This window comes from Ovis canadensis, chromosome 9 (genome assembly GCF_042477335.2).
Source record: "Ovis canadensis isolate MfBH-ARS-UI-01 breed Bighorn chromosome 9, ARS-UI_OviCan_v2, whole genome shotgun sequence".
Classification (NCBI taxonomy): domain Eukaryota; kingdom Metazoa; phylum Chordata; class Mammalia; order Artiodactyla; family Bovidae; genus Ovis; species Ovis canadensis.
The window spans coordinates 77,696,309-77,840,487 of NC_091253.1; the positions used below are offsets into that span (position 1 = coordinate 77,696,309).

At 41.8% G+C, this 144,179-nt stretch overlaps 2 protein-coding genes and 1 long non-coding RNA gene across 13 annotated transcripts in view; 1 reads left to right on the forward strand and 2 right to left on the reverse strand.

Moving 5' to 3' along the window:
• Window positions 1-33,161: 33,161 nt before the first annotated feature.
• Window positions 33,162-115,925, forward strand: SYBU (syntabulin). Of its 6 annotated transcripts, none has more exons than XM_069601117.1 (8): window positions 33,162-33,366; window positions 35,105-35,309; window positions 58,163-58,360; window positions 60,857-60,916; window positions 101,150-101,252; window positions 109,153-109,356; window positions 111,570-111,719; window positions 114,051-115,925. In XM_069601117.1, exons 1-8 carry the CDS (start codon window positions 33,343-33,345, stop codon window positions 115,165-115,167), a joined length of 2,061 nt encoding a protein of 686 aa, XP_069457218.1. In that variant the 5' UTR covers window positions 33,162-33,342; the 3' UTR covers window positions 115,168-115,925. The 6 variants fall into 6 exon arrangements, with proteins under 6 accessions (XP_069457218.1, XP_069457220.1, XP_069457221.1 ...); XM_069601118.1 differs by having other exon boundaries at window positions 33,175-33,366; window positions 35,108-35,309; XM_069601119.1 differs by lacking the exon at window positions 60,857-60,916.
• LOC138446270 (uncharacterized) lies at window positions 86,950-89,598 on the reverse strand. Of its 2 annotated transcripts, XR_011259251.1 has the most exons (4): window positions 89,006-89,542; window positions 87,692-88,123; window positions 87,422-87,533; window positions 86,959-87,159 (listed from the first exon to the last, which is right to left on the reverse strand). It is a non-coding gene; the product is annotated as an uncharacterized lncRNA (long non-coding RNA). The 2 variants fall into 2 exon arrangements; XR_011259250.1 differs by lacking the exon at window positions 87,422-87,533 and having other exon boundaries at window positions 86,950-87,159; window positions 89,006-89,598.
• A 9,784-nt stretch (window positions 115,926-125,709) lies between the features above and the next one.
• EBAG9 (estrogen receptor binding site associated antigen 9) overlaps window positions 125,710-144,179 on the reverse strand; it is a 19,155-nt gene continuing 685 nt past the window's right edge. For 2 of the 5 annotated variants that reach the window (XM_069601123.1, XM_069601127.1), the window contains exons 2-7: window positions 138,129-138,226; window positions 135,225-135,303; window positions 134,326-134,484; window positions 132,594-132,701; window positions 130,973-131,064; window positions 125,710-126,244 (exon numbers count right to left, since the gene is read on the reverse strand). In XM_069601123.1, the coding sequence (XP_069457224.1) occupies window positions 126,124-126,244; window positions 130,973-131,064; window positions 132,594-132,701; window positions 134,326-134,484; window positions 135,225-135,303; window positions 138,129-138,211 (642 nt within the window). In that variant the 5' untranslated portion in view covers window positions 138,212-138,226 and the 3' untranslated portion in view covers window positions 125,710-126,123. Of the gene's footprint in view, window positions 126,245-130,972; window positions 131,065-132,593; window positions 132,702-134,325; window positions 134,485-135,224; window positions 135,304-138,128; window positions 138,227-143,992; window positions 144,151-144,179 lie in introns of all 5 variants that reach the window. The other 3 variants (XM_069601124.1, XM_069601125.1, XM_069601126.1) reach the window with 3 other exon arrangements.

The following is a 144,179-nucleotide window of genomic DNA, read 5'->3' on the forward strand; positions in this document are numbered from 1 at the left end:
CATTGAGGAACTGGGTTTGCTTTGCACTACTTTGTTAAATGGATTAGAATATGAATGAATGATTAAGTGCAAAGACAGCTAGAATTCGTGGCACCATTCAAATGTCATTGATTTACAGTTACTTTCTTTAGAGGAGGCATGCATGCTCCAGTTACCAAGTTTAGAAATTGATATACATTTGTCTGTTTTTCTCAGTGCACTGAATTACCAAGAGTAAAATTAATGGCTAACATTATTTTAAATATGAGGCATTTTTAGTGTTTATCTGTGTTACTTCACTACAATTATTCTAATTCTCTTTTTATAAATGAGGAAAGTTAAATGACTTTAAGTAATCCAGGCAAGAGTAATGCAGAATCCAAACTCAGAACTATGCCTGAACTCTTAGCCATGATTTTACCAAAACCCCAACATATTTTTGAGCATTCTGGTACCTTTGTAAATTCCATGTCATCATACAGATTCTAGCTCTTGGGAAATCTTTCTCTTGACCTGTTTATGAACGGTTTCTTACCTTCATAACCTTCCTTTTTTAGCTAGCAGTAAAGAAATCAATTGTTCCCCTCTTTATGGCTGCAAAAGGAAGGTTTATTTATAGTGAAGAGCACAAAAGCCCAGACCCAGAGGAGTCCTTTGAGTTTATATGGAAGTAGAGAAAGAAGTGGCGCAGTTGAAAAAGAATAGTTAGGCTCCCAGTTGAGAATTTTGGTGGGGGGGGGGGGGCGGGGGCGGTGTGAATTACAGGGGGGTGGCTACAGAGCAATAATACTTTTCGGGCTGTTGATTTGTTCTCTCTTCTTTTTGGAGTGAAGTAGCTGTGGCATGAGTTTCAGCCAAAGTCTTGAGGAAAAATGTTCCAGACAGAGCGACATTTTTTCCCCCAACAAGGCCAATATCAAATTGAGGGTATAGACCAATTCTTTTTCATGCAATCATATTAGACTTATTTGTAGAAGTTTCTTTAAGATATCTCTAGGTCACTTCCTCACACTGTTTCCCAATCGGATATTTCTTGTATTTATGTTGCATTTTTAAGATAAAAAACTTATAAATCCATCATCTATTGTTTAGCTGTCACCACTGATCAATACTGAATTTTGTCCATAAAATTCATCAATAATCTTGAACTCAATTAAAAAGTCATAGTATTGGTCACATTCCATAAAAGAGTACTAGGAAAATAGATCTGGTAGAGTGATTGTGTTAAACACATACAATTCTTACCATTCATAAATTTACATTCTGATATCCAGCTGAGAAACTTTAAAATGAAAAATAAATGAAACCCAGTAGAGCTGAAAACGTTCCATTTCCTGGCAATACATAAACATTTATTTTCCTCATTGGAAAAGGCAAAAGCAGTCTGATTATCTGATTTTCCTTGCTGAAATAATGATAAAAGTTACGTGTTAGGTGAAGTGACTGATACATTATTTATATGCTCATCAGTAAATATCTACAGAGACTTGTAAATTAAAGATATGAAGGGTTGATCACTGCTCTAAAGCTTTTGGCCCCAGTCATTCACTGAACTATGTAATCTGTTGTATAATTTTCTGATATAAAGAGGAAAGAAAACTTCGTCATAAAGTTTGAGGAAAACAAACTTCATCAACTACATAGATAGTGATGAGATAACATAAGAAATTTTTAGATTTTTTTTTAAAAATTAAGATTAAATAGTAATCATCTGCTTTATAATGAAAAATCATCTCCTGTGTAATGAAAATCAGCATTAAAAATAATTTGAAATTAAATTTCTCCTATAGTTTAAAACATATACTAACATATATATGAATAAGTTACATTGTTAGGTTTTTTCCTCTTCATGTCCTTAACTTCATTACATTTTTCATCCCATTATGCTCTCTCTGCCTTGATCTATATTTCACTGCCCTAAGGAATTTCTTTCTCTTTTTGCCTTCCTGCTTTCATCTGCCAGTGAAAATTCTGCACACTAGGGAGAAGAAAGAGGTGGAAAAAATTCAAAGACATATCCTTGACTTCCTTAATGGACATTCACAAGAAGTGGAAATTTTCTTTTCGCAATGCCTCTAATATATCTTTCAAAGGAGATGAGATAGCATTAATGTGACCACAAATTTTGAACTGTTCAAATTTACACATTCACCTTGTGGCTTGTTTTACTGGTACACAAGGGAGGTCCCATCTCTGGGACTTATTTTTTTTTCCTATCAGGATATTTTAAGCTTTGTCAGAATGCATCAGTGTTTTCTAGAGCTAGCCGGAATGCAAACTGCACTTTTAGCATTAGCATTCTACTTAGAACAAAGGGAGGCGCCTGAAAGCCCTACACCCCAGTGCAGATTCTTCTGGTTTCCGTAGAAAGGGTGGTAGCCATGGCCATCTAACTCTTGGGTTCATTTAAACACGTCTCCAACCCTTGGCTCCAGAACTGAAGGCTCACAGAGCTCTTTAAATTTGCCTGAGCCAGTGCTTTTGATTATTTCTTCTTACCAATAGGTAAGTTTCCTTGTGGTGATGAAGGAGGAATATTGGTTTTGCTAGGGAGTTATATTTTGGGCCAAAGATTTGTCTTAAAAGTATTAAGGAAGTTGTGGTTAACTTAACCACATTTTATAAAATGTTGGTGATTTTTCCAGAGAAGCCTAGTTTTAGAGTTGTAAGGGACCTGAAGAAATTCTAAGATTCCAAGTAAGGAATTTACCCCGTCCGATTTATGATTCTTGCAAGAAATTACAAACGTCTTATAAAAATATTAACCCTTGGTTGTCACTTCGGTAGAAGGTAGCTTTCTTTTTATCAAGCCATATAAAATAACTTCCTGTGTTCTTCATCATGAGTATCTCTGGTCTGTTGACAGGAGAGAACTGCTGATGATGGTAGCATATTGTCATTCCTACAACTGCCAAATAGATAGCAGTTGAGTGATTGAGTTTCAGAGAGTTTCTATCCAGAGTTTATTACAGACTCCGTAATTTTATCCTGCAGGCTTTGGTTTAGAATGTAACTGAGTAATAATGCTCTTGATCTAGAAGCATTTTAACTAAATTATTTTGAATGTGATATGTAAGTTGCTCTGAGGTTGTACACATTGAATGCTCCTGTAGCATATGAGAGTTTACACATGCTGTCCTGACTGGGAGCTGTCAGAGATTATGGCTGAAGTGTCTTTCTGCTGTTAAGTAGAAATGCTCTATTATTTGTTGCTAGACTATCTAGTATGCAGATTTAAAAAAATAATGACCATGAATTTAATAATCTGATTTACAAGTTGATGGAGACTTTTGTAAGTGAAATGTGAATTTAAATATAGCTATTTTGTTATAGGCTCCAGTCCCAGCTGACTAAGTGAATGTCAGTTGAGCTCCCAACTCAGCAAGGAAAGTGAAAGTGAAAGTCGCTGAGTGGGGTCCAACTCTTTGCCGCCCCATGGACTATGCAGTCCGTGAGATTCTCCAGGCCAGAATACTGCAGTGGGTAGCCGTTCCCTTCTCCAAGGGGTCATCCCAACCCAGGGATGGAACCGAGGTCTCCTGCATTGCAGGCGCATTCTTTACCAACTGAGCCATCAGGAAAGCCCATCTCAGCAAGAAAGAGAGGGTTATTTCCTGCTGAAATAAGGCAGCTTTCTTTCCAGTAAGACTTACCCTGTTTTTGCAGAAGTTAAGAAATCTGTCACAAAGATGATGATGATTGTTGCTATCTGAGTTATCTCATTGCTAATGACATAAACCACGGTCCTACTTGTGCTGTGCCTAATTCTTGACACTCATCCGGTACCCCAAACTTCCTCTCATTTGAAGCTGTGTGTGCGCATCGTGTGTGTGTGTGTGTGTGTGTGTGTGTGTGCTTAGTTAGTCAGTCATGTCTGACTTTGTGACCCCATGGACTGTAGCCCACCAGGCTCTTCTGTCCATGGGGATTCTCCAGGCAAGAATACTGGAGTGGGTTGCCATGCCCTCTTCTGTGTGAAGTTATGTGGCTGTAATACAATGCAACTGCAAAAGAGTAATGCCCTTGCTGTGGATGGAAACAAACTAAATGTTTTCCAACCTTAGCTGCATAGTAGAATCATATGGTCAGCCCCTGGCATTTTTTTTTTGTTTTAAGTTTCTCAAGTAATTCAAAGATGTAGTCAAGGTTGAGAACCACCACTTTGAAAAGAATTATCTTCCTGCATAATTTTTTAAAATCTTTTGAAAATGGCCTCCCATCTACCGTAGGCAGCAATAGCAGATACCAAAGTGATTTATATAGTTTTGAGGAGTGAGGAGGGCAGGGGATTATCAAATTTAATCTAATAATCTTGAGTTCAGAGCATGTCAAATTTAAGTTCATAAGGCTGTAAATGTATTTAGCTTTGAGAATGCAGAGTAAGATGTTTTATCTAAATGCTGGTGTTTTTGAAGTCAGATGTGGAAAAGTAAAATTTTAAAGTATTCAATTTTATTTTTCCATGTCTATATCCATAATGAAGTATACAAAACAGTGTTTTGAGTTGTTCAGTAGCATTAATCACACTTTTATCTCTGAGACCCACTTCAGTCTGTAGTTTGGAAACACCCAAGGCAGTTTCCATACCTAGAACAAATGTCTAGAGGGCAACTGAAAGAGTTCAGGAGGTAGTGCGTGTTCTAGTAAGGTGCCTGACGCACAGCGAATGCTTAATCTAAATTAGTTTTCCCCTTCCTTCTTCAGATTATTAATATTAACATTAAAATATCCAGATTAACCTTTAGGCAATAACTATGGAAAAACTATTATGTCCCCTATAGTAGGTTAATTCCTCAGTGTGTGTGTGTGTGTTTTTCTTTTTTAAGTGGGTTAATTCAAAGCTTTGCCTGGAATAGGATGTATATTTCTTTATAATTTAGTTTATAATAAACAAAAGAATTCAGAGTAGCTAAGAAGTCATGGACAGAGGAGCCTGGTGGGCTGCAGTCCATGGGGTCCCTAAGAGTCGGGCTCAACTGAGTGACTTCACTTTCACTTTTCACTTTCATGCATTGGAGAAGGAAATAGCAACTCACTCGTGTTCTTGCCTGGAGAATCCCAGGGATGGTGGAGCCTGGTGGGCTGCTGTCTACGGGGTCGCACAGAGTCAGACATGACTGAAGCGACTTAGCAGCAGCAGCAGCAGCAGCAGCAGCATGCAGAAAATGCAAGGTTTATTAATTTGCCCAAATGTTATTGAAAGAAGGAAAAGGAAGGGATTAAAATTCACCTTATTTTGGTAAAATGGCAAACATGCTGCTATTTGTTTTACAATCTGTAAATGTGTGAGTGCTCTCATTTTTGTTGTTGTTGAAAAGGTTCTGGGGATTAATTTGTGTATATTGTTTTCTTTTTTTCTTTTTAAGTGTCATGAATTCTTTTAGTTTTGTGAACAACCCTTGTCATTTATTGACGCAAGTTCTTTAAAGGGCTTCCCACTCAAATCTTAAGTCATGTGTACACCACTTGCCTGGATCCAATCAAATACACATTTTAGCTCTGTTTTCCTTTATCTTCCTTAGTAGAGAGGGGAACAGAGAGAGATTTCCCTACAACGTATGCTCTAAGATCTCAGTCAATTTAAATGTTGAAAGCAATGGCCTGCTGCCAAAGCAATCCACTCAGTGCCAACCTGACATGCTCTTAATTACACAGAAAATCTCATTCTATCTTGGGCACCTTGTATACAGCTCAGTTTATTAAGGAAATATTTGTCATTTTTAATCATATGATTTCTAGACATCAGGCTGTAAATCTTAATACAGAAATTGCTTTTTCAATTTCAGTTGCATTCTCAAATTTGTATATCAAAAACCTGACTGTATTGTGAAATTGGTGGAGAAGGAAATGGCCACCCATTCCAGTATTCTTACCTGGGGAATTCCATGGACAGAGGAGCCTGGCAGGCTACATACAGTCCATGGGGTTGCAAAGAGTCAGACATGACTGAGCAACTAATATTACATTACATTATTATTGTGAAATTGGAGTTAGCTGTTGTTGAGACAGAGAATCCAGAATCTAAATTGCTCAACTACAGTTTATTAAATGTACAGCAACCTTGAACTGACAGACAATTCTTGATATCTATTCACATAATCATACCCAACTGCAGGAAAACTTTATTTGTTAATGTAACTGTTGTCCTGAGATAACTGATTATGAATCTATCTCAGACATACGCAGAAGTGGATACAGGAAGAGGTTACTTCTAAAATTTATTTTTGTTTCTTTGTTTTACTTTTAATATTTCATTCAGGACTGATATTAAATAGATGGTGCAGGAGAAAAGTACAATCTGATATTAAAAAAAGTTTTCATTCCTAGTCTTAAATTATATAGTACATTTTAACACTCAATTTATTAGTTTATTTTGACTTGATCAATGAGTTTTTCAAAAAGGTTTACACTAATGGCTCCTTTTTATTAATAATTCAAGTAGGGGAGGAATATACTATGCTCATTTAAAAAATTAAATATTAATAAAGTCCCCACAGCATCTTGAATGCATATTAATTCATAAGCCTAAATCAGCCTCTTCATGCAAGAAGCATAAACTAATTTATATAAGTAAATAAATGTGACATGAACTCTCCCTAAATTGAATTAGAGAAGGTTTTGTTTTCATGTTTCAGAAAATAATATTTCTGAAATGTGTAAAACTAGTTGGAAACTTTTCAAGTGTTGTAATTACTCTTCAATTGTTTTAGGGTAAAGTGCAGTTGGCCTAATTCATGTGGCCAAAAAGTAAATTCCACTGGAACTTACCCACTGGCGCATTGCTATAAGAATATGTCTGAGGAAGGCCATCTGCCATCATCATTGAGCTTCCCTCCAGCCCCCAGGAAAGGAGATTCTTTGAGGTTCAGGCTGAGTGTACTTCTCAGAGGATACATCTAAGAAAATGCTCTGTGTGTATATGTTCCTTCTATCTCTAATGGTATGAATAATGAATAAGAAGCTTATGAAATATGCACTCACATAGCTTTCCTCTCTTTTCTAAAATAAAAAAAAACAACTCTGCCACACCCCTGATAAAAAGAAAACCTGAGAAATTTGAAATAAAATTTGTTTTGAACTTAATATGACTTTGCAATAAAGAATGGTTTTCTGCCTATAAATTTGAGTTCACTTTATCAAAAGGAATAATTGTGAAGGGAAAAACCAACATTACATTTGAAGTCAATATTTTTATACTTAATTACTATGCTATAAATTGCAAAAAGCTAGTAGCTTCATTCAGAAGATTTATAATTTGGGAGGTGTTACCTCAATCAATTCTTTAAAAGGAACCTGTAGATTCATTTATCCCTCAGAGCATAAAAAGGAGAAATTCTATATTAAGATTCCCTTTGATACCTACATAAAGTAAAGAAATTCTCACTTGCTCTTTTTAGAGAAAAATAGAAATAATTGCATGATACCTAGAATGATATTATATATGAAAGGAAAAGAGGGAGGGAGACAAAGGAAGAAAAAAAGGAAACAAGGTGTTTGCTAAAAACTGATATCCTGGCAGAGATAGGGCAAATGTTCTTTAATTTAAAATTTCATTTAGAGATGGTCTACTTAAACACCAATGATAGAAGTGAATCACCATTTTTACATTCACTCAATAGTACCCACATAACCAAAAATAAGTTCACAATAGCCTCATTAAAAATAGTATTATGGGAAAAAAATCATACTAAGGTTCAATAGGTGTTTAGAAATTAAATGAGCTAATAAACATGAAAATGATTTGTAAAACTAAAATTTATATGCTAATGTTATTCTAGTTATCTTTTCCTGGAATTTTCATTTTGTAAATGTGAAAAGTCTGACTTTTAAAATTTCTTTAAAATAGAATCTTACCTTTTTAATATTCAGTTCAACAATTATTATATTATTATTGGTGTATACATATAGATGTTGGTAGTAGCCAATAACAGAAGTTAATTATACATCATGTTTCTATGAATTTTATTTATTTATTAGAGTTCTGTTCATAATTCTGTTACTGTTACTAATTTTTCTTTCATTTGGCCTAATCCTCTATGTTTATACTGAAAATAGATGTACTTTTGATGAATATTCATCATCTATTAAAGGATTAATTAAAGTATTTGCATAAGCATGTATGGATTTCCCATATTTTAAACCTGTATTTAGGATCCAGGCTCATTCAACAGTACTTACACAAAGACAGTGGTAATCAAGGCATATACACTTATTTAGACTAATGTTCTTTATATAGAAACTGTAAAATCAATGGATATGCCCTTCTCCTGAATTAGTAATAGCCTCTGGCTGCCTTTTATTTTCTTGGACAGGTTGGGGAAGAGAACCAGGAAAAGGAACCAACCCAAAGAAGCTTTCCGCTGGTAGAATCTCTAGCTTGCACTCCAGAAATCAAAATATATGGTATTTGAATAAAACATCATATTGTATTAAATCAGAAATGACAGTGTTTTCCAATTAAAAGTTCAACACATTGCTGTTTTATAGAATACTGCTGCATGAATGTAATCTACTTAATCAGATTTTATAACTTTATGCCAGGACCAATAAATATCTTCAGTCTCATAGATCAGTTGCTTCGTAGAGTAATTAAGTAAGTCAGGGAATTAAGCCTGCATTTCCACTACCTCATAAAACTTTTGCTCTGTTTACAATGTCTCCCCTTTCCTAGGCACTCAAATATTTGTCATGTGGATGAGTTTCAGTCCATCTGCACCTAAAATCTAACATAACTGAATTAAATGTACACATTTCCTATGTTCACAAAATGCACATAATAAAAATTAAGGAAGATTTCAAGTTAGAAGTTACTGAGCTTGAGCACATTCCTTTTCACTGTAACTTTTTCAAAGGACTGTCCAATTTGAAAATAAAACATTTACCATTCAGTGTTGCCCTAGTGCAGTCTGAGCTGGGCAGTGAACTGCATACATCTTGAGAATCTCTAAAACATATTCATCTTTGGCAGCAGTGGTCTGAAAGACCAGGATATTCTTGCCATTTTAAATAATTCCATGAAGTCTATAATTTTGGCTTCATTTTTCTTGTTGGAAACTTGTGGAGTGACATCACCCCCAAAACCACCTCTGAGCCCCCGTTCTCCTAGCACATATACACACATACAGAGGTGGTAGAATCACACTGTATGCTGGGTTGAGGTTTTCAAGCAAGTATGCAGAGTAATACTTTATGTGGAGTAATAGTATGCACCCAGAGCCGGGCATCCAGAATGTGAAGTCAAGTGGGCCTTAGGAAGCATCACTACAAACAAAGCTAGTGGAGGTGATGGAATTCCAGTTGAGCTGTTTCAAATCCTGAAAGATGATGCTGTGAAAATGATGCACTCAATATGCCAGCAAATTTGAAAAACTCAGCAGTGGCCACAGGACTGGAAAAGGTCAGTTTTCATTCCAATGCCAAAGAATACTTGAACTACTGCACAGTTGCACTCATCTCACATGCTAGTAAAGTAACAGGTGGTCACCTGACCTGCCTCTTGAGAAATCTCTATGCAGGTCAGGAAGAACAGTTAGAACTGGACATGGAACATCAGACTGGTTCCAAATAGGAAAAGGAGTAAGTCAAGGCTGTATATTGTCACCCTGCTTATTTAACTTATATGCAGAGTACATCATGAGAAACGCTGGGCTGGAAGAAGCACAAGCTGGAATCAAGATTGCTGGGAAAAATATCAATAACCTCAGATATGCAGATGACACCACCCTTATGGCAGAACTGAAGAGCCTCTTGATGAAAGTGAAAGAGGAGAGTGAAAAGGTTGGCTTAAAGCTCAACATTCAGAAAACCAAGGTCATGGCATCCGGTCCCATCACTTTGTGGCAAATAGATTGGGAAACAGTGAGAAACTTTATATTTTTGGTCTCCAAAATCACTGCAGATGGTGATTGCAGCCATGAAATTAAAAGACGCTTGCTACTTGGAAGAAAAGTTATAACCAACCTAGACAGCATATTAAAAAGCAGAGACATTACTTTGAAAACAAAGGTCCATCTAGTCAAAGCTATGATTTTTCCAGTAATCATGTATGGATGTGAGAGTTGGTGTACAAAGAAAGCTGAGCACCGAGGAATTGATGCTTTTGAACTGTGGTGTGGGAGAAGACTCTTGAGAGTCCCTTGGACTGCAAGGAGATCCAACCAGTCCATCCTAAAGGAAATCAGTCCTGAATATTCATTTGAAGGACTGATGCCGAAGCTGAAACTCGAATACTTTGGCCACCTGATGCGAAGAACTGACTTATTTGAAGAGACCCTCATGCTGGGAATAATTGAAGACAGAAGAAGGGGACGATAGTGGATGAGATGGTTGGATGGCATCACCAACTCAATGGATGTGAGTCTGAGTAAACTCTGGGAGGTGGTGATGGGCAGGGAAGCCTGGTGTGCTGCAGCCCATGGGATGGCAAAGAGTCAGACGTGACTGAGCAACTGAACTGATCTGAACGGATGCAGGGTAAACAACAACAATAATAATAAAGCTCAGATTATCTTTGAAAATTCTTTAAAATGGCTGTAGGTTCTCCATTTAGCCAGTTTCCTTCTAACATCAGAACAGGTCGTGTTTTTTTATAATTAGTTAAATGGCAGATGAACTTCTTGGTTTATACTTAGAACCTTTGTATAAAAATATTTGTGTCTTCAGACCCTAGAAACACACATGATTCGGTGAGTTGTGAGAACTAAAGAGTAGCAAATTCACATCTCCCATTTCACTTTAACTCCTAGGCCTAAGCTGGAAAATGCCTACAGTATTAAAACTTTCTCTCCCTCTTTCTCAAATTGAATAGCTGAATTTGATTGATTTAAATGAGAATGTGACAAGACAGGGTTCTTTTGCCAAAAAGTCCATTAGCCTCCTAGGATTACAGAGCTCATGGTGTCAGACAAACTCTCACTTAAGGGTTGCCTGGGAAGCATTAACACACGCAATGAACTTGAGCCTTGGTATAAAAAAGATACGAGCTGGAGTGCCATTTCTACTAGATACCTCAATTTGGACAAGATAACTTTAACACTTTGAGCTTCAGTTTTCTTAATTTTCAAGTATGAATTATAATACCCACTTGAAGCATCTGTTTAGGGTTAAATGAGAGAATTTTTAATAAGTGTACTGTAGTGTGTACCATAAATATTAGCTATTGTTATTATCAGGGATAAGAATAAGGATTCCTTAAGGCTGTTTTGTTTGTTTGTTTGTTTGTTTGTTTAAGCTGTTACCTTTTTTTAAACAAACCACCAGAGGGTAGTAGAGAACAAATAGTTTGTATACATTGTTTCAGGTGCTGTCTCTGTGAAATTACCATGATCTTGTCCTCATATTGGCAGCCCACTCCAGTATTCTTGCCTGGAAACTCCCATGGACAGTGGAGCCTGGTAGGCTACCATTCATGGGGTCGCAAAGAGTCAGACACGACTGAGCGACTTCACTTTCACTTTCACTTGTCCTCATATTACATCTATCTACATGTTCTATAGGGTTTCCCAGGTGACTCAGTGGTAAAGAAGCCACCGGCCAGGCAGGAGACGCAGGTTTGATCCCTGAGTGGGGAGGATCACCTGGAGAAGGAAATGACACCCCATTCCTGGCAAGAATACTTGCCAGGAAAATCCTGTGGACAGAGAAGCCTGGCGGGCTACAGCCCATGGGGTCACAAAGAATTGGACATGCGTGACTTAGTGACTAAACAATACAACAACCTGTTCTAAAAACATGGAATAAGCTTTCACTATTCTTAAATACCCCGGAGATGGTGATGACACCTCACTCCAGTACTCTTGCCTGGAAAATCCCATGGACAGAGGAGCCTGGTAGGCTGCAGTCCATGGGGTCGCTAAGAGTCGGACACAACTGAGTGACTTCACTTTCACTTTTCACTTTCATGCATTGGAGAAGGAAATGGCAACCCACTCCAGTGTTCTTGCCTGGAGAATCCCAGGGACGGGGGAGCCTGGTGGGCTGCCGTCTATGGGGTCGCACAGAGTCGGACATGACTGAAGCGACTTAGCAGCAGCAGCAGCATTCTTAAATACTCAAATTTTACATATGGCAGGGAATAGGCTCTCCTAAGTATGAATTGCTTTATTCCTGAACTAAAGGAGAAAGAGAAATAGAAATCTTGCTTTGAAGTGTTTTATTCATGCACAGTGTTTGAAACTGACACTGTTAGTCGCTTAGTTGTGTCCGATTCTTTCTGACCCCATGAGCTGTAGCCTGCCAGGCTTCTCTGTCCATGGGATTTCCTAGACAGGAATACTGGAGTGGGTTGCCATTTCCTTCCCCAAGGGATCTTCCTTACCCAGGGATAGAACCTGGGTCTCCTGCATTGCAGGCAGATTCTTTACAGTCTGAGCCGCCAGGGAAGCCTACATAGTGTTTTGAGTGGTTGGAAATATTTCAGGTTCTATGTAATACACAAATTGATGCATCTTCTTTATGATACTACCAAAAGATACCAAACTGATGGTAGTGAAGTTTCAGTGACTTTCTTCTTTATTTAGGGAGTGCAGGTCATTACGCAGTCATTGCTCAGTCGGTCTGACTCTTTGCAGTCGCAGGGACTGTAGCCCACTAGGCTCCTCTCTCCATGGTATTCTCCAGTCAATAATACTGGAGTGAGTTGCCATTTCCTCCCGTGGGCCATTGTAAAAACAATTCAAATAAGCACACTTGAAATATATCTAAGGAGTTTCAAGCTGCTACATCTTTTCATTCTGTTTTATGCAAGGATTGTGTATGAAAGTCAACATTATCATTATAGCATATGAATTTCTGGGTAAAAATGAGCTGTGATGTGTAACTTAGAGAGTAAGCCAGAAATTCCCTGATGGTCCAGTAGTTAGGACTCTGCTCTTCCACTGCTGGGAGCATGGGTTTGATCCCTGGAGAGGGAACTAAGATCCTCTGGTATGGCCCCCTCAAAAAAATTTTATGGACAGTAAGTTAAAACAAGATCATTGAGATTGAGGAGATGGAACACAAGAGATTATGATGTGATTCTAATCTATCTGGTTCAGCAATAAAGAATCCACCTGCAATGCAGCAGATACAAGAGACACGGGTTCGATCCTTGGATTGGGAAGATCCCCTGGAGGAGGAAATGGCAATCCACTCCAGTATTCTTGCCTTAAAGATCTCATGGACAGAGGAGCCTGGTGGTTTCCAGTCCCCAAAGTCCACTCTTTGGAGTTGCAAAGATTTGGACACAGCTGAGCTCAGAGGAGGTGAATCTATTTTCCAAAGGTTACAAGTTCGTAAAAAATGTAGATAATAATGTTAGTGGATTTGTACCCAAAACTAGAGTTCATGCTATATTTGTAAACATATAATGTTCAGACTTTGAATAGAGCAATGGTTCTCAATCAGGGACAATTTTGTGCTCCAGGGGGCATTTGGGAATGTCTGGAGACATTTTTGACTTGTCAAAACGTGGATAAGAACAGTCGTGGGAGTGATGCTACTAGAATCTAGTGAGTAGAGGATGGAGACGCTGCTAAATGTCATACAATGAAAGGACAGACCCCCACAATGAAGAATTATCCGGCCAAGTATGTTCATGGTGCTGCTGTTCAGAAACCCTGGAATAAAGCCATGGACTTTCAGACTCGGTGCATCACTGGATGTTTTCCATTTCTATCCCAAGTCCACACTGGTAGTGTCGAGAAGAGCTCTCTAGTGAGAAGCACAGCAGTTGGCTTGGCCTTCATCTTCCATTTTTAAAGCAGCAGATTTTCGAACATTTCCATTTAAAGACTGTGCCATTTTCATTCAGTTTATGATGGGTATTAAATGCGCTTTGGAAACTTACAAGCTCTCAGTAAAGACAATTAGCAGAAAACAAAAACAGGAGAGCAGGTGTCTAGCTTTTCTTCCCCCCAAAATGGCTTTAATGCAATCAAAAAAGGCAAGTGTGAATAAAGCTGCTTTGTGTTTTAAGTAGGAGCATTTGGAAGTATTGGTATAATGCCTTCGGGACATGAAGTCTTCAGTTACACGATCACTTATTTAGAAATGTGATGAAGTGTGAAGAAACTGCACCAGCAGGAGGAATCATTTAAATTTTTAAAAATCTCAAAAATAGTTTCATAGAGCATGTATGTGGCTACAAATCAGCTGGCATATGTAGGAGAGACTTCGAGTTTAACTGTCACAAATCCACTGACTTCTTATTAGTAGCTAAAGGGGAGCCATAGGAGAGGAAGAAGGTAATTTATCTACATTATTGAGCTGATTTGGAGGAAAAATGGAAGTTCTCACTTAAATTATAATTACACTTGACTTGCCTATTTCCAGTTCAACCAAAAAATAAAACATAAATTTCAAAAACTGGTAAAGCAAATCTGTCTTCCCAATTGAATCTTCAAGACTTGAAAACTTTCAATTGTAATTACATTTACTAGGAAACTGTCCAGATTGACTGCTTTATCCAGCTAATTTATGCTGATGTAGAGGCCTGTCCTGGAGAAGGAAATGGCAACCCACTCCAGTACTCTTGCCTAGAGAATCCCGTGGACAGAGGAGCCTGGTGGGCTGCTGTCCATGGGGTCGCACAGAGTCGGACATGACTGAAGCGACTTAGCATGCATGCATACATTGGAGAAGGAATTTGCAACCCATTCTAGTATTCTTGCCTGGAGAATCCCAGGGACAGAAGAGCCTGGTTGGCTGCCGTCTATGGGGTTGCACAGAGTCAGACACGACTGAAGCGACTTAGCAGCAGCAGCAGCAGAGGCCTGTCCTGTCCAATATGGTAGTATTAACCATGTGGTTATGATGGAGCCCTTGAAGTGTGGCTCGGCTGAATTGAGATCTGTTGTAATTGTAAAGTACAAAGTGGAATTTGAAAACTTGTCCAAAAGAGAAACATTTTGTTAAAAATTTTTATATGGATGACATGTTTTTTGGGGGGTTTTGTCCATGCTACACGGCTTGCTCTTAGTTCTCTGTCCAGGGACTGAACCTGGGCCCTCAACAGTGAAAGCTCAGAGTCCTAAACCACTGGCTTCCAGGGAATTCCTGACATGTTGATGTGACAATATTTTGGATATGCTGTGTTGAATAAAATGTATTTTAAAGTTAAATTAATCTATTTTTTTAATGTTGCTGCTAGAAGATTTAAAAGTACATTGATAATACTGTATGTAAAAGTACATTTATGATACTGATTATTTTTATTGAACACTGCTGGCCTAGACCATTCAGGTTTTAATTGAGTAATCACTTGAGCTTCCCTGGTGGCTCAGACTATAAAGAATATGCCTGCAATGTGGGAGACCTGGGTGTGATGCCTGGGTCAGGGGAGATCCCCTGGAGAAGGAAATGGTAACCGACTCCAGTGTTCTTGCCTGGAGAATTCCATGAACAGGGGAGCCTGGTGGGCTATAGTCCAAGAGGTCACAAAGAGTCGGACATAACTGAGCAACTAACACTTCATGATTAAATGAGCATATAAGAAATTATGACTATATGAGAGGGAACTGCATAAGAATACATGGATTGCTAATCATTCTACTATGCAGTACCATTTTTCTAGTGTTAACGCCCATTTGCAGCCTACAGGAACCTTCTGCTTTCACCAGACAGGCTCTTCCCAACCTTCTTTCCTACACCTAGTGCTCTCTCTGTTTTTCAGCCCACAAGGTTCCCTTTGTCTAGATGCCTCCCCTGCCTCATCTTTACCTCATTCTTCAAGATCTAACTCAAAAACACTCCTTCTTCATAGGTGGTTTTCCCCAAATGCAGGTGGCCTTCTCCATTTCTGAACTCTTCAGCATCTAATCTGTACCAGCCTTCCTCAAAGTATGCTTCTTCTAACACTGAAACTGCCAATTATGTTTTCTAAGAAAAACGTTCCATGGTTAAATGAGTTAGGGAAACGCTGACTTAAATGAAGTTAATTAGTGTCTTTTACTGCAGGATTTCTCAGGGCCCTTAATGGCTTAATATGTATTGAGAATTTTTAAAGAGCCACTTGGTATATAGCATTTCCTAGTCCTTGTTGACGATGGACTATATTTTTTTCACCAAGAACTTTATAGGACTGAGTTACTAACAACACATTTTGAGAAGTAATTCACGTACCACTAATCAGCACATATTCCACTGTGGCTTTTTTTCCTTTCTTGATTCCAGCCATTATGTACATTGTGTGCCTTTAAATTTTCAAATTTTTATTTGTTGTTTCCTAACATATACTGTATGTGACTCATTGAAGCCAGAAATAATCTTGGTTAGCCCTTTGCAAAATTACTGAATTACTTCAATAATTGTTGATTTAGCTTAATATATTAAGTGGTCATACTTAATACTTACTTTGCACAATATTTGCACGTTACTTTCAAATTTAAACTGGTAAGTAGTAGTGCAGGACAGTCTAATCTGTTCAGTGCGGAAAAGCATCAGCAACACGAAACAAAGCCAATAAATACATGCAGTATTTATTTGAGGACAAAAGGGGTAGAATCTTGAGAGTATGAGCTGGGAGCCAAATCAAAGACTAGAAAATGGGAGCGAAAAAGAGAATTTGAAGTAAACAAAATGAACTATGGTGAAGGAAAGACAAAGATGAATAATAAAGTATCACCAGAAATATTTTCGGACTTCCCTGTAGCTCAGATGATAAAGAATCTGTCTGCAATGCAGGAGACCCTGATTCAATCCCTGGGTCAGAAGGATCCTCAGAAGAAGGGAATGGCAACCCACTCTAGTATTCTTGCCTGGAGAATCCCATGGACAGAGGAGCCTGGCAGGCTACAGGGCTACAGTCTATGGGGTCACAAAGAGTCAGATAGGACTGAGCGATTAACATTACACTACTACAATACAGAAATATTTTAATTGTGATGTAAAAAGTACCTCCATCAGATGTTGGTTTGCCTTATGTTAACTGTGACTAATTTTTTCAAAAATATGCCCTCAGTGACCAAATTTAAAAGCCTTATTGATTCATTACAATTATATACATACATGTTGACTAATCAAAATTAGAATATTTTAAGCCAGTCATAAGAGTTAAACGGGATACCTAATAAATGTCACATTAGGTGTGATCCAGAGACTTTTCTGTCCGATTCTGTCCTTTATTGTTCCTATCTCTGTCCTAATGTCCTTGTTTCATTCATATATATTTATGAACTTGACCTTCCCACCCCCAGGTAGAATACGAATGAGGGAGACTGAAAAGGGACTTTGTTTTTGCCTGTTTATATTTCTGGTGCCTGGCCTAATTCATTTATGTTTGTGGACTCCCTGACAGTGGCCTTATGCATCGTCTTGAAGAAGAGGGTAGCTATTTGCTTGGTTTCCTCTAAAAAATCAAGAGTATCTCAGGATCCAAATTGTCCTTAATAACCCCTGATAAATGTCATCCATGACTTTTCTGTATGCCAGATGTCTTAATCAGTTTTTATCAACAAGTGTGTATTAATAATCTGTTTACTATGTTTGGTGCCAGGTGCTTTGGAAGGGTAAAAAGAAAGTAAAATACATATTTCTTTGCTTTTAGGATTGAGAGGAAAATACAGACAGATAAATAGAAAACAAAGGCAGAATGGGTGCTAAATTCTGTGGAGCATATACTTCAGAAAGGAGAAACTGAAAGCAGGCTGGGATACAAAGAAATTTTGCAAAGTAACAAAAAATTTGCTTGCAAATTTTTGCAGGCAGAAAGTAAAGTCCACTTTCAGCCTGCCAGTGCAGGAGATGCAAGTTCTATCCCTGGGTTGGGAAGATCCCCTGGAGAAGGAAATGGCAACTCACTGCAGTATTCTTGCCTGGAAAAGAGGAGGAGCCTGGCGGGGTCGCAAAAGAATCTGACATGACTTAGTGACCAAAGGACAACAACGAAGCCAGGGGCACGAGAGACCAAAGGGCCCAAGAAGATTCTTGAGCAGGGATCTCCAGGACGAATCCTATGCTAAAAAATCCTGTTCTAGAGTCCTATATAGATTAAATTCCTATGTAGACTCAAATATAGATTAGAGTGGAGGAGAGGCTGTGTAAGGAAGACCACGTAGGAGACTGTTGGCTTTAGCCTACATTGCGACCCCATGGACTAGCTGACCAGGCTCCTCTGTCCATGGGATTCCCTAGGCAAGAGTATTGGAGTAGGTGGCAATTCCCTTCTCTAGGGGATCTTACGAATCATAGATATTTGTAAATATTTATGCAGGCAGAGGTAAAGAGCTCTTATGAATCTGGCAGTGGGGTTGTGATTGGTAAAACTTATTGTTCTCTGTGTACAAAAGAGCAAATTCAAAATGGGCCATTATGAAATACAGTGCTGCTTTTATTGGCCGTATGGGCTTCTCGTTGAAAAAGGACAATGTAAATAAACGTGTAGGCAGTGAAAGGCACCAAAGAGGTATCGGATTTGAAAGCCTCTACTGCTGTTACCCTGGAGAACCTCAAACTGCAGTCATTACTAGAAGTCTTATAGCTGCTGGGGCAAGCAAGAAGCGGCTGATTGTCAAGCTATTTGTTATTGCCTACACAATGGTCAAACTGGAAATTCCCTTGGCTAATTTTCTCTCCTGCCCAAATGGAAGTCCACTGTGGAGTAGACTTGAGCAATACTCTCTTGCTGAAAGTAAACATAAGGCTCACCCACACCACTGTGAAAGTTGGCAAACATGATCTAGTGATCACTGTTTGGTAAACCCAGTACTTTTCCATCCTTACAAATGGACCTGAAAACACAAGTGCTTGGTGACCACAAAATGACTTATACATTCTATGTGGGTAAGACTCCTTTGTCAAATGTTAAATTGTTGAGTTTAAAGAGGCCAAGCAGGTAATACAAGGTTCAAAGAAAATGCAGTTCTTAACAGCGTCTATGAGCTTGGAGTGGATGTAAATAACAAGCATATTGGTTTAATGGATAATACTATTAGCGCTAATCTCCAAATGAAGAGAGAAGTTCCTGATCTGCTCAAGCAGGAAATACCCCTCTGAGTTTCAGTACCTCCGTCTTAGTCACCATTGAGAGAGCCAGCAGCTTCAAACACACGTAAAACACTGGCTTTTTCGACATTTTTGCCACACTTACCTCTCTTTATAATATATCAAACAACCCCCTTTGTCTTTGTGAATTAAAAACTTCAGCAGATTTTGTGCAAGACTGCTTAATAACACTGAAGAAAGCAGATGGAATGCACTGGTTGGAGCATAGGGCAGACACGGCCCTCCTTCATAGATTACCTGTGTGAGAGCCTCTGTTTAAAAGCATGGTCAGTGAGAAAATCACAGGTTCAGAACTATCGGTGAGAATCGGTGAGAAGATGTTGTTGTTTAGTCACTTAGTCATGTCCCATTCTTTTGCAACCCCATGCACTGTAGCCTGCCAGGCTCCTCTGTCCATGGGGTTTCCCAGGCAAATACTGGAACGGGTTGCCGTTTCCTTCTCCAGGGGATCTTCCTAACCCAGGAATCGAACACACGTCTCCTGCATTGGCAGGTGGGTTCTTTACCACTGAGCCACCTGGGAAGCCCACCTGAAGGCGTTCATTGGCCTTAAATATGTCCTGCATCTCTACTCATCATTGAGATGTTAGACCTACTCTCCAAATGGCATTGTCTTCCACTCTGACTTACTGGTGAGTGCAGAAAGAAACCCAAAGGTAGCATCCTTCAGTAGGATCAGACAAAATGAGGGATAGTATTGTGATGGAAAATTTTAGGGAAAGTCTTTTCATTTATAATAATAATGTTATTTAAAACTGCGTACATCACATTTGGGGATATTCGTAAAGAAGGTGCATCCCAGAGTTTAAAATTGTTGGATATAAATATAGACTCAACAATGAGAATGCCTTAAAAGCATATGCAGTCAAAGAACCTGAAATGTTTATTAATCCCTTTGGAGGGCTGCTGCAGTAAAATCCTGCGGATGCTTCCCAGTTGGCTAAAGAATGGAATTGCTCCAAGGTTTCGGGTTGAAAAGCCTCACACAGCTCTCCAGGCAAGAAAGTTTGGCACTGGTGCTGAAAAACTACAAAGACATATTCCCCAATATTTATCATATGATTTATATTCTGCAGTGATTTCCAGTTTCAATGGCAACAGTGGAAAGGAGCAGATGAAGTCAGGTTATAGGAATAGAATGCTTGAGAAGGGGCTTGAATATCTGATGCACATTTCTATAGAAGGCCCAATGCCAGGAGCATATAACAGCAGACCTGCTGTCAACCTTTTCTTTTTAAACTCACCAGAACAAACACATTACCCTTTGGCAAAAGAACATCAGAAAACCTCAGTTTTGAAGGAGAACCATATTCCTTCTGATAAAAAGAGAAACAGGATTTTCTGTTCAAACCACTTCTGTAAATCACCATGATCTCTGGCTATGTTTGTAAATGATGGATAAGTGATTATTCTGCAGCGAAGTGTCATAATAGAACTACTATAGCAAAATAAAGTGAAGTGCATACGTTTCCCACCATTCACGGCTGTTGTGCGTCCGTTTAGTTTGTGATGCTTATAGAAAGAGCAAAAGTAATTCAAGGGATTCAACCAAGGGGAAAAAGACTTGGTTGATTCTCACTTGACGGTATTTCTTAAAGAAAAAATACAGCGTATGTTCTATATCAACAGGTAGCATTCTTTTTTTTTTTTTTCTGGTTTTTTTTCTTGCTTTATCTTAAAATGAGCTTCCCTTGTGGCTCAGCTGGTAAAGAATCTGCCTACAATGCAGGAGACCTGGGTTTGATCCCTGGTTTGGGAAGATCCCCTGGAAAAGGGAAAGGCTACCCACTCCTGTATTCTAGCCTGGAGAATTCCATGGACTGTGTAGTCCACATGGTTGAAAAGAGTCGGACATGACTGAGCAACTTCACTTTTCACTATCTTAAAATATAGCTTAAAGCCAGAAATTGAAGTATGAATATTAAGCAGGTCATGTTATTATCCTGTAAGTGTTAAAATGATCATATTTTATTTTGCTGCATCCTCCAAAGGATGCAGTGTGGCTTAATACTTGAACGGAGCTCTTCATTCTACCTTTATTCTCCATGGCCGTCTAACAGTCTAAACACTGCTTAGGACAGTGTGCAAGGGCAGAGTGAAATAAAAAATCCCACCTGCTACGAAGGCACACTATTTAAATTTCTCCCAATATTTACAGAAGTTCTTGGTACACAGCCAAGAAAAGCTCAATGAATATTTATTGAATAAATAAAATCACTTATTTATAAAAAGTCTGGAATTCACAGGATAGGATTCTCAGCCATCAAAGTAAAAGCCTGTAAGGCAATTTTTAGACGGACTTACAGAAACTGCCTAACTATTATTTTCTTTGGCTCCATTGTATTTAGTGATGAAAATAATTTTCTTATTTTAAAACAATATTTTTCAGATACCCATTACTGCATAATGAAAAGCCAAAAATAAGAACTAGAAGGTTCTTAAGCCTATATTTATTCCCCACTTGCAATATTTCACAGTCCTTTTCTATAGGAATACTTCTAAATTTAGAACTCTGTAGAGAGAGATACTGACATTAGCGCAGGCAGGGAAAAAATAGCAATTTATATGGAAGAAAACAGTTGTTTACCATGGGAGATGGTAAACAGCTTATGCATACTAGTTTTAACAAATTCACACTTCTATACTTAGTATTTCTATACTTAGTATTTTTATATACTTAGGAAACTGGCTGCTCTCAAGTGTGTTTTAAAATGGTTTATTATGTGGAGTTTTCTAATATTCTTTTCCCAATTAACTATTTATTAAAAATCTTTCTAAGTTCCAAAATAGATCTGCTAAAATCCTATATTTATTTGAAAAAGTTGCATTTTCCTGAGTTTATTGTAACAATAAAAATATAGCAATGCAACCATATGAATATTTTGAAATATAAATGCCACTGTCTTTTTAAAAAAATAAATCCTAATCTAGAATTATTTTCAATTTTAATAATAAAGGTCAAATAAGTGGTAGGGAAAATCAAGAGAAATCTGTAAGAAAGAATCATGGGAATACTTTTGCAAAGACATTTCTTTGAATTCTTACTCAAGAGAAGTGAGTTCGTTAAAATAATGAAGCTAACTAAGCTTATTATTTTATAATGAATAAGATAAAATATATGTATTTTCTGTGGCAGAAGTTTTCAAGTTCTACCAGTTTGGAAGTCGCTATTTCACTTGATCATTAAATTATTCTGAATTGCCCTTCAATTCATGTTACAAACCCAAAAGCTAACACAGCTTCTGTGTTCACCATATCTTTAATATGGCTTTATCTTTCCATAATACTATCCACCCTTATAGTTCCAGCAGAAAATACCTCAAAGCCAAAAATCATTTTGTTCTATTTCACACCCAAGATGAAATTCCATGACTCTAACAAAGCAAATTTTTCAATGAATACATCTGGAGGACAATAGGAACTGGATGGTGGTTGGAGAGATGAAGTTAGAGATTGAGAAATGTTGTACGTGGAACAACACTGGAGAAAGACAAAGGTAGAATGCAAGGATTAGATCACGAGAGAGCTTATAAGTCATAAGTAAGTATATGAACTTTATTTCGAGGGCAGTGATGAGCACTGAAGTGTTTCAACTAGAGCTGGGGGATACAGGATAGGGGCTGATCGGATTTGTCGAAAGACATCATTCTGGCTATTTTAAAAGGGACCAAAGGGACAAGTCTGTGCACTTGGTTAGGAATGCAGGCAATCAGAAATGGTAGAAAAATGAACACATTTTAAGGATAATTAAGAGGTAGAGTAGATATGAGTTAAGTTCCAGTTCATTGAAAAGGTGATGGTGAGAGAAGAGTTGAGAGTTCATCCAGCTTCCTGAGTCTGCACAATGATATAATTTATTAATTTCAGGAACTCAGGAAAAAAAGTTCCACCTTAAGAGGAAGTACAATGGATTCAATTTGGAGTACAGTGAGTTTTGGACCCTGAGATATCCAGATGGCTTATGGGATAAGCTATGGAATGAAAATTTATTAAATTTATGGAAGATCTGTGTATAAATAGTAATTGAAGCTATTAAAAAGAAAGTTATTACCGGGGGAACAGTAGGATGAAAGTGTAAGAGGATCAGGGCTAGACTGAGGAACATCAATATTTAAGAAACAGACTTAAAGGATATTGGGTCAATAGGTAAAAACAGGAGGGTTCTGTTGTGGAAGGAAAGTGGGTTTCAGAAATGCGGGAGTGTTTAATTGTGCCAAAGACTGATGAGAAATGAAGGTTAAGGTAAAAACCAGTCATTAGAATTAACCACACAGAAATGATTTGTGACTTTGGGCAAGAGCTGTTTGCTAGAATGGTGGGTACAAGTGTATGAGTGGGTTGGGTGAAGAAGCAAGAAAGCTGTGAGACTTGGGAATATCAACTTTTTTAAAGAAGTTTTATGATGAAGGGAGAAGCAATGGGTAATACTAGAATGATACAAAAGTTCAGAGAGTTATTTGTTTCCTTGGGAAAGGTTTCAGGATGTTTAAATGCTGATGTGAAGTGTCTGATAGAAAAGTAGGTTAAGTTATCCAAAAAAAGAAACAAGTATAATTGCTAGTAATAACAGCTAACACTCACTGAATGCTTAATGTATACTAGGCACTCTTCCAAGTTCTTCATGTGTAGTAACTCCTAATGCTCACCACTAGGTACTGTGATTATTCCATTTTGTAGATAAGGAAATAGGAACCTGGAGAGTTAGAAGGACGAACTGATGGGATAATTTTGCTTAAGAGGTGGAAAAGCCCCGGTAAAGGAGTTACCCTTGTACAGAAGAGAGACAACTTGCATTCTACAGAACCAGACATGGGAAGAATGGGGTGGAGGCAGGTGAATTTATAGGTCTGGAAGCAGGAGACTGAGAGAGTTCTCTTAATAGCTTCTAATTTGTCAGTCAACCAGGATGGAAGGGTATTTGCACAGCAAGAGGTGGAGTGGTAGACTGGGAGATTTGAAGCACCAAAAAGATGTCACGTAGACCCTACAAAGAATAAGAGGGAATGAGGTTCTGTTAAGACCATCCAAGAAAGATCCAGATGGCTTGGTGTTGAGTCAGCCATGGAGATTTTAGAAGACTTCAGAAGTAAACCAAATGGGTCAGGGGTATAGAGAAGGACAGGGGTGAGTAAGAGGTGTCCAACCATTTGATAGGGACTTACCTGAACCTTCTTTAGAAGTAGGGCATAAGTATACTTAATTAATCAGGTAGACAGGGGATGGATGGTGTCCAAATATAAAAAGTTAAAGAATAGATCTTGTCTCTCTTGTCACATTGCACTTTAAAGTATGTGGGTTATTTTCAAATATCATTTGATACTGACTTCAAACGTAATTACACATTGATAAGAGAACAGACTCTGTATGATTTCAATACCTTTAGGCCATGAAATTTTTGTACCTTGTTTTATGTCCCTGTATTGGTTCCAGTGTCTCCTGGCTTATAGTCTGTGGGAACTTGAATAGAATTTGTATCCTGTTATTTTGTGAAAATTGTATAAATCTGAATAATGTTGAATTGGTTCATCGTGCTTTTCAGGTCTACTGTGTTCTTCTGCTTTTTTGTCTATTCATTCTATTAATTTCTGAGAGTTTTTATATTGAGACTCCAACTAAAAATCTTATCTACTTAAAAATAATTGTAATATATAGTGGAACTATATGTAACTTTGTATTTTCCCAAGTCTCCTGTAAATCTGTTATCATATTTTCATAATTTAAAAAATAAAAATGGAGAAAAAATAGATCTTGGTAAAGTGGTATATGGCAACTACACCTCTGCTTAGTTTTTCTATAGACTAAGAAACTGCTCAAAAAGTCTGTTAATTTCAAAAATACACCTTGGAATATATAAGGTAGGCACTATCAGAACATGATTTTACCATATGACTGCCTATGACTTACCTTGCTTGTCTACAATGACTCAGCAGGTAAGGAGATGAGAGGAGCTTAGAACTATTGTCTTTTGAACCACAAAAGTGAGTATTATCCTATACCCACTGAATATTGATTCTATTTATTGGCATTCAGTTACGTGTAGCCTTAAACTATGAAAGTTTTCTGAAAGTGCTCAAAGTTTCAATAAAGGCAATACTACTAACCAGTCCATCCTAAAGGAGATCAGTCCTGGGATGTTTACTGGAAGGACTTATGCTAAAGCTGAAACTCCAGTACTTTGGCCACCTAATGCGAAGAGTTAACTCATTGGAAAAGACCCTGATGCTGGGAGGGATTGGGGGCAGGAGGAGAAAGGGATGACAGAGGATGAGATGGCTGCATGGCATCACGGACTAGATGGACATGAGTTTGAGTGAACTCTGGGAGTTGGTGATGGACAGGGAGGCCTGGCATGCTGCGATTCATGGGGTTGCAAAGAGTCGGACACGACTGAGCAAGTGAGCTGAACTGAACCGAACTGAACTGAAGGTTTGTTTTAAGACAGCTTTATTGCAAACCAAAGAAACTTGAGGTATCAAAATAGAAATTTACCAGTGAACCAACAGGTGGCAGTATAACATGGTGTTCTTGAATTTTTAAATAATTTGATTAACAGGGCGGCAGAAGTCGTTCAAAGTGGAAAGAAGGTGGAGGTAGGAGGTGGACAAAGTGAGGGAGGGGTAGGGAGTGGAAAGAAGAGAGGAGAGAGCAAGAGGAAGGAATTCTGAAGAAGCCAAAATTGCAATAGTCCTTATTCATTCCCCCCAAATTCACCCCTGGAAGTCTCAGAGTCCAGTCTGATTCACATGCTGGCAAGCCCTGGGGACTGTCATCTTTCATGGTGTTAACACAGTAATAGTGTAGCAGCTGATGGCTGTATCCATATCTCTGTTAACTAGACTGTGAGATACTTGAGGACAGGAAACATGTTCATTTTTGAATGCGCTCAAACCAGTGCCTAAACTAGTCTGTCACAGAATAGGAATAAAATAAACATCGATGGGTAAATGAATATATGAATGATAGATATCTAGCGATTTATCGTGCCATCTGCTCTAACCTTTCCCGGCCACCTTTAGGAAGAAAAGTCCTGTCATCTTCTTTTCTAATGAAAAGTTGTTTCTCACTTTATATCTCATAAGTCATCTAGGGGAAATTTATCATTTTCCTTTAATGACATTAAAATAAAAATCATTAGGATGAGCACGCAAATGAAGCAGGAAGCAACAGTAGTGTTGGAATGGTTTGGTCCTGAAGATATCTGGAGAGAAGATATCTATGAAGTCCAACCATGTGCTACATAAACGATAGACTTTGCATAGATTCTTATCTGACCCTTGCAACAGTAGTACGAACAAATTACTGTTATTAAGTCCTCTTGTAGGTGAGAAAATGAGAATGAGAAAAGTTAATTTGTCCAGAAACACTAACAGGTGCAACCTGATCTTTCTTCTTTCCTTCCTTCCTTCTTTTTTTAACTAACATTAGACAAAGGTTTATTACCCACTGAGTCCCAGAGGGATTAAAAACTTGTTTAAGGTCATGCAGTGAGAAAGAGGCAGAGGACTCAAATCTGGTCTCTAGGACTTGAGAATTCTTGTCCTTTATTAAAGTGCATTTTTCCATTACAAATCTTTTTTCAGACTTTGGGAACCTCATTTCATGTTCCTGCTCTCCTTCCAATCAACATCACATTATGGCAAGCTAGTAGCTACACTTTTGAATAGCAAGGGACACAGTGTTTCTACCAACCTACCAACCTGGAGTCATTTCTCCAGTCTGGACTTGCTAACTCTCCCCCCACCAGCTCTTCCTGAAACTTTTGGCTAGTGTAATTGACACCAGGGACTTGGGAAGCCAGGCTTGTGCTCTGAACTTCCAGCAGCAGCCCCAGCTTTTTGTCAACAAGCTGAGAGCATCCTATCTCAGAGGATTCATGCCCAATCAGAAGACGAACAGAAGGTATTTTATGAGAGAACAGTCGGTATTAGCCTACCACAGTCATCCAGAAATAGCCGGATAGGATGGCGTTGAAGGCCTAAAATGCCATATGTCACTTAGAATCACATTCTCATTTTAACAGTGCTATTTTTGATGCACGGTAGATAAGCCTGAAAGCAAATACATGAAAATGCTAACAGAAGGAATATGGATACTTGATGTTGGGGCAGTGAGATGATGAGTAATATTTTTCTTTTATTTGTCAAAATTTTGACTGTGTGGTTTTAGTACCTTTAAAAATAAAACATGAACATTTATCTTTTTAAAAGCATTTTTCTCGCTGATGAAAGAGCTAGAGAGGACAGATGAAACATGGGCAGGTGAAACAACATAGACCAGATTCCCAAATTCTGGATTTATCTTCCTACAGACTTTTCTGCAGTGGATTGGAAAAGAGCTGCAATTACATTGCTGTTGTTCAGTCACTACGTTGTGTCTGACTCTTTGCGACCCCATCGACTGTACCCCGCCAGGCTCCTCTGTCCATGAAATTCTCCAGGCAAGAATACTGGAGTGGGTTTCCATTTCCTTCTCCAGGGGATCTTCCCCACCCAGGGGTCCATCCCAGATCTCCTACATTGTAGGCAGGTTCTTACCACTGAGCCACCAGGGCAGCTACATAGCAAGGACTAAATTTATTCACTAGATCACATGATTTCTGGTGATAAAGGGAAATGGTTCACAGGAATGGCCTAGGAGGTGGAAATAGAGCAGAAATCAAATGTGTCCTCAGCTGCACAACTGCAGAAGTAATCCCTCCACCCCCGACCAGCAGTGCAGCTGGCTAGTGCTTCCAGGTTCCCCCTGGGCTCCTGTAGCTGCCATCATAGTAGTTGGCCTCTAGGGGCGCTCTTCTCCATTTTGCAAAACCGCTCTCTGCCTTCCAGGAGACAGTCTCAAAATCCTCCTCTTTTCCCCCAGTCTTTTAGCAGAAATAAAGGCAGAATTACTGTTAAAAATATAAAAGCACATTTACTAGAAAACCGAAGGGAAAGCAAATTCATGGAAATAAATGATATAAGGGAGAACAGATTCTTTTATCTTAATGTAGCAAATCTAACCACAGACCTGCTTTCTGAGAGTCCAGATTATAACATTTTTTTCTAAGCCTAGACTGCTGTGGATGCTGAATGAGTCCGTCAGAGCCTCTCAGCTGACGGACCTGTTCTGCACCTGCCAGGCCTGAGGACAAGCTCAGCCTTCACGCCTCTCTCGAGGTAGCTAGCTAATCCCAGTGGGTTCAGGCAGCTTTGAAAGGCCCAGTCCTGCTCACACTTCTGGTTTTCCTTGATCTCCTGGGAAAGAAAGACCCAGAATTCAGCCTCTGGATTTAGGCCTTCCTATGTCGACCTCACAGAAAACTTCCTCTGCCTTTTCTGGAAGGCTGGAGATCCATACATCTCCCTGTCTTGTCCCATCATTTGAAGCATCTCAAGGCTCAGTTTCTCCCACCTGAGTGGCATCCTTGACACTCATACTTTCTGGGCATCTTAATCTCCATCATTCTAATCTACTGTCCCAGTAAGCATACTTGTCCATCTATGTTTCCCCAGTTTGTTCGATACAATCACCATACCTGTGTCTTTGGCTAATATCATCCCTGATTCTCACAAATTGACAAAAGGCCACAAACAGCAAATGGCTTTGGGGAGGATTACCTCATGTCTGCTGTCCCATCAGGCAAGCAGAAGACTGTATCTTTGCCATCCTTCAGAGCCTCCAACCCCCAACCTCTGCCTCCCCACCTGGACTTTCCCTTCATCTCTGTTCTTCATCTGAGAGCTCTCTCTGACTGAAGACTCCTTTGCAGGGCAGAGATAATTGACACGCTCTGAACCCAAAGAATGTTCCAGCCAGCCTTGCCTCAGGTACCCACTCCCCCGATTGCTTCAGATACTCTCTGGACCCCCTCCTCAGGGAGTAATCTTGCAGAATTCTACCCATTACAGTTTTACAATATCAAAATCCCTTAACCGTATAGAAACAATAACACATAGGAGAAGAGGGGGGTCGAATCACTCACACATGCTCTTACGGGAAAGCAGGCAGCTCTCTCCCTGGTTAAGAAAAATATGGGTCTCCACCCCACCACAAAAAAAAAAAAAAAGAGAAAAATCCCAGGATGCCCCAGAATGCAGTTTCTTTTCTTCATGACGTGTTGTAAAGCACGTCAGCTGCTCCTTGTTGCTGTGCAGATCACCCAACATCGGGTCACTGAGACAGACGGCGGCACTGGCTCACACCGCTGATAGGATTAGGAGCTGGTGCTTTGTCAGCCCTGACTGAATCTGAGGGAGCCCCCAGCATACGCAGGTGAGCTGAGAGGCAGACCGAGCGAATGAATGTGGGGGACTGGGAGGGATCTCGGTTGAATGGTGCAGACTTTTTTTTTCCTCTCTGTGGCCGTGCATTTGTATATTTGTATGGTCTTTTCTGTGAAGTTTGCAGTCTGGGGGCTTCCTGTCAAGAAAAACCTGTCCTTTATGACTTATCTGGTTTCAGGGATTGACGACATGCACATCACAGGATTTGGGGGGGGGGGGCTCAAATAAGATTATACATGTGAGAGAGCTCTGAAAATAGAAAGTTGTGTGCACATGAAAGGTATGAATCATTTAATTACAAATTTCACATAAGCCAAGCAGCAATTAATTTAACCCAGATTTGGGGACATAATTACATAAACACATCCCTTGTCTCCCAATCTGCCGTACCCTATCTCCCCTGTTCTTCCTAGGTCTGGGCAGGGGTATTATGTATAATCTCGAAGAATTCCAACCTTCGAAGTAGTTACTTTCTAAAAAAATCAGCGTTCTAGTCATTTCTAAAGGAAAAGCCACAAAATTTGAAAACCAGAGAATAAGTATTGAAGTAGAGGATATTTTTGAGCAGATCAGAGCTGACTATATTATACTGTATTAGATTATCTCTCTTTGATGGTATGATCCTAATGTTATAAGACACTTCTCTTAATGACGTGAGAAACACTTGAGTGAAATTAAAGGCAAGACAGATACTAGCATTTGTAAAACTTGCCTTTTAGAACAGCATAAAAACAGGCTTGGGTTCCAAAAGTACAGAGCTAAGAGGCGTTTGAACACTAAATCACCAGCCTTTCCCTTAGCAGGGTTGCTATGGTGACAACAGGGCTACAGCACAGCCTCTCAAGGCCCGCACTTCTGCAGTAAAAGGCTTTCACTGAACACATGTTGGATTTTTTTAAGGCACACACCCCATCATCAAATACAAAGACATATTGGAGGCAGCTTTATCTGAGTCATTTTCTAAACAGAAGTTGTATCTATGTTCTTTATCTTGTACTGTTGGGCGCCTTAAGGGGTTAGAGAGTTCATTCATTCATGATTCATTTGACTGTTAAATATGGAGTGCCTACGGTGTCGGGTGGAGAAGGAGATGGTAACCCACTCCAGTATTCTTGCCTGGAGAATTCCATGCACAGAGGAGCCTGGCAGGCAAGAGTCCATGGGGTCACAAAGGATCAGACACAACTGAGTGACTGTCACTCATGGCGTCAGGACCTATACTAGGCACTGCCTACATCCCTGGTGAAGACAGACAAATTTAGTAGGGGATTCTGATACAAAATCATAACAGCTCTTCCCAGGTGAATTGCATACAGGTGTCCTGGAAATATGTAAGGACTTATCTTTTGGGGAGATCAAGGGAGGTTTCCTGGAAGAAGGTGTTTCTAAAATGAAACTTAATGGATCTTTAGGAGTTGAGGAGGATGGGTAGTGGGGTACGAGAAATGCTCTAGACAAAGGGACCAACTGTATGCAGTAGTCTAGAGGGAAAAGAGAACACGATACTTCCTGAGAACTGCAAGTGCTACAATTTGAGGGGTGTCCGTTTGTATGTGGAGGGGGAGTGGCAGGGGCAGTGGATGGAGGGGGTGGTAGTGGGAGGATTGGTGAGGGGAGGGGGGATCTCAGAAGAGCAGTGGAGAGAAATGAGATGGGAGATGTACACAAAGCCAGACCAGGAAAGGCCTTTATGCCACATTCAGGACTTTGAGTATTACTTAGAGGACAACTGGGAAATCAGTAATGAGTTGTAATGAAGAAGCATGGCTAGAAAGGCCTTGTGGAAAAATTGCAAAACTGGCAAGATAGGAATGAGAGGCAAAGTTGGAAGGAAAACAACTTCAGTAAGACCACTATTGTAATAATCCAGGACATTTGTGGTTTAGTCTCTAAGTGAAGATAATGCGATCAAACAGAGGCTAGAAGTAATCAGTTTCAAGACATTATTTCTAGGGTAGCATGAAGATCATTTGTGGTTTCTGCTATTTGGGGGCCATAGGAAGGAGAAGTCAAGAATGTGAAATTCTGACTTGGACAACTCAGTGGAAGGTGTTTCTTCTTTTACACTTCCAGATTTAATTCTCAAGAGGGACCTCAGAAACACCTTAACAGTTCAATCCTATCTCACAGTGTATGTCCTTGGGCTCATAATTCGGGCTCATAATTGTAGGAATTCTGGAATGTCACTTTCCTGAAGCCCATATCTGAGACAGCTATGAGCTGTATAAAAGTATGAATTAATCACCTCTCCCTGACAAAACACAAAATCTTAAGATTATCAACTTCACTGCTTAAGAGAGCTAAGTAGATTGAAAAGACATGAAGATGTATGTAATAAAACTTCTTTATGGATACAGAGGAGGCAAATTGATTTCACTAATCCTCTGATTTCAAGCTCTTTCTAGACTCATTGTACATTCCTGGACTTGAAAGTTGAAGACTCAGAAAACATGCTTTTTAGAGGACAAACAAGATGGTTCAGGTTCAGATACCATCTTTAAGGACCATCGTCCTCCCGTCCTCCCTAACACTGGGTGTAGCAATCAAACTGTTCTCTATCCACATTGCTACTTATAATATTCTCCAATTCTGAAATAAAGGGCCTCTAAATTATTATATGCAAACTCGCATTATCAGATAAAACTGAAGTGTAATAAATTAAGGCCCACACGATGGATGATCCCTATTGGAAGTCCTCAGTTGGACAGGTTTTAGAGCTTTTTTGGGAACATATTTGTCTTTCTCAAATGCTTTTTCTATCACGTAAGAGGATGCAGCAAATACTGAATGGAAGAGCTGGAGGAGACCTCACTGCCCTTTGGAAAGTTCTGTTCAGACAGTAGGTACAGCTGGTTTTTTTTTTAATCCTCCTAGCTACACTTGCCTGGAAAATCCCATGGACGGAGCAGCCTGGTAGGCTGCAGTCGATGGGGTGGCGAAGAGTCGGATACGACTGAGCGACTTCACTTTCACTTTTCCCTTCCATGCACTGGAGAAGGAAATGGCAACCCACTCCAGTGTTCTTGCCTGGAGAATCCCAGGGACCGGGGACCTGGTGGGCTGCCGTCTATGGGGTCGCACAGAGTCGGACACGACTGAAGCGACTCAGCAGCAGCAGCAGCAGCAGCTACACTTGACGAGGCTGTTATTATTATTATCCCTCAAATTTAACGAGCATAAACTTTTAGTTCAGAGAGGTCAAGAACTTTAGGCATATAGGCACTTCGCTAGAAGCGAGAGGCGTGCCGCCCTGAACTGGTTTTCTGAGTTCGAGTGAGGCGTCGCCAGAGCCGCGCGCCGGGCACTGACTCCCGGCGGGCGGGCGGCGGTGGTTCGGCGCTGAAGAGGGGGCAGCCCGGCTTCCCAAGCCGGCGGTTCCCTCCCTGCGGCTGCGCCGCGCCGCCAACGCCAGGTCCTTCTGATGCAAACCCCCTGAGGAGGAGCGCAGCCTCCGAGATCCTGGAACCCAGATGCTGTGTTAGGCCTGCAGCACTGGCTTGCCAGGGGTCCAGGTGGAGGGCGGCCCACCCCCTTTCTCCGGCGAGGTAATTGTGCGGGAAGCTGGACGCGGACAGAAAACCTGGAGGGCAGGGAGGGGCCGCCAGGCAAAACTTTCCCTTAGTACAGGTTGGCTCTCCGTGATGTCACAGCTCTTCTGGGTTCTTCTCTCCCACGTGCACCCCTTTCGAACCCCATACCAGGTGCCCAAAGGGGGGTGTTGGGCTTCTCCGGGCTGAAGATGCTCCGAGCCTCTGTCCGCGACCCCTCTTAGGGTCCGGCTCGGCAGAGCGGGAGAGGCGCGCTGATCTGGGAGGAGAGCCCGCGGCCAAGTCGGGCAGGCGGGGCGCGCCGAGGAGCCTTGTCGGAGGCCGGCAGGTGAGGGAGGTCCGGGAGAGGGCGGCGCGACAGCAGCCGCGGTGGCACCACGTGTCCGGCCGGGGCGGGGCGGCGGGGCGCGCCCTCGGAGACCAGCGCCAGCGGCGGCGGCGGCGCGTCGGCCCCGCAGCAGCGGCCGCCCGCGGCGCGCTCCGGCTCAGCGTAGTCTCCTCGCCCCCGGTGCCCGCAGGTGCCACCTCCTGGACGGCGGCAGCGGCGGCGCGAGGAGCCGGCAGGCGGCAGCGCGATGGGACCCCTTCGGGAGACCAAGGTAAGGAGGGCACGTCCGGAGGGCTCGATGGCTGTGTCAGCGAGCGCCGGAGGGAAAGGAGAGGTGGGCACTGCGGGGAGGGACGCGGATCAGGTGAGAGCTGGAGGGATGACCTTTAGGATTGCGGTGGACGGGGACGCAGAGGTGGCGGGCGCAATAAGAAAGCAGGGGACTGTCGCCCAGGTGATGAGATCCGAGGCCCGGGAGATGGGGAGGTAGTACGGTGTTTGGAGGGTTGACACTGAGGATTGATTTAAAAAATGGACTCCGAAGGGTTAATCCCATTCCCTGAAATTGGAGATTGGGGATCTAGCTCTCAATCGTCGTCCTCCGTGTGTGATGTGACTAAAAAGGATTTGATATACTGGTGACTGAGAAATAAGAACTCCAGCATTGGTTCTGGGTCCGCCTGGTGCCCAGCGGAGCGGCTGGCGTGTGATACCTGCCGGGTGACAGCACAGATTCCAGGCTGGGTGCGGCTCTCGCCCCTGGATAGGGCGGGTGCCTGAGCGACCTCGGGAGTTACCCGCGGCTGGGACTTTCCCTTCAATTCCTGCACTGTGAAGGCCTCTCAGAGGTGTTTACTTTGGCAGCGACCCTTCCTGGTAAGCCGCGTGGAAATGAGCAGGAGGTCATGTTTCCACAGTGTTCGTTACCTAATCCAAAGCCCTTTTTCAGTTGCAGAGGTTGGAGGGAGCGGTGGGTTTTTTTCTGCAGAGAGCCCGTACTGGGAGTCCATTTTAATAGGGAAGGGTGGGGGTGACCCCGACCGACCAGCTCTTGACTGCAGGCTCCCGTTTGCTTCTAGGTGATGTGCAGCAGTCTTGGCTGAGCATCTCTGCCTCTTTTAGCTTCAGTTTCCTCATCTGTAAATAGGGACGCAAATTAGTGTGCTCTCCGTGGCCTCTGTTGTCGGAAAGATTAAACAAAATGATGGCTGGCAAAGCACTTTAAAAATGGGAAAATATTACTGAAATAATGCTTTGGGGCATTTTCAAAGCCCTCTGCACTTGATGCTGTGTTTTGAAGGAGAGAGAGAGGGAGAAAAAATGTCTTCATTTGAGTGTCCTGTAAAGAAACAAAAGCTAAACATGATGAGAAAGGCGGAGCCATCTTACCCGGTATTGAATTTTTGTTTGCTTTTCTGTTGGCAACAAGCCATGTGTACCAGGATATTAATGAATAATTAAAATCCTGGCCGGAAGAGGGGGTGCATTTGAAAGATAAGGCGCATGATCTATCTAGGGAAACTGTTTCAGGTATAGGGGTCTGCTTTGTCAGGAGACAGGAAAACAGAAGTCAGATTGTCACAGCTAATTCAGGGAAAGCAAAATGGAAGTCTGGAGGAAATCAAGTAATAATCAGAGTGTGCTGCGAGTTATAAAGAGCCTTTGAGAGAGCTGAAAGCTTGAATGTGCTAGGAAAAGCCAGAATGGCAAGGTGAGTTAGACATGAGAGAAAGGAATAGCCTTCCTGCTAGCAGCTGAAAGTGTGTGTGTGTGTGTGTGTGTGTGTGTATACACATCCATGCTGCAGCGTGTGATCTTCAATAAATTAGAAGGCTTAGTTTAGTAGGAGAGTTTTGGAGCTCATTTTAGATACTGAAACAAGGACTGCTCTGTGAAGATTTAATATTCAGAAATGTGGCTCCGCAGACACTGAGCCCAGAAGGAGCAGACTGGAGTTGAGAGGGGGCAACAAGTGTCCTTTTGTTTTCTCTCTGATGTCCGATTTGGAGAAGGAGCTGAGAGTACAGCATCATGAGAAGGAGATTGCCCGAAGCCGGATTCCCCGTTTGATTCTTCGGCCCCATCTGCCTCAGCAACAGCACAAGGTGTCCCCAGCCTCTGAGTCTCCTTTCTCGGAGGAAGAGAGCAGAGAGTTCAACCCCAGCAGCTCTGGGCGCTCAGCGAGGACCGTGAGCAGCAACAGCTTCTGCTCAGGTACGATACCCACGGGAACGAAGGCAGGAAGTGAGTACGCCGCGGGTGCGTTGTGAGTGGACCTGGAACGGGCCCCTTAGAGTCTCGGAGCAGATGTCTGTTATTAGGATGAATAGTACGAGGCTGCATCTTTTTGACTCTTTTAACCTAGGGATACAGCAGTTTCGCATGGTTCAACCCGATGGAATTTCATCCCTGTTTTTATGTTATTCTAGGTGATAATTTTCTATGTGAAATCTTAACTTCTTTTTTCTATGACTGTAAAATATATTTCTTGGTTAAATCTGGAAAACATAGCTTACATTTCATGCAAGCAATCTTTGTAAGCCTGGGTACTTCTGTTTCTGAAATTCCCAAAGATAAAGCAAGTCCTAATGAATGAGGTCAAGATCAAGGTGGGTTATATCCCAGTACTGGCTTGACCTTGTATTTTAGAGGGAAAGAAGACAGGCTTTGAACTTGCAGGCCTGGCCTTTCTACGAACCCTTACAAGGTGTTGGACCTTGGGTAAATTGCTTAACCTCCTTAAGCCTCAGTTGTTACATCCATAAAATGGGTTGATAATACCTACCTTGTAGAGTAGCTGAGAGGTTGAAAGAGACTACATATTTAAATGTATTCCTAGAACAGGGCCTGCCCTGCAGAGGTGCTTGAGAAATGATGGTTCTTAATACAAGAACATATGTCAGATTTGATACATGTCTAAGGAAGTTTCCTTAGAGCTGTGAGCATATTTGGTAAAGGCACAGATCCCTGCCTACCTCCTAGAGGGGCTGCAATGATCACTCAACAGAGTCTATCATACAAATTGAAGCACATGACCTAAAAGGACTTGTATTCTTTGAGAAGCATTAGGAATTGGGGTAAAATTTAAAGGAGTGACTGTCTTATGATTCATGAAGAATGTTTCACAAAGGGTAATTCTTAGAATTTATTTAGGGAAAATGTAATCTGAAGATTAACGAATGCATGAAAAGGGACAGATGAATCAAGGTGCTATGATTAATGCCCTAATTAAGCAGGATACAATATTCCATTGTAGTTAGTACCTCTGATTACATTTTCAGGGATTTTAGAAGTGTAGCTTTAGATTTATTATATATTTTCACAAAATAATTCTACCTAGTACATAAGTTGTGTATTAGAAATACTGTGCTGCCTATTTTTAAATCCTTTTCTCCACAATGCCTCAGGTTGTTTGATTTTGAAAATATGATATCAAAATATTATATTTTAAAACTAATTATGCTGAATCCAGTGTAAAATGGAGACCCACTGATGGTTTGCTTGACATTCTCCCAGGAAGAAAACAAAAGGAAAACTACTGGAGCTGTAAAGATTCCTGGAACTCAAAGTGGCGTTTGCAGAATGTAACGCTGTTTACTTTCACTCCCTTTCCAAGCTCAGAAATCACTCTTGCTGAACGTGGATGAACCCAGGGGACTATCATTTCATACTGACACAGCTTTGTTTGCGTAACTCAATTCCACATTTATTCCTGAAATTCTCTCCACATCATCACCTTCTCTCTGACTGACTTTAGCATGAGCAGTGTTACCAGCAAAAAAGAAAAAGTTGGTCAAAGCAAAAGAAAGAGCCCCAGACAGATCTTAAAAAATATATTTGGCAAACAGATAAAATTGTTAATTTCAGCCATAAATCATTCTTTCCAAGACCCATTTCCTGGATCAACCTTCTTCCCAGGAGTCCTGTCTCCCACTAAGGCCATAATGCTATACATGAAAATCAAAAGTAAATATTGATCCTTGTGCCATTAACTAGCTGAGAATTGAGTGGCTCAAGCGTCTAATGACCGGTGTCTATAAACCTACCTTTTGATCTTCAGTCTTGCATCCTGCCTCCAGATAAGACTCTTTCTGTTCTGGGGTCTCATCTTCCTGCTTGGCAGTTCCCCAAGGTTTGGGTTGGTGCCTTGTCATTCTTTACTTTCCTCTCCTAAGAGCCTGGTAAAACCCCATGATGGCTTTTGAGTGCTATGCTGACTAAAACTGACAGGAGCAAGGTCTTTGGGGGGGGGGGACGTGCTAATGATGCTTTCAGAGGTCAGTTGGTGAATGAGAAATAAATGGGTTTAGTACTATGGGGAGTATTAAAGCTGCAGGCAGTGAAGTTGAGAATGTAAAACACGTCCAACCAGCAGGGGGAAATAGCTTGTTTTAATCCAGCCACTTTAATGCTGAAACCACAAAATATGTTGGTTATCATGGCAGTGAAGTGAGAGACCAAAGTACATGCAAACTGTAAAAATACCATGCGTTGCTACAATGAAACTCAAATAATATAGAGATATCTGTTACTACCATAACTTCCTAACTTTACTATGATCATTCTACATTAGTTTGTTTTCTTTATTATAAATCATCACCTTTCACTAACAAGAAAGAGGGATTCTTACAATCTGCTAGTTAAATGAGAGAGAATGCTGTTGCTCTATCACAATGCAATTTAATTTGAAAATTACAGTTTTAAAACTGCAAACTAGATTCTCTCCCTAAATCTGTAGCAAAGGCTGTATAAATTATAGAGAGCATCATATATCCTAAGATACTCAGTTTTTTAAAGAACAGTGCACTGAGTTTATACAAAGTTAAATTTACTCATTATAAAGGATTCTCCTTTATTTTGAGAGTCTGGCTTTCCTATCATCTGTATTATAACAAAAAATCCTGACAGTGGTTGGAATTATACTTCAGCAAAATTAATTACAACTCCATATTGAAATGTCCTCCACCTCCACCCTCACGTTTTTCCTTTAATTTTGCTGATCTATGAAATTAAAAGCCCAGCACTATTTTCAGAGTGACCTGTCCATTTTTTACCTACATTCTTCCTTCTCTTTCTCCGCTGCCTTCTCCCTTTCCTTCCCACAGGAGCCTTGACAAGGAACATTTAATGATTTGATATCTGTATGCTAATTTGTCTGCTGTCTCTGTCTCATTTCAGAGGGAAGAAGCTGTATGTGACCTTTCGCAATTCATGTGGGGTGTGTCCCCAAAGAGCTCTTCTCTTAATAGCTTCTTACTAGCAGAATTTCTCTGAAGAGATGCATATGCTTTGTGCGTTTCGTCAGCACGTGTGTTTTTGCACGTGAACATCATCCTCCTGTTAAAGGAGTCTATTCCTTACAGTTTGTATTTGAACGTAGTCACTGTGACCTCAGGTGGGCACAGTTAGGCTTGTATTGTGTTGGAGGGCAGGCCCTCTTTTGTGTGTATGGCAAAGAAAGAACTGTGCATTCTTAAAAAATGTTGACTAATGCTTTCTTAAAAGAAATACCTAACAAAGTACAGTTTAAAAAGTTAAAACAAACAAACAAACAACCCTGCTTTCATGTCCTCTCTTGTTTTTTGTCAGTTTTTTTAACCAATGTTTTCTCATAAAATCGTCCTGTCTTCCTTCCCTCTCCCTCCCCTCTCTCCTTGTTTCTTGTTTGAACATGTCCATGAGAAGGGACAAAAACCCTCATCTGTGATTTGTGTTCTGGGTGTGGCCCACTGAATCTAGGTCTCTGTCCATTTTTCTCCCCCCCCAGCCCCCACCTTTTTGTTGTTGTTGTTAGGGCATTGTGTTTGTCATTGTGACCACAACTCCGGCCACTATTAGGAACTCTGATGACCTGGGTAAGTCAGTCACTTACAGCAGTCACCTGACGTGATCTGCAGCATGCCACACAGTTCTCTTTGCTTAGTTGAGGCAATAATTACCCCGTGGAATGGGGAGGCAGATGGATTGCTGGGCTTCAGGCTAGTTCTCCTTGGGGCGCCTTGTAAACATAGCAGGTGGGGGAAATGATGCATACGGTACACTGATGGTTTTATGGGAGACCAGTGATTGCTCTGAGTTATTTCCATGTTTCTAATGTGCACACACAGTCAAGTGTATGGCCTAACCCACTAAAAAGCATGTACCAGATCAATCACTTCTCATCAGTCAGCATCTGAGAAACTGATTCTTTGCAGTCTAATTCTGAGTAAGGTGTTTGCAGGCATAACTTTGGTAGTTACGGTGGCTGAGAACTCCGTCTTTGGGTGCAGTGACCTAGAGGTAATCATTGTGGCTGTTTGTGGGAAGAACAATTACAGCAAATTACAACCTGACTAGTGCCCTGCCGAGGCATGATAATGCCTTCAAAAATCTGCTTTGCCTTGCCAAACAGAAATATTTCTGCTATGCTTTTGTCCAGTTGAGGAAACTTGGCATCTGGATAGAGTAAGCCTTTGAATATAATGATCAGAATTGAGATGAACTGATTAAACTGAAGTGAGCTGCAGTACTGAATTACACTATAATTGAATGACTGCCAACCTGCTGTGAAGAAAAAAAAAAAAAACAACTAAAACCCTAAGAATTTAGTATCATTTTAATGAGAATGGGACCCAGGCTCTGTTGCGTGATACATATTTCTGATGCTTAGCTGCCTCAGCATCAGAAGTAAGTACCTAATGAAATAGGTCGCAAATGAAGGGCACATAGATAGTGCTTCTTTGAGGATGTGGTAACTGCAATTAGGGGGACAAGAACAAAAGTTTTTTGCCATTTAATAAAAAAAAATTACTTAGTGTGAATAGTGAAAGGTTGGAGTTGGACCATGCCTGAGAGCAAATCGTGGCACTTACTGTGAACATCCTTCATGCTGTAGAATTCTCATGTCTATGACGCTGTTTATCACTTCAGAGTGTGGTGTTTGTCTACTGTCAGATCCCCAGGAAAGCTAGTTTACAATGCAGATGCCTTGGCACTGCTCTAGCTTGTTATTCCAGGATGGAAGGGCCCAGGAATCTGTATCTGTACTTTCTGGATGACTTTTACCTAGTGAAGTCTGAGCCTCTTTTTTTTTGTGGTCTGCATGTGTTTAGGGATTTTGTATGAGGGATGTGAGGGGTATGCCCCAGTGGCATTCCAAGACGAACAGGGATCAAAGACGGCAGAAGTGGTGGCCAGCCAAGATGTTTAAACCCATGGCATGGGACAAGGAAACTGATTCCACAGTTCCTGGAAATTACAGCTTCTCAGTCTGTATTTACAATTCCCACGGCATTAGTCTTAGTGATAGTATTATTTATGTCTACATAGTGGGCTTAACTTGTGTTCAGATGGTAGAGAAGTTAAAGGGAGGAGAAAGCATGTCCTTCCTCTGTTTTCCTGGATAACCGTCTTTCTGGATATACTATCTGTGGCCAGACTTCTGATTCTTTTGCTTTTACTTATTTTGGCATTAGGATGATTTGAGGTACATTGGAAGTAGTTGTACTGGGTACAACATGAATGTGCCCTAAAGAGCCAGTAGGTTCACTGAGAGAGATGGGGAAAAAAAGAGAAACTGAGGCCTGGGAGTAGCAAGACATTCAGCTTTTTGCAAACTTCCATAAAAACACATTAATCTAATGAGCATTTATTCAGTGTCTGCTAAGGATCAGGCTAAGGGTGCAAAGATGAATAAGACACAGGGATTGGAAAAATCAAGTATTTTACTGCCTTCACCCTGATAAAATATCAATAAATGGGATGACATGTGTGGAGGCATTTCCCACACAACTGCCTTTATCTCAGTGATTTTGTATCTGGTCATTTTCACCCACGCCCACTCGACACACAAACACTCCTTCCCTGTAATTTGAGTTTGTTGCTCTGTTTATTATCTGCACTGGCCTCTCACATTTCATAAGCCCAAGGGTTCAACGAAGTAGCATTTGTTAGTGTGGTGTAGTAGATAAACATGAGCCTTGGCATCAGCGGACCTAAGTTAAAAGCATGAAATAAGATTAGAAAGGTGAGCAGGACCAGAGCAGGAAAGGCTTTGTTCACCTTGTGAAAAACTTGATCCCTGAGGTCCAGGGTCCATACAGGAAGTGAACCAGTAACGTAAAGAGTGCGGCCACCTGGATAGATGACAATAGGTTTGGACTCTAGATAGTCAGAGTTTTAAAAATTCAGTGCTTTTTTTTTTTCCCCCACTATATGGGTCAAATAACATACATAAGTAGCTGGATTTGACTCTTGGACTGCCACTTTGCAATTCCTTAACATCCTCCAGAGCCACTGAAGGGTTTTCCCCAGGGAAGGGTTTTCTGGTTTATGACTAGATTTATAATTTAGAAAAATCTTTCTGATTACATGTGGAAGATTGGATAGGAGGAGACAGAATGACGGTGAGAGCCTGCCTGGTTGGAAGGGCATTGTGGTGACAGTCTAAGTGAAAAATGATAAAATAGTAAGTGTGAGGACTGGAGCCAGAAGGCATGTGTCTTAGTCACCAGTTTCAAGCGGAATGGGTCTAAATTTCCACCGGATGAACCCAAATGAAGTAGCAGGACTGGGGAGGAGGATGAGTCAGGTGAATGAACTCAGATTAGGCTTTGCTGCACTTGAGATAAAGGTCTGGAGCTGTGAAGAGAAGTCAGAGATGTTAGCAGCTGAAGTCAGTCAAGGGGCTTGACACAGGTTTCCCTGCCATCTTAAAGTAAAGCATCGTGTGGAACCTTTTGTGAACAGAAATGGCATAAAGCGAAGAAGTAGTCACCTTCGAACATGTCCTGTAATAGAAATTGTTAGTCACTCAGTCCTGTCCGACTCTCTGTGACCCCATGGACTGTAGCCTGCCAGGCTCCTCTGTCCGTGGAATTCTCCAGGCAAGAATACTGGAGTGGGTTGCCATGCCCTCATCCAGGGGATATAATTGGTTTATTACATGAAAGAAACATTCCTGTCCAGAGGAGTTCAGTGTCTCTAATTATCAGAAAGAGTCACTGGTGTAAGGGAACAGGCCCCCAGTGCTGTGACAGCTAGAGAGCTCTCTTGCTAAGAAAATCAGAAAATATCCCACCCTGGAGTTGGTCCTCATAAGCCAGGAAGGAAAAATAGCCATCCAGTTTATGTTTTATTCAACTGTGTGTGTATATGTGTGAGAAGTGTGTGTGAGGTACATGTGTGTAGTGATTGGTGTGTGTGTGTATATATCTATATGAGTGTGTAAGGTCTGCACACATCTGTGTGTCTGGCGGCAGGAGAGGTGGAAGGCTGGGGAATCAGCAAAGCATTCTGGAGGAGGTGATGCCTAAGCTCTCTGTTCATGCAACTCCAGTCAGGTTTTCCTCCTCCTTTCCCCGTTAATTGACACCTGTGAAATTCTCAGGATCCTCACCACACCACCAAACCTAACGGTGGATTCTCTGTCTTCACCTCTTCATCCCACTGAATTCCCATCTCAGTATATGGCACCTACTTTGTCTAGATAACAGCACCCCAGTTCAGAGTGAAGGAGGAATTCAGGACAAAGCCACATACCCACATTTCCCAGGACTCAACTTGACCCTGGCCAGCCCCCTGCCCCACCGCCCTGGTGGTGGATTTTACTCTGAAAAAGCCCGGGGGAGACAAGACTGCTGGCTGCGCCTGTTCTGTTAGCTGGCTTTGCTAGCACCCACCAAACCTCTGCACCAAACCTCTGCTGCCCTTGGGCTTGGACTGCTCGTGGCATCTCCTGCTTTGGAGACACTGTCGGGCCCCATGTCTCCCGGAGCAGAGACCTTCCCAGCTGCTCCATGCACTGCTGGGTGGTCAAAGTGCCCACCCTCTGCTCATCGCCCGGGTTATACTCCTGCTGCAGGAGGCCAGTCATGTCAGGCTGACCGCTGTCTCTTTTTAGAAAACCCTAACCAAACTTCCCAGTGCTCATCATGGGGGCTCGCCCAGCTCTCACGCTCAGCATGAAGCTTCCCAGCACGCCTCCTCCTCCTTCCCAGCTGGCCCTGCTTCATTCTCTTCTCTTTAGCCTGGGGGGGGGGGTCCCTGAAGATAGGATTCCTTCTAGGTGTTGACCCAGCCCTCAGAATTCTTGAGACCCTGTGTACCCTGACCTGCCCTTCTAGTTATCCTGAGGTGTGTGTGAGGGTTATCTTTTCTTTAATGCTAATGATTATATGTTTTCAATTCAAAACTAAGATCCATGTGCAAACACATATGTCAGAGGAGATGTAATCACACTTACATTGCTTTTTGCCAACGTGAGATCCTGCTTTAGTGACCTGTGATCCTTTCTACGTAAATGTTTATCAAACACCTATTGTGGACAAGGTGCTATCCTAGGAGCTGAACAACAGTGATGAGCAACCCTGACAGGACTCCTGCCCTCCAGGAGTGTGTCTTCTAGATAATACCTGTACCTGTCACTGCTTGTCAGTACATAGAGGTGCCCCCATTCACTGCACTGACAGCTCGGGTTCCCCTGGATGGAGGGCTTCATTTATTCAAGCATTCTTCTGTGGATGGACATGTCATCTCTGAGGCTTTTTCAAAATTCAGAATTTCATTTATTGAATGTCACTAAAATTAACTTTATTCCTGAGCATCTCTGTCTCATTTCTGTGTTTGTGTCTTTTTTAAAAAACTAATACCCTGATTCATATATATTCTCTAAAACAATTCTTTTTTTTTTTGTTTGTTTTTCAAATAGAAAGATCAAGATGTAGGAATTAAGCTGTATAATAAGCATTGCTTTTTCTTTAACGTACTTCAACATTTCTCAATTTTAATGCTTCACTGCATCTTGATCATCGCTATCTTCAAATGTTCAATGTGAGAAAAAATAGAAAGGAAGGGGAAAAGATTTGCATTGCTACAAGAGTGTCTGCCTCTGTCCGTGGAAGTTTTCCAGGCAAGAAATACTAGAGTGGGTTGCCATTTCCTTCTGCAGGGGATCTTCCCAACCCAGGGCCTGAACCTGCATCTCTTATGTCTCCTGCATTGGCAGGCAGATTTGTGCCACCTGGAAAGGGGTTTGCTACAAGAGAGGTCCCTGTAATTCAGGTGTCCTAAGAGTGGTTTCCCTGGTGGCTCAGATGGTAAAGTATCTGCCCGCAATACAGGAGACTGGGTTCAGTCCCTGGGTCGGGAAGATCCCGTGGAGAAGGAAATGGCAACCCACTCCAGTACTCTTGCCTGGAAAATCCCATGGACAGAGGAGCCTGGTAGGTAACAGTCAATGGGGTCTCAAAGAAACTGAGCGACTTCACTTTCTTTCTTTCTTCAGAGTGGGTTCAGGTTTCCTTGTTGCAAGGTTTTCAAGAGATCAAAAGATAGCTTCCCTGTCTGACTCTCTGTGTGTTTCTTCTTTCCTTCCTACCTGCCAGCTCCCCTCCTGCGATGCCTTTCCCTGTCTGCTATCTTCTCCCAGTAAGGAACCTTAAAATAAAAAGTCTTTATAAACCCATGATTTAGAAGCTGCAAATAAACTCATATCACTAAGGAGAGGGAAGATCAGAAGCATTAGTAACATCCCTATTTTGGAAAGCTCATAACCCTGTGAAAGAAAGAGCAGGAGAAATAAAAGCTTGAGAGACAGAAGAATTCCCCCACCCACCTCCCGGGGCTCACCTGTCTCCTGGCAGTGACTGAGCCACCCTGGTTCCCAATTTGCGCATTGGTTGCTCCCTCACCCAATCTCCTAGATAAATGTGTCATTATGCTACACTGACTATTTGGACCAACTTGTTTTCCCTTTTAAATTCCCCCTGTGGTTGCTCCTACAAACGAGACAATTTGGCACTTGGTGGAAAACCAAGTTGAAGCCTTTATTTCAGAGAAAGCACAGGTCCCGTGAAGAGACTGACTCGCCTCACCTTGCCTCACTACATATCCTTTTTTGTTGCCCAGGGCTGCACCAGAATGACTTTTATGGGAGCACTCGAGGCTCCAAAATAGCTCAGAAATCCCGGGAGTGTTTATATGGGAAATGATTGCTTTGTCTCTAAGAAACCAGGGAAACTTTCATTAAATAATTTCTCTGTTTCCTGCTTGGTTTTTATAGACGCAGGTTACATGTCTTAGTGGAGGTGTTTCATTCCAATTGCTCCAACAAGTTCACCTCCATCAGGACACACATATGCTTGTGTTTACACATCCTTCAGAGTAAACAAGCTCCCTTTGACCCCCTCATCGCTTTGCAGCTGCCATTCTACTTCCCTGTTCCTCTTCACGAGCAAAACTTCACCAACATCCTGTGTCCGTAACCTGTCCTTGTCAAGCATGGGAGTGACTGCATTAGCAGATCTGACATTCTCTTGTCTGCCGTCATTTTCCTTGATTTCCCGGCATGACTCAATACAGTCGAACAAGCCTCTTTCTTGGGAAAGATTTTCCTCCTTGGCTCCTTTGGTCCACCCTTTGAGAGCTCCTGTTGGCTCTGTCCTGCCCCTTCCCGCCTCACCGTGTGTGCGTGCCTCAGTCCTCAGTCCTCTTCTCTTCCTGCCCTCCCCAAGGGCTCAGATCTTTAAATCCCTCACTTGTAGGATGGTGATGCTCTCCAATCCAACCTCTCCTCTCCTCTCAGCTTTGTATGCGCACAGTCACTTCAGTCATGTCCAACTCTGTGCGACCCCGTGGACTGCAGCCCGCCAGGCTCTTTAGCCATGGGATTCTCCAGGCAAGAATACTGGAGAGGGTTGTGACATCCTCCTCCAAGGGATTTTCCCCACCTAGGGATTGAACCCACGTCTCTTAAGTCTCTTGTATTAGCAGCTGTGTTCTTCCCTGCTAGCGCCACCAGGGAAGGCCCCTCTGAGCTTTAGGCTTACATATCCAACTGCCTATTTGATATCTCCAGTGCCTCAGATTTAACAGATATCAAAAGCAGAATTCCTTTTTGGGGGGAGAGTGAGCTGGGTCTCCCTTGTGGCGTGTGGGCCCTTCATCGCCTCTTCGTAGTGGCATGCATGTTCAGTAGTTGTGGTACACGTCTGATAGTTGTAATACGTGGACTCTCTATTTGCGGCACATGGGCTTAATTGCCCTACAGCATGTGGGATCTTAGTTCCCTGACTAGGGGTGGAACCTGCATCTCCTTCATTGGAAGGCATATTCCTAACCCCTGGACCATCAGGGAAGTCCCATCGAAACCAAAATTCTTAATTTCACCCTCTGTAAACTCATAAATCCATTTTTCTCCAACTCAGAAATGACCACCATATTCTCTGTTGCTTAAGCAAAGAACCTGGAAGTATTCTTGACCCCCTACTTTTCATAGTCATAACTAATGTATCCCCAACCCATCTCCTTTTCTCAATTTTTACTACTACCACCTCAGTCAAACCACTGTCATCTCTCATTTCTACTATGCAGTGGTCTCCATGTGGGTTCACTGCTTCCATGCCTTCATTCCTAAAGGGGTTACACAGCATGGGTGTTCAGAAGGAGACTCTGGAGTTGGCCTCTTTGAGTTCATACCCGCAGCTTTCTGTGGCCTCAGGGAGATGGCTTTGTAGTGCTAGTTTTGTATGCCTGTCTTATTCAGTTCAGTTCAATTGCTCAGTCGTGTCCGACTCTTTGCAGCCCCATGGACTGCAGTACATCTTATTAGTGCCTGTCTCAAAGAGGATATTAGATTAAGTTAATTAAATTGTATTAAAGGTTTAGTGTTCTAAACATGCCTGGTGCTTAGTAGGCACTCAATAAATATTAGTGAGACCTAATATCACTAATATAGTCTGTTCTCCACAGGCCAGATGGTTGTCATTTCTTGCTTAATGCACATGATAGCTTCCATTGCACTTGAGATAAACGTAGGGTTCTTGCCTATAGTCCTGCGCATGCTCAGACTTCCGCCTCCTTCAACCTCATTGTCAGTCCTCTGCCCTCACATTTTCCTGGTCTCTTCTTAGTTTCCTCAGTGTACCAGACTCCTTGCTGCTCCCTCTCCCTGGAGTTTTCTCTCCCCTGCCTTTTCCGTGATTGGCTTCTTCTCATTTTTTTCATCTCAGTTCTAATTACCTCTTTAGGACCTTCCATGACAACCTGTCTAATGAAATACCTTCCCACCTCCCACTCAGCTACTCTAATATCACCCAGTTTGTTTTGTTAAGAGTACATCACAATCAAAATTTCTTCCCTATGTGTTTTTTTTTCCTTGCTTATCAACTCTCTCTAACTCTAGAATGTCAACTCCTTGAGGACAAGGATCTTAGAGTCTTAGTCATCATTACATTTTCAATATCTTGAGGACTATCTGCCACACAATAGGAAATCAGTAATCATTTGTGGGATGGATGGATGGATGAATGACATTCTTACACTTCAACATTGGCAATTGTGTAGTGTCACATTGTATAATGCTGAAGCAAATTTAGGGTGGAGCCTTGTAGACTTGTGAATTCTCACTCCAAAAAGATGCTGAAATTAGGTGAGGGAATAGAATTGCAAATTTTGCTACTGAAAACCTACAGTCCAAAATTATCTGAGCAGCATGCATTAAACGGTCACTGTGTTGAAGCAAAATGCTAGAAACAACTAGAGTCTCTTGCCTCAGACTTTGTGGTCTGTTTATAATGAGATGGCTTACTTCTAACAGCTTCCTTTGTCTGTTTTTAATTTGAGCATTCCCCACATTTCTGCTGTTTCCTCTTGGAACAAACATACGTAGAAAAATTCAGAAAACAGCTCATGGTGGTGAGAAAAACAGGGACTTGAGAGTCAGACAAACCTGAGTTTGAATCTTTGAATTCATCCCTTATTTGCTATGTGACTGGATTTCTTACCCTGTCCAAGCCTTAGTTTTCCCATCTATAAAAATGAGATTTATTAAAATTATGTGATAAAACTAGTATTCTTGGACATGATAGCTATGTTGCTTTTATCTTACCTACATCCTTTCAGAGCATTTGAATAGTTTTTAGTAAGAATTTCACAGGGTTCAGATTAACCATGAGTTTAAATTATGACATTTTACTTGTCTCCCATCAGACTATCTTCAGAAATGTCATTCTGGAGCAGTAAATTATTGTTCAGTTGCTCAGTCATGTCCGTCTCTTTTCAACCCCATGGACTGCAGCATGCCAGGCTCATCTGTCCTCCATTATCTCCTGGAGTTTGCTCAAATTCATATCTATTGAGCCGGTGATGCCATCCAACCATCTCATCCTGTGTCACCCCCTTCTCCTCCTGCCTGACCAGTAAATAGTAAATATTTCCTGAGCAGTAAACAGTAACACCTATAACAGTGTCTTGCACATGGTAGATACTCAGTAAATATTTGTTGAGCAGATGAGTAAGTTATCTGTAAATGCCTTTGTCATGCATGAGAATCAACTAGATTTCTATATAGTTTGATGTTTCTTTAAAATGGAAATAATTCTTCCTCCAAATTATGCAACTGAACATTGAACAGCATCAAACCATAACCGAATGTTTCAAGACCTTATGGCACAAAACCACATTTTCCTCCGCCTGCTGTTATTTTTAAGTTCTTCTGGAATTGTTTAGTTCAGCATTATAGAAAACCAATGAGCTCTGATATCTAAATTCAAAAATGAACCAGAAGTTTTAGAGATGTTTCTTGGACTTTGAAGAAATATTTTATCAGTAATCTTTAGATTACAAAGAAGTTGAAGTTGGGACTTGGTTATCATGCTGCTGCTACTGCTGCTAAGTCACTTCAGTCGTGTCCGACTCTGTGTGACCCCATAGATGGCAGCCGACCAGGCTCCCCTGTCCCTGGGATTCTCCAGGCAAGAACACTGGAGTGAGTTACCATGTCCTTCTCCAATGCATGAAAGTGAAAAGTGAAAGTGAAGTCGCTCAGTCGTGTCTGACTCCTAGCGACCCCATGGACTGCAGCCTACCAGGCTCCTCCGTCCATGGGATTTGGTCATCATAATTGTCACCGAATGTGTTGGATAGCACTGGTTGTTAGGCACCTTCAGTTCAGTTCAGTTCAGTCGCTCAGTCGTGTCCCGACTCTTTGCGACCCCATGAATTGCAGCACGCCAGGGCTCCCTGTCCATCACCAACTCACGGAGTTCACTCAGACTCACGTCCATCGAGTCAGTGATGCCATCCAGCCATCTCATCCTCTGTCGTCCCCTTCTCCTCCTGCCCTCAATCCCTCCCAGCATCAGAGTCTTTTCCAGTGAGTCAACTCTTCACGTGAGGTAGCCAAAGTACTGGAGCTTCAGCTTCAGCATCATTCCTTCCAAAGAAATCCCAGGGCTGATCTCCTTCAGAATGGACTGCTTGGATCTCCTTGCAGTCCAAGGGACTCTCAAGAGTCTTCTCCAACACCACAGTTCAAAAGCATCAATTCTTCAGCGCTCAGCTTTCTTCACAGTCCAACTCTCACATCCATACATGACCACTGGAAAAACCATAGCCTTGACTAGATGGACCTTAGTCAGCAAAGTAATATCTCTGCTTTTCAATATGCTGTCTAGGTTGGTCATAACTTTTCTTCCAAAGAGTAAGCGTCTTTTAATTTCATGGCTGCAGTCACCATCTGCAGTGATTTTGGAGCCCCCAAAAATAAAGTCTGATACTGTTTCCGCTGTTTCCCCATCTATTTCCCCTGAAGTGATGGGACCAGATGCCATGATCTTCATTTTCTGAATGTTGAGCTTTAAGCCAACTTTTTCACTCTCCTCTTTCACTTTCATCAAGAGGCTTTTTAGTTCCTCTTCACTTTCTGCCATAAGGGTGGTGTCATCTGCATATCTGAGGTTATTGATATTTCTCTCAGCAATCTTGATTCCAGCTTGTGCTTCTTCTAGCCCAGCATTTCTCATGATGTAGTCTGCATATAAGTTAAATAAGCAGGGTAACAATATACAGCCTTGATGTACTCCTTTTCCTATTTGGAACCAATCTGTTGTTCCATGTCCAGTTCTAACTGTTGCTTCCTGACCTGCAACAGGTTTCTCAAGAGGCATGTCATGTGATCTGGTATCCCAATCTCTTGAAGAATTTTCCACAGTTTATTATGATCCACACAGTCAGAGGCTTTAGCATGGTCAATAAAGCAGAAATCTATGTTTTTCTGGAACTCTCTTGCTTTTTCCATGATCCAGCTGATGTTTGCAATTTGATCTCTGGTTCCTCTGCCTTTTCTAAAATCAGCTTGAACATCTGGAAGAGTATTTAAGGTGATATTTAGGCACTTACATATCAGTAAATATACACACACTTGGGCAATCCTAATATTTTTAAACGTGGGTTAAATATATATATATACATATATATGTGTGTGTGTATATAAATGTGTGTGTATGTGTATATATATATATATATATATATATATATATATATATATAATATATGTATATATGGGCTTCCCTGGTAGCTGAGCTGGTAAGGAATCTGCCTGCAATGCAGGAAACCCAGGTTTGATTTCTGGGTCAGGAAGATCCCCTGCAGAAGGGATTGCCTACCTACTCCAGTATTCATGGGCTTCCCTGGTGGCTTAGACAGTAAAGAATCTGCCTGCAGTGTGGGCAACCTGGGTTCGATTGCTGGGTTTGGAAGATCCCCTGGACGAGGGCATGGCAATCCACTTCAGTATTCTTGCCTGGAGAATCCTCATGGACAAAGGATCTTGATGGGTTACAGTCCAGGGAGAGGCAAAGAGTTGGACATGACTGAGCAACTAAGCACAGCACAGCACATATATATATGTATAGAGGCTTACCAGATGGTACTAGTGGTAAAGAACCTGCCTGCCAATGCCGGAGACAGATGCAGGTTTGAACCCAGATGCAGATCCCCTAGAGGAGACCATGGCAACTCATTCCAGTATTCTTGCCTGGGGAATCCCATAGACAAAGGAGCCTGGTAGGCTACAGTCCATAGGGTCTAAAAGAGTTGGACATAATATAGGACACACACACACACACACATACACACACACACACACACACACATATATATATATATATATTCACTTTGCAGAAAATATTCATTGCTTTCAAATTTTCACCAGAAAACCATTAACAAGTAATATGGAAAGGATAGATTTCCTAAAAATTAAGAAAACAATAACAGCATCTAACCTTATACTACATTTTAAAATGAATTTCAGGTGGATTTAATATACATGAAAACTGAAATTATAACAATCTAGAAGAAAGTATGAAAGTGAAAGTCCGATTCTTTGTGACCCTGTGGACTACAGTCCATGGAATTCTCTAGGCCACAATACTGGAGTGGGTAGCCTTTCCCTTCTTCAGGGGAAGAAAGCATAGGTAATATTTAATTGATCCTGGAGTTAAGAATGACATTCTAAGCACTAAAGCATTGAAAGAAATCACAGAGGAAAATATGGAGAGATTTGACAACTAGAAATAGAAAAGGTTGGTTGTCAAAAACATTTTAAACTAAAAGCCAACAGTAAATTTGGCGAACTATGCTGAAGGACTGTGCCTTCCATATGTAAGAATTTCTTACAGATCAATAAGAATTCCTTAACACCTTAATAGAAAAATTGTCAAAAACATGCACAGTACATAGGATAAGTTAAAAAAAGACCAGCGAACATATGAAAGACATTAAGCCTCACTGATAATTAAATACATGCAAGCTAAAACATCAGAAATACATTTTTCATATTAACTTGGCAAAAATGCAAACAAACCAGTATTCATTACTAGCATGAATTTAATAAGTAGGGTAGTCTTATATGATAATAACAGGAATATAAATTGCCTGAAATTTCTCAGAAGTGTTAGTAATTTTACTTTCAGAGATACGTTCTATGAGGTAGTAAAAAATGTGACCAGAGATTTATCTGTAAAATGTGTTATTAAAGCAATTTCAATAATAGAAAATTGGAAACAACCTAAAAAACCCTGCAAGAAGGAATTGATTTTTGGAAATACTGTGTTCCTCTTTTAAACAGTTACTCATTTAAAAATAATATTTTTGAGAAATTAAATAAAATACTTTGAAACTTTTTAAAACATACCCAAAGAAAGATGAATACTGTAGTAAACCCTAATATGCTGCTTGTCCATCTATCAAGATTAAGTAATAGCAAGATGTTGTCATATTTGCTGCATCTATCTCTTTCTCTCTTTTTTACTTTGCTGAAGCATTTTAAAGCTTATATCCAGATATCATGCCATTTCATGTCCATACCTTAGTACTCATTTCTTTAAAAAATGAAGATTTTCTTGCAAAAAGTAGTGCCATTTTCATTACTAACACAATTAACATAATTCCTTGGTATTATCGAGAACACTGAACTAGCCCCAGTCATCTCAAAAGTGTCTGTTTCCTTCCTCACGGTATTATTTAAACCAGAGGCCAGCAAACTTTTCTGAAAAGGACCAGATAGTAAATAATCTCAGCTTTGCTGGCCAGATGATCTCTGTTGTAATTATTCACCTCTGCTTTTGTGCTTGAAAGCCATAGCCCACATCATGTAAAGGATTGGGCTGTTTTCCAGTAACATTTGATTTACAAAAGCAGGCAGCGAACAGGATTTGGCCTTCAGGCTGCAGTTTGCCAACCCCTGATTTAACTCATTCCTGTTCTCTATATTGTGTGGTGGACATTAGCTTTAAAGCTTGATTAGATTTAGGGGCAGTTTTTTTTTTGGCAAGAATACTTCATGGGGAATGCTGTGTGCTTCATCTCATAGCCCATCAGAAGGTACATAATGTCCTTTGCCCCAGTCAGTCATGCTAAGGATTCTCAGTGGGTACAAATGGGTAAGGCTTGATCCCTCTACTGACTCTCTGTCAGCCTTTTGTCTAATGGTTTCATCCATTGTGTTTGTTGCCTAAATCTGTTATTCCATTAGAAATAATTACAAAGTTGACCCTTGTGCAACATGGGTTTGAACTGCATAAGCCCACTGATACTCAGACTTTTTAAAATAAATATATACTATGAGCTAAGGTTTGTTGAATCCTTGAATGTAGAACTGCATACGATGGATCAACTGCTGTGTTTTACTTGGGTTTTCTACTGCATGGGGTCAGCACCCCCAACCACCAACCACCCATGTGTTCAAGGGTCAACCATAGTAACTTTCTGTTATTCCATCTTACTTTCATTAACCAGAATGCTTCTGTAAGAAAGAACTTTCCAATATCAGTGAGTGATTTAAGTTATTCTAAAATACAGATTGTCCAGTAACAGCTTTTACAATCAGGATTTTTTTGTTTCCTTTTAATTGTCAAATTTCAATTAAAAAAATTGGCTCCTTGGTCACTTCCAGTGATTTCAGTGGGTTGGGATTTTGGGGGTGTTGAAATGGCCTTTCTTTTTTTTTTTTGGTTTATTTTGTAAGATTATGAACTCATAGATTTTAAAAATATATCCAATGATTATCAGTCATTTGCATGTATTATTATTTCTGATGCTCAAATTATTCCATCTTTGGCCAATGGGACCCCTTTGTTTTGGTTCCTACTAGGCTTAACAGCTTCTTTCTGTCTAACCTAACAAATTCCAGGGAAAAATTTTCAGTAACCGCGTAAAGAAACTGTAATGTATGTTGAAAGTTTAAAAAAACAGAAAACAAGCAAGCAAGTAAATAATATGGATAAAAAATCAGTAAGAACTATACCAAATAGTTAAATATTTCCTGTTGGCAGTACAATTCTAAGAAACTATTATCTTTTTATTTCTTTTAACTTCTTTGTACTTTTCTGTACTCTAGATGTTCTGCATTAAAGAGTATTATTTTATAATTTAAAAACCCAACAGAACATTTTCTTTAACTTAACAAGTTTCTTTAGTACATTTGAAATAATATACAAATTATTTTACAAGGTGCTTTTACACACTTTCTTTGGAATTGTAAGTAGAGTAGTTGTACAATTTTTAGCAGTATCCCATATTCTCAAAGAGCTTATAATATAGAGAAGAAAATAGATTAAAAAATCATTTTTTAACAACCTCCAAGCTCCAAAACTACATTAGATATTTGTTTCTCCCCTCTGTCTTTATCGACCTTAAATTTTTTTCCCTTAAAATCAATTTGGAAACGAGTTAGTAGTATATTTCTTACAGCACTTGAGGTGGGCCACAACTTCTGGAGGTTCCTAGATCTGTAAGTATTTTTCTATTGTCCTTAATCCTGTGGGTTGACATATTCAAACAAAATAAACAGGAACAAATCAATGACAGGACTTATTCCTCAGTATAAACAAAAGTGAATATTCATTGGAAGGACTGATGCCGAACCTGAAGTTGCAATACTTTGGCCACCTGAAGTGAAGAACCAACTCATTGGAAAAGACCCTGATGCTGGGAAAGATTGAAGACAAAAAGAGAAGGGGATGGCAGGGGTTGAGGTGGTTAGACAACATCACCAACTCAATGGACATGAATCTGAGCAAACTCCAGGAGATAGCGGAGGACAGGGGAGCCTGGTGTGCTGCAGTTCATGGGGTCGCAAAGAGTTGGATACAACTTAGGGATACAACCACAGCAGCAAAAATAAGTGAAAGGGGGCATGTAAATTAGTCTCCTTCACTGCAAATGGTAATCATTTGGCCTTGATGAGGGTCACTTTACCCTGAGATCCACCAGGGGCCATCCTGGACTCATGTAAGTGGAATTTTAAATTGTTGACCCTGGAAGGAAATCATCTCAAATGGATCACGCTGTAAAACATGGAAAGTGCTCCTATTTCATGTATATTCTTAAAATGAAATTATACTTACCATGAATAATACCATGAGAAAGAAACCTAAAAGCTCAACTATGTAAGAGCTGGTGTGGGTATGTGTTTAAGCGTGTTTTAAGAGAAAAACCCCTTTTCAGTAAAAGTGACAATCTCTTCCACTCTCTTTCTAAAGCCTTGGAGCAAAGTTTTCCTTAGAACCACGTTGAAATGTTCTCACTTTTCCCAGACATTCTGGAAACTTAAAACAACACACACTTTTCTGGGTAAATCATTCAGGATTTCTGCCATTTCCTACCCAGAAACAGTTTCTTTGTGGTATCCTCTTAGAAATTCCTCCACTGATAATTCCTTTATACTAACATAAGTAATGAGAGCTGTATTTCTACAAGACAGATTTAGCAGTCAAAATAGCAGCAGGGAACAGAAGGCATGAAGTATTTCACTGAAGCAGGTTTAATAAATAAATCTATCATGTGCTGTATCTACATGGAGTTTGGCACGTAGCGAGATTAGACTTGAACAACCAAAGAACATCAGCTTGACTGTTGTTAGAATCTTGGCATAAATGTGAACTAAGACTATTTTACATAGAATTTTGGAAAGGAATATTATCTTCATCTGGACTGGTGGTCTGCTTCCAGCTGTGATCATGAAGTTAAACAGGAAGAGAGGAAGAGGAGGGATTGGGAAAGGGAGGAAAGAAAGGGCCCTAAACAAGACCTATTGGAAAAAAGAACCACTTCTTCAGTGCTGTGCAGAGGAAAACATCTCAGGTGCCACAGTTAACCAGTCGACCCTCTGGTACTGTTTTTGCTCAGGTCTTAGTTTGCATAACTTGAAGTGTAGTCTCTGCAGTAGGAAAATTCATGGCCCCACCCTTTCAAAATTAGATTCCTTTGTCAGTGTTGGTTCTGTTAGACAGGCAAATACCCCAAGCTTCTCTCATAACTCAGTTTTTCTGGGGTATGGATATGCCTTAACAGGCTTATCAGTTTACAAGAACTGTGCACTGGGAGTGATATTTACCAACTCCCCTTACTTGCTTATAAGCTCCATCAGTATGGGGGCTGGGTACATTCCTGTGGCTGATTCAGTGCCAAGACTTGATATATATTTAACTAATGAAAGACGATGTCTCATATTCCCATCATTTCCCCCTCAAAATGAAGTGTAATGCCAGACAGTTAAGAGATGATAAATGAACACTAGTTTACTAGGTGGTGATTCAAATGCTGTATGAGGTACCTGAAGTTAAAGATTTATTTAAGTATTCATCTTCTCAATCCCTGCGCTGGAGATAACGGCTGTATATTTTGATGACAGGTGAGACATACATTCCAGGTGAAAAATTGCTACTGCCTTCTGTAAACTGCTACCGTTCTGAATAATCTTGGCCCCCAATTTTTAATCAGGCCAGTAGCCCTTGAAATGACTAGTACTGAAAACGTGGCATGCACCCGTTCCTTCTTGTTTAACTCTGGCTAAATGGTAGTAGAGCCAAACAAAGCACGTTTGTTTTCTATCTATTTAAATTACAGTTTTGACAGTGTTTCTCAGTACTGGAAATTGTTTAATTTTGTCCCTTGGAGTCAGAGTTCTCAAGAAAAAATTGCTTTCGAGGGTAGAGAATCTGAAGCATGACTTTTTGTTAATTTGGGCCATCTCTCTTTCAAAAGAAGTTACTTATGGAGCTGACTCATAAGGAAATACTTTTAAAGACAACAGGTAATTTTGGATGATTAGATTTCATTCGTTTGGGTTTGTCTGCTTTGGGATAGGAATCAGGAACCAGGCTTTCTTGAGGCCATGGGCAGACTTGTTGAGCCTTGATAAAGTACTGGAATCTGTCTTTACACCTTAAGAAAGGAGCTCAGATTTCTTTGAATTGAAGCATGGGACAGGCAAAAGTAAGAAGCCAGGGACAATAGTGAAATAGCTGAGCTGTAGCAGCCAAGAGGATTCTCATCGCTTTGTGATTCAGAGCCACAGTTTCTTCAGTTCAAGAAGAACATAGCACATTGAACAGCAAAGATAGAAGGTATGATCTGTGCACTGAAAACCATTTACTTCCAGAAATGGACCACTGAGATCCGATACAGACTATTATGTCCAAAAGTCTAAAAGGATGCATCATTTTACTAATGCCAAGTTCACTTTGTTCTAGAAGCTGGGATATTTCATAACAAAAATTGAAATAGAGGCCAAAAATGAAGCAATGGCAATTACTTTTTAGATGGATTCTCTAGTCATCTTAATTCAGGCAACCAGTATATTTTATTCAGTCCTAGTTCTGTTTCTGTCTTCATTCAAGCCATGAAGTTTTATGATAGTCTTTGATAGATGGCAAATTATTTTAGTTCCTTTAATATTTATAAAAGTATAATAGTCCTAAAAGTTATTAGTACCAAATTCATTTAGTAGTATTCATTAGTACTATTCATTTTTTTGCCTACTTAGTCACTAAAATAGCTCTGTTGTCAAAATATTTCCATATAATAAAGAATTTTTCAGCAATGAAAATTTACCACTAATTGATTATTTTGAGTAGACATACTTTTAAGTAATGCTGATTGGCTTTAAATTCCATACACTTCTCCTCAACACAGTATAAATGAATTAATCAACCATTATAAACATTTAGTAGATATGGAAATAACTTAAAGGAATCAGCAATGTAGCTTTCTTGTTTGCTTAATAAGCATTTACAAGGTCAGTGCATATTATGCATATTAACTTGCAATAATAACTATGGTAGTTAATATATAGCTTGAAAGTTAAGGGAACATTTCTAATTTGAATATTATTTTTATTTTATCCATTTACCCCAGACAGCAAAATATCTGATTGATGTCCTTTTGGTTTGGATAGGTACGTTCGATGATAAAACAGGATCACTGTCTTCTGCTTCCTTGAACTCCTGAAGTCAGCTGTCTTCTCTTTCAAACTCTGGCAACCAACTGATGGGTCCAGTAATTGAAATCTGGGTGTGGTCAATAACATTCAAGCAACTTTTTCCTAATACAGACAACCCTGAAGAATTCATATCAATAATTCTGAATTGTTTTGACAAATGTTTTATTACTAACCCCATCAGAAATCTGTGGGTGAATATGAACCAGAAGTATACTACCTAAAGCCTTAAAACAGACAGGCATAATTTAGGTTTGGACAACAGGAATGGTACAGAAATATTTGTGATCCAAAAGTCTTACAGGGTTTTGCCTTAGAATCTATTCTTTGATCATTGATATTTCCTTTGTTAACGTGATCGGCCAGAATATGGAAAATAAAAGGCAAGTCATCCACAGGAGTTAGCCTGCGCCTCCTGAGCAGAGTACGTGCGTGTGAGCGTGCGTGGGCACGGCTCACTGCCTGGCTCCCCTGCACCATCATTGATTTCCTCCTCCTCATTAAACACTCGTCGATTCCTGTCTTCCAGATGACACAGGCTGCCCTAGTAGCCAGTCAGTATCGCCTGTGAAGACGCCCTCGGATGCTGGGAACAGCCCCATTGGCTTTTGCCCTGGAAGTGATGAAGACTTTACCAGAAAGAAATGCACAATTGGCATGGTTGGTGAGGGAAGCCTCCAATCAGCGCGACACAAGAAGGAACCGAAGTCAGGCCTTGTAAAGCCAGGTAAGTGGCCTTGCTCTTCATGTTCTTATCAGAGCAATACGACTGGAGTGATTTCAAGTGAAATTTGAAATGAAGCCCCTGGATATCAGGATGAGGAACACTAACGCAGTACCTAGTACCCAGAAATCTCTCTCTCTTTTTTTTTAAGAAAGAGGTAGAGCAGAGAGTGGAATGTTTTCTATACTAGTTGTTAATTGAGAATGCATAGTGACATATGTGTCTATTATAAAGACATGTTAAAAAGGGAGGAAATTTGAAGAAATGTTAACTGAATGGTCTAACAGACATTTAAACTATATAATTAAGTCTAGCGTAAATTATACTAAGAAATTACTCGGTACCATCTAAAGTGCGCACAGATTGAGAAAAGAACAGGTTATCTTGAGGCAGATCTGTAAGGCTGGGAGTGCTTTCTAACCCAGCTATTTTATTTGCTTTTTTAAGACTGAAATGTGAGTATGCTGCTATATGTGTGTATATGTATATATAGAGAATATTCAATAATGACAAAATAGTAAAAGCTTTGAGATGAAATGGAGATCATTATTACAGTGAATAAGATGCCATGAACATCAGAACAGTTCTCAGAATTTGCAGTGTAACAATAAGTATTTTACATTTCAAAAATATATACAGTGTATGAGCAGTTTTAGTGAAACTAAAGCTGTAACTTGAAAGTAAAAGGACCTGAATATTGGCATTGAGAGACAACCCCTGTGTTGCCTTATTTTCTTCAATATCACCAGTTGTGCTATACATATTAATGAGCCTGAAAAGACAGATTAATGGCTTGCATGAGTTCCATTCCTTACATTTGTCTTCTGATTTTTGCTTGGTGATGACATTATTGTGCAAAGAGCTGTGGGTGGCTTTATTTCAATGGAGCCAAAGCTTGGTCCTTGTCTGCTTCCATTGGAAGGTCCAACATCCACTTCCATCTCTCTCCGCTTTTGTTCTTTGTGAATAATTGATATGCAGAGCATATCTTAATGAATTATTCTTCGTCTTGCTTTTGGTCAATCAGCGAAAATGTCGTTTAGTCTGAGAGCAAAATTTAAACTGTGTGAGGAAGAAATCCTTTATTTCCTATTGGTTCCTGGTAAATGTCAGTCAAGATGAATTTGTTGTCTTTTGCTTTGGTATAATATGAAAATAAAGAAAATGATACACAGTGGAGAAGACAGCATAGGAGAAAGATGGATATTATAAAAGAGGTGTTGGGTACCCCTTTTTATGCTTTTTATGCTCTTTTATATACTTAAGACAGAGACAGTGTGTTCAAGAATGTCATGTAATTATTGTATTGTTGTTATTGAGTCACTAAGTTGTGTCCGAATGTAATTATAGTCAAGAAATAAACCATTACCTTGTGTATTCAGAAACTAGAATGTCCTTCCTCTCTTCCCCAGCTCAGCTCTCCTTTTAAAAAATTAAGATATAATTCACATACTATAAAATTCACCCCTTTAAAGTGTACATTTCCATGGTAATATTTAGTATATTCAAAAGATTGTACAAACGTCACCACTGTCCAATTTCAGGGCATTTTTATATCCCTCCAAAGAAGCCCCAGACCCATGAGACATCACTGTCCACTCTTCCTTTCTCCCAGCCCCTGGCAACCACTTACATGCCCTTTGTCTGATCTGCCTGTTCTGGACATCACGTATAATGGCATCGTACAATCTATGGCCTTTTGTGTTTGGCTTCTTTTGCTTAGCATGATGTTTTCAAGGTCCATGCACTAGCCCGTCATTCTTTTTATGGCTCAGTAATATTCTATTGTATGAATATACCACTTTTTAAAGTAGACTTTTGGTGAGCAATTTTGGGTGTACAGAAAAATTGAGCACCCAGTACCGGGTTCTCATAGCCCCTACCGAATCTCGTATCTCAGAGCACTACCTCCAGCTTCTTCTGTTTTTAACATCTTGGCTTAGTGTGGTGTCACACCACACTTTGCTTATCTGATCACAGTTGATGGACATTTGGGTTGCTTCCGCTTTTGACCTATTGTGAATAATGGTGCCATGAACAGTCACATACACGTTTTCGTACAGACTTTCAGTTCTCTTGGGTGTATACCTAAGACTGAAATTTCTAAGTCATATGGTAACTCTACGTTTAACCCTTTGAGGAACTGCCAAACTTTTTTCCCTAATGGCTGCACCACTTTACATACCACCAGCAAGGTCTAAGGATTTCAGTTTCTCAACATCCTTACCAACAGTTTTTATTGTCTATCCTTTTGGTTATACTTACTCTAGTGACTGTGAAGCAGTATTTCATTGTGCTTTTGATTTCCATTTCCCTGATGGCTAAAGATGACGAGCACCTTTTCATGTGCGTATTGGCTGTTCGTGTATCTTCCTTGGAGAAATGTTCTCAGTTTTCTTTTAGCCAGTTGGGAGCAGTCACCAATAGATTCTGCTTCTACGGCATACAGGATGTGAGTTTAAGAGCAGAAGCCCTGTCATCCTCTTTTTGTATTCCTAGCACACAGGGTCCGGTGTGTATCGAGGGCACAGTCGACATTGGTTGACCTCAACAGCAAAGGTAGGCTATGGCATTGAGAATGTAAAATGCTGCAGGAAAGAGTGTCGGCTTCGGGGGTTGCAAAGAAAAAATAGATTTTTATTGTGAAGATATTGTAGGATTTGAATGCAACCTGAAATTATTTCATTTCTGTTATTCACCACCCTCCACCTCCCCCGACAGAGAAGGCAATGGCACCCCACTCCAGGACTCTTGCCTGGAAAATCCCATGAATGGAGGAGCCTGGTGGGCTGCCGTCCCTGGGGTCGCACAGAGTCGGACATGACCGAAATGACTTAGCAGCAGCAGCAGCACCTCCCCCGATCCCCACCTCATCCTCAAAACATTTTACAGAGGTGACTATACAAATAAACAGTGAAACAAGACGCGAGTGTGGTGCAGCAAGAACAAACTAAGTTAAATGGCCGTTAAGATTATCCGTGGCCTTCCCTGGTGGCTCAGATGGTAAAGAATCTGCCTGTAATGTGGGAGACCTGGGTTCGATCCCTGGGTTGGGAAGATCCCCTGGTGGAGGGCATGGCAACCCACTCCAGTATTCTTGCCTGGAGAATCCCAGGGACAGCGGAGCCTGGCAGACTACAATGCACGGGGTCACAAAGAGTTGGACACGACTGAGTGACTGACGCTTTCACTTTCACTTCAAGATTGCCCATGCCCTTCCTTGTCTCAGTAATCATCACCTGCTCAGTCACTCAGTCGTGTCTGACTCTTTGTGACCATATGCACTGCAGTCCTCCAGGCTTCTCCGGCCATGGGATTCTCCAAGCAAGAAAGCTGGAGTGGGCTGCCATATCCTCCAGGGGATCTTCCCGATCGAGGGGTAGAACCCGTGTCTCCTGTACTCCAGGCGGATTCTTCCCCGCTAAGGCCCAGGGGAAGCCTTGTTTCAATAATCATCAGAAGAATAATCATATCTTAATGTAAGGTTAAAAACCCTATGTGTATGCGCAGAATTCACCCTGAGCAAGTCTTGGTTCCTACAGAAGATACTTGTTGAAGATCAGCTACTTGTCTTGCTGACGATGTTTAAGTAGAAAGTACAGACAAAAAGACTAAAAAGGAGCGGGGATGGAGGGAGGAAAAGAAGGAGGAAAGAAAGGAAACACGAGTTGTTCTTCATGCTGTTTCGATAATAATGGATCCTTTGAGAATCCTGAAGGCCATGGACCCATATTCCAGAAAAATATGCACAAAATATCACATACTATTTTCTGAGGTTTTATGGGCCCCCTTTATTAGGATTTTTAACTCCTAGTTAATAACCCTTGCCCAGAGGCAGAGTCTGAAATAGCACCTTTGTCAACTGTTCTGATTTAATCACCTAAGCAGTGCTGACCTCACGATCTTTTGATTTATTTGCATTTGGTCAAAGTCACAAGGGTCCCTAAAGTATATTTTTTAGTTGCCTGAGATTCCTAATGTCATCACTAAAAGGTGTAGCTTGAGCTCTTGAATGGGTTCCTGTCTGTAGGGACCCATTGGTCCACAGTGGTGGTGGTCGTTTAGTTGCTAAGTCATGTCCAACTCTTGCGACCCCATGGACTGTAGCCTGCCAGTCTCCTCTGTCCATGGGATACTTCAGGCAAGAATACTGGAGTGGGTTGCCATTTCCTTCTCCAGTCTGTACAGTAAGCTCTTTGTATTTAAAACAGCCTGCACCAGGACCTATAGCTTTCTGAACTTTCAGCAGAATAAACCTGTCAGTCTCATAACTAAGAAGAGAGAAAACTCTGGACACAAGGGCCTTGGATAACTCCAAAATTTATAAAATGCAGAGAATGTGTCGTTAAACCACAAGATGATACTGCTCACCGGAAATGTTCCACCTCCTCTGCAGCCCCAGGTGACCATCTCCCCTCAGCCTAAACTCATCTTCCACTCTTGATGTACGCTCTACTTTTTTAAAATAACTCATTAGAACCAATACCAGTTTATTAAAATAGCAAGCAATTAGTGTCTCTTACACAGATGCTCCAGGGCCCTTTAACATTAACCTGGGCCCATTTAATTTTAGGTCTGTTGTTCTAGATTCTGGAAACTGCTGTTCACCTTGGAAGGGAGTTATTGAAATGCCCCTTTGGTCGTTCAGATAAAAAACTAATAATTTTGTATGTGTGTGTGTGTGCTTAGTCACTCAGTCATGTCCAACTCTTTGCAACTCCATGGACTGTAGCCCACCAAGCTCCTCTGTCCATGGTGATTCTCCAGGCAAGAATACTGGAGTGGGTTGCCATTCCCTCCTCCAGGGATCATCCCAACCCAGGGATTGAACCCGCATCTCCTGCATTGATAGGCAGATTCTTTACCACGCAGCCAGCTGGGAAGCTCCATAGTAATGTTGGCTGTGTACCTAATGCAGAAGGAGAAGGCAACTGTGTCGTGGGAAAGGCTTAGAAAGGTAAGCTGAGCACACCCGCACTCCCCAGCAGGGCACTGTGGCACTCAGAGCATGGAAGCTTTGCCTTCTTCTAGGCAGGACTCGTGCTGGAACTTCTCGGAGGCAGTGCACCTTCTCTCATTTTGGTTTCTATCACTTAATGCCTATTCAGATTTAATTAAAAATTGCCACCAAAGAGTGAAGGAAAATAACCCGGCAGTCAGTTGGATAATGGCTTTGCCTTTTTCATGTTTTCATGAGTCAACTCAGCAGACGTTCAAGACTGTGTCTCTAGACCCTAATACAATGTCTGTCATGACACAGGTGGGCAGTAAATCCTTCAATGAGAATGAAATGATGTTTAGTGTGGGAGGAGTGTGGGAAAGATAGGCAGAGATGACCTCAGCATCATCCTTACTCTTGGGAACCTTATCATTCAAGACAGAAAACTGTACGATAAAGCTGGGCTATAGTACAGATTAAAAGGAAGGCAATGGAGGCATGCTGATAGGGACCTTTTCATAATAATTCATTTTTATTGGAATATAGTTGATTTACAATGTTGTGCTATCTTCTGCTATACAGCAGAGTGAATTAGTTGCACATATACATGCTGCGGTATGCCAAGTTGCTTCAATCATGTCTGACTCTGCAACCCTATGGACTATTCGCCACCCCCTGCCCCACCGGCTTCTCTGTCCATGGGATTCTCCAGGCAGGAATACTGGAGTGGATTGCCATGCCTTCCTCCAGGGGATCTCCTTGACCCAGGGGTTGAACCCGCGTCTCTTATGTCTCCGGCATTGGCAGGCAGGTTCTTTACCACTGGTGCCACCTGGGAAGCCCATACATATACATATATTCTCTCTTTTTAGATTCGTTTCCCATATAGGTCATTACAGTGTACTGAGTATAGTTCCCTGTGCTGTAGAGTAGGTAGGTCCTGTTTAGTCATCTATTTTATGTGTATTAATAGTAGTGTATGGGTTTCCCAGGTGGCGTTAGTGGTAAAGAATCTGCCTGCCAATGCAGGAGACATAAGAGATGTGGGTTCCATCCCTGGGTCTGGAAGATCGCCTGGAGTAGGAAATGGCAATCAACTCCGGTATTCTTGCCTGGAGAATCCTATGGACAGAGGAGCCTGGCAGGCTACAGTCCATAGGGTCACAAAGAGAAGGACCTGACTGAAGCAGCTTAGCACACATCATGTAATAGTAGTGTATATATGACAATCCCATCACTTTTTGAGAGATCTACATTGTTAGCATTCATTCTCTCAGATGCTTATCCTGATTTTAGTCCACAGTCAGTTTTCCTGATGAGATTGTTGTCACCCAGAAAGGAAAGTTTTAATTGGATTTCTGCGCTAGAACATTAAATGATTTTCCTGGGCCGCCTTTAATGCTTGATTGTCTACTTGGGGAGCATCTTAACCCAAAGGAGAAAAAGACCCAGTATCAGTGTTCTACAAATGCAAGTCCTAAATCCTTCCTACCCAAGGCTTGTGGGAGAGCTAGGGAAACAACTACACAATTTGAACAAATAATTAGAAAAAGTGAAAGGGAGGGGAAAAAAACACCTGCCGTTTAAGGAGGTAGATCAAGAGCAAATGGTTAGGGTCACTATAATTGAAAAGAAATCCACATTTAGAAACCGAAATGTTACAATCTACCTTGGAAAGATGTCACCGCCACCAGCAGCATTCAGACTAAGTTAGTATTCCCCTGTCATCAGACACCACCCAGGCTATTGAAATCAGAAACCCGGCCAGATGAACTGTGATAACCTCACCACAGTAACAGAGGATGGGTGACTTTAAAAAGATGATTTCCCACTTTCAGAGGCATTTGCTAGAAAACTCAGAAGGCACCAACTGGATTAGTGATTAATCAACACTGGTTTAAGGAGACAGAGGCTCTTTCGCACACAGGCAATGGCCCGCAGGTGTTCCCGAGCTTATCAGGGGCACTGTCCCTTTCACTTCAAAGTTAGTCCTGTCAAATAAAAGGGACAATGTACAGGGTGGGGCGCAAGCGGGGCATATGTTCTTACAATAACTTGACTACAAAGAGGAGACTCAAGAATTTAGCTCACAGTCTCCACAGATTACCCAGCTTGTGGTTTCTTGGGGGGGAAAAGTGTGAATGGATGGGTGGGGTGGGGCTGCGGGGGTACCTTACTAACCACCAGACTCAGGAGTCCAGTATACCAGGCTCATAGTTTCATACCACCTTTTTAACTGTGCACTCTTCAGCTACTTGTTATCTTCCAGAAACTTTGTGTTTGGCATCTTTAGAATGGGTTATTGTGTCCATTAAACAGATTAAAGAATGTAAAATGCCCAGTGTTCCATCTGGCACAAAACAGTTCCTTAGTAAATGTTAATAACAGTCATTCATTGCTCTTAAAATAGTTATCAGAGATTCCTTGCACTTTGTTTACAGGAAAATCCTTGAAACTATCACACAGAACTTATGTTTATTAAAACAAAATTCTAGCATGTCATGTTCTCCCAGTTCACATAAAACAGGAGGAGTGTTTGCTATTGGAGGACACTGGAGAGAGCGTGAGTTGACTGACAGATGATGGTTTGACAATGAGGAAAGAGAAAATATGAAAGGGAAAATACGAAAAAAGCAAACAAAAGACCACTAGCACAATGGCCTATTAACTGTTTGTAGCACTTGTGTGTGTGTGTGTGTGTCTGTGTGCTCAGTTGTATCTGACTCTTTGTGACCCCATGGGCTGTTGCCTGCCAGGCTCCTCTGTCTGTGGGATTTCCCAGGCAAGAATACTGAAGTGAGTTGCCATTCCCTACTCCAGGGAATCTTCCTGACCCCGCATCTCTTGCATCTCCTGCATTGGCAGGCACATGCTTTATCCCTAGCACCACATGAGAGGCTTCTTATAGCACTTAAGACAATAGTTAATGTTCTAGAAACAGGCTGAGTCATTGTGATGGTGCAGTTGGCAGAAAGTGATGTGTATGAAGGCAGGAAAATTCCTGAAGCATTTTGGAAATATTTTCACAGAATGGAAAAATTAAAATTTTAGTGCTAAAAGAGATTTGGGTTATATGGAAACATTCTGCATTCTCTGGCAGGCAGTGCTTTTCTAATAGCTTATAGTTTCAATCAAAGGTCTTTCAGCAGCAAAACCCAATCTCAAATAAAGTCTTTAGTCCGTTTCAGATGCTAAACATATCTGGAAGACTATGTTAGATGTAATCATGGGCTTGCATGACTCTGAATTTTGATTAAAAATTGCTGTAGCTCATATTTATTGAGCCTTGACTGTCCCAGGCAAAATTCCAAGGACTTTACTCATTTAATCCTAGTATCAGTGTGAGAAGGGGGTATCATTGTCCCCTCTTTTACAGATGGAGAAACTGGCATAGAGAAGCTAATTCATGCAAGGTCACAGTCTGTAAATGGATTCTAAACAGTGTAGTTTTGCTTTGACTCTTAACTACCACACTGGTTGTAAGGTCCAACTTCAAAGGAAAAATTTTAATTGTAACAGGGAAGTATGACAATTGAGAAAGATGTGCTGGTATAAGATAGGGAAAAAAAAATATCAGTGGAGCCCTATAGATTATCTGATACAGTCCATATACTTATTATGCTGGCTGCTGCTAACCAAATCGATGAACCTCAATGTAACTTCAATGAAATACAGAAAATTGAACCCAGGAGGCTATTTGGATGCAGATCAGGAAAATAAACCATGAAGATGTCAACATCAAAGAATGTTAAGGTCTTCAGAGTTTTCCACTCGATCAGATCTACTTCTTTCTCTACTTGTCACAGTGTTTTATGTGCCGCCCTGTCTGTCATTAATAGTTTCATAAACAATGATCAGTAGGTTTTGTCAACTTAAACAGGAGCTTTTGCACTGACACTGAAGTGGATCTCTGAAACTTCCACTCGAGAGAAAAAATGTCCCCCCAGGAATCAGCACAGAATGTTTTATGATGAGCTGCTATATAGGCTGCCTCTTCTCCCCAGCAGAGACCAGACGGGTGGGGAAAGAAAGCTGAACTGCGATGAGGAGCCCTGGGTGTTTATCTGTATGGCAGGGTTACTTACATATTTACTCTCATGCCTTTCTCCCATCTGTGCCTTTGATGGTGCACCCAATCAATGTGATGGGGCCAAATGGTCTGCTAATGGTTTTCCCATAAGAATTAGTGAGTTATAATCCTCTTCTTCTCAGAGGTGACTGCTGTCCATATCCCAGGTCTACTGGGATTTATTGCACCTACAGTGTTATAGCTACCGATTTGAGGGCTCGCCAGATGCTTCCTAAGTGCTCTAATGTGCTGAGAACAAAGCGTTAGTGGTATCTCACACATAGCAGATATCCCAACAGTCCACACACCCACCATTAAAAATGTTTATCAACTACCGGCCCAAGAGAAATAAACCTGAAAATTTCTTTTACACAAACCTATAAACTAAGAATTATAAATCATGCAGATATATGCTTTAGGCTGGGCTTCCCCCCTCACCCCCAGCTGACTAAGAAGAGTTTATTGAGGAGACTGCATTATTAATGGGCTTAATTAAGGAAACCCAGCCAGTATGGGGCTTCCCAAGTGGAGCTAGTGGTAAAGAACCCGCCTGCCAATGCAGGAGGCATAAGAGACATGGGTTCAATCCCTGGGTCGGTAAGATCCCCTGGAGAAGGGCTTGACAACCCACTCCAGTATTCTTGCCTGGAGAATCCCAGGGACAGGGGAGCCTGGAGGGTTATAGTCCATAGGGTTGCAAAGAGTCAGACACAACTGAAGCAACTTAGCACATAGCACAACCAGTATGGGGATGGCAACAGCTTGGAGCCCTTCCCCGTCGTGAAGAGGCCAGAGAAAGGTCAAGGAACCAGAACCCAGAGCCAGAGAATTCCCAGGCTGCATGTGAAGGAACCATGCACTTTGGTAGCAAAGTGTTAGCCGCTCAGTCGTGTCTGACTCTTTGCAACCTCATGGACTGTAGTCCACGGCGTGCTGCAGTCCACAGGGTCAAAAAGAGTCGGACATGACTGAGCTGAGTGACTGGACTGTTGTCTACTAGGCCCCTCTGTCCATGGGATTTCCCAGGCAAGATTACTGGAGTGGGTTGCCATGACCCCTCCAGGGAATCTTCCCAACCCAGGGATCGAACCCGGGTCTCCCGCATTGTGGGCGGATTCTTTACCATCTGAGCCACTAGGGAAACCCAGCAAAACAATGCACCTAACAAGAAAGGAGGTGGAGGGAAAAGTACCCTGACTTCTCTGTCTTCTTTGTCTGTATAATTAGGTGGGTGGCGTTTGGGTGGACTGGGCTACCGATGGAAGTTATGTGTGAACCAAACTTATGTAAGTTCGTTGGGGTAATTCAGTGAGTTATGGTCTTCTCTGCCTGAACCTGTGTCTAACAGCAGCCAAGTTTCAGCAGTAGGCAGTGTGGCTGCAGGCCACAGTTAAGTGAGGTGAGCTTCAGGAAACTGGCCACAGTGGACTTACAATCCAAGCCATTTTGAATTCAAATCCGTTACATGGACTAGAATGTTTGTGGCTTTGCAGGAAGGTGATTTTTGTGTAGGAGCCTAGAAGACAGCAATCCTCACTCACTTCACCACCTATAAGGGTTCTGCTCAACTTTAGTTTGAATCCTGGCTGTACACTGATTGACCAGCTTTCACTCATTTACTCAACAAGTATTTACAAAGCATTTATTCTGTGCTGACACCATTGTTCCAGGCTTTCAGGACAGAGGAGGGGAAAAAACAAACAAGATGCCTGTTCTCTTGGAACCTGCCTGATATAGGGAGATGGCTGATACACAAGCAGACAGACAAGATAAGTAAGTTCAGATAGTGACACGTAAAACAAGGTAATGCTATAGCCGGTGATGAGCATTGGGCAGGGAGTGTCTGGGAAGGTGACATTTGAGCTGAGAACTTAGTCATATTCCTTTGCACTTGCGGAAGGTTTGCGGGGACAGTGAGTGAAGCAGTGAGCTAGGAAGAAGAAAGAGTAATTGCAGGTGAAGTCTGCATCAAGCAATGGGAACCTACTGGCCAGTATTAAGAGAGACATAATTCAGTACATGGGTTTCCCAGGTGGCTCAGTGATAAAGAGTCTGCCTGCCAATGCAGGAGTCACAGGAGATGCGGGTTCGATCCCTAGGCCAGGAAAATTCCCTGGACAGAGGAGCCTGGTGGGCTACAGTCCATAGAGCAGAGTCAGACACAACTGAGCATGCTCTCAACGCAGCACAATTTAGTGTATATGTTCAAGGCCCTTTTGGTTGCTCTGTGGAGCTTGCATTATCAAGAGATGAAACTGGAAGCAGGTTAATGAAGGAGGAGGCAGTGAAAACAGAGCCAAGTGTAAGAGACAGTGTGTATGAGAGAATACAAGGTCCTGCATTTTCCTAATGAGATTAAAAACGTTTCATTTTATTTGCTAACTCGAGTAAACCTTTAGAGATGGATGAAATAGTCAATAGCTGGTAGGTTTTTAAAATTTATTTTTTAGTGAAACATATAAATGTATACTCTGTTATTTATTTAGAAGCAGGGATCTTGTTATTCATCATTAATATAAAAAAGTTATTGCCCTCCTCATCCCTGGAGCTAGTTTTCAACTCGGGTGTCTTTTCCAGTGCAAGTTATCTTCACTTCTGCCCAATTTGTTTGATACAAAACCATTTTGAATTCATATCTGGAGCTCTCATTGGACGTTATTTTCGAGCCTACGAGGACTGTGAGGGTAGCTGTTAAGTTAATGTAAAAAGAGGCTCCCAAATCCAGAGGTTAAAAACTAGACAGAAGCTGATCTTCGTCATAAAACAGTCCCTAGGTGTTTGGGGGACTGAGGCTGGTAGGCAGCGTGTCAGGTCGGCTGTCCTCCAGGAAGAAGGAGGGAGAGAGGGACCAGGGGATACTCACCCAATCATTTTAGGGTCAGGGCACAGAAGTGGCACATGTCATTTCCAATTATATCCCAGGACATCTTAGTCAGCTGGGCATCTTTTATTATGGAAGAAAGAAAGAATGGGAATGGACATTGGAAGACAGCTCGAAGACCATCACAGCACCCATGGAGAGCATGGGGGCAGCTGGTTTTTCTGTTCCCCTGTAGATGCAATGTCAGTATCAGTCAATACCCAGAGCTATTCAGTTACTAAGTCCAGTTAGCAAAAAGTATGTTTTTTTTTTCCAATCTCCACAACTTAACCTTTGACTATTGCTATTTAATAGCAGAGGCAGCAGAGCGTGAGATTGTTGGATGGCATCACCGATTCAGTGGACATGAACTTGGGCAGACTCAGGGAGACAGTGAGGGACAGGGGAGACCAGGCGTGCTGCGGTCCATGGGATTGCAAAGAGTCAGACACGACTTAGCGACTGAACAACATTGCTATTTAAACTGATCTTTAAAAAAGGCTGGAAGAGTCATACCAGTCATACCACAGGAATAATTACAAAATCTGCTTTTGAATTTCTTGGCCCCCTTCATTTTAAACAATCCTGTCAGTCGACCCCTGAAGGCAGCTCAAAACAATACTGATTGAGGTCGATTCAGTCCCATGTGTCTTTTTCAAATGACACTTTTTGTTCAAAGAAGGTAATTATAAGAGAGATCTCTATAATAAGAGGCTTTGGAAAGACTTTAAAGATTCATGTTGATGTATGGCAAAACCAATACAATATTGTAAAGTAATTAACCTCCAATTAAAATAAATAAATTTATATTTAAAAAATAAAATAAAGAGCTTTCTTTTGTGTGAGGTAACTGTGGGAAGAGAGTGCCTCACCTTATATTTAGGTATTGAATAGGGTGCACCACGTCACTTGCCAAGCAGTGGGAGGCAGGGGAGTTCACCTGCCAGATAGCTTCTTTTGTAAATATGAGGAAATGGTTTCTCTTTTGTCATATGGAGGAATAATTAATACTTATCTTTCTCATATTGCTGAGAGAATCATAAAACATGTTATGTATGTAACCGAGTACAGGCCTACCTTAGAGATTTTGTGGGTCTGGTTCCAGACCACTACAGTCCAGTGAATATTGCAATGAAGTGAGTCACATGAATTTTTTTGGTTTCCTAAAGTATATAAAAGTTTTATTTACTCTCTACTGTAGTATATGAAATGTGCAATAGCATTGGGTCTAAAAATATATACATTTAAAAATACTTATGCTATCATATGCTGATCATCATCTGACAACTCACAGTACCACATACCTTCAATTTTTTAAAAAATGCAGTATCTGCCAAACACAATAGAGCAAAACACAGTAAGGTGAGATATGCCTGTATGTGCATTCAGGAAATACTGCACAACGCTGAGAGGTCAACGTGCATGTCCTATACCTTTGCAAAAACCAGTGTCAGCGTTTGGCAAGTGTTTGTAGTTACCGTGTGTTCCTGTTCTGCAGTGTGTGCTCAGTAAATGATCATCACGGTCATTAAATGAGCAAAGTTTACAAATAGCACAACTTTAAGGTATTTGAATGCTCGCTTCCCATCTTGTTTGCATTGGTCCTAGTTTATCACAGTTACCTTGTTAGTAAGAATTATTCTAATATAATAAAGGGCTTTTCTGGACGTTTAATAAACATCTTGGCTCTAAGCAAATTCCTGTTTGGAAACACTGTGCTAACAGTTGTCTCAGACAGCCTTCAGTTCCATTTTCTCCCTTCAGACCAAGGATTGTCTCCTGGTCCTCCCTCCCGGAGAGAACTGTGAAGTGCCTTGCATATTTAAATAGCTGGAAGTCAGGAAGCACACAGAAAATTTTCCTCGAAGTGTCACGTGCCTGCCATTACATGTAGGAATGTGTTGGGTTTTGATGTAATTTCTTCCTTGCTCTTTGGGATATAAAGACTCTTAAGTGTTGCTCCATAATTGTCAAAGATTAGCCTTGACTGTCCTGTAGGCCTTTACCTGTTTGACAATCTGATGTTTCCTTAAATGCTTTGTGTCCATTCATGAGGGCGATGGTTTCATTTGAAATGCTGCAGTCACCAGGGAGAAGCTCTTGTGCTCTCTCCTGATTGGCCAGCCTCCCCTCTGCCTCCTGTTGCTATGGTGCCCAGCAGAGTAACTTCCTTGCCCTGTACAAGTAGGAGGCTCGGTCTCCATGGATACCCCACTCTGAGACTGTACTCCACGGAGAGATGAGCTGAGCTGCACATACTGTATTTCTGCACAAGACATACCCCAGCCTGTGGTGGGAGGCTGTTTGCAGAGGCAGTGTTTGCCATGAAAGTCTACGGAGCTTATCTTCTAAGTAAGTCATATTAGTCACAGTAAGTAAATAATTATATTGGATCCCAGAGGATATGTTCTTTGTGTATATGTGTGTGTCAAGTTACTTGTGGTAGGCTAAAAATGTAGTCTGGAAACAAATTTTCAACTCTGTCTCCCTTTCAGATATCCTGAATGCAGAGTCTGAAACTAAACTTTGAAAAATACACACCTACGTTGTTTTAAATACCCCTTGTCATTTGTGAATCTGCCATTTGAGGCAAAGGGGAAAAGATGGACATGGATGATTACATTTTAGAATGCTCTAACTCTTAGCCTTGCATGCTGCATTTGTAAATGCAGAGCTTGTCCTTACTCAGTGACGTGCTATGGGAACAGATGAGCACAGGCACAATTAATGCTAACTGGCCCTGCACAAAGTGTGCAATGGGGCCTCTGTGTAGGCTGAGACTCTATGTGTTTATTATCAAGAGTGATCTTGCTTATGTGCTCATCTCTGCCAGTTCACCATGGAAATTATTCAGAGACCATCTCTCTAACCAATTTTAATTTATTTTTCTCATATAGTGCTCAGGAAAAATTCAGAAACTCTTCAGGTCCATGGAATTGGGATGGGGAAGAATTTTGTGTTTACTAATGATTTGCTCTAACACTTCCACTTTTTTGTACCTTCCAAGAGCGTAAGGGTTGGGTTTGCAATGTTGTAAAACACATGAGTCATCTTAGAGCAATTTTCATCTGCTGGGTGAATGATTAATGCCTGCAGTGTTAAAATTAATGAGTGGAAACAAAAGACTATACGTATGGTTACCCCGACTTTAGTTCAGTAATTCTAAAATTACATTAAATTAGATCTTCAGACTGTCCACAATAGGTAGCTGGCATCTAGCAGCTCTAGGCAAAAAGCAGAATATACACTGTACTGGTGTAAGAGTGATTCATTTTTGGTTATATACAACAGTGAGCACAGAGTGTCACACTAGATTGTAAATGTCTCTTATTTTCTGTGCTCATGACTAACCATTCATGCAGAGGAGAACTGGTGTAATGTCATCTCTTCCAGCTGTTAGTCATGGCTCAATTTTAATTGCCCCAAATGGTGAAAAGTTACCACCCTTTGAGGATGTGAATGTCCTGGTGACTCCTCTGGCTCTGATTTTGTCACTGAGGTCAGGCTTTAGGTCACTGTCTTAATATTTTTATAAATATAATTTCCACTCATCAAAGGGGCAGCAGACGTAAGGTTCATGATACACTCTGTAGTGATCATGGCTTTAAAGACATGGAAACAATGTTGATGACGCTTTCTGCAAAGTTTTTCACCTCATTAGTTGTGGCTCAGCTAGTAAAGAATCTGCCTGCAATGCTAGAGTCCATGGGATTGCAAAGAGTTGGACACGACTGAGCCACTTTCACTTTCACTTTCGGTATTATGGGCTCCATTTCAGTGTGTCTGTAACAGATTCTCCCATCCATCTCAGCAAACCAGCAGAGTATGGGAATTTTTTCAGCCTCAAAATACTGGAGTTTGCTCTCTGTTTCCTCATCTATATCAGTTCAGTTCAGTCGCTCAGTTGTGTCTGACTCTTTTCGACCCCATGAACCGCAGCACACCAGGCCTCCCTGTCCCTCATCTATATAGTAAACTAATAATAATACCTATGACATAAGGCTACTTTGAAAATTCAGTGACATCATCAGTAGCACATGACATATACTAAATAGTCACTGCTGTTGTATTATGATTACTGTAAGCATTGTTATCATCATTTTTACAATGGCTTTGGTTTGATTCCATTCAGCTTATCAAATTTCCTAGCAAATACTAAGAACTGAACCATGTGCTTGGTTCTTGGTTTTCTGATGGGAATTATGACATTCAATGTACTTGAAAATGTAGACAACAAAACAAAACGTGAGATATGCAGTAGTTTTTTCTTTTCAAATGTGTGGCTTTCTGTTTTTGTCAAATGGCCGTATCTAGATCTACATAATGAAATGTTTACTAATTCATTTTGCTGCCACTAACGGATATGTAAGAGTCCACAGCAGATATGTAAGCTAAAAGGGGCTGGGCTGTAGCTAAGTGTAGTTAATAGTTATACCTTGAATTAAAAATGTGACATTTAAAAACTTAGGTTCAGATTCTAAGCTCACTTCCTTTCCTGAAAAGTTTTCCATTCAGAGTGCAATAAATGACATATTTTGAATGAGAGCCGTTTCATTGAGTTTTGTGAGTGATTGGAAAGGAAAGGAAGGGAAATGATTGATTAATCTGTACAAAAACAGGCCCCATGCTGGGGTTTTTCCTTTTGCACTAATCCTCTGTGACATCTGAACCAAAAAAAAAGAATAAAACCAATGCCATATGTGCGGAGCCTGCTGGTGCTGATTTTAAAACGCATGAAGAGTTGACCCAGATAATATTTTGCAGTTTTATTTTCATTACAATGTCATTTTCATTTTCCATTTCTTCTTTCTGGCATGTTCTCTTCCTTCCATCTGTTTGCCCTGGAAAGAACGTGGCATGTGGAATAAGGGCTATACCAATTTGCTTGAATGGAAAAAAAGGGGCGGACATTTGTAGAAGGCGATTTAATAAGAGGTCTCTAGAGGCTGGGGACCTGGGACTTGCTATCTGTCCAAGCATCGAACTAAATATATTTTGCTAAACCTAATTTCATATGCAATATCAGGTAATGAAGCTAGAATAAGCCTTCTCTTGGAATATTTCAAGGCAAAAATCAAATCCATAGCAAATCCCACTAGCAGTTATCAATATAACACTGGTCTGTGACCAACATAAGCCCCACTTTCCTTTCCCACTGTCTTTAGTCAGACAGGCACACGCTCCGATGATGCACAATTTGTCAAGCGTTTGTTAGGTGACCGGTGCTGCTGTCGTGAGTTGGGGATCACATCCTCATGTTGACATCTGAGGAGCATTCTGAGGTCTCAGTTCTGTTTGCTGAGTCCTTTTTTATCCAAGGGAGTTTACAGCAGTTTCAGAGGGAGGGGTGTTCCCTTGTCCTGTGTGGCAGCAACATTATTCAGGGAAACTGGATCTTCCCACAGTTTTGGCTTCTTGTGCTCACCCCTGTGGCTGAGATAACAGCAGGCTCTGCAAGCCTTTGCCAGGAAGATCTGATTTCTGCCCCAGCGACTGGCGGGCCTGACTGTTATTGAGAGATGGAGGCTGTGCCTGAACCTGATCCTGGGTTCCTATCTGACTTCAGTGCTTTCCCCCCGGTGTTTGCAGAGGAAGCAGAGGATCAGGCTGAGAGGTTTGGTCCTCCTTAGTGCAATTCAGTTCAGTTCAGTTCAGTCACTCAGTTGTATCCGACTCTTTGCGACCCCATGAATCGCAGTACGCCAGGCCTCCCTGTCCATCACCAACTCACGGAGTTCACTCAGACTCGCGTCCATTGAGTCAGTGATGCCATCCAGCCATCTCATCCTCTGTCGTCCCCTTCTTCTCCTGCCCCCAATCCGTCCCAGCATCAGAGTCTTTTCCAATGAGTCAACTCTTTGCATGAGGTGGCCAAAGTACTGGAGCTTCAGCTTTAGCATCATTCCTTCCAAAGAAATCCCAGGGCTGATCTACTTCATGCAGTAGAGAGCAGTAGTTCAGGATCTGTGGGCAATGCCGTGGTCTCCTATATGGCCGAGCCCGGCTTACCAGGGGTGGTGGAGGGGTTTTGTCTGTGCGGAACTGGGGCCTTCTTGAGTCTGGGATGAGATTCTCCAGCTTTGCGTTTCCATCCTTTCTTTTCTCTTCTGTCTCAGTTACCACTTCACAGATGTGAACCCAGTGTGTGTATGTGTGCTAAGCTGCTTCAGTCGTGTCCGACTCTTTGCAGCCCCATGGGCTGTAGCCCGTCAGGCTCCTCTGTCCATGGGATTCTCCAGGCAACCCAGTAATGCTCCTCATTGGTTGTTTCAGAAACTCTTTATTGATGTGGCAGCCAGTGAGCCAGGCACCCAAATACAACAGTAAACCAGGGACGCCACATACGTGTGTGATGTGATGTGTTTCTGGGAAGAGTGCTGAGTCCCCTGAGTACACCAAGGAGGACCATGGAACCCAGACTTTGGGGTTCTGGGAAGGGTCTCGGGGAAGTAATGCTAGATTGACACTTATAAAGGGTAAAACTGGGTTTTTAAGTGTGAAGACACTCAGGGATCTGAATTTTACATGCCATTGCTGTTAACTTTAGTACTATGTACTTCCTTGTTATATTTTACCTGCTAAGTCATGTCTCACTCTTTTAAGACCCCTGTCGACTGTAGCCCGCCAGGCTCCTCTGTCCATGGGATTTCCCAAGCAAGAATAATGGTGTAGGTTGCCATTTCCTTCTCCAGGGAACCTTCCTGACCCAGGGCTCCAACCCAAGTCTCCTGCATTGGCAGGTGGATTCTTTACCACTGAGCCTCCAGGGAAGCCACATGTACTTCCTTTGGAGTTTTTAAAAAGTTCTTTTGTCATGCTTACCATGTTGTAGTTAACATGACTCTTTCCTCTACTAGGATATGAGCCTCTTTAGGATGTGGACCGTGTTTTTTTCCCCTTCTTTTCTTCCTTCTTTCATTCTTTCCATCCCCTGCATTTTTTTTTTATTTTAAATTATTTATGCTGTCTTATTTCTTTCTTTTTAAATATTATGTATTTAATATACCGCCCATAAAGAACAGACAGAACATATGTAAGCTATGCTGTACTATGCCATGCTAAGTTGCTCAGTCGTGTCAGACTCTGTGACCCCATGGACTATAGCCCACCAGGTTCCTCTGTCCATGGGATTCTCCTGGCAAGAACGCTGGAGTGGATTTCCGTCCCCTACTCCGGGGGATCTTCCCGACCTAGGAAGCCAATCCACATCTCTTACATCTCCTGTATTGGCAGGTGGGTTCTTTACCGCTAGTGCCACTTGGAAAAGCCACATATAAGCTAGAGAGAATAATAATAAAGCAGGCACTGTGACCCGCTGTCCTCTGTAAGAATTACCATACTGAAGCTGCCTAGAGGCTCTTCCAGATCCCATTCTTGGCCTTTCCCCAGAGGTAATCACTACATTGAAATGTGTGTTTTATCAATTCCTTTCATTTTAAAAATAATCTCTACCACCTTAGGTATCTGCCCCTACAAATATGTTGGAGCCCAAGGGTAAAATGTAAACATGGAGCCATTTGCCTTTGTGCTCTCCCTAAGTTGCACAGGACCTAGAACTTAAGAGGTCCTCATTGGATGTTTGTGGACAGATGGACATGCCCTTCTAGAGCCTGGAAGATACCTTTGTGATGCTGTACACCAAGGAGATACTGGAATTCAGTTTTAGCCAGTTTGTTCCTTTTGAGCCTTGTAGGTTTTGTTCCTTTGGGATGCTTATGGATGTAGGTCACAGAAATGAGTCACATACTGTTTAATTGTTTGGGGAGACTTCCTACTTGGGCTTCCCTGGTGGCTCAGTGGTAAAGAATCCACCTGCTAATGCAGGAGACATGGGTTGGATCCCTGAGTCAGGAAGATTCCCTAGAGAAGGAAGTGGCAACCCACTCCAGTATTCTTGCCTGGGAAATCTCATGGACAGAGGAGCCTGGCAGGCTACAGTCCATGGGGTAGCAAAGAGTCAGACACGACTTAGCAACTAAACAACAAACAACTTCCTACTTATTCCTCTTCATTTCACTGCCATGCAAACAACTGTCCAGTGGTCCTAAAGAGAGTGGCCTTAATGTTTTTTTCATAATCTGCTTTGCCTTTCCATTCCATTGTGGCTTTTCTTAGAACAGTGTGGAATGGGGAGGAGAGAGGTGGAGAGACTAAGGAACACTGAGTACACTTGAATTAAAAGTTAACTTGCGTCGGGGGGTGGGGCAGAGGAGCCAGGCAAGCAAAGGGTTGGCCGGGGAACGCGTGCTTCGTGCCAGATGTCACTTTGAGTTGAGAGCCTGGGGAAGGTTCCATTAAACAAATCCATGGAAATGCAGAGCATAATTTGTGTGCAGAGCATAATCTGATGGTGAGAGAGCTTCATTCTTCTTAAATGCCAGGCACCACACAAGAACCAGCAGAGAACATTTTCAGAGGGACATTCAAAAACATTTTGTTCAGAAGCTTGAGAGTCTCAGTAGTTTTCAGTGGGTTAAACAATGGGGTGAGGTGACCTTTGGAGCTTGCTGCTGGGAGCTCAGCTTGTTTGCAGAATGCCTGGCCTCTGCCCAGGGAGCACCCAGCTCTGAAGGCGCAGTGGGAGCATGGCGTCCCCTCCCCAGAGGTGCCCGGCTCTGCTGGCCTTGATCAGGTGTCCCAGGGTGAGAGTGCAAGAGCTAGTTCACCTACCTCATACCTGCTTTCCTCCTAGCCCGTCCCTCCGTTCATCCAGATATCCTCTTTTGTGTTGCCAGGTCCTTGCTAGAAACATTTCCATGTAACTTCATTTTTCCCTCTCTCCCCGATTCTCACTTTAGTTTCTTGAACACAAGTCTGAATTTAAACAAACCCCATGAGACCTTTCATTGCTCCATTTGCTTGCTTTTGTTCTCACACTCTGTACAGCTGCCAGGAATTGCCAGAATTTACCCAGCTTGTTTGTTTTTATTTTGTTGACATTTGTGCTTGCAAATAAAAAATATTTGCGGTAAAGATTGATTGCGTGCTCACTTGCTCAGTCATGTCTGATTCTTTGTGACCCCATGGACTATAGCCTGCCAGGCTCCTCTGTCCATGGAATTTTCCAGGGAAGAATACTGGAGTGGGTTGCCATTTCCTTCTCCAAGGGATCTTCCTGACCCAGGGATCAAACCCGGGTCTCCTGCATTGACAGGTAGATTCTTTACTACTGCACCACCTGGGAAGCCCCCTTACAGCCTACTCTCCAGAAAATATTACACAGTGGTGAAGGTAGCATTGATCTTGGAGCATGGTCAATCCATTCTAATTAGAGAATAGAATTTTTCACATAGTCCTCAGGCCATATGCAAAACATTTTTTCCTTTCGTTTGGCAGAGATAATTACTGGTTTTTTTTTTTCCTCTCTTTGATTGTGTGGAAAACATACATATGGCCATTTCAGTTGTTCTTTTGTGTGGATAGCACTTCGGTCAAGTGTGTAACATAAGATCAACATGAACGTGTTAGTCGCTCGGTTGTGTCCGACTCTTTGCGATCCCATGGACTGTAGCCCACCAGACTCCTCTGTCCACGTAATTCTCCAGGCAAAAATACTGGAGTGGGTTTTCATTCCCTTTTCCAGGAGATCTTCCCAACCCAGGGGTCAAACCTGGGTCTTCTGCATTGCAGGCAAATTCTTTACCATCTGAGCCACCAGGGAAGCCCAGTGTAAGATGAGGTGTCTCTTAATATTTAACTTGCTCTGTGCTTTTCCTGTTTTAAATCCTTTTATGCAACTGGGGTTTTAAATGATTTTGAATCTATGCAGTTACCTTTGCGAGCCTAAGAGCTATGTGGGGAGGAATTCTGTAGGCAGGGCTCTTTCCCCCTTAGATACAGCCCAGCTCTGAACTGTGACAGTCACCTGCCTGCCCTCCCCTCTTCCAGTCCCTCCTGCAGATTTCACTGCTGCAAGATCTCCATGAAGCATCAGTCTGCTCATAATAAGGCCCTGTTCGAAACTCGTCATGGCTCCCTCTTGCCTTCAGAGTAAAGGTCCTTCTTGTTGTTTAGTCGCTAAGTCACGTCCAACACTCTGCAGCATGCCAGGCTTCCCTGTCCTTCACTATCTCCCAGAGTTTGCTCAAACTCATGTCCATTGAGCCAGTGATGCCATCCAACCATCTCATCCTCTGCCTCCCTCTTTTCCTTTTGCCTTCAATCTTTCCCAGCATAGTCCCTTAGCATAGCTTTACATTCTTCAACTCTCTTCAACTCACCTGTGTGGCTGCATTTTCTCATCTGATCACTGCATCCCCGCCAAAGAAGGGGTTCCATATATTCTAAATATGCCCTGTGTTTTCCTTCCTCTGGGTTTCAGTTCATACCACCCCCTTCACCGAAAGTCTGCTCCCTTCTGTATCCCCAGCACTTGATCATGTTCTCCCGACTGCTCAAGGCATCTCTCCCTTGACATTGTCCCTGCCTTCTTCTGCTCACACAGCCGAGAGGATTTCTTCCTCCTCTGTGGTCCCGTAATGCCCTCTCTCTGTCTTGCACTCAGCATGTCCTCTCATCTCCTAGTTGTTTGTCTCTGAAGCTCGTCTCCTCCTGAGAAGAGCTTTGAGCCCTGGAACCACACTTCTTGTTTCCTCCCCCGAGTGCCTGTGCACAGCTCAACACACATTTGAGTTGAATGCTATCATTTTGGTCTCTAGTTCTTAGATCATTGTGAATTCTGATGACAAGGTCCCAAGCAGCGTGGACAAAGAAGAAAGCCAACTCTGGAGTCAGACTGACCAGCTCTGCTGTTACCAGCTCCGTGACTTGGAGCAAGTTCCATCACCACTCAGAAACTCAGTTTCTTCTTTTACACCTTGTATGTCTTTAGAACAAATGTCTGTAGATTCAAGAAAATATCAGAGGTAGGTGAAGCAGGCTTTTAGTACACAGCGGTTAGTAACGTTCGTGTCTGACTCTGTCATCTGTTGTATCAGTTATCCCTTAAGGTGAAGGTGAAGGTGAAGTCGCTCAGTCGTGTCTGACTCTTTGCGACCCCATGGACTGTAATCTACTAGGCTTCTCTGTCCATGGGATTCTCCAGGCAAGAATACTGGAGTGGATTGCCATTTCCTTCTCCAGGGGATCTTCCCAACCCAGGGATCGAACCCCAGTCTCCCGCATTGGAGGCAGACGCTTTAACCTCTGAGCCACCAGGGAAATCTCTAGGCTGCCATCAGCACCAGGCCTTCCATGCTTTCATCTGTGTCGTTAATAAAGCATGTTAAATAGGATAGGGGCAGATACAAAGCCAGGTGACACGTTACTAGAGATTTCCCTCGAGGTTGGCAGGCAATCCATTAGTCAGCATCCTTTGGGTCCTGAACTGTGCTGTCATCCAGCTCCCATGGCAGCCTTGTTCATAAGACTTTCCGAAGTGCTGTGACTAATTGCCTGCTGAATTCCAGGTAACCCATTTATGTGGCCGCCCCAAATCATAACTCCATCAGGAAAAGAATGAATCTTTTTTTATGACTATAGTCATATGACTTCTCTTTCTGGCTTCTATTTACCTTATGAATGGACCCTGCCTACAGTTTTACTGGAGATCAACACCAAATGTAGCAGTTTGTGATTTCCAGGATTTATCTTTTCTCGGCTTTGACAACCTCTGTACTTTTTGTTCATCACCAGCCAGCTACATCTCTTCCTTTCTGATTTCCCCCAAATTGGAGGTATTTCCACAATCATATCTGTAAGTTCTTTTGGTACCTTCCTTCACTCAGTAAATATTCTTCCAAGTCTCCTCTGTCAGGTACAGTGTTTAGTTTTGGCGGATACAGTGATGAACAAGACAGAGGTCTTCCCAAACGGCATGGTTTTTACATGCTAAATTTGGGGCTGAAAACTTGAATTTTAAGAAATATAGGCACATGGGTAGATAGGCGTGTGTGTGTACTCAGTTGCTTCAGCCGTATCTGACGCTATGCAACCCTATAGACCATAGCCCACCAGGCTTCTCTGTCCATGGGATTCTCCAGGCAAGAATACTGAAGTTGGTCGCCATGCCCTCCTCCAGGGGATTTTCCCGACCCAGGGATCAAACCCACATCTCCTGCATTGCAGGTGGATTCTTTACCACTGCCACCACCTGGGAATCCCTATTGGTAGGTAGGATTGGAAGGAATATTTGTCCTAACTGTAAAGAACAACAGGCTGTCAACCCAAAATGAAAGGAGAGAAAGAGGAAGGTAACTCAGTCGAGAGCCTTTCCAGGCGCCCTTGCTGAATACTGAGTATGGAGGAACTTTCAGTGTTAGGAGATCTTTCAAGGCCACAGCAGCTAGTGTATTCTGTGCTGCATTAGACACGGGTGCAGTCATACAGGCGCCCTCAAGGAGCTGGCAATGGGCTGGGAAATCACAGACGGCTGCAGTGCAATGAAATGAATGCTCATTAAAATCCTGGGTGGGGTGAGAGCATAAAGGAAGGGCCTCTGATCTCCTTCCTGAAGGAGTTAAAGGTTAAGGCTAAGCTGAGACCTGAAGAACAGGTAGTAGTTAGCCAGGCCCAGAGGGAAAGACAAATCATCCTTCCAGGTGGAGGGAACAGCTTTTGTGAAAACTGGGAGTCCAGAGATGGTTGTGCTGCCTTCCAGAAATGTCGATGGTTCCACCAACCGGGGTGCAGTTGTGGCAGTTGGGACAGATTCTGTGGACGGCTTGTAGATTATGCACTGGACTTTATCTTCAGGACACGAGCACTATTAAGGGTTTCAACAGGGGAATCACCTAATGAGATTTATGCTCTGGAGCAGCCTGGAAGATGGAGTGCTCGGGGCCACGACAAGCAGCTGGATTACAGTGGGTGGTGGTGTCATAATTCTGGCAAGAAATGATCGTGGCCTGGGGTGGAGCATTCAGGATGGGAAGAAGCAGACAGATCACGGAAGTTACTACAGACAGATTCGAGTAGATGGCTGCAATCTATAGTTAAATATTGAAAGCCAGAGTCATTTACTGTAGTGGTTCTCAGACTTTAGCGTGCATAAAAGAGCGCCTGGGCTTTGTAAAAATGTGTGTTACGGGAATGACTTGGGGAAATGTCAGTGGGCAGATTCGGGATGTGAGTCAAGAATCTGTGTTTTCAGCAAGTGTCCAGGTGACACTGATGCAGACTGGCCTCAGACCACACTATCAAAAGCCCCTCTCTATGAGAGGTTTTAAACTGGCAATCTCTTAAGTGTATCCATGATAGTTAACTTCTCGCTTAAGAATGAAGTGTCAATCCTATTTTTAAAATTTTATGCATTTAATTATTTATTTTTGGGTGTGCTGGGCCTTACTTGCCGCACCGGCTTTTTCTCTGGTTGCCGTGAGCAGGCCTCTCATTGTGGGGGCTTCTCTTGTGGAGCACAGGCTCTAGGGTGCTGGGGCTTCAGTAGTTGTGGCCCTTTGAGTTACTGCAGTCCCGGGCACTAAAGCACCATAGTTGTGGCGCACAGGCTCAGCTGCTCTGCGGCATGTGGGATCTTCCTGAATCAAGGCTGGAACCCGTGTCTCCTGCATTGGCAGGCAGGTGCTTTACCACTGCACCATCAGGGAAGCCCCAGTCCTATTATTTTTGTTGAGAATAGGTGAATGGCTCAGCTTGATGAGTTTAGGTGCTAAAAAAATTTTAAAAGAGCTGTCTCCTGGCTAGTGTGGTCTGTGTTCACTAATTGTTTGCTCTCTGGTAAGGGATGCAGGGCTTCCCAGGTGGCTCGGTGGTAAGGAATCCGCCTGCAATGCAGGAGACGCGGGTTTGACCCCTGAGTTGGGAAGATCCCCAGAGGAGCAAATGGCAACCCACTTCGTTATTCTTGCCTGGGAAATCCCATGGACAGAGGAGCGTGGTGGGCTACAGTTCGTGGAGTCGCAGAGCCAGACATGATTTAGTGACTAAAACAAGGGAGGCAGAACAGAGGGTGATAATCTTATTAAGACTCCTACAGCAGATGGTTTGTAAATGAATTTTCAAAGGTTTCAGCAAGCTCTTTGCTTGAGCAAGCCAGCAACCACTTATGAGGAAAATAAAATCTCCCAGCTCTTAGTGCAGGTGTGCATGCTTAGTGTTCGGGGCATATTTTGATGCGTATTATTGTGGTATTTCTCACGGTTAAATGTCCACCTTCAAATCCCAGCTTCACTATATACAAGCTGTGTAATCTTGAGCAAGTTACCTGTTCTCTCCTTCTGTCATCTGTAAAATGGGAGTAAAATTGTACCTGTCTCATAGACTTGATATGTATTAAATGAGAATACGTGTACAGCACATTGACAGCGTGTGAACATAATAAGCCATTTCTAATCATTACTGAGATCTGTAATAAACTCATCACTTGAATTAGAGTTTCATCATGTAATAAAGTCTTCACCTTCTTATTTAAGTCATGGTGCTTTAGAAAAACACATTTATGGAGTCCCTATGCAAGAATGCTTTGAGAAACTTAATATTTAGCAACACATACCAAACATGGGGTTAAGTCAGCCAATAAGTAATAATGCTGAATACTAATACATGAATAGTAATATTAATGCACTTATCACAGTCCCCATTATGTCACTGAACCCTTACAACAGTCCCATACAACCAGCATGGGATCCCTTTTTAGAGTGAGGAAACTGAGTTGTAAAGAGATTAATCAATCACCAAGGTCACTCATTGGAAAAGACTCTGATCCTGGGAGGGATTAGGGGCAGGAGGAGAAGGGGATGACAGAGGATGAGATGGCTGGATGGCATCACGGACTCGATGGACGTGAGTCTGAATGAACTCCGGGAGTTGGTGATAGACAGGGAGGCCTGGCGTGCTGCGATTCACGGGGTCACAAAGAGTCGGACATGACTAAGCGACTGAACTGAACTGAACTGAACTGAAGGTCACACTGGCATTAAATGAAAGATCAGATATCTTCTCTCAGAACCCACCAATGCTAGACTCTGCTTTTAACCACAGATATTAAATACGTACTATCAGTTACATGAAGCATAGTTAGTAACACTCAGTATTATGCCAAGTAAACTCAGAAATTGACTCATTTTGAGTGTGAAATATGTAAGAAGTTTTTCCCAAAATGTATGCTGTGGTGTGTAGCTCTATTTCAAATCAGAGGCAAGCCTGCTGCTCTGTTTCTCAGAGGCAGCGGTCCAGGAAGATGATACATGTGATCTCAGCCAGAGCGTGTGTTAGAATGATTCCCAAGTTTAGTGTTCAGAGACCTGAAGGGCTTGTTAAAATACGGGCTTCCCAGGTGGCTCAGCAGGTTAAGAGTGCCTGCAATGGAAAAGACACAGGAGACATGGGTTCGATCCCTGGGTCGGGAAGATCCCTGGGAGGAGGGCACAGCAACCCCCTCCAGTATTCTTACCTGGAGAATTCCATGAACAGTGGAGCCTGGTTGGCTATGGTCCATGCGGTCACAAAGAGTTGGACACGACTGAAGCAACTGAGCATGCACCCCTGCCTCTGAGCTGCTGACTCTGTAGGTCTGGGGTGGGGCCTGAGAATCTGCATGCCTGATGAGTTCCCAGGTGATGCCGCTGCTGCTGGTTTGGAACCACACTGTGAAAACCACTGTCTAAGAGGAATGGGAAGACGGTTGGTGACTTTAGGGGCAGACGATCGTTTAAAGTCTACCCTATAATCACCAGACCTGTTTCACCAACCTAATTATTTAAATTCACAAAGATGTTCTGAAGCAACAGAATGTCAGCTCTAGCATGTAGATGCTTAGATGGAAATCAGAAGATGATTATCTTTACTTCGGTTTTAACATTTCTAGAGCAGGGTAGTTGCTTTCTAATGTAGAGACTTTTATATAGTAGCTCTCCCTTCTCTAAAGCAGTGGGGCCTGATTTAAGACTCAGCTATGCATTCAGATGGAGAAGGAAATGGCAACCCACTCCAGTACTCTTTCCTGGACAATCCCATGAACAGAGGAGCCTGGTAGGCTACAGTCCATGGGGTCTCAAAGAGGCGGACACGATTGAAAGACATCACTTCACTTACATATTCAGAACTTCACCTGTGATGCAAACCCAGCGTTTTGTCTTAAAACTAGGTACTTAACTATTAAGTTCTGGGCTGTGTTAAGCCATTACATGTCCCCCTCCTCTGCCCTTTGAGGGGCAAGGGCTTTCTCCCTCCATGAGGTTGTATGCACAGTCCAGTAAACTCCGGGTTGGTTTCTCACATTCATGGACTGGTCTCGTTGTCTAAGTTAAAGGGCAAGGTCATGAAGAGACCTAAGCTAAACCCAGTAGGACATCAGGTGATTCTTGAGATTTTAGGGTTACTCATCAGAATGACGCTAGAAAGGATCACCTTGGGCATGTTGGATCCTAAAACTGGGACAGGGTAAAGCAGAGTTTATGTTTAACTCTTGATTCTTCATAACAATGAGAGGGAAGAGGCATAATGACAAACGTGTAAGCACAAGTGACCCACAGAGCATTTTCTTTTGTCCGTGGAATATATAACATAGAAGTAGATTTACTGAGTTGATAGTTTTCTTTGGAGGATTGGAGCCTCTGGAAATGCAAGTGGATGCTTTATCAGAATGGAAAACCTAGCTAGAGGAGTAGCTGGAATTAACCGAACTAATTTTCTCATCATCAGAAGAATTAAGACCTGAATGATGGAATAAGTCATACAGCGGACTGTTATACAGTTGTCAAATGAATGTACTATAACTATATGGAGTATTTTAGCAACATAATTTTGAGTGAAAATTTTCCCAAATACTATACATATCATGATAACCTGTTTATTAAAAAGTGAAAGATGAAACAAGAAAAAAATTGCCATTTGGAAATTCAAATAGATGTGGTCGCTCTTTGTAAAAATGAAAACCAGGAAATGGTGAACAGGCAATAGGAAGAAGTAGATGTAAGTTGGTGTCGACCATCTAGTGTTTGTGATGAGGGTGGTTTCTTCATTTACTATAATATTAACTGTGAAGAAATAAAAACATAAAGAAACCAGTTAGAAAATAAAAATAAAGGTAGTCTTGCATGAGTCAAAGAGGAGTATGTGTCAAGAACCAAGGAATTTGATTAATCCAGTTCTGTGCCTCTGAGACTCGTATTTCAATGCGGACAGCAGGTGGGAAAATAACTTTCTGGGTTTCAGAGAAAAGGACGCAGCCCCACTCTGAAGGTCCAGGCTTGGGTCCACGCAGCACTGTAACCTCAAGTCTTGGCCACTGCCTCTCACCTTGTCTCAGTCGGTGCAGCTTATCAACGGGGATCACTAAGGAGGAGTGAGATCAGATCATCGAAGATTGTCAGTAGAGTCACTTCAGACAAAACTAAAGGCTACGGTGTCCCTGGAGTAGGAAAAACATAGATGTTTCCTTTTCTTTCCTATCCACCTGCCTGAATTTATGTGTTTTCTCAGAGAAGCAAGGGTCAGAGTTCTAGAAATGGAAAGATCTGCATCCAACCAAACTTTGGGGCTGTGTCTTAGAAGGGTTTTTGAACTCACCTGGGTCTAAACTGCCTCGCTGGCCTCGTTCCGATGCTGCTTCCGCTCCCTCCGCAGCGCTGCTGTCTCCTCCTGCCTCCCCTTCACCCTGGACGCCCATCTGCACACTCCTCCTGCCGCAATCTCGGATAGTCGGGAATAGTTTCCAGGGCTCGCTGGTTCACTGAGCATCTCCTGGAATCGTAATCCTTCCAGTAGGGAACAGTGTTCTCCTTTGTTGACCTCTCTTAGCACCTAATGTATCTCCGTCCTGAGAAGTTTGCCTCTTTCTGAAGAAACAGGTTCAGCATCTCAACATGACGTTTGCTAGGTGCGCAAAGGAACTGACCAAATCTCGCCCTCGTGGAGATGCTGTATCCTGAGTGTGTGTTTGTGACCCCCGACCCTGCGAGAAGCCTCGATGGTTAGCTCTCTAGTGTGCTTGAGGCTTTCCTGTGAAATTGGAAGATTCAGTCAATACATTCCAGGTCTCAGGATTTACTCAATTTAGAATCTAAAGTGAGGAGGCAAAATCTTTACCATCCCCTGGGAGAATCTTCTGTTTATTTTCTTGCTTGTTTTGAATCCTTGCTCATGACTACACCCTACACTACAGCCTCACCTCACTCCTGCTCTGTGCTCCCCACCTCATTCCTGCGCTGTGCTCCCCACCCCACTCCCGCTCTGGGCTCCGCACCCCGCTCCTGCTTTGTGCTCCGCACCCCGCTCCTGCTTTGTGCCCCCCACCCCACTCCTGCTCAGTGCTCTTCACCTCTCTCCTGCTCTGTGCTCCCCACCCCCGCTCTGTGCTCCCCACCCCGCTCCCGCTCAGTGCTCCTCACCCCGCTCCCGCTTTGTGCTCCTCACCCCCACTTTGTGCTCCCCACCCTGCTCCCGATTTGTGCTCCCCATCCCACTCCTGCTCAGTGCTCCTCACCTCTCCTGCTCTGTGCTCCCCACCCCACTCCTGCTCTGTGCTCCTCACCTCTCTCTTGCTCTGTGCTCCCCACCCCACTCCCGCTCTGTGCTCCCCACCCCGCTCCCGCTCAATGCTCCTCACCCCACTCCTGCTCTGTGCTCCCCACCCCACTCCCGCTCTGTGCTCCCCACCCCACTCCCGCTCTGTGCTCCCCACCCCACTCCCGCTCTGTGCTCCCCACCCCGCTCCCGCTCAATGCTCCTCACCCCACTCCCGCTCTGTGCTCCCCACCCCACTCCTGCTCTGTGCTCCTCACCTCTCTCTTGCTCTGTGCTCCCCACCCCACTCCCGCTCTGTGCTCCCCACCCCGCTCCCGCTCAATGCTCCTCACCCCACTCCTGCTCCGTGCTCCTCACCTCTCTCCTGCTCCGTGCTCCCCACCTCACTCCTGCTCCGTGCTCCAAGTCCTCTCTGACTGGGCCCATCGTGTATTGGGACTCAGATATGATTCAGAGAGGGAGATCGTGAGAAGAAAAATAAAAATAATAGCAGTATTTTGAAGTTCTTACCAAGCGCCAGGCCCTACTTTCTACAGGCTTTACCTATACTAGTTTACATAACCCTTAGAACAACTCTGTAAGAGAGCGGCCGTTAGCACTCTCTGTCCATAGAAGGCGCAGAGAGGCTGAGTGCCATTCCCAAGGTCACGCAGCTAGTAACAGAGGCTACTGAACTGTACTACCACATAAAAAGTGAAGAGAAACAACTTCATGGGGATTGAAATGCTAGAGAGAGAGAGAGGATAAATTCTTCAGGAATTTATCCTGAAGACATCCAGGTGAGAGGATGTCGAAATATTTGAAGTGGAGCAAGGCCAAGTGCTGACAAGATCCAGTGATGTAGTTGGAGGCAGATGGGTTCAGTGCAGTGAAGAGGAAGGTCGGGGCTGCTGCGAAAGTCAGGAGAGCGCGGAGGGTGAGGCGCGGCTTCCCTGCGGGTGCTGGGCGGCGGCCCTCCAGGAGCCTGGGGGCCGAGAGCCAGCCCTGGGTCACGAGGCGGTGACCGTGACGAAGATGCCGGGAGGCAGTCGAGACTGTTCGGTCTTGGAGTCTATTTTAGAAACTGTGCTTAAAGAGGTTTAGAAAGAAAGAAAGAAAGAAATGTTGTTTTAGAACCCAGCTGTGTGTCTCTGCAACAAATTATAAATTATGTCATCCTCTTCCTTAGCAAGTGGGTGATTTTGTTCCATTCATGGTCTCAAACTGCTTGCAGAGAGCAGGGCCTCACTAAGCGTGGAAAGTCAGGGGACTTTGAACAAGACCCATCCCTCATCCTTCCCCCTTATATCCTGCAGTCCCAGACAAGAATCGGAGCCCTGCTCTGCCTCTGTGGTCTTAGTGACGTCAGTCCCCAGTTCTCCCCCCGCCCCTTCATCACCCTCTTCCTCCCCGTCAGCTGTCCCCACAGTGACACCCCTGCTCCGAACCCACCACTGCCACCTTGAGTACTGCTTTTTCTCTGATTTAGGTTTTCCTGCCAGACACGGAGGGCAGGCACCTCATTTTGGTAAACGCTGGATAAACACGTCTCCTTAAATAGCAGCCGGCTCACCAGCTGGCTTTTTTTCCCTAAGTGGCAGCAACTCAGTTGAATAAACTTGACAAGTCAAAGATGAGGAGCATGTAAGGGTGAAAAAATTCTGCAAGGAGGATGGGCTTGTGTTATTACCAGGCCCACAAGATAATCAGTGTGGATGAAGTTCACGGCCACTGTGGAGGCCAGCCTTCCCAGACCTGTTTAGCGGAAGACCGTGTGGCTGAGGGTTGCCCTTCAAGCCCCTCTTCTTAAGGGCCTGTGCCAGACGCTGGTTCAATGTGGGAGGCTCTGCACACGTGTGGTTGCTTGGTTTCACTTGGCATGTCAGCCAGGGACAACTCGAGCCTACCAGAGGTTGGGGCTGATGGGATGACCCAGTGGAGAGCTGGCTGGGCTGTGAGCTGTATCAATGTTGGATGATTGCTGATACCCCCAAGTCCAAAGTGCTCAGCCCTTCCTCTTTAAAACTGGATTATGAGGACTTCAAACCATGAATAAACTGCTAAGTGTACTACTGGCTTTATAAACTGACATGTGTGCACATGAGCTTGGCTGGAACTGGAACCTTCTATATGTTCTCCCTTTCCTTCCAATCCTCTGAGAAGGCACCTAGTCCAGGAACGTGCTTCTGGAGGGCTGCAAGAGCAGAGATCACTCTGTAAGTTACACTCCTCTCTCCTGTGTGCCTTGTCGTCGAGTGAAGCCCTCTTAACTTCTGCTCACTCGCCTTCCATGTGCCATGGAAGAAAGCTCTTGAGTTTGACCGGACTGGAGAGAGATTCCCTGCATTCCGTATCTTTGGAGCGCTCTTCCTCACAGTGTGGTCCATAACCATCTGCTGCACAATCATCTATGGTAATTACTTAAAATGGTGATTCCTGGGTCACCCCCCATTCCCAACCTTCTAAAGGAATTTCTATGAGTGTTGCCCAGAAATCTCCACATCCCAGGTGACACTTATACACAGTAAGTTTTAGAAACCATTGCATTATTAATCATTATTATCAGATTAATATTTATGAGCATGCCAAGCACTTACCATGCATTTCACTTCCCATTCATTTCAACTTCACCATAGCTCTACAAGGTAAAAATCACCCACCTAGAGCAGGGCCTGACACATGGCACACAGAAGATGCTCAATACATTTTTATTAAACAATAAGTTAACCTTAAATATATGTGTGCATGTGTATATATATATCAGTTCAGTTCAGTTCAGTCACTCAGTCATGCTCGACTCTTCACGACCCCATAGACTGCAGCTTGCCAGACTTCCCTGTCCATCACCAGCTCCTGGAGCTTACTCAAACTCACATCCATCTCGTCAGTGATGCCATCCAACCATCTTATCCTCTGTAGTCCCCTTCTCCTGGCTTCAGTCTTTCCCAGAGTCAGTGTCTTTTCAAATGAGTCAGTTCTTCGCATCAGGGGGCCAAAGTATTGGAGTTTCAGCTTCAGCATCAGTCCTTCCAATGAATATTCAGGACTGATTTCCTTTAAGATGGACTGGTTGGATCTCCTGCAGTCTAAGGGACTCTCAAGAGTCTTCTCCAACACCACAGTTCAAAAGCATCAATTTTTCAGCACTCAACTTTATAGTCCGACTTTCATATCCATACATGACTACTGAAAAAACCATAGCTTTGACTAGATGGACCTTTGTTGGTAAAGTAATGTCTCTGCTTTTTAATATGCTCTCTAGGTTGGTCATAACTTTTCTTCCAAGGAGTAATCGTCTTTTAATTTCATGGCTGCAGTCACCATCTGCAGTGATTTTGAAGCCCAATAAAATAAAGTCTCTCACCTGTTTCCATTGTTTCCCCATCTATTTGCCATGAAGTGATGGGACCAGATGCCATGATCTTAGTTCTCTGAATGTTGAGTTCTAAGCCAACTTTTTCACTCTCCTCTTTCAGTTTCATCAAGAGGCTCTTTAGTTCTTCTTCACTTTCTGCCATAAGGGTGGCATATCTGCATATCTGAGGTTATTGATATTTCTTCCGGCAATTTTGATTTCCAGTTTATGCTTCATTCAGCCCCGCGTTTCACATGATATACTCTGCATATAAGTTAAATAAGCAGGGTGACGATATATAGCCTTGACATACTCCTTTCCCTATTTGAAACCAGTCCATCGTTCCATGCCCAGTTCTAACTGTTGTTTCTTGACCTGCATGTAGATTTCTCAGGAGGCAGGTCAGGCAGTCTGGTATTCCCATCTCTTTAAGAATTTTCCACAGTCTGTTGTGATCCACACAGTCAAAGGCTTTGGCATAGTCTATAAAGCAGAAGTAGATGTGTTTCTGGCACTCTTTTGCTTTTTTGATGAGCCAACAGATGTTTTACATATATATATATATATATATATATATATATATATATATATATATATATATATATATATATGCTTCCTACCTGCTAAGTCACTTCAATCATGTCAGAGCCTTTGCAATATGGCTTGTAGCTTGCCAGGCTCCTCTGTTCATGGGGTTCTCTGGGCAAGAATACTGGAGTGGGTAGCTGTACCTGCGCCAGGGGATCTTTCCAACCCAGGCATTGAGCCCTAGTCTGTTACGTCACACCCTACATTTAGGTTCTTTACCACTAGAGCTCCCTATGAAGCCCATATACATACACACAGACACACAGATTTACTCCATAAATCAATAAGGAAACTAAGGTTTACAGAGGTTAAAAACACTTGGCCAAGAACACATGGCTAGTGAGAGGTGGAGCCAGGCTTTGTAGAGCCTTTTTTGAGTAGAGCTTGTTGGTGTGTGAACTTTCAGGCTGGCGCCCCCTTCTGGAGATGCTGAGTTGCGCATGGCAGTGGTATCAGAGGACCCCAGAGGCATCTGATTGGCCTTAGGTTGAACTGATTGATTTCTATCATTCGCCTCTTGGCCATCGCTGATAAATCGGCAGGACCACATTTATTTATTAGTAATGAAGATAACAGGCCCAGGGAACTTGGAGGATTGTTCACGAAGCCAAACGGACCCATGCTCCTGCCCTGTACTCTGCTGAGGTTAATCAATGCAGAGTCTTAATTTTCCTTGGGGGTGAGGCAGAGGATGCTAGTTATATCCTCAGGCCCTGTGGGAGATTAATAAGCTTTTTGCCCTGGTCAGAAATGTTCGCTTTCTCTTCCCTTCAGGTAGTTTATTTATACTCTGCTCTTTGCTTATCATTTCTTCCATCCACTTTTCTTGGTTGGCAGGTAGATTGTATTTCTGCCAAATACAGGTAGCTGAGCCAGGCCAAGATAAAGGAGCGAACCTGAGGGTGTTATCCTTGACCTGTTGGCCCTCTATGCCTCCTCTCCCATTCTCCCTCCCTCCCTTTCTCAGGGGACTGGCCCTTGCCAAGACTTGAGCTGTTGTAAAGGTGTGGGCATTTTCCCTGGGCTTTTCTGAAAGTAGGCTTCTAATGCAGGAGCAACTCTAGAGATTTTTGGAGGCCATCCATGTGGAGTTTGTTTTAGGACCGTGGATATTTTCTTAATACAATCTGATTTATTTATTTATTTATTTTTGGCTGTGCTGGGTCTTCGTTGCTGTGTGGGCCTTTTCTCTAGTTGCAATGAGCGGGAGCTGCTCCTCGTTGCAGGGCGCAGGGTTCTCATTGTGCGGCTTCTTTTGTTACAGAGCACAGGCTCCAGGGGTCCGGGCTTCAGCTGCTGTGGCACATGGGCTCTGGAGCACAGGCTCAATGGTAGTGACGCACCGACTTAGTTGCTTCTCTTCTCGGCATGTGGGATCTTCCTGGACCAGGGATCAAACCAGTGTCCCTTGCATTTCGAGGCAGATTCTTAACCACTGGCCCACCAGGGACGCTCAGGACTGTGATCTTTATTACATACTCTATTGTGTACACACACACGTACACACATACAGTTAAAAATAGAAACATGCTCTCCACTGAGGGAAGACCACCATTTGTAAAGAGTGACTATAAAAATGCCTGACTCAAGTGAGATAAAGCATTTCCTGTTGTGGGGCTTTTTAAGGGAACGATGCCTGAAAAAGCCCTCTTCCAGCCCTCAAGCCACTGTATCAGTAATTCTAGTTAGAAATAATTCTAGCTAGAAATAATAATTCTACTTAGAAATAATAATAGCTTGTGCCAGGCACTGTCTTCATTTCTTTTCATGTTTCACCTAACCCCCACAGTCCCTTAGCACTACCTACTCTTAATATTTTCATCCCTGTTTTACAGATGAGGAAACGGAGGCAGAGAGAGGGTAAACAACTTGCTCGAGGGTCCACAGAGTTAACAGAAGAGCCATAATTCAAACCCAAGTGGCTTGACTTCCAAATCCTCATAATACTGCATTATATGGTGTGATTACTTTTATTATATGATGATTTTCCTTGAAAGTCTTAGACTTTCAAGGAAAAAATCAATTTTCCATAATTGTACTATTCCCCTACTTATAATTTTTATAGAAAGGGTAATACATGCACTTGGTTAGAAAAGCCGGATGGCTCAGGAAGTTATAAAATGAAAATAAGAGTCTCGTTAAATCCTCATTGTCCTATTTTCAAGGGAAACCATTATTACCAGATCTCTTTTTGTTCCCCAAGAAAAATGTTCTGTACATGTAGCAGTTTATGATTTAAAGACTTATTTACAGAGAAGCAAGCATGCCACACCCGCTCTTCTGTAACTTGCTTTCCTGGTGGAGAAATAGGTCTTTTCATCCCAGCGCACACAGGCGCATGTCACCCCTTTTCATGATTGTAGAGTATCCATTTATTTCGCTGTACCACCCGAAGCTGTCAATACTGACGGACAATGTCTTTTTGGATGCTTCCGTGCAGGATAAGTTCCCAGCAGTACAGTTTTCTTTTTTATACACATTGCACCAAGTCACACTAGTGTTTTTCCCCAAAACCCTTAACAGAACCAGTGTTAGCAAACTCTGACTTTTTTTTTTTTTTGCTGATCTGTTGAAAAAAATCTTTTTTCATTTCCATTTTTAATTTTATAAGTGAGATTGTATGGCATTTCAGATATATAGGTTGTTTGTTTTTCTCTCATTGTCTGCCATCTGACTGCTCATGTCCTTTGCCCATTTTTCCTGTTCTTTTTTTCTTTCTTTTTTTATTCTAATTTGTTTGAGCTTTTGGTAAATTAAGGAAATTAGCCCTTTATCTATAAATATGTTATAAATATTTTCGTTCAGTTTATTATTTGTCATTGACTCTGCTATTTTATTTTTATGTAATTAGATTTATGTTTCTAGTTATGTATTTAGATTTATCAATACAAAATTATTCACTCCTACATCAGACATGATCTGATATACAAGACATATCAGATCATGTCTTCCTGAAAGGTTGTAAATACCATTTCCATTTTATCATAATCTCAGAAAAGATTTATCTTCATTCTGATTGATGTTCGTATGGAAGTGCCATACATTTAAAAGCGTATATAAACATTTATAAATAGAAGTTCAAATTTAAAGTATGTAGAAGTGAATAATTTTGTATTGATAAATCTAAATACATAACTATAAACATAAAATGTAAGTACATAACAATACAGTAGACTCAAAGACAAATAATAAACTGAAAGAAAATATTTATAACATATTTAGAGATATATTTCAATCAATTTGTTGATCTTTAGATCAGATATTCCCTTTCTGACATAAATACCTATGGAAGTTTTGGGATTAGTTTACAATAAGTAAAACAAAAATCCTCTTTCGGCTGTGAAGCATTTTTTGGATTCCTTGGCTGGGCCCCCGTTGCTAAGCTCTGCAGCTAAGAGACAGTGCTACTGAGTAGACTTGGAGTAGCTTCATCTGTAATTACACATGTCCACTGCTCCAGCTGCTTCTTAACAGTGCTACTTGGCCTTAGTGAAAACTGCTCCTCTCCCTTCCCTAGAGATCTTTAAATAGAAGATCTGTGTAACTGTGTGTGGGGACGGGGGATGGGAAGATGAATTGATGGGGATCTGGGTTTGTGTGTGTGTGTGTGTGTGTGTGTGTGTGTGTTTTAATTTGCTGATTCTGTTTGAGGTGGAGATATAGGTGGCCAATCTGAATTAATCTGATTGTTTTGTGGTAACAAAGGATAAAGGAAGGTTTGGGGTTGCTTGAAGCAGTGGTTTAGGATGGCTTATTACCACCTCGTAGACGTTAGGAGTTCTCTGTTCTCAGAGGCCTGTGTGATATTCTGATGAATGAGGAATCCAGTGTCCTGAAAGCAGGCAAAAATAATAACGTCCTAAGAGACTGGATCACAGACAGTGTTTTAAAAAAAATGCATCTAGTTATCAGTAAATTTTGCCCATGTTTTTTGTTTCCATTTTCCCTTACTTCTCTAATTCCTAGCCTTACCATCACATGCATAGAATGCTCATTACCCTAAGGTTATGAATAAAAGTAAGGCCTCTCAAGAGAATCCAGCAGCACTACTGAACAAAAACCCACAGAGCTTCTGGAGGCCGGCAAGCACAGCTCCTTTATGGCTGGAAGGTGCTGTCTGCTGCCCAGTGTGTAATCACCAGACATCAGCATTGCAAGGTATCTCAAAGGTCATCCTGCTCCACCTACCCCAGTACCTGTTTGAAGACAGTATTGATGAGGATATTGATTTGGATATGCACATTTTAAAATTCCCTTCAGCTTTTCAAGCACAGCTCTTCAGTGACCAAATATTTTTCCCTGTGCTTTGCTGAAGCAGTCCCTGTGACATCAGAGATTTACCAATAGGTGTCTACATACTGGCAGATGGGGGCAAATACTTCCTTGTCCCCCTAAACTGCTTTGGGCTCGTGTCATCCAAAAAATCCCTATGGAATATATTAAAAGTCTTAAAATGAGTATATACTGTGGTTTAAATGTTCTACTTTTAGGAATTTATTCTGAGGAAATAATCAAACAAGAATGTAAATCTGTATGCTCAAGGGTATCCATTAAGCCCATGTGGGTTTAAGAGCAGGCACTTTGGGGTTAGACGGCTTGGTTTCCCTCTTGGCTCCACTTCTGATTGTGTTACCTGGTGTGTGTCACTCAATTTCTCTTCCGTATCTTTAAAATGGTCTGATAGCTGTCCCTACCACATAGAGTCTGTCCTGTCATGAAAAATAAGTGACTTAACATGTAAAAGATGCTCACGATGATTTCTGGTACATAATGTTTGCTATTAATCATAGAAAAATGAACGTGGCCTACATATTCATTGATTTAATAAAACAAAATATGCAATGTTTTAAAGTTATTCATTAATTAAAAGAAAGTCAATTAGGTTACATAATAATGTATTAAGTATGAATGCTGAATAGCTATATACCAAAAGGTTATTTTTTGGTGATGGAATTATAGGCTCTATTTTCCCCTCTGAATCATTGCTGTTTTCTAAGTCTTCCACAAAAGAAATGCATAGTATAATAAAAATTGCCTTTTCAAGTCCTGCAGAGTAATAATAACAGCTAACATATTTTGAGAGCTTACAACTAATCAGGTGTTTTTCTGAGACAGGAGATAGATACTCATTGCTTACAATAACTCCATGAGGTGGGTGCTATGATTATCAATCTCCATGTACAGATTAAGAAATCAAGGCAGAGTGAGGTGAAGTAATGTGCCTACTACGTCTTCCATCTCATAAGCAGTAGAGGTGGGATTTGAACCTGGGCTCTCTTCATATGGCAGTGGCACCCCACTCCAGTACTCTTGCCTGGAAAATCCCATGGATGGAGGAGCCTGGTAGGTTGCAGTCCATGGGGTCGCTAAGAGTCAGACATGACTGAGAGACTTCACTTTCACTTTTCACCTTCATGCATTGGAGAAGGCAATGGCAACCCACTCCAGTGTTCTTGCCTGGAGAATCCCAGGGACAGGGGAGCCTGGTGGGCTGCCGTCTATGGGGTCGGACACGACTGAAGCGACTTAGCAGTAGCAGTAACCCACAAGAGCATTGAACTACATATAGTACCCACTGCAATCATCTAGTTGTATGTACTCTTTAAAGCAAATACATAAAGAGTGCCTCTCCTTCTTGGTATCTTTGCTGCAGCTAATAGGTACATAAGAGGTTTTCAGGTCTCCAGCTGTCCTCTTAGTTACCCTGTTTAGTAAATGGGGAGAATATATTCAGACGCCATAATAAAATTGACTTTTCTGTATATCCCTTTTTTAAAGAGTGCATTGACTTTACATAACAATAAGCAAACTAGATAGTTTATATTTTTTAAAGTCATCAACAGAAATAGGTAAGTAGCATTTACATTCTTCACTATAATATTACTCAGATAGCCCTAAATACAGTTGTACCCTGGATGGGTCTTATCAGTCTCTTTCTGATATGCACAAGGTAAGTTAGAAAAGCACAGGAACAAAGTGCCCTTAGGCCCTGCAGACACTAACAAGTCAATATATTGAGTGCCAGAAGCAATAAATTTAGAGCAACGTGGTCCCTTCAGTTCAGGGTATGTAATAACTGCAGAGGAGCTTCCCCGGTGGTGCTAGTGGTAAAGAACCCACCTGCCAGTGCAGGAGACATAAGAGATGCGGGTTCAATCCTGGGGCGAGAAGATGCCCTGGAGGAGGGCATGACAACCCACTCTAGTTTTATTGTCTGGAGATCCCATGGACGGAGGAGCCTGGTAGACTACAGTCCATGGGGCCAGGGTTACAAAGAACCAGACACGACTGAAGCAACTTAGCGGATGCACACACACACACACAATAACTGCAGGTCAGAGGCATCGTTAAATAACAATGGATTTTCAGCAAACGTCTGTTTCTGTTCTAGAATTTCCATTTTTATGCAGGCAGTTAAATTATATTGATGGGTCTTTGCATACCTTTTAAAGAATGAAAATTGGGTGTCTCAGAGTAATAATTTTACATCAGAAAATAATATCTTACCCTGATGGCTGCAACCACAGGACCTATTTTTGAAAATCATCCACCTTTATCATTTTATAACCAACCTGGTAATTTGCTAGCAGACAGAGTTGGAGTAGACTGTCAGGACTACTGTGTTCCTGGGTAGCATTACCAATCATGAGTCCTTGAAACTGCAAAATACTATAGTTTAGCCAACGCATTACTCAGAGGCAACTAATTAAGTTCAAGGAGCTTCTGGGAGCTCATTACATCCTTAGACAAAGTCTCAAATCCAGAAGGAATAGTCAGTCCGGTTCTGATAAATTGCTACCTTAATCCTCCCAGAATTCTGCTGGGAGCTGGGATTCACAGCTGTCATCTGCCCTAAGGGGTGCTTCCTGATCTCTTTTCCAGAAGAAGCTGACCTTCCCGAGAGGTCCTAGAAACCAGACAAGGGATCTTTCTCTTTGCCTTGCTTGCTTCCCCCTTCAGCAAAACCAAAACACGCCATCAGTAAGAGCCTCTGTTCACCAGTGGGCCGATCTGGCCGCCTCTTGCCCTTGTGGCCCATCTTGGCTGTCAGGGAGATGGTAGTTGATTCAGGAACTTCCCCAGCTCCCGCTTCTTTTAAGGTCTTCTTGGGACATGTTATCACAGGGGTAGTATGGGGATTTGGTCCTGGACAGAATTCATCCCCCACAAGCCTTAGGCAAATAAATCAGCTTTTGCTTCCTCAACAGTAGAAGACAAGATTAATATCTGCCTTACAAAGATGTCAAGATTAATAGGTCAAGGAATAGAAAGAATCTTGAACAAGGGCCTGGAACCTAGTAGGTTCTCAATAAAGAGTCACGATCATCAGGACTTCAGTGGTTAAAGTTCTCTGCATCCAAAGCAGGGGCATGGGTTTGACCCCTGGTAGCGGAACTAAACTCCTACATGAACACAACGCAGCCTAAAAAAAAAAAAAAAAAAAAATTAAATTCAAAATAATAATGATTACTAGTCACTGCATATCAGAAACTCAAGGGATTTAGATTATTCGTAGTTTCCTCAGTCAGAAATGTGATCTGGTTCTGAGTTCTAGGCCAGAAGAGTCACAAATTGTGGCACAGGAGTTGAGAAACAAGATCAAATAAAATCGTGTATCTCGATTGATTTTTGCAAAAGCATTTGGAATTTCATTAAAAAAAAAAAAATCCTCTTTCTTCCTGTTGTCCTGTTACCTCTTCCACGCCCCTGAACTTCCAGGCAATCCATGGAATGTTTCCATTATTACTATTTCAAAACTTTGTTTTGTTAAAAATGAATTTATGTTAATTATTCTACAACACAGCATGTTTTCAGTTGTACACTGAACCCTAGTCTGTGCTTAAAATGTACTGTGATCTTTGTAAACTAATAAACAACCCCGCTACCCACTCCCAAAAACTGCTGTTTCAAATTTCAATGATCATTCCCAGGTTCCATCACTGGCCACTGGGAACTTTTTTCACAACCCTCTGGAAATGTTAAGTTCCTGCTGTTCTGTTAAGGTTGTGTTCTTCATAGAAAAGCTGCAGCTGTGGTCAGAGAAGTGCAGGATCAGATAGCGGGGCTTGGAGCTGTTATCTGGAGCGCAGGCTTTCCTCCTATTTCGAGCCGGCTGATTATCTCCAGACCCTAACGTGCCAAATTCAAGTATGGCTAGCCGACTGCAAAGCCGAAAGATAAACTCTCTTGGAAAAACCGCTCTGGGCTGCCAAGCATGCTTTTCATGCTGCCGAACGTTGGGGTCGGCGTGTTCATGTTCTGGGGAACCGGGAGGGAGCGGCGGGCGCTGGCTCCGGACTGGGTGACCGCGGCTCGTCCGCGGGAAGCCCGGCATCTAGGAAACCGGCCTCCCGGTGCTTCCAGGCTGTGTTTAGGCGACGCCGTCCTCTTGCCTGCGCCTCCTCTCGTCGGCTTTGAGGAAAACGCTGGGCGCCTGGGACCGCTGGAACCCCGCCACGTGCTGCGTCCGTGTGCAAACGCGGGAGCCGGGGACCTCAGAGGGCAGGGCATCGGCCAGCGGGCTCCCGGGTTTCGAGTTTCCCGTCCTTCATGCTTCTCCCCCGCCTTTGTTTTTTCAGGTAGTGAAGCCGATTTTAGCTCCTCGAGCAGCACCGGCAGCATCTCGGCTCCTGAGGTCCCCATGTCTGCGACCGGGAGCAAGCGGTCCTCTTTCTCACGCAAGTAGGCCCGCCTCCAGCTCCGGCTCTTTCCTCGTTAGACGCGATGCACGGGTGTCTTACCTGTCCTTAACCTGTTTTCCTAGACACCTGGCTTTACTGCTGTCCATTTCCATTTTGTGATTCTCCGGTGAATGGGTTTGGGGTTGGAGGCGATTTACCGTGATTCACGATTGGTACTTTGCCCAGCCTTACCTGCCGTGGTCACGTGGTTGGCCCCGTGTGTGCTCATGCGGGGCTCCCCCCTCATCCGGTCCCCGGCTCGGGGAGCCCTGCTCCTCCGGCCCCCACCTGTGTGCTCACCTGTGGATCAGGTCTTCCCGTCCCCACTTCCCACCCAGCCTCCACCTTCTTGAATCTGTCCTCTCGGCCGTAAAGCCTCAGACGTCACCCTTTTCTTGCCTCTAGCTGAGCTTCCTTTTTGTGAAAGAAGCATAAAAGAAGCATGGTTACCCTCTGGGCCACCCCCAGTATTCACTTGGGGAAGAGGTGAAGAAAGTATAAAGTTCATAGGTCGGGGTGCCCCCCACCCCCCAAAAGAAGTCTAACAGAATAGTGACCTCTGTGGGCTCTGGGTTGGAATGCCAGCACCACCAGCCCCAGGGCCCCCCGGCAAGCTGTTCAGCTTCTCTATGCCTGAGTGTCCTCCTCGGAAAAGTAGGGTAATAGTCATACCCACTTTATAGGGTTTATTTGTTGTTGTTTAGTTGCTGAGTTGTGTCTGACTCTTTTGTGACCCCATGGACTGGAGCCTGCCAGGATCCTCTGTCCATGAGATTTCCCAGGCAAAAATACTGGAGTGGGTTGCCATTTCCTTCTCCAGGGAATTTTCTCGACCCTAGGGATTGAACCCCTGTCTCTGAATACTGGAGTGGGTTGCCATTTCCTTCTCCAAGGGATCTTTCCGATCCTAGGGATTGAACATATGTGTTGAACCCACGTCTCCTGCTTTAGCAAGCAGGTTCTTTACTGCTGAGCCATCTGGGAAGCCCTGTAGGGTTTATAGTTAGGGTTAAATTAGCTAATTGAGTAAAGTGTGTTTACTGTGTTTGAAGCACAGTAAACATCAGCACATGATTGGTGCTGTTTGGATTGGGGGAGAGAAGGACCAGGAGAAAAAAGGGGGCCACCGTTCACATTTGGTGGGACACGTTGTCAGCCCCAGGATACTCTGCTGCCATCTGTAGCTTCATTTATTCGGTTAGAATTTATTGAGCATCTATTATGAGGCAGTTTCTAGAGATATGGCAGTAAACAAAACTTAGGAAAACTATATTTGTTCTAGAAGAGAAAGATCATGAATGCATGTAAATAATATAAATATATATTTTTTAATGTACAGAAAAAGGATACAGAGACCCACAGTGTGTGGTATATTCTGGATAGGCTGGTTCTGGGAGACTGTGTGATGAGGTTAGCCCTGGGCAGGGACCTGAACAAAGGGATGGAGTGAGTCACATGACACTGGGGGTGATTGGTCCCTTGACTGTCCTGGACCACAGTGTCTGAATGTATAAAAAGGAGGTTGGACCACATGATTCTGAAGGTCCCTTTTCTGGAGAAAAACTGTTTAGTTTCTAACTGCTTGCATTTCCAGGACTGAGCAAGCAAATGTTTCCCACTTCTCTTGGGTGAGCAGAAGATGTGGCTAACATTTATAAAGGGATCTGAGGCCCACAGTGCAGAGTTTTATTGTTAAAAACAAAGCTGAAGCCAGACAAACTTGTAACTAAAGAGTGAAGTCTGCAGTGAAGAACAATTGTTCTATCTCCAAATACCGTGTATTTTGGAAATAAAGTGCCTCTGGGATCACAGGATGAGACTATAAACATTCTCTGTACATACCAGATACGGCTTGCTCTGAGAATAAGCCATTTACCTCACCCATTCAAGGAATTAGCACATACCCGTGGTGCAAGGCATCAAAGAACAGAGAAGCAAAAGAAAAAAGAAATGGCCTGAAGAGCAAACCAATTTTAATAAGCATTTCAAAGGGATTTGAGTCTGTTGTTAAATCCCAAGATTATGTCAGGTATACTGACTGACTTAGAGAAAATATTGTAGTCTGGAACCCATGAATTCCCTCAGTGATAGAAAGTTGATGTTTTAAACATAAAATAGCTTAATATAATTATGTGCAAATCAGATATATGCTTAATAGACAGGAAATTGAAATAGGCAAGTGTTCTGTCCATTACGCTCACTTTTTAAAAATCTGACCCAGGCACAGACAGAGCACCATCAGTGGATTTCTGGGATGGAATGGTGCGGGTGTTTCACGTAATTGGTGTGTTCTGCAGGACCACGTGTTGAGGACAGCTTCTCTGGATGGGCTGGTTCAGTTCAGTCGCTCAGTCGTGTCCGACTCTTTGCGACCCCATGGACTGCAGCACGCCAGGCCTTCCTGTCCGTCACCAACTCCCAGAGCTTACTCAAACTCATGTCCATTGAGTCGGTGATGCCATCCAACCATCTCCTCCTCTGTCGTCCCCTTCTCCACCCACCTTCAATCTTTCCCGGTATCCACGCTAAACTTATGATCCTTTTGGGCTTCCCAGGTGGCACTAGTGGTAAAGAACCCGCCTGCCAAGAGAAGCAGGTGCCATCACTGGGTGAGGATCCCCTGGAGGAGAGCATGGCAACCCACTCCATATTCTTGCCTGGAGAATCCCATGGACGGAGGAGCCTGGTAGACTACAGTCCATGGGGTGGCAAAAATTCAGATACAACTAGAGTGACTTAGCACACAGCACACCCCTGCATTAGAATCGTGGCATCTCAGCCACTCAACCACCAGGGAAGTCCTAAAGAGAATATTTTTGACAGGTGATTTCACAAACAAAGGAAATGGCAGCCCACAGAGGAATCTGGCAGGCTGCAGTCCATGGGGTCGCTGCACAACTGAAGGACTAACACTTTCTCACTTCACAAACAAAACTTGGAAGATTTCCAAAGACCTCCTCTTAGAAAAGGCCAACTCGCTGGTCTTTCTGAGAAATTCTCTTTCTTAAACCCAAACTCTAATCTGACTAGAGGCAGCTAGAAGTGAAAAGGAAAAAAAAAAAAAAAAAACAACTCAGGATTTGGAGTCAGATGGACCTGGGTTTGACTTGAGCATCTATCATTTATTAGGTACAAGGAAGACCCAGAGTGTGCAGCCTCAGTTTCCTGTTCTGGAAAATGGGGTAATAATGGCATTCACCGTCCTGATTTAAATGAACTGAGAAATCTTTGCTACCCTATGGACTAGCCCACCAGGCTCCTCTGTCCATGGGGATTCTCCAGGCAAGCATACTGGACTGGGATGCCATGCCCTTCTCTAGGGGATCTTTGTGACACAGGGGTTGAACCTGTGTCTCTTATGTCTTCCGTATTGGCAGGCGGGTTCTTCACCACCAGCACCACCTGGGAAGCCCCTTAACACAGTGCCCAGAAGTCAGGAAAAGAGTCATTAGATGGTTATTTTTAGTCAGTAGTGATAAAAATAATGCTAATGAATGGGCAAGATGCTGGTGCTGCTGCGGCCGATGGTGGCGGTGGTGGCGGCGGCGATGGTGATTTTCATATCAGTTTGCTCAGGCTGTTATAACAAACAAACAAACAAACAAAAACAGACTGGGGAGCTCTAAACAGCAGAAATTCACTTTCCACTATTGTGGAGGCTGGAAATCCAAGGCATTGGCAGGACTGGCTTCTTGCGGCGGCCCTCTCCTTGCCCGTCTCGTCCTTCTTCCCTCACGTGGTCTTTCCTCTGTGTCTGTGTCCAAATTCCCTCTTCCTATAAGCACACTAGTCATATTGGATTGAGGCCCACCCTAGCACATTGTTTTAACAGAAATACCCTTTTTAAAGCCCTATTTGCAAAAACAGTCACATTCCTAGGTGCTGGGAGTCAAAGCTTCCACCTGTGAATTGGAGGGGGACATTGTTCAGCCTGTGACGATGATGATGAAGATGCTGAGGGCAAGGGTGAGGATGTTGCCTGAAGGAAAGGGCAAGGACTGTTGAAGGGAGATTCCCCTGGGTGGCTTCTGAGGATCCCTTCTTCACCTCCCTGTTTCTCTCATTTCCAGTTACTGGTTCAGGTTTGCAGGAAGGGGCACAGCGTAGCAGAATTCTCTCTCTCTGTGGACTGCATTCGTCTTAGCCACCAGTCCAATGGACTTGGGGAGGACTAGGAAGGCAGTGTCAAATTTGCCTTTGCATGGCCTTGACAAGCATGGAATCCTGTTTCTCCACTGAAATTTTTTTTTAATCATCATCCACAATGTTTGTACCCACATAAGTTAGTGTTTGAACTAAACTAAATGTAAGGGACAGAATTGATCATTTAAAGCGTGCAGTTTCTTTTTTAAAAGTTAGCTCTTACAAACAGCCTAGTGACTCATTTCCTGAAATATATGTCAAGACTCGATTGTACTTGAGTAGTGTTTGATAGCTTGAAGAGTTTTTGCTTTATTTTGTATAGCAGAGGAATTCATACAAAATCCTCACCTCATTTAATTTGTATGTCACTAATCATACATCTTAGTGCAAGCACCAAACTAAAAAAGTTCGTGGTGAATTCTTCAGGTTAATAACCACATACCCCGCCAGTAGCTAGTATACCTGTTTACAAGCCCCAAACAATATATTCCATTTGTGGAAAGATGGAGACATATCTGTAGAGTTAAGAGACCTGGATTTAAATCCCAGTTGAGTTGTGAGTTCTTGGACCAGTTTTTTTTTTTTTCTTTTTTCCCCTGCTTGAGTGCATGCTAAGTTGCTTCAGCTGAGTCCAACTCTTTGTGACCCCTTAGAGTGTAGCCCGCCAGGCTCTTCTGTCCATAGGATTCTCCAGGCAAGCATACTGGAGTGAGTTGCTATGCCCTCCCCAGGGAATCCTGTCAACCTAGGGATAGAACATGAGTCTCTTTCATCTTATGCATTGGCAGGCGGGTTCTTTACCACTAGCACCACCTGGAAAGCCCTTCCCTCCCCACTGAGCTTCATTTATTGCTCATAACTTGAGTACTTCCCATACTTCATGTAATGTAAAAGGAAAGTGATCATCTGACCAGCCTTACTGTCATAAATCTTATTGCCACGATGGTCAAAGTTAACTGAAACAATGTTCATAAAGCCCTTACAACAGAGCCTGGGTTGCAGAAGGTTCTTGGTGAAGAATTCCCTGGATCAACATGAGGGGTAGCGCTTTACTTTTTCTCCTAACTTGTAATGGTTAACCCTCCACATGTCTCATAGCCACATGAAGAAATAGTCAGGCCAGTCGGTGCCAGACTTAGAAGTGAAGCAGAGAGAAGCACCTCCCAAGCCAGAGAACATGTTCTTTCCTGCCCCGCCCCTACCACAGAGTTGCTGAAGTTGGTTTGTCACAAAGCCATCAGCCCATCTGTTCCAAATAAAGTGTCCCCTTTCACAAAAAAAAGGAGGCAGAGTCCATTTGGATGATTTCAAAAGGAAAGAACTTTTTAACTTTAGAATTTCATGATGTTTCATTTATATGTGATTTACTGGGTTGAGTGCTGGTTCAAATTGTATCAGATTTTAAGTAATTGCAATTTTGGAGCCAAGTAGACCCAAGCACACACACTTAAACTGACATTCACTGGTGTTTCTCAGTGAGATGTGTCTGTTGGATACACTTGCAATCAACATTGCAAAGAGAGACTGTCAAAAAGCAGCCCTATTGTATGAAAAGTATCGTTTTCCCTTTTACTTCCTTGTAATGTCATCAAGATATATTCCTGACATAGATGTGCTATCCTATTTAAGTAATTTCTACATTCTTAAGATGCTTCCTTACATTGCGTTGCTGTTTAGTCATTGTGTCCGACTCTTGGCGACCCCATGGACTCTCGTCCACCAGGCCCCTCTGTCTATGGGATTTCCCAGGCAAGAATACTGGAGTGGGTTGCCAAGGGATCTTCCTGACCCAGGGATCAAACTCATGTTTTCTGCATTGGCAGGCAGATTCTTTCCCACTTTTCTGAGCCACCAAGGAAGCCCATTCCTTACACTGTTTTGTGTGTATGTGTACTCAGTCCTGTCCACCTCTTTGCAGCCCCACGGACTGTAGCCCGCTGGGCTCCTCTGTCCATGGAATTCTCCAGGCATGAATACTGGAGTGTGTTGCCACTTCCTCCTTCAGGGGATCTTCCCAACCCAGGGATCGGACCGGCACCTCTTGCATCTCCTGCATTGGCAGGCAGATTCTTTACCACTGTGCCACCTGGGAAGCCCCATTCCTTACACTAGGGAGTGTCAAATCTGTGGAACTAGATTAACAGAGAAGTTCAAACAAGATTATCCAAAAATAGTACCTTGCAGTTGAATTGGCCTTAACAGCTTATCCATTGTATTCAACATGCATTCTTTATTTCCATCACCTCTGTGAAAGTTTTCATATATCCCCAATAGTAAGTGGCTTACTTGCTAAGTTCCTAGTAAGTGGCAGTTCCAGGACTTCAACCCAGTTTATTCACTTAGCAGTCATTTAGGGAGAACCTACCTGTGCTAGGAGGTAGTGGGGATGTAAGAGCACAAGCTGTCTTTCTGCCCTCAGGATGCCCTAGTCTGGTGGGAAGGACAGACAAGCCTGCCATGGTGACGCAGTGTGATAAGTTCCATGGTGAAGTCTGCACAGCAGGTTGGGAAGCCCTAGGGGATGGCACATACACCAGCCTAGAGAAGGAAGAGTCAAGAGGAGGCTGCTTGGAGAAGGTTCCCATCTGTCTCGAAGTAGGAGGTATCCAGAGGCTCAGGGTAGGGAGCAGAAGAACATTCTAGACAGAGAAAATAAGTTCAGAATTAAAAGGATGATGGAGAGCATGGACTATCAGGAAATTAAATTGTCTGGAATGCAGGGGAAGGGGGTAGGAGGGGCAGAGAGAGGATGGGTTGAATGCGGTGGTGTGGGGATGGGATCAGACCTTGGGCACTGTATTAAGGAGTCTGGATTTTATTCTGGAAGCTGAATGGCTTTGAGGAGGCCAATCACACTCAAATTGTGTGTTGGAAAAGCTGCTTTCACCGCAGGGACAGCCTCCTTGCTGAGAGGGCAAGACAAGAGGCAGGGAAAGAAAAGGGGTAATATTTCAGCAGTCAAATGATAAAGGTTTTGCTAAGTCATTGGGGGCTTCCCGGTGGCTCAGTGGTAAAGAACCCACCTGCCAATGCAGGAGATGTCGGTGCCATCCCTGGGTTGGGAAGATCCCCTGGAGGAGGAAATGGCAACCCACTCTAGTATTCTTGCTGGGAAATCCCATGGACAGAGAAGCCTGGTGGGCTTCAGTCCCACCATCCAAAGGGGTTGGACACAACTCAGCAACTAAAAGAACCACAAGTCATTGGGAGTAGAAAGAAAAAGAAAACATATAGGTGGTTAAAATTATAGACGATGCATTTATGTGGGTTATATTTATCTGTCCTGTTTTTTCCTTCTTCCTTATGGGCAGATTCCTTCTCCCTGTTCCTCCAAATGATCCACCTCAATTTTCTGACCCAACATGAACAAAACCCGAATATTTTAAAGTAGAAATAGGTGTACTGAAATAGACGCCACATCTTTAAAACAGCCTCTGGAACAAAACTAAACCAAAGCAACCTTTTACATGGTTTGTGTTCTTAGCAGGCAGCTGGGTTTAATCCAAAACAAGCTTTATGGTCAGAAACTATTTGAAAGAACAGCAGAGGGAGTGAGCCCTGTGCTGATAACACAGGAAAGAAAATATCAGGCAGGTGGGAAGAAGGCGCTCATAAAGCCACATTGCTCTAACCATTATAGGGTTGACCCCTATAGGTTGGATCTCCTTGGTGGTGACTAGGTTTAAGAAGGAATAGAACGTTTGCACTTGGTATCCCCTGCCCCAGGGACTCTAACAGGCTTCATGCTTCTCTCCCAGTCGAGGTCCCCATGGGCGGAGCAATGGAGCTTCGTCCTACAAGTCTGGCAACAGCCCACCCTCCCCACGGGAGAAAGACCTTCTGGCCATGCTCTGCAGGAACCAGCTGAGCCCGGTTAACATCCACCCCAGTTATGCGCCTTCTTCCCCGAGCAGCAGCAACTCCGGCTCCTACAAAGGAAGCGACTGTAGCCCTGTCATGAGGTGAGTGCCATCTATCTCCCGACTCATGGTTCTTAGTTTGTCCTACTTGTAAGCTTCTCTTTAAGAAAAAAAAAAAAAAAAGAAAAAAAAATATATATACACACACACACACACACATATATATCAGTTCAGTTTAGTTCAGTTGCTCAGTCGTGTCCAACTCTTTGCGGCCTCATGAATCGCAGCACACCAGGCCTCCCTGTCCATCATATAAAACTCGCGGTGGCTTCCCTGGTGGCTCAGTGGTAAAGAATTCTGCCTGCCAAGTAGGAGAGTCAGGTTCGATTCCTGGGTTGGGAAGATCCCCTGGAGGAAGGCATGGCATGGCACTCTAGTATCCTTGCCTGGCAAATCCACCAGGACAGAGGAGCCTGGCGGACTACAGTCCGTGGGGTCACAAAGAGTCGGACACGACTGAGAGCCTGAGCCCGCATGCATCCAGCTCTCAATCCCCTGCCTTGTTCTGCAACATGACACATCTCTTTACTTTCCTGCACTCAGTAACAGTCCTTCAAGGGCTGCTGCAGAAATTTCTAACAAGGCTCAGCAGTCCCAGGAATTACCGGCTAGGCAGGAGAAATGGCACAGCAGCAGTAGGACGGTCCTACGCATTTCCCTCCGAATGGGGAAGAGTCGTTCGTGTGTTTGCCGGTTCATTCAAACACCAGATGTTTACTGAGTACCACACTGTGTCCAGTGCCATGTGAAGCACTGGGAACAGAGACATAAACAACAGAGGTCCCCGTGCTGATGCCCAGAGGAGAAGAAAAACAGTAGCCGTCTAATGACAGAAATGCATTAGGATTATTCTGCAAGTACCTCTCATTCTGTGTAAAAGCTGGGAACGGGGAATTCCCTGGCGCTCCAGTGGTTAAAGACTTTGCCTTCCAGTGCAGGGGAGTGCAGGGTCAGTCCCTGGTCAGGGACCTAGGATCCCACATGCCTCACAGGCAAGACATAAAAACAGAGCAATACTGTAATAAATTCAATAGCGACTTTTAAAATGATATGCATTAAAAAAAACTTTAAAAAAGGTGGACACGGGATCCATTTGGAGGGGTCAAAGGAGGCCTTTCTGAAAAAGCGAAATTGAAATGAGATCTGAAGGTCAAGCAAGGAATGAATTAGTCCCTGGAAGGCACAAGGTTGCAGAAAAAAGGAACTGCACATCCAGATGGGCCCTAGCAGGCCAGTTGGGAACTGGATGCTGGGCATGGGCCATCTTGGATGGAGCACAGGCTCAGGGCCAGCAGGGTGGATGCGGTGGCTTGGCCCGGGTCCTAAATTGGGGAAGAAGCTGCCAGCCCTCCTTCCGTCTTCCTCCTCCGAGGCATCCGGGTCTCATAGTCAGCTTTCTTAGAGCAGGAGGGATGCCCCGCTCTCAGCCAGGCCTGACAGGGGCCAGGACTCCAGTGAAGGAAGCTTCATAGTGCTGGACGCCTCTCTTACAAACCCTATTTGGTGCGAGTAGACCAGTCCTTTTCCCTTCAAAAGAAGGAAACTTTACACCAAATCAGCACACTCACATCAGGGACTGATATCAGAACAATCTGAATTCAACCAACAACAATCAAGATCTTTAGGCAACTGGCACATTGTGTGGAAGCGAGGTCATCTCGCTCCCTTCCTGCCCCCGCTCACTGTCCTTTAACATAACAGCCTCCTACTCTGAACTGGCAGGCGGGTCTCTGGACAATTGTGCATTATTTTACAGGAGATCGTCCCTAAGCCATGGAAAATCTCCCTCTCCTGGCCCTACCCCCTTGACAAAGCCCCGCCTTCAATCTTCCCAGTTATGCGCAGTCCTAAGAGTGGCAGGTGGATGACTGTCCCCCTTCTGAAGTGAAGAGAAGTGAAAGTCGCTCAGTCATGTTTGACTCTGCGACCCCAAGGACTGTAGCCTGCCAGGCTCCTCTGTCCATGGAATTTTCCAGGCAAGAATACTGTTCCCTTCTCTAGGGGATTTTCCCAACCCAGGGATTGAACCCAGGTCTCTCCTGCATTGCAGGCGGATTCTTTACCGTCTAAACCAGCAGGGAAGCCTATCCCTCCTCCAGGGGATGTTCCCAACCCAGGGATCAAAGTGAGGCCACTCACTGTTGGGCTTTAAGATCCCAGCACACAGCTGCCATTTCTTCTCAAGCTGTTATAGCTGTGCCTTAACTTTCCTTTTAATAGAAAAAGTAATATTTCATTTACTTGGATTGTTTCAGGCGGTCTGGAAGGTACATGTCCTGTGGTGAAAATCATGGTGTCAAACCCCCAAATCCTGAGCAGTACTTGACTCCTCTGCAGCAGAAGGAGGTTACGGTGAGACACCTGAAGACCAAGCTCAAGGAGTCTGAGCGCCGTCTGCATGAGAGGTGAATTCGCGTTCCCTGCACGCTGTGGCTTAGAATGCTTTCTTTTTCCGTAAAGTGAAATGTGAACCCACGCTGTAGAAAAGAAGAAAAATGACTTCATTTAATTTTTGTCGGATTTCTTAAATCAGTCTCTCAGAAGAGTCATTTGATAATCCTGAGTGCTTTGACTCAGGAGTTCAGAGAACCCTCCTGGATTGGAAGGGACCCTCTGCTTTTCCTGGGTGTGTCTAGCTTTGACGTGAAGAGCTGGGTGTGTGCAGAGCTATTTTTAAAGGACAGAACACTTGCAGGAACAATGCCGTACTTCCAGTAGAAGGGGTCACACACAGTTGGCCCATATGAAGCCCTGTTTATCTGTGTCAGAGAGTGGATGGCCGTGTGCATTGTGATTCCTGCAAGCTATTTCTGTGCTGAAGGAAAAGGTTCATTATTCTTGGCAGAGTGTTACGGTAATTGAAAAAAAGAAAAGCAACAGCCCAAGCTTAAGAGATCTTATCTCAGAGAGAAAAGACCTTTGACGTCTTGGGACAGGCCAGATTTTTGCTGGGTAGTTTTTCTGAGAGCTCTGACCAGGGTTGATGGTGACATGAGTCAGATCATACTTTCTGGAAGTCTTGTTTTATGTTTTGAGGATTCTCTGGGACAGTTTGAATCTCTGGGAGGGAGGTGCGGAAAGGCAGTGAAACTAGAGAATAGTCAAGCCTAAACTTAAAGAAGCAATATGTACAACATCTCTTCAAATATGTCAGAATCCTGACTATGTGGTCTTGTCATATTCACTGAGAATGAGGACATACATTTACATTGACTAGGAAGAAATTATATGTAAGGAAAAAAATTTTTTGACAATTATCTAGAAATACTGTCCTGTGAAGAAGCTAACCATTCCCTTCAGTGTAGGATGGATCTAACATCATCTTGCCTGAGAAGAGATAGAATTATCAACATTTCATAAAGTCCTTGAAACATGTAACTTTTTATGATTTAAAAAAATTTTTTAAGTTATCATTGGAATATGCTCAGAACTGTTTTGCAGTGCTAAAGTTTATCAGTCTGTCTTCTGCCTTTGACACATAATTAAAAGTGATATGGACTTTCCTTCCACAGATTGTTTTGTGGACATATGAAAGAGTAGGCTATGGAGGTTAAAGCAGGCTAAGAGACTCTAATGTGTTCTAATAAAATAATTTCCAATATTAAATACAGGACTGCCTCGGAGATATTGCAGGTTTGGTTCCAGACCACTGCAATAAAACAAATTGCAATAAAGTGAGTTATATGAAATTTTTCACTTCTTAGCACATATAAAAGTTGTTTTATTACACTGGAGTCTATTAAGTGTGCAAATACCTACTGGAGAAGGCAGTGGCACCCCACTCCAGTACTCTTGCCTGGAAAATCCCATGGACAGAGGAGCCTGGTAGGCTGCAGTCCATGGGGTCACTAAGAGTTGGACACGACTGAGCGACTTCACTTTCACTTTTCAGTTTCATGCACTGGAGAAGGAAATGGCAACCCACTCCAGTGTTCTTGCCTGGAGAATCCCAGGGACGGGGGAACCTGGTGGGCTGCCGTCTCTGGGGTCGCACAGAGTCGGACACGACTGAAGCAACTTAGCAGCAGCAGCAGCAGCAGCAGCAGCAGCAGCAGCAGCAGCATTATACCTAAAAAAATGTACAAACCTTAATTTAAAAATATCCTAATTGCTAAAAAATGCTAACCAGTGTCTGACAAAGCAGGGTTACCACAAACCTTCAATTTGTAAAAGACATAGTATCTACAAAGCATGATAAGGCAAAGTGCAATAAAACTAGTCTGTATTAAACAGAGAATAATGCTTGAAAGATGGCTCAGACCATAAAGAATATGCCTGCAATGCCGGAGACCTGGGTTCGATCCCTGGATTGGGAAGTTCTCCTGGAGGAGGGCATGGCAACCCACTCCAATATTCTTGCCTGGAGAATCCCCATGGATAGAGGAGCCTGGTGAGCTACAGTCTATGGGGGTCACAAAGAGTCGGACACGACTGAGCGACTAAGCAGGATGCTTGAAAAGTACTTAGTGTCATGTCAGACATAGAGTGGACACTATGAAAAAGGAGAGAAAAACAATCATAGCAAAATTTTTATTCTGCTTCTAGTTACTGTTCTTATTTTAGCTATTTTACAATTAAAGGGTGGGGGCAGTTCAGGGCTAATACCTTCAAAAGAAAGGAAAAAACAGAAACTTACATAACCTGTATGTTTCGGTGGGAGAGCATGGGCTCCAGACTGGGTGTCAGAGTTGACTTATTTTTTTTTTTCCTGAGCGGCTCTTGTCTTCTGGCTCTAGGGAGAGTGAGATCGTGGAGCTGAAGTCCCAGCTGGCCCGAATGCGTGAGGACTGGATTGAGGAAGAGTGCCACCGGGTGGAGGCCCAGCTGGCCCTCAAGGAGGCCCGGAAGGAGATCAAGCAACTCAAACAGGTCATCGAAACGATGCGGAGCAGCCTGGCCGATAAAGACAAAGGCATTCAGAAATATTTTGTGGACATCAACATTCAGAACAAGAAGCTGGAGTCGCTCCTCCAGAGCATGGAGATGGCGCACAGCGGCTCGCTGAGGGATGAGCTGTGCCTCGACTTCCCCTATGAGTCCCCGGAGAAGGGCTTAGTCCTCGGCGCGGCCTTGGGGCCGTCGGAGGATGCTCTGTCCCCGGAGGAGCCGGCCACGGAAGAAGGGGCCGACAGCGAGTTGCTGGGGGCAGGCGGCGCGGCCCCCGGCGAGGATGTGTTGGAGGAGCTGGTGACAGGCGCCATCCCGGAGCCCGAGCTGCCGGGCGCCGAGGTCGTGGCGCTGGGCGGCGAGGCGGCGGCGGTGGGCCGCCGAGGGCGCCGCGCGGTGGCGGAGCGGGCGGTGCAGACCGACGTGGTGCCCTACAGCCCGGCCTTCTCCGAGCTTCTCCGGCACGTGCTCCGGCTGCAGGACCCCTGGCCCTCCTCCAGCGCCGCGACCCCCGACGAGGAGTCCGGGGACGACTCGACCGAAAGCTTCCCGGAGCCCATCTCCGCCTTCGTGGTCGATTTAACTCCCCGGAATCCAAACTCGGCCATCCTTTTGTCTCCCGTGGAGACCCCGTCCCCCGCGGCGGGTCCCGAGGCGCGTGGGAACCGCCTCATGAGAGAGCTGGACTTTGCGGGCTGGGAGGCGGCGGCGGAGGAGGAGGAGGTGAGGCTGGACGGCCCGGGCCCCCTGGCCCGCGCAGGGGGCATCGCCGGGCGCTACTGGAGCCGCAGCTTCCTGGTGGATCTGCTGGCCGTGGGGGCCCCCGTGGTCCCCACCGTGCTGTGGGCGTTCAGTACTCAGAGGGGGGGCACGGATCCCCTGTACAACATCGGGGCCCTGCTACGGGGCTGCTGCGTGGTGGCCCTGCACTCACTCCGCCGCACCACCGAGCACATCAAAACCTAAACAGACGATGTGGCTTCGGTGGGGTGGGCCCGCCTGCCCCCACCCCGTGTGGCACGGTGCCCGGTGGAGAAGCCGCAGGGTCGACCGGTGGCGGGCCTGGTTCTGTCGTTCTTTGCTCCTCGGTATTTGATTTGCACTATATTTAGTTGAAAGCCTGTTCCCTGTTGAAAACCGGAGGTATCTTCAAAGGCATGGAGACCTGGTTCCAGTCAATGTCCCACCGGTGTGATAGAGAAAGCATGTTTGTGACCCTGCCCTTGTCGTCCGAGGTACCCCTGCTTATTATCCTAGTGGTTCAGGAAGAGAAAATGCAGAGTTTGCACTTTCAAGACAGCTTCTGTAAGGCTGGCATGTTATCTCCTTGCTTTGCTTTGTCCCATTTTTCAAAAATGTGTAATTGTTAACAGCATTCCAATGGTCTTGTGCATAGCAGGGGACTGTAACCAAAAATAAAAATGTATTTGTGTAATGGGTTGGAAGAAGTCTTGAATAGCTCTTTAGTGTCTTACTTGGGGTTGATAAGGTTTGAGTGTTTGCAGTTTTTTTAAACTAAATGTAGCTCCAGAGCCTGAAATGGCTTGTGTGTTCCTAAACCTGGTAATTGATGAAACTGTATGTAAGGTTTACATTGTATTAACTTATTTTTTGCTTATTATATATAGTGTTTTGTTGAAAATCATTTGTAACCATACACTTCAGCATGATGAAAATAGAGATTAGTGTTTCCATTGAAATAAATGTTCTATCCGCCTATAAAATAACTATCTCTGTGATTTTACTTCTGCATATGATAAGAAAGACTATATTGATGGCACACCCTTCCATCGTTAACAGTAGGAGCTGTAAAAATGGAATTAAATGATAAAAAGGGAAAAATAATTGTTTAATAAAGGTGAGGACTTCCCACTCTATCTTTTAAAATGCATTATTTTCTGGGCTTCCCTGGTGGCTCAGTGGTAAAGAATCTACCTGCCAATGCAGGAGACACAGGTTCGATCCCTGATCTGGAAAGATCCTACATGCTGTGGGCTGCTAAGTCCCTGTGCCACAACTATTGAGCCTGTACTAGAGCCTGGAAACTGCAACTACTGAGCCCAAGCCCCATAACTACAGAAGCTCGAGAGCCCTAGAGTCCCATGCTCTGCAACAAGAGAAGCCACTGCAAGGAGAACCCCAAGTACTGAAGCGCAACTGTAGAGCAGCCCCTGCTTGCCGCACCGGGGGAAAGTGTATGAAGCAATGAAGAGCCAGCACAGCCAAAATAGAAATAAATAAAAACTGCAATTGAAGAAGTGTTTACGAAGCATTATTTCTGAGTAAAAGTGGCTTTGATTGTTTGCTCTGCAGTTATCCGTACACTTGTTTGTCCCCATGTTGGGTTGGCCACAAGATCGTTCATGTTTTTTCATAAGATATAACAGAAGAAACCAGTCGAACTTTTGGCCAACCCTGTACTTATTCAGATATACTGAGTGTTTTCAGGAATTTGGATTGATTTCGTTTGAAAGCATGCTAGGGGTTCAGAGGGGGAGGAGATACCACACCATTTGGCTTCTGCCCTTGGAGTAATAGGGTGAGGGTGGGTGACTGGAAGGGATGCTGCTGCTGCTGCTGCTGCTGCTGCTGAGTCGCTTCAGTCGTGTCTGACTCTGTGCGACCTCACAGACGGCAGCCCACCAGGCTCCCCCGTCCCTGGGATTCTCCAGGCAAGAACACTGGAGTGGGTTGCCATTTCCTTCTCCAATCTGGAAGGGATGAGATAGTATCAAATCTGTATTATTCCATTTGTTCTTTACACTAGCCTTGAGAAGTGGGTATTATTCTATTTTACAGTTAAGGCAGCTGAACCTTAAAAGAGGTAAATTGCTTAGAGTGTCATCATTCATCTCTAGAAGCCAAGGTTTCAAGTGTGCAAAACACATGCCTTTTCCAGTTTGCACACAAAGGGAAGAGACTGGAGAATATCCTAAGTTTTCCCCAGAAACAATTCTTCCACGGCACTTAATCAGCTTTGTGTACTAAGTCGCTTCAGTTATGTCCAACTGTTTACAACCCCATGGACTGTAGCCCACCAGACTCCTCTGTCCATGGGATTCTCCAGGCAAGAATACTGGAGTGAGTTGCCATGCCCCTCAGACATACTATATTTTTGCTGAGTATATCTTGGTTAGTCCCCATCTCCCCCACTAAAATATTAGGGATTTGTGTTCTGTTTTATTCACAGATAAATGTCAAGAACTTAGAATGGTAGGTGGCACATAGTAGGGAGTTCTAATCAGAGCTGTTGAATGAATTCATTGAACAAATACTTTTTGGGTGCTCTCATCCTAGACACCTTGCTAGGTCTGTTATCAATAGTGAAGGGGACAGGCAAGGATTCTGCCCTCAGGGAGCTTACATTCTATCTGTGAAAGATAGAACATGCCATCGGATGAACAAGTTAACTCTGAATAATGGTAAGTGCTTCCAAGGAAATAAGGTGTTTTGACCGAGAGGTTTGAGGGTAAAGGGAAGGAACACATATCTGAAGAAATGCCAGCAATGTTAGTGTTAATGGATGAAAGCCAATCAGTGAAGATATGGGAGGTAAAATGTTGCAGAAAGAACAGAGGCAAAGTTCTTGAGGCAGAAAAGGGCTGGATATGTTAGAGGGACATCAAGGCGGCCAATGTGTCTAAAGCAGAGTGAGAGGGAAGGAGGTGCTTGAGAAGTGGAGGACAAGCTCGTTCATATGGGGCCATGCAAACCGTGGGAGGGTTGGTTTGAGTTTATTCCCAGAGCAGTGAGAAATATTAACAGACTTTATACAAGGCAATGATACAATCTGGTTTCTCTTCTTTTTTATAAAGTCTGTGTCTGCTCTGTGCAGGATGTACAGGAGCAGGAGTGAGAGCAGGAAGACCACTGTGATAGTCCGCATGAGTGATGATGACAATTTGGAGGTAGAAGTGGATATAAAGATCAAGTTGAACAATTAAAGATACATCTTGAAAATAAAACTGATGTGATTTGCTGATCGGTGGAATGTGGGGAGGAGATGAGATAGGGTTTAAGGAAGAGAAACTAAGGATGTCTCACAGTGTTTGACTTGAGCATCTGGCTCAATAGTGGTGTCATTTACTGAGAATGGAAAAGTCCAAGAGAAACGAGTTTAGAACAGTAAATTTGAGACGTCTATTAAATATCTATGTGCAAATGTCAAGAGAGTAATTGTGTGTGTGAGTGTGAAAGTCACAGGAGTCATCAGGACCAGGGTTCTTCAGCATTCACATCCTATGTAAAACCATGGGATGGATGAAATCATCCAGGGAGAGTGTAAAGAGGAGAAGGCCGGGAACAGTCCTATGGTGCTTCCACGTCTAGATAGAGGTAGAGGATGAATTACCGACAAAATGTCTGGAGAGACACAGCCTAAGGGCAGGAGGAAAACTTGGTGATCTCGAAAGCCAAGAGCAGAGAATGGCCAACTGTGTTGAAGTCCTGTTAGAAGCTGAGTTGCATGAGAACAGATAGATGTCCACTGGCTTTGACAACAAAATCTTAGTGACTGTGGAGATCATTTTCTTTGCAAAAATGGGAATTGAAGCCGGATGGGAGGAGGTTGGAGAGTGAATGGAAGAGAGGAAGAATCAGTGTGTGTAGCTACCTTATTTTGAAGTTTTACTATGAAGAAGAGGAGGGCTGTGGGTAATAATTATAAGGGGATATGAGTTGCAAGGATTTGTTTTATTTTTTTCAATACTGAGAAGAAATAATGTTTGTACACTTTTGTGATTGAGCCAGTGAAGAAACTGATGACCTAGGAGAGAAAGAATTAATTGAAGGAGGGAAGTCCTTGGGAAGTGAGAAGGGATAGGATGGAGCCATGGAGAGAAGTGGGTTGTCTTGGATAGTCAGTCCATTTCTTCTATGGGACACTCATATGCCTCAGGGACACATGTGGGCTCTTACACAGCACACGCTCAGTAGCAGAGGGACTTGGCAGAAATGAAAGGGAAGCCGTTTCTGGAAGTGAATAATCGGAAGCCTCCCAAAATAAAGAACCATGCTGACTCAGGTCCCTTCCTGCAGTCCAGTCCAGACCTACACCTAGATATGGCCATCTTCCTTACAATCCCTCCCTGTGTTGTTTAGTTTTCGTCGTTGCCAAGTTAAGCATTTTTAAGAAAAATTACAAGTGTGCTTTTGGTATCCACATGTTGCTACAGAAAAGAATAGAACCACATAAAATCAGCACTGTTCTTCATCAGTTCAAGATGGATGGCAAGATGGGTTCTGGTGAAGGAGATTTCTCCATGAACCACAAACGTTTATGTTGATCATCACACTGGAGGCAGCTGATCACAAACAGCAACTTGCTTTGTTGTCTTAATGACCTTTATCTTTTAAAAATGTAAACAAGAAGACTCAGAAAGTTAACTCATTGAAACACTGGACACTGTACAACATGTGTTATACACACGGAAACAAATTTGTGCAAAGGTAAAACAGGACTTAGTTATTCCATTTTTCTTTTTCTCCCCGCTTCCTTCCTCCACCATCTCCTCCTCCTCCTTTTCCAGGGTTTCACTATGTATAGTCTGTGGAAAATTACTGCTTTTATTCAGAACAAAGTCTCTTACAAATGAGTCCTTCGGAGTAAATAAAAGATGGAACACAGTCTGCGTTTCGGAAGTCCAAGGCGTTGGCTGGTTTTGTGGACAGGATCATCTGACCCCATAGAAAGAAGTGCCTCAAAGTTGCTTTCCATAATTTGGATGCCTGTGATGTACAAACAGACAGGAAAATGGAAAAAGGAGAACAATTCTACTCTATTGAACAAACTGCTGTCCCATCAAAGCAAATGTTAAACATTTCCTACAGTTTTATGTGCAAACATTCCAATTTACAAGAAAAGATTTTTCCCAAAGGGATAGGCTGACCTTTCCAAGTTGAGCTGTTCAGAAAGGAGAAAAAAAAAAAAAGCAATACACTCAGATGCCAGGCGTTTCTGGCATTTGTGGCAGAAGAAAAAGGAAGTCTGTGATTTGTGTTTGCCTTAGGCCCTGCCTTAGTAGTGGTTGGGTCTGATACTTTTTCTTTTGAGGATTTTTCATTTTAAAAGTTTTAGGGTGGTTTCTGACTTCCATTTTGGCTCAGTGAGCTCTTTAACAAAATTCACTTATTCCCAGTCTTGCCAGGCAAAATGTGTGCAATGAAGCAGTAACTTGGGCCATTAAAAACAGCAGTTTACAGAAATCAAGTCTTGAAAGAATGTCAACAGACTCCCAATGGTCCTGAAAAATCAATTAGAAATCCAAATAGAATACAACAAGTTTCTATCAGGTAGTTTCCCTGCCCTCTTCCCTGGAGGATAATTGCTTTACAATGAACCTAGATCCTATTTTACAGAGTAAAGTAAGTCAGGTAGTTATTTTTAAACCACAGGAAGACAGGCTCCACTTTGACCGCTGATTCTCCCTCAGTCACAATGATTGTGGTAACTAACGGTTATACAATGATTTCAAAGAATTTTAAAATTAAAAAAAGGCTTAAATGCTACTCAAAAGAGTTTGTGCTAAAATACTGGAATATTTCAGCAGTGTTTAAGTTCTGTAAAGGCACAGCACCTCTCTGTCAAAATAATTTTTCAACATTAAAAAACCTAATACACAGAACACATAAAAGTGCAGATCTGGGAACAGGACACCAGGCCCGGAGACCTCCCATTTGCCTCTTTCTCATCTCTGGCAGTGGTTCCAGGGTCACCTCTGAGAACAGTTTGAAAGCCAGTTCACCATATACCAGTTCTTTGAAAACTGCCGGTGCATGTAAGAGCTCCTGGGGGTAACTCTCAGTTCATTGGAAGAGTAAGTACTCTGGATAATGCTGAAGGACTCCATCCTCTACTGTCCTAAACAACTAACTGCATGCTTGATGGAGATGTTTTCTGCTTGATGGAGATGTTTTCTGCTTGATGGAGATGTTTTCTGCTTGATGGAGATGTTTTCTAACCATTTCTCACAGAACTTTGTTGGCACTCTCTGTTGATTTGACTGGGAAGAGGGTCTCTCATTCCATCTACAGAGGCCATGGGGGCATCTGGGATTACGGATGTGAAATGATGACGTCAAGCCCACAGTCCAGGCTCCCTTGTGTCTGTGAGTGTGTTAGTCACTCAGTCATGTCTGACTGTTTGCAGCCCCATGGACTATAATCCTCCAGGCTCCTCTGTCCATGGAATTCTCCAGGTGAGAATACTAGAGTGGGTTGCCTTTCCCTTCTCCAGAGGACCTTTCCCACCCAGGGATGGAACTCGGGTCTCCCGCATTGCAGGCATATTCTTTACCATCTGAGCCACCAGAGAAGCCCAGGCTCCCCTACTAAATGCTAAAGGCAGGTATCAGAACTTTTCTCCTCGTGGCCACAGAGTTCCTCCCTGTGCCAATCTTACCCGACTCACCTTCAGAGATATTTTCACTCTTGTTCCTTGAAAGCTATCATTTCTGATCAAAGCTATTTGAATAACTGAAAAATTAAAATTTTGCTAGATCATGGCTTTAATAGACTAGAATATGAAAACCATTAACAACAGCAATATTTCTCTAATTTGATGGTGAATAAGATCCTTCCTCTCCTTTCTTGCAATCAAATAGCTAACAGAGTTTGAAGTGGTTTGGTAGCCTCACTTTCTACAGTAAAAAATAGGTGCTGGCATTTTAAACTGACGTTTAAGTTTTCTGAACCAGCATGTTATTTCTGACTTGGTTGCATGGAGAAAATGCAAAATGAAAGCAGTCTTAATTATTTCCACACTGTGCTGTGCAGTCCTGTGTCTCAGTCGTGTGACCCCAGGGACTGTCGCCTGCCAGGCTCCTCTATCCAATGGGATTTTCCAGGCAAGATTACTGGAGTGGGTTGCCATGCCCTCCTCCAAGGAATCCTCCCGACCTGGGGATAGAATCCACGTCTCTTACGCCTCCTGCATTGGCAGGCAGGTTCTTGCCACTAGCACCGTGTAAGAGGCAGCTCATAGTGTCATCAAGAGAAGAGAGGCTTTGGAAATCATAGTCCACTTAGAATGTTGACTAACCACTAAAAAACCTGCTCCCAAAGCTTACTGTTTTCTTTTAAATCAAGCTGGCACACAATGCCTTTCTAAGCTTTAGTTTCCTTACACATGTAATGGGGATAATGTTCACCTCCCTGGATGACAAGGAGTCATTCATTGATAGTTAAAATTCTTAGGTGGTGCCGAGCACCAGGTAAATCTTTCCTCTTATTATAGTTCAACTTAAAGGTGTGTAAAAATGAACTTAGTTAAGATCAGTCAACTTTTGCCACTCTACTCAGGGAAAGGGCTGCAACATCAGTGGGTGGTGTAATATATGGGAGGTGTGCACAGGATCCCATGAGGAAGAAGTATGTGCAGGTACTCGTAAAGAAGTGTGTATAGGAACACCTACCATTGCTGAGCACCTGTTATGTGTACATCAGGCACTATACTGAACACTGTCTCAGTTAAGCCTTAATACCACCACCTCCATTTAAGACTTGCAACTGCAGGCACTTTAACACCGCTGCATCTCTACACCGGCTGGAGAACTCTGGGAAGCTCTCAAAATGGATGTGATCAGAGCAGTAAACAGGCAAAGTCCTTGCAGAAACAGCCACGGAAGTCCCCTGATGGGGAAGGCGGAGATTGACTTGGGTGACCAGACTTTTGGCTAGAATTTCTCTGTAACACTCCAGCTTATGATTAGCAGTGTCCACAGCAGCTTTGCAAGGGTAGAAATCTGTTGTATGGGTGGATGACAAGCAGGCTCCTAGAAAAGTGTCTCTTTCCAGCCCTAGGAGATTATGGCTTCTGGTGAAAAAGCATCTGATACTCTCGAAACTTACTCTGGTTACTGAGCAGTCCAATGGCCGTGACAAAGGACACTGAAGGTAAAAGGTAGAAAGTAAACAGAAACTGCTATCAGCTGTTGCTATAAACTTGGAGCAGCCTTGGGTGCATTAAAGAAAATGGAAGTAAATGACACAAAGGAAAAAAGCTGTCTTTGATTTGAGGGGAGAAGAACTTAAATTTTAAAAATCTGTGTAAATGGGAAAAACAAGTTACTAGCTACTAAAATAAACTCTTCATGGACCCACCATCTTCTTTACAACTTGGCAGTTAGGCACAAGGAGGCCTAGTTTGGGCCTATCTCAGCTTTCAGAGGGTGTTTCTCATGACTAAAATCATTTCTAGCTTTTTGATTTAGAAAAAGAGTTGTGTGACTTTTTTTTGAACACTTAGAGAAGCCAAAGAGTTTTAAATTTGCCTAGTTTCAATATTCCCATGTCTCAGGAAATAGGGCGGTGGGAGGAGAGGGAGAAAGGCAGTGGAAGGGCTAGTTAGTGAAGCAGGCAGAACACACACATTTATCCACTAAATTTGCTATCTTATATGGGTGTGGTTCACACCCCTAAAACACCACAACAAATGTAATAATGAAACAGTTTGAAATATTGTGAAAATGCCGAAATGAAAAAGAAGTGAGCAAAGGCTGTTGGAAAAATGGTGCTGATAAACTTGTTCAGCACAGGGTTGCCACAAAACTTCAATTTGTTAAAAATACACCATCTGCAAAGCACAATAAAGCAAAGTATAAAAAAACAAGGTACACCTATAATGACAAAATCTCGGCTTTTTGGAACATTGTAGCTGTGGTTAGATTTATCCTGTTGTAGTAGCTTGTAGTGGTGCTGAAGATCAATCCAGACGCCAGTTTCCATAGCTACCACCTGCTTCCCAAGCACCAGTCTTCATCCAGGAATGGTTACTGCCTTGGCAAGTGCATGTTGAAAATGAGGAATTCAGATGCTGAGTATTGACTCAAAGATGCCACTAAAACAGAGCCAGGATTCAACTAGGGAATGAATCCTGAATTCTTAACTTCTACTAATAAGCTCCTGAAACTGATACTCCTTTGCTAAAATTAAGGAAACAAAAACAGAAACCATAAATTTAGAAGCTAAAGGAACCAGTTTGCTACTATAAAGGGCTTATCATATGTCTGACTTCTAATAGGACAATATACCCAGTTTAATACAGGAATCTAGTTTACACCAATAGAGGTCAAAAAATACAAGAATTCAATCTATTATTTCCATGAGAAAAATCTCTTTCTTCTTAATTAATCATACAGACTGTGATTCTATCCAGTCTTTACTCCTAAAGAAAAATTAAAAAATCAAACAAAAAAATGTCACACAAGAAAATCATGACCAAAGCAGACTTCAATACTTGTCCACTCTGGGGAAAAGCAGTGAAAACTAACTGTACTAAAGGAAAATTAGCCTCTATGAACTCTCAATTCAGAGAAATCATGTAGCATTCCCATAATTAAAAATAAATACAAAGGACATAAAATAATTCATTTATTATTACAAATTTGAGTCTAACTCTATTTAATTGGCAAAATTAATAGAGTCTAACTCTATTCACTGGCAAAAACTCTCTAATAATCATAACTGAAAATATAGCTTGGGGCTGTAACAGTTTGCTTTTTACCAAAGTTAAATTTCAACCGATTTCACTTTGCTGTACATCTGAAACTTACACAACATTGTAAATCAACAGTACTCCAATAAAAATTTTAAGAAAATAAAACAATTCCATTTGGTCTAGATGCTTAGGCTAAGAACTTAAGGAGTTTATTGTATAGTTTGTGATTTTACTATGAAATATCACTTTAATTCCAATGAATTAGCAGTATTTGGCATTTATGACATTTAAAAAACTCACAAAATGTTAATTTTGGGCAGCATCTTTTAAGAAAGTAAAAATCTTAAATTCCAAAGCCAAAGAAGGTCAGGCTGGATGTATTTTAATTGGGGAGACAAAATTAATGAGATTTTAAACTATCAAATCTACATTTTTCCCTGTGAACACAGTCTATATCTATTTCCTGAAAACTATTTTGGAGCTTGTCAACATCCTAAAATAGAAGTATTATTATTCCCATCTTGGTTTAATTACTCAACGTTACCTTAGCAAACAACATAGGTAACTTGCATTATATCATATTATACAAAACTGATACAGAAATCATCTAAAAGCTTTGAAACAGTAGAACTGAAGGCTTTATGGATTTGTAAATTAATGGCTTTTGGCAGAGAGGAGCTAAGGTACTTAAAGATACTATAACATCTTAAAATCTACAATGACAGGGAAAAACTACAAATACTAGCTTTTAAAACTCACAAATTATAATAATGTAAGACAAATTTGCCATTTTAGCTTATTTTCAGTATGTTTATACATGCAATATAAATTACAAATAAGTAAAACATTACAACACCATCTAAAAGAAAACAATGATGTATAAAATGTTTGTGATAAATAAAATTATTGCATTTAATGTCATTTTCTTGAAAACTGAAATGACCAGATGCCTTAATGAATGCCAGTTCAAGCCAGAGCAAATATATGCCAACACCAGCTTCTGACAACAAAAATAAGAAGTTAAAGCCCTGCAAGTCTGTCTGATTTAGGTTAGGTAATCATGGAAACAAATGAATATTTAAAATTATTTATTTTAACATTATGCACATTGAAGGAAAGCACTATAGACAGCAGAATTCTTTCCCATCATAGAATTATTTACACCCATTGAATTAGCTAGAAACACTAGCTTGAAGAGGTACTGATATATTCCATTTGTAATAATTTCTCTACAACAAACAATTGTCGTACACTTGGAACACGTTGAAGAAAATATTGTCTCATAAGTCTTTTTTGTTCTCTGAGTCTCAATCACTAAGAGTTCAGGGGGCTTTGAGAGAATCCCGGTGGCCTGGCTGGCTGATGAATGCATTAAAATCAAGCAGGGTATTTGTATTCTGAAAATACTCTTGGCTCCATATAAATGCTGCTTGGGTTGCAGAGCTTGCATTTCTCCCACTGGCACTATGACATCTGAAGAACAGTTGTTATGAAAGTTTCACACCAATTTTATTTTGTTCCTTCTTCATTAGCCGCTGGGCTTCCTTTTCCATTTTCTTCCTTTGTTGTTCTGCTGCTCTCTTTTCTCTGTCTGCTATCTTCTGCTGCCTGAAAAGAAGCATATTTTTACTTTTAGAGAACACTGCTGCTGCTGCTGCTGCTAAGTCGCTTTAGTCGTGTCCAACTCTGTGCGACCCCATAGATGGCAGCCCACCAGGCTCCCCCATCCCTGGGATTCTCCAGGCAAGAACACTGGAGTGGGTTGCCATTTCCTTCTCCAATGCATGAAAGTGAAAAGTGAAAGTGAAGTCACTCGATCATGTCCAACTCTTCGCAACCCCATGGACTGCAGCCTACCAGGCTCCTCCGTCCATGGGATTTTTCAGGCAAGAGTATTGGCGTGGGGTGCCATTGCCTTCTCTGTTAAAGGACACTACACAGGTAAAATGGCAAATAAGGTCCAGAAAGAAACAGCACTTCCCTTCAACTATCATCAAATGTAGTTTAAAAAGTCTTCATTCTTCTCACTGCTTTGAAAATTTCAAGGATTTTCAAAATATTACTTCTTTTAATCCTTAGAACATGACTTACAAAATATAAAAGGTATTATCTCTGTTTTAAGAATAACTAAAATGGGGCATTCAGGCTAAGTAAAACGGCCAACGTCATAAGATTAAGTATAAGGCTAAGAACCTGTATCTCCTAACTCCTTTTCTTCAGATTATTTTCACTAAAACACTATTTGCATTGGACCACATCTCTTTTTGAGAAAAGCTTGATATTTAGGATTAAATATCCTGCTGTGATAATACTTAAAAGCTTGTCAGCTGAAGGATATCAAGAACACAGATATACAGAGCACAATGCAAAAAGAAAATGCAAAGACATACCTTCCAACTAGAAGCTAGAACTCTAAGTTTTAAAATTTAACCAGCTCTACTAACGAAGGGCTTCCCTCATAGCTCAGTTGGTAAAGAATCCGCCTGCAATTCAGGAGACCCCAGTTCAATTCCTGGGTCGGGAAGATCCCCTGGAGAAGGGATAGGCTATGCACTCCAGTATTCTTGGGCTTCCCTATGGCTCAGCTGGTAAAGAATCTGCCTGCAATGTGGGAGACCTGGGTTTGATTTCTGGGTTGGGAAGATTCCCCTGGAGAAGGGAAAGGCTACCCACTCCAGTATTCTGGCCTAGAGAACTCCATGGACTGTATAGGCCACGGGGTCGCAAAGAGTGAGACATGACTGAGCAATTTTCACTTCATCCCTTATGAAGGGACAGAAGGGTGGAAATTTAATAATTACACTTTATGAAGTGCCTTCTCCCAGCCCCTCCCTAACTCCACTGATACAGAACCACTAAACACTTCTATCTTTATTGATTTTTTAAATTGAACTCTAGTTGATTTACAATGTTCTGTTAATTTCTACTGTTCAGCAAAGTGATTTACTTGTATATACATATAGATATATATTCTTTTTAATATTCTTTTCCATTATGGTTTATCACAGGGTACTGAACGTAGTCTGTTTGCTACACAGTTTACCCATCTATAGATAACAGTTTCCATCTGCTGATCCCAGACTCCTGACCCATACCCCCACCTCCCACCCCACCCCCGCACCACAAGTCTGTTCTTTACATCTGTAAGTCTGTTTCTACTTCGTGGATGGGTTCATTTGTGTCGTATTTTATTTATTTTTTAAATGATTTTTTGATGTGCACCACTTTTAAAGTCTTTACTGAATTTGTTACAACACTGCTTGCTTTGAGTTTTGGTTTTTTGGCCACATCGAACCGGCATCCCTACACAGGAAGGCAAAGCATTAACCTTGGGACCACCTGGGAAGTCCCTGTGTCATAGTTTAGATTTCACATATAAGTGCTCTATCTTTATTGACTGACTTGTATGGAAAGTGGGGATAGGAATAGGGTAATTAAATAGGAGAAAGGAGAACAGAAGTTGGTCCTGGATCTGAAGGCTTAGGGTCTGAGAAAGTAAGTCAAGAAGCATGCAAGGCTGAGGAAGGAAGCTGTCAGGCACAGGACAGGCAACACTGGGTTAGATATAGAAAAATCTAACCTGGATTACCCATACACGGGATAGCTCAAAGCTGGCTATAGTGAGTGAAAGGTATATATATAATTCTCAATCATACTTATAAATGGGAGTAAGCAGAGGTATGGATGACCAAAATTCAACAAAGTAGAGAGACTTATTTTAGGCAACATTTTGACCATCACCACCAACTAATTAAAATTTCAAAAGAATAGTTTTAAAAAATTTACTTTTCACCAGCTCTGTTCACTTTCAAGCAAAACTGATAATATTCACTAAAAACATCAAAATGTCAGTGGCAGAAAAAAGAAAAAGAATTATGAAAGGCTTGCTAGGTTACAAACAAGATAATCCAGCTCTGACCTAGTTACCAGGCAAAATATAAGCATCAACAATTAATCTTCCTGGTACCAGAGGCAACTTGGACATTACTGCTGATAAAATATATTTTTCTTGTCCAGATACATGTCTGAAACGACTAAAGTACCAGAATCTTTTTCCTTAATGACACTACTGATCATAGTACCGGTAGTATTTAGAGTAGCAATGGGAAACAGGCTAGGTTAGAAGCCATAGATTATGGATACACTTAAAATTCTCAGTGTTCTCCTGGGGATGGTAACAGCATATGGAAGCCTCCAGGTGTCTTTGGCTCTACTTATGCAACTTGCAGCTTGAAGCATGTCTATTACTGACTAATAGTCTCCGCCTCCCAAGCTGTCGTTTCAAAAACGGAGTTTGCAGGGGTTTTTTTGTCTTGTTTAGTTCAGGGTGCAAGATGACAGGGTGAAAAAGAGATGGTTTTTATACCGTGAATGTTCAGCTATGATCAGTGAACTCAAACACTCTACAGTGCTGTCATTAAGATGATTGGATTCAAAATGAATAGCCCCTTCCTTTATCCTTGTGGTTGATAAACCAATCATCACTAGAATCCCAATTCCAAAATGTTCTAAAAATACTCAGACTTCTATGATACATATCCAAGAGAAATAGAGTTTAAAAAAGTGACATCTTTTTTGACAATTCATGGAACATAAATGTTGCTGTTTACAATTTTAAAACTGTTTCCTTTATACTGAATGATTATCAAACAGGAACTAAATACTTAAAACTCTCATACCTTTATTGACTTTTATACTGTGACCTCCTTCTGTTTAAAAAAAAAGAATGCTGAAAAAAGTACTGACAAGACCAAAAAAGTCAGCCTTAATTCACAGTCTTAACTGCACCCTCTGCTGGCTACTCAAGGTAATTACAATTTATTGGTAAACATGGGAAAAGAAAACACAAAAATGAAATCAGTTGTTTCAAGATGGTCAGATAGGGTAATTGATTTTCTATCCCAATTATAAAAACCATATTTGGAGAAAACATACTGCTATATTTTACTTTATCATCTTTAAAATGCACAAGTAATTCAGATACATTTACATAGAGTTTTTATCAGTGATAAGTCACAAACTCTCAAGGTAAATTTTCTTTTTACTCTTTGATCTAATGCAGTAGTAGCAAGAATTAAGTTTACTGTTCACAAAAACAAAGAAAAAGAACATAACTAACAAAAACAAACTTGTAAACCTCCAGAAAAAAGTATCTTCTGTAGAGTTGCTAAGTCACTTTAGTCATGTCTGACTCTGTGCAACCCCATAGATGGCAGCCCACCAGGCTCCCCCATCCCTGGGCTTCTCCAGGCAATAATACTGGAGTGGATTGCCATTTCCTTCTCCAGTGTATGAAAGTGAAAAGTCAAAGTGAAGTCGCTCAGTCATATCCGACTCTTAGCGACCTCATGGACTGCAGCCTACCAGGCTCCTCCGTCCATGGGATTCTCCAGGCAAGAGTACTGGAGTGGGGTGCCATTGCCTTCTCCATTCTGTAGAGTAGGCAGTATTATGCCTTATGTTATCTACCTCAGGGCTTTCAAGTACCTCAGGTGAAACACACATAGAGATGAAGAGTGCAACACAAATCATTTTCAAATAGCGGTGCTGGGGACTTCCCTGGTGGTCCAGTGGTTAAGAATCCACTGGCCAATGCAGGAGACTAGGGTTTGATCCTGGGTTGGGAAGATCCCCTGGAGAAGGAAATGGCAACACACTCCAGTGTTCTTGCTGGGAAATCTCATGGACAGAGGAGCCTGGCGGGCTGCAGTCCTTGGGGTCGAAAAGAGCTGGAGACAGCTTAGCCACTGAGCACACACGCACGGGGAGCTAAGGTCCCACATGCCACAGGCAACTAAGCCCGAGTGCTGCAACAGAGTCCCTCTGCCGCAAGGAGAGACCCTGCGTGCAGCAGCTAAGACCGGACGCAACCAGAAAACACAGCGGTGCCACTCACTGTTATACTCGAATGAGCAGTGCTGGACTACGCTGGACCATGGGCAAACAAAACTAAAGGTATGATCTCTGACCTAGAGAAAATGTTAATATATCATCGTGACTCACATTTCATAGCAGGACATTTCAGGAGATATATTTTGTAGGGAATGAGGTATGAAGCATATAGTACGATATGGTGTCTGTATGTAGACAATCTCCTTTGTTAGTAAATTATTCTTTTGTATCTATAATGCTTTAAATTGTTGGTTTCTGTGAGGTTTTAATCATATAAAATAGCACATGTAGTCTGAAATACAAAAAAACTATCCCAGATTATCTAAGGCTCAAATGAGAAGGAAGAAAAATATAACATTTGGCAGAAGATACTTTCTTGACCGTAAATGTAACATCAACAAAACCGGTTCTACTCTGGCGGCAGTGTAAATATTACTCAAATACCTCAGAACTTCTTCAGCTTGCCAGGCCGCATCTTCTTCTTCTTCCCAAGCATTGGTGTTTTCCTGCCAGGTATCTAAGTCACCTAATTCAGGCTACAATAAAACAAAATAAAACAAAATTACAACAGTCAGGAGCCATCCTTGGTGGCTTACACGGTAAAGAGTCTACCTGCAGTCTGGAGTGCAGAAGACCTGGGTTCGATCCCTAAGTCAGGAAGATCTCCCAGAAAAGGAAATGGTAACCCGCTCCAGGATTCTTGCCTGGAGAATCCCACAGACAGAAGAGCCTGGTGAGCCCCAGTCCATGGGGTCACAAAGAGTCAGACACGACTGAGCGACTAACTTCACTTCATCCTTTTTCCACTCAGTGGTCAAGAAGAGTATATATTTTAAAGCATAACTCAGACCTCATCACTGCCCTGTGTCTTCTTCACTTTTTTATCACATCCTCTACAGGGTCAAATGACTGCCCCTGGTGTACCTGGAACTAAGGGGTTTCCTGAGATGCATGACCTTCCATATACAAGTCTTAGCAAGTCCAGCTTTCTTCCTATTTCATGTTTTAAAGGATATTCCTTTAATATACTAACTTTTCCTTTCCTTTCCTAACTTTTCCTTTACTTTCTCCTACTTCAGTTAGGAAAAAATAAGAATAGGACATATCTTCTGTTTGTCTCTCTCTCTTGAGTAAGAAGGAGTGTGTAAGTGGGGGAAAGAGGAGAGAGAGGCTGACCGCACACTGGATTAGAGATGCTTGACTGGACTACTCTTGTGCTGGGGAGGTAAACTTGAAGAACCTACATTTCCAACATAGTACAGTCATCTCCCTTTAAGCACAAGTAATTTTCTAGACTTTTCAATGGCACTTATTGTCTGGGTCCCAGGCAAAAATGCCAAGTCAGGAAAAATTTACTCTTTATTGGAGTACTTTTGTACTGTGCTTCCTTTAGCTTGTCTTACCTGATACCATTAGGCGGGCCACACTACCTCCCATCATTCCCCAGGGCAGGACTCTCAGTTCACTTTTTCCTTCCACAAACCAATGAAAATGCTCATTCTGGAATGTTTAGTTAGTGACGAAATAATTAAATGCATAACTGCATAAAATAATCAAAACATATCAATACTTAAAAGCTGGGGATGGGTTTGGACAGTGATGTGTCTTAAAAATTTCAAAGATGAATCTGATGGCCTCCAAAGTTGAAAACATACACCTTCTTCACTACTTTTGTCCTTAAAAGTGTTGCATTTAAGTCAAATCCATTTTAAGTTAAACCACATTTTAAATGTATATATAAGTCTTTAATGTAACAATTCATAATTTACTTAAAAACAAGCTGCTATTGAGGTTAAATTTTAGTGGTAATCTCTTTAAAGGTCATAATTTTATATTTTCACATTTTGTCTCCATCTTTTATGTGTGCAATGGACTCTGATCTTAGTACCTGATATAATTTAGAGTCTCATAAAAGGACAGGACTGGCAACTGCTCTTGATCTGCTAAACCAGTTTCAAAGTCATACAAATACTATGTTCAAGTCATTTTAATTTTTTTCTTTTTCCTTAAAGAAAACAGAAATGAAAAAAAAAAGCTCTTGCCTAGATACAATTAACATACTTACAGATTGATGTATGAAAGGCATATCTTGTGTAGCTGCTAGTCTACTAGAGAAGCCTGTGCTATCATCTGGGATGCCAAAATTTAATGGTTCTCGCTTCTTAATGATGATCTGAAAGAGTAATTGAAATAGAATTACAGAAACATTTTACACACCACAAAAGGAGACAAATGAATTAACTGACCAAAGCATTTTATAATTATTCAAAATATGTTCTACCTTTCTTTCATGTTCTATATTTTCTTAAAGAATCTGCCTGCAGTGCGGGAGACCTGGGTTCGATCCCTGGGTTGGGAAGATCCCCTGGAGAAGGGAAAGGCTACCCACTCCAGTATTCTGGCCTAGAGAATTCCACGGACTGCATAGTCCATGGGGTCGAAAAGAGCCGGACACGACTGAACGCATTCACTTTCACTCTGGTAGGATAGGGTACACTGTCCTACCAAAAGTATAACCAGTTCTCTAAGCATGTGGCTACCTATGAGCACATTAACTCTTTCAAGCCAGTAGTATTAGCTTTGTGCCTTAAAAGTACTTTCATTCTAATTTGCTAAGGTATTACTTGTAATATACTAAGTTCCTATTAAGAGCAGCAATAGACTTTCGAAACAAAAAGCATTCATCTACTAAGAAATTCACTTAAAACTCCTTGAAAAATATACAACTTAATGCTTTTCAGCACTGAGACATTTGGACAACTCAATAAAAATGACTATGATTATAGTATGTCAATGTTATCAGCCTTGAACATCTAAAACTGACTGGAAGGTAGAAGAGGGTGAAAACCCTATTAGAGAACTGCAGAAAAAACAGTGTCTTCATTTTATAAAATATATTCATATGAAATATTTTCTATGCTTGATTGAATAAGAAATGGCACTTAAAGTAATTTTGTTGAAACAGCAGGATGACTGATGAGGTAGACTAGAATAAGAACATTACATTATTTGAATGGGTGTAAGGATGGTATGAAATAAACCCCCATTTACCACAGTGTGAAGTTGGTAGACAATACCTCTGACTGGCCTAGGAATAGCAAGATAAGAACACTGTATACAGATAAACAGAAAAAGTTTTGAGTGGCTGCTTTTAATAGAACTGGTTTGAAGAATGATGGGGCAGAAATCTACTGCTTTTCATTATAAGCTCTTCAATATTCTTTAATTTAAAAATAAATTTTAAATCTACATGTGCTGTTTTGATAAAAAGAAAGAAAACTGCTTAGCCATTGTTCTTTTTCTAATAATTTCCTGCATATTGAGGTGACTGTCCACATTCAATTCAAAAGGGATAAAATAAAGTGTGAATGGCTATGCAAACCCACCACAATCACTCTAAGTTCTCAGAGCCCTGCATCAGTTTGATAATGTTATAAACAATGGATACTATCAGTATTATTGGTTCGTAGATATCACTATACTATGAATTCTTTTAAGGCTAGAACTGTATTTTATTCAGTTTAGTCTCCGCAGTAGAGACTGGAGTCTAGAATCTGACATATAGGAGGATTTCTATGAACACTTAGAAATAATTTTAAAAGACGTGGGGCTACAATTTACCAGATCTATGGCCAGCTCACTTGAGTATATAAACTTCTCTAATATGACAAAAAACACAATTGACAGTTAGAAATAGGCTATCTACCAAATACTAAGTATACTGTCTACTTTTAATTATAGGAGTCTGAAGAGCAGTCTAATAGTTTAATTTCCAAGGGCACACATCTTTAATGTACCTTCTGGGTTTTCCTTATAGTTGGCGTCATGTCCTTAAAATAGTCAGGCTCCAGTTGTTCTAAAGCATTTTGTTGTGTTGCCACATTCCCATTTCCTCCTTCAATCTTGACACTTGTGGGTGCATCCTCATCCCAGGAAGTCCACTCTTCCACATCTGTCTAAATTTAAATGATCAGCACTGTCAGTCAAAAATCTTTCTAAAACAGTGGTTTTTTCAAAATTTTTTGACCAATGGGAAAATATACATTTTTATGCCAGATAGCAAAACTAGATCAAAAGTTAAGAAAGAAACACTCTGTGAGTTAAACATTCTGTTCCAACCATTAAAATAAAAACAACCAAACAAAGCAAAAGAAAATGCTTCAAAAACTGAACTGACATTAGAACTACAGCCCACAGAAAGAGGACCGGAACTTACAATCTGTCCCTAACTAGGTTTATTGCCTGATAAAATAATGATAACATTCTTTATAGGATTTAAATAAGATATAGTCCAAAACATAATATTCAAAAAAAAATCCATGAAATAACTTGAAATTATTCAGCAAACAAGGAATCAACAAATCTCAACTTGAATGGAAAAAGTCAAGGGACAGACATCAAACCCAAGATGATACAAATGATGTAATTATCTAAGGCTTTAAATATGTTGTTGCAAAAATGCTCCAATAAGCAACAGCAAACACTCTTAAAACCAAAGAAAAAAATAGAAAATCTCAGCAGAGAAACAGAAAATAAAGAATAAAGTTAAAATTTTAGAATAAAGAAATTTAACAATAAAACAATAAAAATCCTGACCATAACTACCAAATTAATTTCATGACATATTAATGGTTTGCAACCCAGTTTGAAAAATATGGTTCGGGAGGACTTATTCAACGTACAAAAAAAGTTTTACCTGTTTGGGAACTGATGAATAATCAACTGTAGTTGGCAAAGTTATTTGGTCTCCACTTAATTTCCGTCCTCTACCAGATCTAAAACAAAAATATGAAATAATTTATTTCAAGAAACCACCAAAACAAGCATAAGTAAAAGCACTAAAGATAGTAACTTAAGACTTATAGAGGTCTTCTGCAGCTTTAAATTATTTGATAATTAACAGTTGTTTGTTAATATATGAAAAGAAAAGCATATATTAGATATATTTTCAATGTTTTAAAATACTGGACCAGAATATCACACGGCTTTTTGGTTTAGGATTCAGAATTAGAGTCAAACTCAGGAGGACTATAAAGCCAAAAACAAAACCAGAAACTGGTTTCAAATCATACTCCTGAGAGTTCTCTGAGTTCTGTAGGTGATGCTCTGGGATACCTACGCTGTTTTAACCAGGGTGGCCTGGCTTTTGTTTGTTTTACATAGTTGGTTTCTGAGTAAGATTACTATTAACTATTAAAAAGTTTGAAAATCACTGGGTTGAATTGTAAACTGTACCCCGTAACTTTCAAGGATCAGTGAAGTACTACACTAAACAAGATAGGTATTGTCAGAGTTGTTAAGAGCATGGGCAATGGAATCTGTGTAAACCATGGTTTTCAATGTTACTTCTATTAATTATGAATCTAGTTAGAATTGCCTATGTCTGCGCCTCAGTATCCTCATCTGTAAAAGGCAGGTATTCAAACCGACCTTTGCAAGGTTGTTGTGAGGATTTAACTGACATATTTAAAATAGTCAGACATGAGATTGTGCCTACTTTTTTGACATTAAAAAATGATAGCTATTATAAATGATTAGTCACTTGCTTCATGTCAAATAATCTATGAAACACCTGCTTAGAGCTAGTTGATAAAGTCAGCTAAGTTTAGAAATCCTATTTTATTTGTTTAAAGGATGCATAAAAAAGTATTATAGTCTACTTTCTAAATTTATGATATAAACCTGTATTTCAGAGCACATGATCTAGGTTCCTTCTGACAATTAAGAAAAGCTTATTCTAACAAAGGGTCAGTTTTCTTTAAAATTGAACATACAACCAATCCTAAATATGCTTACACTAACAAGAGAAATTTATAGTCATAATGCATGTCTATGTGCTCAGTCATGTCTGACTCTTTGTATCCCCAGGGACTGTAACCCGCCAGGCTCCACTGTCCATGGAATTTTCCAGGCAAGAATAATGGAACAGGTTGCCATTTCCTACTCCAGGGATCTTCCCCACCTAGGGATGGAACCCATATCTCCTGCATTGCAGGTGGATTCTTTACCACTGAGATACCAGGGAAACCCGTATAGATGATAGAAATTTGCAATATCTTATATTAAAAGTAACCTATATTCAACAAGAATTTTTTGAAATAACAGATGCAAAGAGAAAAACACCTAGAATTTATCACCACAGTTAAAACAACTTATTCCTTTCAACCTCTAGTCTCCTGGCATTAATACCCATTCTCATCCTGCTTTAACCTAGATATTTTCTGGTCATGCTACTTCTAACAATAAATTCTATGCCACTTAATCCTCAGAGTTTTAGTAGTTATAAAATGGCCCTTTAGTCAGAGAATACATTTCCTAGCCTCCCTTGCAGCTAGGTGCCTAAGCTCTGGATAGTAGGCTGTGAACAGAATTATGTGTACTTTCTAAATCATATCCACTAAAAAAGAGAGCTGACTACCCTCCATTTCCTCTCTATCCAACTCTTACTCTGTAGGTGCTTTTTTCCCAGTACTCTAGGCCAAAAGAAATACCTAACAGTTCCACTGATTAAGTACGTAGGCCCAAACAATACTTATGTATGTCCTATCTGCTTAGTAGCCATTAGGAAAAAACACATATGAAATTAAAGAAAAAACATTTTCATATCATTCTTTAATAACTACAATTACTTACTAATAGAATGTGTGTACCTGTTGGCTACTGTATAGCTTCTCAAGCCTTGGAATCAGACTGGATTCTGTCAGCTTCATTTTCTGTTCTATGTTAATTCTGATTTAGTGCTTGCCCTTAATTACAACCTAAAATCCTAGCTTTGTAAAGATAGGTCACTCCAAATACAAGTAAACAAAAACTTATCTCAAATATTTAAGAACATCATCAAAAGTAATACTGCAGGATCTAATGTTACAAACGTGAACTACCTTGAGCCAACAGATTGTATAATGTTCAATAGACATGATCACATTCAGCATGTTTTATTAGAAATTTAGAGTATCCTTCGGTACCCCTGTGAGTGTAATGCGAGCCCTGAAGTGCCCTGGCATACCATTCAGGAACTGTATCTCTTGGGTACAGTAGAATGACAAAATAGAAGGAATTCAAGTCTCCGAATGACTTACTGAAGCAGAAGGACTTACCTAGCCTGGACTCCCTGTACATTCTGGAATATTATTTAAAAGATCAAAACAAAGAAAATCTATTTTCTTTGGAGTTTTTCTGTTAAACTTTTCCCAATATAAACATAACACTCATAATGTACTATGTTAAGAAATACCTATGCTTAATTCCACCTAATCATCTTAAAAATATCCTGATAATAAAACAATTATATACATAAAAACTTCATGATGATTATAACATGAAAGTTGGTTTGCTTATCTCTGAAATTCTACAGTACAGAATGCTATTTTAATGGAAGATGTAAGAATCTGATGAAAAGACCTGAACTTCTACTTTTTAGATCTGAAAAAACATATAAAAATCTGAGAAAATATTTTTAAAAATACTAGAGATTAATGCATGAATACTGCAATCAAGATACTTAGCATAAATATAATATGCCCTGCCTTTTTGAAGTTATGAAGGTATCCAAAATTAGCAAGAAGGTAACCAGATCAATCTGAACATAAAATTTCTTTACCTGCATATTAACCTCTTTAGGAATGAGAATACTGTTGCTAGGCAAGTACAAACTTTAAATAACCGAAACTGTGTGATAGCCATGATGGAAAGCAAAACCTGTGGGGAAAAGCACAAAAATAAATGCATTAAGGTGATTTCATAAGCTATATTTATGTTCTGAAGTCAAATTGAAAAGTCCTATTTTGAACTGTAAAAATCAGACACATTTTTACTTTCCTTTAGACAGCACAAATAAAACACAGTAAATTCAAAAATTAAAATGTAAATCATATTGACAAGAAAGTTCTGAAGAGTTTTCAACAGTTGAGAGGAAAAAAACCTTTTCAAAATATTCTCAGAGTGGTTTTCTAAGTTGTATGTAAATATTTATTTATAATTTATTTATAATTTGTTTTCTAGTAAAAAATCAGAGTATGAAACAGAATGTACTGGGTCTTCCTTATCTTTTGAAATTTGAATCATATGAACATAGTAATACTATTCAAAATATTTTTAAACTTTCAACTTCTAGATACATTTCATTACACCCATTTTATAGGTTAGGAGATTAAGAGAGGTCAAATAACTTAAAAGCACACAGTTAACAAGTTAGAACTACAGAGATCTAGTCCAGTGGCCCACACATATTTAAAGAATACTGAAAAATGGGCCCACCACCAGCAAATCTATTAAATCATATTCTCTAAGGGATAAAGTCCAGTTACAGTCAAATACTCAACAGAAAAGCAAAACAAGGTTAAAATATTTCAATGTCAGAGAGCAGATTTTTAGGGAAAATACCATTAGCAGGCATAAAAATGCTCATTTCATAATGATAAAGGGGTCAGTTAATCAAAAGTACATAACAATCCAAAACATTATGTCCCTACCAACAAATTATGCCAATATCAGAAAAGAGAGGTGACATTACCAGAGTCTGCAAATATGAAGAGGATATTGAGAAAATATAACTTTATGCCTGTATTTGACAAGATGAAATCGACAAATTCTTTGAAAGAAACAAGTTATGAAAACACAGCAAGAAGAAAGAGATAACTTGAAAATCTCTAAATTTATTAAAGATACTGAATTTATACTTAAAAATCCCCTAAGCCCAGATGGTTTCATGATTGAATTCTCTCAAATACTTAAGAAGTAGTGCCAATTCTATACAAACTGCCAGAAAACTGAAGGGAAGGGATTATTTATTAATTCACTCTTTGAGGCTAGCATTACACTGATACTAATCTAGACCAAAGACATTACCAGAAAAGAAAACTGAAGACCAATATCTTATGAACACAGACACAAAACTCCTTAAAAACTCACAACCAACTAGAAATAGAAGGGAACTTTCTCAACCTGACCAAGGACACCTATGAAAAGCCTATAGTAACTTGAGACTTAACAGTGAAAAACTGGCTACTTCCCACCAGCACATCTGTTTTTGCCATTTCTGCTCAACGCTGTATGGACAGTGTAATCGAGCAAGAAAATAAAAAAAAAGGCATTCAGATTGGAAAGGAAGAAGTAAAACTGTATCTATACTCTATGTAGAAAATTCAATGGAATCTATAATCAACAGTATTTTTATATGGTAGCAACAACAAACAATCACAAACTAAAATTTTAGAAATTTGTAAGAGTACAAAAAATATGAAGTATTTAGGGACAAATCTAATGAAAAACATATATATTGGAAACTATAAAATATTGCTGAGAGAAATTTAAAGACCCTTATTAATTTTTAAAAAGATCTTTCAGGACTCAAAGACATGATATTATTAAGATAGCAAATCACTCTAAATTGAACTACAGAGTCAATGAAATCCCAATCAAAATCTCGAGAGGCTTTTTCCTCTAAAATTCGATAAGCTAATTCTAAGATTCATACAGAAATATAAAGGATCTATAATGGTCAAACAATGTTAAAAAAGATCAAAGCAGATGGGCTAATACTACCTGATTCCAAGATGTGTTATAAAGCTGCAGGCTTCCCTGGTGGCTGAGAGGTTAAAGCCTCTGCTGCATTGCAGTCTGCCCGCAATGCAGGAGACCCGGGTTCGATCCCTGGAAGATCCCTGGATCAGGAAGATCCCTGGATCGGGAAGATCCCCTGGAGAAGGAAATGGCAACCCACTCCAGTATTCTTGCCTGGAGAATCCCATGGATGGAGGAGCCTGGTAGGCTACAGTCCATGGGGTCGCAAAGAGTCGGACACGACTGAGCGACTTCACTCACTAATCAAAATGGAATAGTACTGGAGTCGACTGATAAACAGATCAATGGAACAAATGGAAGGTAGAGAAATAGGCCCATAAAATATGAAGAACTGAAATTTATGAAGATGTAAAATCCATTCAGTGAAGAAAAGAGTTTTTTTGACAAAAAGTAATGGAAAAACTGGATATCCATATGCAAAAAAAAAAAAAAAGCCACCAAAACCCAAAGAACTATAATCCATATTTCATGCCATTTACAAAAAATACTCAAAATGGGTCGCAGATGTAAATGTAAAACCTAAAATTACAAAAGTGCTAGAGAAACAAAATTGGACAAAATCTTTGTGACCTGGGTTAGGAAAAGATTTTTTTAGATAATGACACCAAAAATACAACCCATTAAAAGAAAATGGATAAACAGGGCTTCATCAAAATTAAAAATTTATATAATTCAAAGACACTGTTAAGGGAATATAAAGACAAGCCACAGACTAGGAGAAAACTTTTGCAAAGCATATATCTGATAAAGGACTTGTATACAGAATATATAAGGCTCTCCCAAAATGCAGTAAGAAAACCTAATTTTAAAAAATGGGTGAAAGCTGTGCATAGGCACTTCACCAAAGAAGATACACAATAGTAAATAAGTACATGACACAAAGGTCAAGTCATTAATTTCTGGAGCTGGTTTACTAATTGAGAGGCTGAAACGAACAGTTACTCTAAAAGAAACTGAACAAAAAAAAATTAAAAATCTCACTGTTCAAGTAACTTATTTCTGTCAAAAACATCTCTAAACAGTGGTTTACTAGTGATAAACCACCCAACAGTCGTTCAAAAAAGGTAACAACTTTGACTCCTTCTTTGTCTTATCCCCTTATGTGCCAACTACAAAAAAGACTTGATCCTGTTTCCTAATACTGCCCATATTCTTCCCTATTTCCACTGAGGTCTCCCTAGCATAAGCCTTTATTACTTATTGTCAAACTACTGCAAAGTTTTAATTCCAGTATTTTTCTCTTACTGTACCTATATTTACCATTTTGTACCTTAGTTATTTCTATATACTGTATTCATCAAGCACAATCATTCCTGTGAGGATCTTGTTCATGTTACCTTGCCAGTTACTGTTTGCAAAGTAAGACCTGGAAGAAAGATTTGATTGCTTCCATACAAGTAGAATGATCTGAACAATTAAGATGATGAATAAAGCTTCATTTTAAGGCTGATTTGTCAAGGATTAAACTCAACCAAAAAAAAGCAAACTTCCTAAATGAAGATTTAGAATTTACAGAAAAAAATATAAACAACAAAAAAAGATAGCTAGGAAAGCAACTGCAGAGCATGTGGCACTAGGGGGAAAAGGGGAAAGAGTTGAGGATACCCTGTATCAGGATGTTTGAAGGAAGAAGATGTTTAATATTTAAGGACTGGAGCAAAGAGTCAGTCTCAGGGTTTATATGAATGAAGATTTGAGAATAAGTTTCATGTGGAGTTTTGGTAACAACGGGCATCACCATGCCATAAATATTGCTATGTGTCATTGTTCAATAAGTATTTCTCAATGTGAATGACTAATGATGCCTACAAATAAAATCTAAAGTTTTGTTTCAACAGTAAATTGTCAAGTGGGACTATTACTGACACCAGAACAGAATTCTCTCCCTAGCAATTAAAAATATCTTCATTTTATGGAAAATTTGCTTTTACAATTAATAAAAGAGAAAAACTAATATTCACTAATCAGCTACTATGTGCCAAGCACTAGGTATTCTCTCAACCCATAAAGTCATTTTATGAGATAGATATTATTGTTCTCTTTTCATAGAATTAAAGCACAAAGAGTAAGCTTATGTTTTCACACCGATGATCTAGATTCAAACCTAGGTCTATTTAATTCAAAAACCAAGAATACCTCACTAACAATAAACTATCTTACTTAGCAAATCAATGATGGTGTTATAATTTTCAAGATAAATTTTCTGACCAACTGCAACTGAAATTCAGGGGAAATGCAATTAAATTAACCACATCGAGCAACATTTTTGGTTTTTATCAATTACACTGATTTGAAGGCAGGAATATTCTTTGGGACCTGTGTTTACTTAATGTTACAATCCAGTTCAAGTATCTACTCTGTAACAGATACTACTACCCTGGATGATAGGAAATAGTACTGACCCAGTACACAGAAATGCTGTGTTTGTTGCTCAAGTGTCAAAAGCTAGTGACAATGCAAGGGTCTAGGAAGGCAGAGCCCCATCAGTCTTGCTCAGTTAGGTTATTTCTAGGCCTTAGCCAATGTCAAGCACATGGTGAAAGTGAAAGTGAAGTCGCTCAGTCATTTCCGACTCTTCGGGACCCCTTGGACTGTAGCCCACCAGGCTCCTCAGTCCACGGGATTCTCCAGGCAAGAATACTGGAGTGGGTTGCCATTTCCTTCTCCAGGGGATCTTCCCCACCCAGAGATCGAACCCCGATCTCCTGCATTGCAGGCAGACGCCTTAACCTCTGAGCCACCAGGGAAGCCTGGTGAATACATGGTAGGTATTAAAATACTTGCTGAAGGAAGGGAAATTATCATTCCTTGAGCACTCAATATAGTTCGAGACAATCTATTTTGTTTCTATAGCCTCACGGGAATCCTAAGGACAAACGAGGTGAGTTTCACTATTCCCATTTAACAGATGAGGCTCAACTACTAGTGAAACTCACATTCACTTACCCAGAAGAGACTGACTCCAAAGCCAAGGTTCTTCCCACACCACATCCAATTTAAGAGGCCTCTTTGACACTAAATGCCTCAGTTGATTTTTGAAAGGCTCTCTAAATCACTAATTTGAGAAGTACACATCTTAGGCTACCTGCATTTTGACTGCTTCAAACTACTTACTAGGACTGAGACATGCTAATACAATTGTAAAATTAAGATTTCCTTAAAAATTACTACAAAAATACAAAAACCTGAGATAAAGCCAAAATAAGCATCAAGGACAAATCATCTCTCTAGGAAATCAATAGCAATGACAGCTTGGCTATGTCAAGTGAAAAAAGATTCACCTACAATTTTAAAAAAGAATGCTGCGTTAGAATCTGAAAGATTAAATGTACCTTTCCTCCCTGTAATTCCATGTAAACTGCTTTTCTGTAGTCACTATATCATACTATGTCATAAATCGTTAAATAAGCCAAGCCAAAATCTATGTTGGTACACACTAAACAAGTCATTAATTGCCGAATTTCTAAAACGATAGTTCTGAATTTTCCTAATACCAAAATTTGATACTCCATATGATCTACTACAGTACAGAAATCCTTAAATTAAGTTTGTAACTCTCTAAAGTAGGTTACGGTATATCGCGAGGCTGCAAAAATAAAACCACCTGACCTCACTCAAATTTGAAAAACCAAAGTTCAGCAGCGGCAAGAGAAAGGGAACAAGAAGTAGAATGTGAGAGCAGGTGGTAAAGTTCAACACCGGACCGCCTCTGGCAACTCAAAGCCAGACCCTCGAACACCACCGAGGCTCTTACAAAGGCAGGGCAAAGTCTCCTGAAAGGCTCAAAAGGAACCAGTTTCAAAACTAAAATGCTTTAACTTCAGATTACCCACCTGAAATTAACTGATGGGGGAAAAAAAAAAAGAAAGAAAGAAATCATACCCACTGTACAGACGCAAAAATCGACAGAAGCGTTTTCAGGTTACACAATCCGACACCATACGTAAGGCGTTCGGTGAAACGCTCTCAATTGCTCCAAGTGGGTGCCCAGTGGGCTGGGAGTTGGATTTTGGAAAAATCTGTCTGGGAAGGAACAAGGCCTGTAGAGGAAGGGCAGGAAGAAGGGGCA

Excerpts from the sequence above, each read along its gene's own strand:
- SYBU (XM_069601117.1), top strand. The coding sequence starts at position 33,343 with ATGGGACCCCTTCGGGAGACCAAG. Across the intron at positions 35,310-58,162 it reads CAGCAACAGCTTCTGCTCAG|ATGACACAGGCTGCCCTAGT; the intron begins GTACGATACCCA and ends CCTGTCTTCCAG. Across the intron at positions 58,361-60,856 it reads GTCAGGCCTTGTAAAGCCAG|CACACAGGGTCCGGTGTGTA; the intron begins GTAAGTGGCCTT and ends TTGTATTCCTAG.